The sequence below is a fragment of the Balaenoptera musculus genome, chromosome 3 (assembly GCF_009873245.2).
Source record: "Balaenoptera musculus isolate JJ_BM4_2016_0621 chromosome 3, mBalMus1.pri.v3, whole genome shotgun sequence".
NCBI lineage: Eukaryota > Metazoa > Chordata > Mammalia > Artiodactyla > Balaenopteridae > Balaenoptera > Balaenoptera musculus.
In genome coordinates, this window is record NC_045787.1 from 76,141,766 (window position 1) to 76,281,552 (window position 139,787).

General features: G+C 41.9%; 2 protein-coding genes and 1 non-coding gene across 6 annotated transcripts; 1 reads left to right on the top strand and 2 right to left on the bottom strand.

Moving 5' to 3' along the window:
- The first annotated feature begins 3,642 nt into the window (after positions 1-3,642).
- RHOBTB3 (Rho related BTB domain containing 3) lies at positions 3,643-58,145 on the top strand. Its single transcript, XM_036846128.1, has 12 exons — positions 3,643-4,359; positions 4,540-4,765; positions 12,461-12,647; positions 21,721-21,875; positions 24,933-25,044; positions 27,536-27,901; positions 34,719-34,831; positions 37,882-38,002; positions 43,064-43,237; positions 46,140-46,306; positions 50,640-50,736; positions 55,609-58,145. Coding segments are annotated over exons 1-12 (1,836 nt in total). The 5' UTR covers positions 3,643-4,357; the 3' UTR covers positions 55,725-58,145.
- Positions 58,146-84,466: 26,321 nt separating this feature from the next.
- Positions 84,467-95,333, bottom strand: GLRX (glutaredoxin). 4 transcript variants are annotated; one of them, XR_005019227.1, is made up of 4 exons: positions 95,319-95,333; positions 93,333-93,810; positions 87,198-87,317; positions 84,467-85,592 (listed from the first exon to the last, which is right to left on the bottom strand). XR_005019227.1 is itself a non-coding variant. In XM_036846139.1 (3 exons), the coding sequence occupies exons 1-2, from the start codon at positions 93,537-93,539 to the stop codon at positions 87,204-87,206; spliced, it is 321 nt and encodes a 106-aa protein (XP_036702034.1). In that variant the 5' UTR covers positions 93,540-93,637; the 3' UTR covers positions 84,467-85,595; positions 87,198-87,203. The 4 variants fall into 4 exon arrangements, 3 of the variants coding, with proteins under 3 accessions (XP_036702034.1, XP_036702035.1, XP_036702033.1); XM_036846139.1 differs by lacking the exon at positions 95,319-95,333 and having other exon boundaries at positions 84,467-85,595; positions 93,333-93,637; XM_036846140.1 differs by lacking the exon at positions 95,319-95,333 and having other exon boundaries at positions 84,467-85,040; positions 93,333-93,634.
- Positions 95,334-123,883: 28,550 nt separating this feature from the next.
- LOC118893660 lies at positions 123,884-123,990 on the bottom strand. Its single transcript, XR_005019519.1, has one exon. It is a non-coding gene; the product is annotated as a U6 spliceosomal RNA (small nuclear RNA).
- Between the last annotated feature and the right edge of the window lie 15,797 nt (positions 123,991-139,787).

Here is a 139,787-nt window from a genome sequence, read left to right on the forward strand (position 1 = left end):
CATATCATTTATAATTGGTGAATTTTCTTTAAAGTATTGGCTTGAATCGTACACTCCTTAAATATTTTAGAAATATTGTTGAGCTTTATGAGTTTGGATGTCTACTTTTTAAGTGGTTAGCTAATTGTGATCGGTTCAGAACATCATTATCTGTAATACATAATTTGGGTGAAGATGTTAGTAAAAGTAAATATAAATTCATACTTACAACAGTTTTAAAAATAATTTTAACAATCATTGCCAACCTATTGTCAGATCTAATTAGTCATTAGTTTTTCATCTTGCAGTGTGGCTCCAAAAGGTCAGTTCAGCCCATTGTGTTTGCCTGTTCTTGCATTATTAACACTGTTTCCACTGATCCATGCTATAATAGTTTACTTAAATATGATCTATAAATCCATTTAGTTAGATACAGAAACTGCAACATGTGGCAATATGTTAAAAGTGAACAAAGAAGAGAGTCCTCCCCTCCCCACACAGTGAGCTGCTGTGCTACCACCCTCTCCCCAGAACACCCTCAGTGCCTGCCCACTTAATGGATCAAGTTTGGGGTGCCACTACCAATCCTCACATTAAATATTAGTAGGGCTTAATTTCTTTCCCTTTTTTTTGGGGGGGAAAAATATATGTGTTTGAAGATAAAAGTTCAAATATCTTTTCTGGAATTTCAGGGGTCAACTTCTGTATCTTACACTCCTATGTGGCAACATTTTATCTGGGGATAAGAACATCTATCAGAATGAATATGAAACAGTGGCATTCCAGCCAGGAAAATAGAAAAACATACCGTTTGGGCTGGAGGACCTTCCTTGTGTATTCTGCAGTGACCTTGAAGTTGGAGGACATATGATAATCCAATTTGTTACACCCTGGTAAAAGTGCAAACAAACAGACAAACAAACACTTAATGCTACTAATGAGGGAAACTACAAATATATAAACCAAATAAAAATTGTACATAAAAGGGAATTAATTACTTAAAAAGTAGTCTTAAGATAATTATGAAAAGAACCTTTAAGATATCAGGAAATGGACCATCTGTGACATTGTATTAGCCAAGATAAGTAATACTAGCTGCTGTAATAATTGACCCCAAAATGTCTGGCTTAACTCAATAAAGATCTATTTTCTCACTCATATCACAGTACAAGGCATGCTGTGAGGAGGCTCTGCTATAACTAGTCATTCAGAGACTCAGGCTTCTTCTAAGCTGCAGATCAACACATGGCTTCAAGGTTGACCCGGCTTCATCCAGTTGGTAGATGGATGGATGAAAAAAAATGGAGAAGGTCCACCTTCTCTTACCTGCTCAGCAAGGATCATATTTCACTAGTGAGAACTAATCACATGGCCCTATCTACATGCAAAAACATTTGGGAAATGTACTTTATCTATGGGTTCCGGAAGAGGAAATGGGTTTGGTGAGCATCTAGACAGGCTTTTGTCATATAAACAGAGGTTGCTCTAGGGATTCCAAAGCTATAACTTGAGTATCACCAGGTCTGACTTTGGAAATCCTTTGGGAAGCCTCTACCATTCTCTTTTCTGCCTGCTGTAATAAAGGAATCAGAACACCAGCACTAATTTTAGCTCTTGCTGTTCCCTGAATCAGCCACAATCTTCCACATCTCTACCTCTGCATGTGATTTGTATATGACGTCTGTCCATTCTTTCCACCAATACTTCTAACCACCGAATCCTCCAAATCTAGCAAGCTTCTCTTCGTCTTCTAAGACCTAACACAATGGTTACTTCCTCCATGAACGTCTCTCTGATGACACACAAGGCACATATCTCTTCTTGATGTTCACTGAACTTTATCCATGTACTTTGTGCCTACCTCTATTACTGAATGCATAAGCCTGTATTATAATTTTTAAGGAACAAGTATGTTTTCAAAAGGATTGGATGCATTAATATTCACAACACAGTGACCATTAATAATATTGAATAGATTTAGCTTCTCAAGGGTGAGGACAGAGTCTTATATATCTTAGTATCTCCCATGCCTACCAGCACAGACCTGGCTCATATACTCAATAACTGAGGAAAAAATGAACACTGTCTCCCTTCCTTCCACTTCCCAGCAACTCTAACTCTAACTCTCTCTCTCTCTCTATATATATATATATATAAATATAGTGGTAAAACACATAAAACACAAAATTTACCATCTTCACTGTTTAAAAGTATACATTACTATATGCACCTTGTTTGCAACAGATCTTTTAACTTTTTCATCTTACAAAACAGAAACTTTATACTCACAGAACTCCCCATTTTCCTCTACCCTCAGCCCCTTAAAACCAGCATTCTGCTTTCTGTTTCTAAGAGTTTGACTGCCTTAGATACCTCATGTAAGTGGAATAAGCAGTCTTTGCCTTTCTATGACTAGTTTATTGCCCTGGAGATTCATTCATGTTGTAACATATGACAAGATTTCCCCCTCTTTTAAGGCCAAATAATATTTCATCGTACGTATATACCACATTTTTCTTTATTCATTCACCCATTCTAGTGTCTTTGTCTTTGACTTGTGGTTACTGGAGGGGATTGATGACCCCAGAGAAAAGGTGATCCTGTACTCTCAAAGATTTCAGGATGTTTTAGGTTCTAGAGACTAAAAGAGAAACTATACTGAGTGCAAAGGAAATTAGATTTAAAAAAAATCAGTGACAACATAAAGAATGCCCCCCATTATACCCTATTTGAGCAGGAGAAACTATGAAACTACTTTCAGTTGAGCAACCAAGGGCCCATAATAAAAAGTTGTTCACATTCCAAAGGGCTCTTACCCTAGGCTTTTCACTGTCCTACTCAGCACCTCCTGTTTCATACCCTCAAAATAGCTCGGTTGAGAAAAGAAACAGCAACATTTTCAAGTAGGGCAAAATAAATAAATAAATAAAGGGATAAACAAGAACTCTTTCAACACAGAGCACTTGTAAGAATTTTCATGTTTATGGAGAAGCAGAGCCCCAGAGTAAACTCTGGCCCTTCTTGGAATTAGTGGATTCCAGTGTTCATTTGCATTGAGGCAGTTTGAGGCCCTTTGGGGACATTCATAGCCTTTACTTCAGGGCGTTATCATGAAAGAATCTAAAGTATCCTTGCATTAGCATGATCGTTATTTTTTCAGCTGGTCTGAGGAGGTATTATTAAACACGTAGCCATAATGTGCACAGAAAAATCTCCACGTAAACTAGCATTGAGCATGTAAACACAAACACCTCCCGCGTAACTGGTGTCTAAAACTATCGTAATAAGAACCTCAACACTTAAAAAAAAAAGCAAAAAACCCTGCAGTTTTTGGTAAAAGATGCCGAATATAGCTTGAAGTAGTAAATAATCCTTCTGAAGCGATATTAGCGAATTAATTGCTGCGTGAACAAAGAACCCTTTCTGCACCAGGATGAACGTTGCCTTTTTTTCCTCACAAGTATGATTCTAGAAAACAGCTGTACTACATGTTGACAAATGACAAAGCGGCAGACTTGCTAAAACACTTTCTGGTCAAGGCCAAGAGGGAAAAAAAAAAAAAAAAAAAAAAAATTGGGGCTGCTGGAGCGGCCAGCGAGCTGGACTCCCAGGGAAGCTGGCTTCCCTCACCTCTTTTTTTTCCAGTCTTTAGGGAGCAGGGGCCTCACCGACCCACCCTCCCCTTTCCCCGGCTCTGGTTACAGCCTGTCGAGTTGAACAAACTTGCTGCAGGCGGATTGGCGATCGGGAGCTCTCGGGCTGCGGCGTCGTATTTATTAATTTATATTCCGCGGCGCCCCGCGCGCGGGCCGCTCCTTTGTACCCGGCCGCCGCCGCCGGGGCTCCGGGGCCTCAGCGGGGAGCGCGGCCCCCTCGTCCTCCCGACCCCCAAGGCCGGCACGTGCTGCTCCCGCCCGCCCGCACGCCCGGCCCGCCGAGGGGGCGGAGGCCCGGCTTTTCTCCTACCCTCTCTGGGCCAGAAGGAGGAGGAGCAGCGGCGGCAGCAGCAGCAGCAGCCGGAGGAGGCGACTGCTGCCCGGCCGAGGGAGCGCGGCGGAGCGGGGCTACGGCGCCCGGCAACGCTCGGCGGCCGCCGGGGAGGCGGGAGTGGCGCGGCCGGCCGGGATGTTCCCTGGCACTTCCTGACTGGCTGGCCGCGCGCACACGGCCAGACTCGCACGCCCCCGGCCCCCGTGGCTCGCTCGCTCGCTGGCTCGCGCGGGCCCGCTCTGCGTCGGCCGCGCCGCGGGGGAGGCGCGCTAGGGGGGACGCGGCCCGGCATGAGCTGATTGCGGGTGGATACGCCGCCGTCGGGCTCCTAGAAGCCGTGAGGAGCCGCTTTTCTCCGAGTCGCCGCCCTGCCCTTGGATTTGAGATCATGTATGTACGCGTCGCGGTCCTGCCATTGTCTCTACCCCAGCGCGTGCCGTGCGCCCCTGAGCGAGGGGCTCGTGCCCATCCCCGCCGCGCGCTGCCCCCCGCACTTCCTGTTGGGATGAAAGGGAGCCTCGCGCTGACCACGCGCCTTTTCTCCCCCTCGCCCCCGTCTCTGCCGTGTAGGTCCATTCACATCGTGGCGCTGGGGAACGAGGGGGACGCGTTTCACCAGGACAATCGGCCGTCGGGGCTCATCCGCACTTACCTGGGGAGAAGCCCGCTGGTCTCAGGGGACGAAAGCAGCTTGTTGCTGAACGCGACCAGTACGGTCGCGCGTCCCGTGTTCACCGAGTATCAGGCCAGCGCGTTTGGGAATGTCAAGCTACTGGTCCACGACTGTCCCGTCTGGGTAAGGGCCCGCAGCTGCTCTGTGCAGAGGCTGATGGAGCTTTCCTTTTCTTTCTTTCTCTTTTTTTTTTTCTCCTCCCCTCTTTTCCCCTTTCAGGAATGTGGACGTCCGGGTCACCTGGGGAGAGTTTTTAAACATTTGGGGGAAAATCTTTGGTCCTTCGTTTCACTGGGCAGGGGCAGCCTAGTCAGAGAACACACTTAGAAGGGAAAAAGCCCCAGTGGGAATGTGAAGCACTTAACGGGTACACTTCACAACTCTGGGTTGTCCCTTAGTAGACAGCTGACTGAATGTCCCAACCCCAAGGGGCGAGGTCACTAAGTTTCACCAGCAGACAGCAATGTTTTTTCATGCCTACCCTGTGGGTGATATAAAATATTAGTGTTCTAAAAATAAAGATCTCTGAAAGCTCAACACAGCAAAAATACATTTCACTGGGGCAGCTCAGAAATAGGACCCCTGGAAAGGGGGCGGGAAAGACAGGGACTGAGAATTAATTTTAAACGATTCTTCTATAGCACGATCCACCTTTGAAAAAATTTAATTAGTGTTTTTAATTTTAATAATGCAGATATTTTTGATATATTTAGCCATTTCTTTTTAGTGACCGGTAAATCAGAAATATTGCTAATACTGTTTTGGGACTTGAAAAAGCTTTAAAATTTGCTATAATTAAAAGAAATCGTAATGAAGTTGATAAATGCTAGTCTAATTCTTGAGTGATAAAAGAAGAAATCTACTCTCTGACATGTATAAATGTTTTCAGTACACAATAGCATCATGTTTTGAATGTTTTCATGTAATCTTACTTGAAAGTTTCTGATTCTTTACTAGTAAAAAAGTTATATTGCAGCTAAGTATTATATTTTATAACAGAAGAAAGTTTAATGTCTAAAAAAATACAGATATCATTATGTGAGATTTACATTTAAACTGCACTTTAAGAAAACCGAATTAGGAACTACAGGGAACTAATACACCTTTCCAAAGAAAGGTATAGAATGTACATAAAAACATTTCTTATGCAAATTTCCATATTACTGAAAGAAAAGATCACTTGCCCAAATAAATTTTCAGCTAAAGTAAATTTAATAGGCTAAAATAAATGAAAAATGGGCTTTTTCAATAACAGGGATGCTATTAAATTCCTAATTATGACAGTGATGATGCTGATTATAGGAAGCATTGGTAGAGAACTTACTGGCTGGAGTCCATGCAAGCAAATGAAACCCTTCTTTTACTTTGGTCATTTCATTGTGAAAAATCTTACAGTCTAAAAACTAATTGGTTCTACACTCAGTTGAACAAATGTTGAGTGAATAGAGTAAATAAATGTAAGGAAAATAAAATAAGCTGAATTAGGATGTTAGGATAACCTTTCCTGCTTTTTCTTTGAGCAGTGAACTCTTTCCTTTTTATGTTGTTAGCTTAGCAAAAGCAATACTTGTGATCCCATGGATTGTAGTAAATGAAATCTTCCAAATCAATTGAAGTAAGCCTTCACAGTCTGGATTGTTTTGGTCTTAAGTTTATTGTTATGTTTTATTATGCTAATCACCTTTGGTTTGGTTAGACTCTGGCCTTTTTTAAGACATTGAGTTTGTAACCAGGCACAGTTTTCTGGGTTATAGTGGTCTTCAGACATAGTAGAATACGTTTGTAGAGCAACTCTTTATAAGGTGCTTTTCTTCTCTTGGTGGGAAGTAAAAGCCCATCAGAGATATGAAAGTTGATTGTATTCATCAGCTGGTATTTGACATGTACAGAATCAGAATATTAAACATAGCAGAGCAGATAGAGCACAGGTTTTGATATCAAAAGGATCTGATTTCAGATCCTCACCTTGCGAGTTAGTGGCTGTGTTCCTGGGTAAAGTCACTCATCCTCTCTTAGCGTTATTTTCTCTGTGTGTAAAATAAACATAATAATCCCTGCCTCCCAGAGCTGTGCTGAAGAATAAATGAGTTAGTATGTGTAAAGTTCTTAGCATCCAGACGGGCATGTAGTAAGTAATCAATAAGCCGTAGCTACGATAATAATAAAGTGTTTATCACAACTTTAGTATAGCCGTGTATTGCTTAAATGAAGCAAAAGTAAAGTTTTCCCACACATCATTCAAGATCTCCACACAAATAAAGTACATAGAGGCAGCCGTGTTAGTACTTAGTAGATGCTGTATTGCAGCCTCACAACCAAGTAGAATAAAGTTGTTGTTTTGCTGTAAAAATTAAGATTATTTTTCAGAAGATGAGTTCCATTCCCCAAATGTGGCTCCAAGCCTCGTGTTGCATAACTGCCTAGAGGAAATCCTGGAACTGATTTACAAGGGGTGGGAGAATTTGATTTCCTTCATATTTCTAGAAACCAGTGGAGCATTTTCTCTTTGAGACAGTTTGAGAAGAAATGTGGCATTGTTTTCTTGGAGTTAGAGTGAGATAGTTGTGCTTCTCTCCCTAGTTTTCTTCTGTATCTCCGCAGCCTCACTCTGGATCTTTGCCATATATACTTGGCACTTTTTAAATAAATGTGCTTCAACTTCATTATATGTAGCTTATTGTTTAGTATGTCTCTCTCAAACCCACCCTTTTTTGTTATATTATTATTTTATTTCTAGATCTTTTCCTGTTTACCAAAAATATTCCATAAAAAGCAATGAGATAATATATGCACTTTTCTTGGGCAGGGTTTGAAGCTCTGATTTGTATTAAAAATAAAATTATAGATTTATATCCTCAGTACCACAGAGTTAATGAAGCCAAAACCCATTTCCTCATGACATTTTCCCTTAAATGTCTCCTTTTTCTTTCTACACGTCTCCAGTAACTCTGGAATTTTGAACTATTTGGAATGCAGAAAGCAGTTACTTTTGATTTGTTCTCACAGAGTTAAATGGCTGCTTGATATTGGTCCCACTTAAGTTTAGTTTGTTCATCCCATTCATCTGACTTTGTCCTCTTTCTTTATTGTATTTATATACCCTGTTGTACTTATATACTTTGAGCTTGAATACTGTAACAGATACAGCTGGAACTGAATGGGTTTTGTGGTTTGGGATTTGGAAATTAGCATAGAGCTCTGCTGGGAAGCTTTCACATTTTCTTGATCTGTGTCCCAATTCACTTCTCCCTCCTCTTACATCCTCCACTAAGTTTGCCTTTTTTTTTTTTTTTTTTTTTGGTTTTTAAATCTTCCTCTAAAAAGGCTCTGTCCATCCCACTCTCAGTAAAGTATTCATATCTAAAAATTCTGCAATTCTTGTTACGCAGAATATACTTGTAGGAAATACGCAGGTTGTGAGGGTGTAGGGAATTGGGAGAGGCTTTGCTGGGGCATGGCAGTGTACTGGTGAGAAGAAGCTCTCTGCAAAAGGGCATTGCTGTGACACTTCTCCAGAAATTTCTAACAGGATAAAAGCTCTGTCACAACTGATTGATTCAAACCCTGGTTTGGACTCATATTTCAAAGTGCAGACTTTCATAGCCCAACAGTTTTTGGACTTGTTAGCCATATCTAGCTGTCTGTTTTCTTAATCTAGCTTTATTACATCCTAGGAATACATACCAAAGGCCACATGAAAGGACAAATAATGATTAATAGTTAACCAGAATGTGAGAAGGAAGCCACTTATGCATATTTAGCAATGGTATTAAGGTACATAACGATATTTTTCTTATACCACTATTCACACAGTAACTTTGAAAAATTAGTTTTAAAATATCAAGGCGCAAAGTTTTAAGGAGTAGGGTCCATAATAAATTACTTTTGGCCCTAATTCTAAATATAAATATTATTAACTGTAGTCCAAAAGTAAACATTTCAAAACTGAAAAGCTTTATCCTGAATTTTTAATTGATATGAACAAAATACATGAATTGCACATATGTTCCTTACCATGTTAACATCATCTTATAAGACACACTATCTTTTTTGGAGGCATACCCCTCTGCCCCCCTTGTTCCCCTCACATGCACACTATCTATATGCAGTACTGTCCAAAGAATGGATAAAGTTGAAAAATATATATGAATTTTGAGATATGGATAAAATATATGGAACTCCACAGAATTCACAGGGTATTATCAATACAATCTAAATCACTGAACAATCCTGCATTATCTAACTGGGTCACAGAAAATCCTCTGACGCTTCCTTACTCACACTGATGCTCTTGCATCTAATGAATAGTGTTAATTTTTGAAACTATTAGGTGATAAAGCTATGGCATAATTTTATTTTATTTTCTTGTGTATGGCATTTTATTTATGTTTTACTTCATGTGCATAAATCTAGCATTCTGATTTTTTTGTACTTAGTCCTAGTGGATTTTTTTTTTTTAACGTCTTTATTGGAGTATAATTGCTTTACAATGGTGTGTTAGTTTCTGCTTTATAACAAAGTGAATCAGCTATACATATACATATATCCCCATATCTCCTCCCTCTTGCGTCTCCCTCCTACCCTCCCTATCCCACCCCTCTAGGTGGTCACAAAGCACCAAGCTGATCTCCCTGTGCTATGCGGCTGCTTCCCATTAGCTATCTATATTACATTTGGTAGTATATATAAGTCCATGCCACTCTCTCACTTCGTCCCAGTTTACCCTTCCCCCTCCCCGTGTCAAGTCCGTTCTCTACGTCTGTGTCTTTATTCCTGTCCTGCCCCTAGGTTCTTCTTTTTTTTTTTTTAGATTCCATATATATGTGTTAGCATACAGTATTTGTTTTTCTCTGTCTGACTTACTTCACTCTGTATGACAGACTCTAGGTCCATCCACCTCACTACAGATATTTCAATTTCGTTTCCTTTTATGGCTGAGTAATATTCCATTGTATATCTGTGCCACATCTTCTTTATCCATTCATCTGTCGATGGACACTTAGGTTGCTTCCATGTCCTGGCTGTTGTAAATAGCTCTGCAATGAACATTGTGGTACATGACTCTTTTTGAATTATGGTTTTCTCAGGTATATGCCCAGTAGTGGGATTGCTGGGTCATATGGTAGTTCTATTTTTACTTTTTTAAGGAACCTCCATACAGTTCTCCATAGTGGCTGTATCAGTTTACATTCCCACCAACAGTGCAAGAGGGTTCCCTTTTCTCCACACCCTCTCCAGCATTTATTGTTTGTAGATTTTTTGATGATGGCCATTCTGACTGGTGTGAGGTGATACCTCATTGTATTTTTTGATTTGCTATTTCTCTAATGATTAGTGATGTTGAGCATCCTTTCATGTGTTTGTTGGCAATCTGTATATCTTCTTTGGAGAAATGTCTATTTTAAGTCTTATTCCCATTTTTGGATTGGGTGTTTGTTTTTTTGATATTGAGCTGCCTGAGTGCTTGTAAATTTTGAAGATTTTTTTATCCTTTGTCAGTTGCTTCCTTTGCAAATATTTTCTCCCATTCTGAGGGTGTCTTTTGGTCTTGTTATGGTTTCCTTTGCTGTGCAGAACTTGTAAGTTTCATTAGGTCCCATTTGTTTATTTTTGTTTTTATTTCCATTTCTCTAGGAGGTGGGTCAAAAAGGATCTTGCTGTGATTTATGTCATAGAGTGTTCTGCCTATGTTTTCCTCTAAGAGTTTTATAGTATCTGGCCTTACATTTTGGTCTTTAATCCATTTTAAGTTTATTTTTGTGTATGATGTTAGGGAGTGTTCTAATTTCATTCTTTTACATGTAGCTGTCCAGTTTTCCCAGCACCACTTATTGAAGAGGCTGTCTTTTCTCCATTGTATATTCTTGCCTCCTTTATCAAAAATAAGGTGACCATACGTGCGTGGGCTTATCTCTGGGCTTTCTATCCTGTTCCATTGATCTATATTTCTGTTTTTGTGCCAGTACCACACTGTCTTGATTACTGTAGCTTTGTAGTATAGTCTGAAGCTCAGAAGCCTGATTCCTCCAGCTCCATTTTTCTCTCTCAAGATTGCTTTGGCTATTTGGGGTCTTTTGTGTTTCCATACAATTGTGTAATTTTTTGTTCTAGTTCTGTGAAAAATGCCTTTGGTAGTTTGATAGGGATTGCATTGAATCTGTAGATTGCTTTGGGTAGTATAGTCATTTTCACAATGTTGATTCTTCCAATCCAAGAACATGGTATGTCTCTCCATCTGTCTGTATCATCTTTAATTTCTTTCATCAGTGTCTTATAGTTTTCTGCATACAGGTCTTTAGTCTCTTTAGGTAGGTTTATTCCTAGGTATTTATTCTTTTGTTGCAATGGTAAATGGAGTGTTGCCTTAATTCTCTTTCAGATTTTCATCATATTAGTGTATAGGAATGCAAGAGATTTCTGTGCATTAGTTTTGTATCCTGCTACTTTACAAAATTCATTGATTAGCTCTAGTAGTTTTCTGGTAGCATCTTTGGGATTCTCTACATATAGTATCATGTCATCTGCAAACAGTGACAGCTTTACTTCTTCTTTTCCGATATGGATTCCTTTTATTTCTTTTCTTCTCTGATTGCTGTGGCTAAAACTTCCAAAACTATGTTGAATAATAGTGGTGAGAGTGGACAACCTTGTCTTGTTCCTGATCTTAGAGGAAATGGTTTCAGTTTTTCACCTCTGAGAATGATGTTGGCTGTGGATTTGTCACATATGGCCTGTATTATGTTGAGGTAAGTTCCCTCTATGCCTACTTTCTGGAGGGTTTTTATCATAAATGGGTGTTGAATTTTGTTGAAAGCTTTTTCTGCATCTATTGAGATGATCATATGGTTTTTATCCTTTAATTTGTTAATATGGTTTATCACATTGATTGATTTGCATATATTGAAGAATTCTTGCATTCCTGGGATAAACCCCACTTGATCATGGTGTATGATCCTTTTAATGTGCTGTTGGATTCTGTTTGCTAGTATTTTGTTGAGGACTTTTGCACCTATGTTCATCAGTGATATTGCCCTGTAGTTTTCTTTTTTTGTGACATCTTTGTCTGGTTTTGGTATCAGGGTGATGGTGGCCTCGTAGAATGAGTTTGGTAGTGTTCTTCCCTCTGCTATATTTTGGAAGAGTTTGAGAAGGATAGGTGTTAGCTCTTCTCTAAATGTTTGATAGAATTCGGCTGTGAAGCCATCTGGTCCTGGGCTTTTGTTTGTTGGAAGATTTTTAATCACAGTTTCAATTTCAGTGCTTGTGATTGGCCTGTTTATATTTTCTATTTCTTCCTGGTTCAGTCTTGGAAGGTTGTGCTTTTCTAAGAATTTGTTCATTTCTTCCAGGTTGTCCATTTTATTGGCATATAGCTGCTTGTAGTAATCTTTCATGATCCTTTGTATTTCTGCAGTGTCAGTTGTTACTTTTTCATTTCTAATTCTATTGATTTGAGTCTTCTCCCTTTTTTTCTTGATGAGTCTGACTAATGGTTTATGGCATATATTTAAACAAGGTTTATTTTTAAGTACAGGTGTTGAAAGAGGTTGCTTATTCCATCAGAGTCTCAGGAATTCTCTAGATTCTATTTTACTATTACATTGTTGTCCAGGCTAAATGAATAAATAAAAAAATTTAAAGACTTGATAGACTTCAAATGTTTTAAATTTCACGTAGTTACTTTTTTAAAAATAAATTTAAAAAATGAATTCCAAAAATTAAAATATAGTAAAAAAGTTAAACTAATATGTTACAGTTTATTTCATGATGGATTTGAAGATAAGCAGACTAAAGATTGCTCTTTACATTTTGGTTTAGGACATTTTTGACAGTGATTGGTACACCTCTCGAAATCTAATTGGAGGTGCTGACATCATTGTGATCAAGTACAACGTAAATGACAAGTTTTCATTTCACGAAGTGAAGGATAATTATATTCCAGTGATAAAAAGAGCATTAAATTCAGTTCCAGTTATCATTGCTGCTGTTGGAACAAGACAAAATGGTAAGTATTTAATTTTTCTTTTATATGAGAGTGCAGGTACCGTATTAATTTTGAATAGCATTAAGCTTATAAATGATTAGTACAGTTTTTTTGTGTGTTTTTTTTGAAAGCAAAATGACTGGGTTTAAATGCCATCTGTTATCTCTTCATCATTGGATATGATAATGGGACATCAAAGGAAAGTATCACAAACTACTGCTGTGATTCTGATGGGTACAAGTTTGTCTTTTAAACTGCTGTTCTATAGAAGTGAAGGAAGTCAGTAATTGTGTTCTTTTTGATATAGGAGAGGTATTAGGCTGACACTGAGCCCTGGAAAACTCTTTTTGACAATCTAAGGGACTATTCAGTTGGGAAGGATAGATTGTTCACATAAGGATGTGGGATTGGGAGCAGCGTTTTTAGGTAGGTAGCAATGAGTGAGCTGAATACACTGACAACACCACCTAAGAGAGAGGATTGTTGACTCCGTAGCTGATGGATTAATTTGGTTCAGTCAATTTCAGTAGTTGCTTCTGTGCATACTATTGGCAGATATCTCAGGGTCAACTCAGAATCCACTTTGAATTGGTGGTATTTTATAGTTCTTAGTGGTTATTTCCTCAGTAAATCTGTCTTAAAATTTCATTTTTACTCATTTTCTATTTTTATTGAAGTATAGCAAAATAAAGGACATTAGACTTCAGTAATTTTAGAGCACAGTTTAATGCATTTTTGCACATATATACAGCTATGCAACCATCACACATCTCAAGATCTAGAACATTTGCCTCACTCCAGAAGCCTCTCATGCCTCTTCCCAGTTGATAACACCCCTCCCCAGAGATAATTGCTATTCTGACTTCTAACAACATAGATTAGTTTTACCTATTCTTGACCTTCATACAGATGGAATTATACAGTATGTAGTGTCTTGTGTCTGCCTAATTTCAGTTAACGTGATACTTTTGAGATTCATCCATGCTGAACTTATCTGTAATATATTCTTTTTATTGCTGTGTATTATTCCATTGTATGAATACGCCATGATTTCTTTCTTTCCTTTTTTTAAAAAAATTTATTTATTTATTTTTATTTTTGGCTGCATTGGTCTTTGTTGCTGTGTGTGGGCTTTCTCTAGTTGTGGCGAGTGGGGGCTACTCTTGGTTGCGGTGTGCGGGCTTCTCATTGCGGTGGCTTCTCTTGTTGTGGAGCACAGGCTCTAGGTGCATGGGCTTCAGTAGTTATGGCATGAGGGCTTCAGTAGTTTGTGGCTCGTGAGCGCTAGAGCGCAGGCTCAGTAGTTGTGGTGCACGGGCTTAGTTGCTCTGCGGCATGTGGGATCTTCCCGGACCAGGGCTCGAACCTGTGTCCTCTGCATTGGCAGGCGGATTCTTAACCACTGTGCCACCAGGGAAGTCCCCCATGATTTATTTCTGTATTCTCCTTTTAGTGATGCTTAGGTAGTTTCCTAGGAGTAGGATTGTTGGGTCATATGGTAGGTATGTTTTTAGTATTAGTAGATATGAATAAAGCAGGCCTGACCCTTCTTTGACCGTATGTCCCCTCTACTTCCCTAACTTTCTTTTTATTGCTGGTCATGATTCTTGAACGAGTCATCCACACTTCCTGAGTGCACTTCCTGACTTCCCATTCATTCTTCAGTCCACTACAGTCTGACTTTGACTTTCACAATTACACTGGGTTTGTTTTCACTCAGGGCTGCCAGTTATATGCCTATTGCCAAACTTAATTTACATTTTAATAACAATCCTCCCTTTGAAATTATTCAAATACACCTCTCCCTCCACTTAATAAAGCTACTCTTTCTTTCCTGTTTGTTCTAATTCTCTTTCTTCTTTCCTGGCGCCCTCATCCTCCCTTACACACATATACCAAATCAGTACATCCGGTAGTTGTTGCCCAGGGTCCCATCCTTTAGCTTCACCTCTTCTTGCTGTTTACTCTGACCATGGACCTGCTAATCTGTTGCCCTAGCTTCCCCTGTATGGACACTGGTGATTACCCGGACTGTTTTTCTGGCTCCAGTCTCTCTTCTGACCCATGTCTCCACAGACATCTTCCTCTTTCTACTGAGTTCCCTGTCTTGGTGAATGATGCCAAACCTATCCATTCACCCAAACTAGAATCATCCAACCCAACTTTCGTTCCTATTCCCCATATCCAGTTGACTAAGAAGCTCTTTTGACTTTATATTTTAAATTAACCTCAAATTCATTGCTTTCTTGGACCCAAACCAAGGATCATAACCCTAGACATATAAACACTAATATATATAAAATAGATAACTAATAAGAGCCTGCTGTATAAAAAATAAATAAAATTCAAAAATTCAAAAAAAAATTCATTGCTTTCTCATCATCTTCACTGGATTTCAGTTCCTAGTCATTTAATTATCTCTCATAATGACCTTCATTTTGGTCTAAAGAGGCAGTTCCAGATTTGCAGGATCTAAAACTTACACAATTTTAGAGGTCCTTTGTAAGAAAAAAAACTACAAAATTACAGATACATATATGTATACAAATGAATATTTATTTAGAATGTGAAAAGAAAGCACAAGAAATTACAACTCTGAAAAAGCTGTCAAATACGACAGACATTAAAAAAAGTTTCTATTATTTAAAAACCTGGGCCTCCCTGGTGGCACAGTGGTTAAGCATCCACCTGCCAATGCAGGGGACACGGATTCGAGCCCTGGTCTGGGAAGATCCCACATGCCGCGGAGCAACTAAGCCCGTGCGCCACAACTACTGAGCCTGCACTCTAGAGCCCGTGAGCCACAGCTACTGAGCCCACAAGCCACAACTACTGAAGCCTGCGCACCTAGAGCCCGTGCTGTGCAACAAGAGAAGCCTGTGCACCGCAGTGAAGAGTAGCCCCCGCTTGCCACAACTAGAGAAAGCCCGCGGGCAGCAACAAAGACCCAATGCAGCCAAAAATAAATAAGTAAATAAAATAATTTAAAAAACAAAAAAACCCTGACACTTCTTTAACCTTTCGTATATTTTTTGTGCTCACAGTCTTTGCAGTTCTTCACATGATAACCACTTTTTGAGATTTTCTATAGGGAGAAGAGAATGATAGTTTTTCTTCCAGCGTATTTCTTCATTCTCCACATCTTTGTGATGCTGGGCACTTCGGTTTTTGTTGTGTTTGTCTTTCAGCTCTGCCTCTTTGTGTCATGACGCCAAATTAGTCTGCACAGTGGGTGGAAGAAGCCTTCCTGAAGGCCATTCATGTACCAAGACAGCTCGCAAACACTTACAAGGAAGTGACTACAAACCACAAATAATATCTCGCTAAACCTAAATTTAAATTCCCCTTAGCAGGATCCTAAAAATGTCCGTGGCTACTCCAGAGCTGCCTGATGCAAGGTGAAGTGAACTGGACTGGAGAGAGACTTATGTCTTAACCAGACATAGTCAGAATATCTTATTTTGCAGATTTTACAAAAGCATACATCATGTGAAAGAATCTAATGCCTAGGTTTCTCCCAAGGCTTTGGAAACAACCCACAAGGAAGGGCCTTGAAACTTAGGCTTCCTGGTAAATCAGCCTCTGGTCTCCTTTTCCTGCATGGCTTCTTTCTGAAATGAATCCTCTCAGAATAATCATTCTAGAATATGTCAGATCATGGTACTCAATTCTTTAAAATCTTTAGAAACTTTCTTCTTTTTTTTTTCTAACTTTATTTGCAAAATTTCAAATCTAAGAAACTTGATAAAAATAGGACAGTGACCTCCAGAAATTACAAATACAAACACACACACATACACAGCACACACACACTTTTTTTTGTTTGAACCATTTAAGAGTAAATTGTAAACATTATGGGATTTCTTCAATCCTGATTAATTAAACATGTCTCATCTAAGAACAGAGTCATTTTCCTATTAACCATAATGCAATCATCACTCAAGAAATATACTATGACCTATTATACTATTATTTAAAATATAACCCATATTCAAATTTTTCGATGTATTCCAAAGCTGGTTTTATTGTTTTTTGTTTTTTTAATCCAGGATGGAATTAAGAACTATGCATTGCATTTAGTTGTCAAGTCTCCCTGGTCTCTTTTAATTCAGAACAGTTCCCAATCACCCAGCCTTTTTCTGGGGGGTGGGGTATCTTTCATGACATTTTTAAAGAATCCAAGCCCATTATTTTGCATGATTCCTTCAGTTGAGATAACTGTGGTTACAAAATAGTGATTTCCTATCATTCCTTCTACACTTATTACTTGGCATTCTTCTGTAAATAAGGCTTTCCCTTTTCTCTGCTCCCACGTCTTTCTTTAAGAGTCACTATGATTCATGGGTTTGTTTCTTAAATTCAATATTTTATAATCTGTTCTTCTCATTATTCTTTCTGATACTCCAGTTACCCCAGATTTGCCTAGGGGAGCCTCTTCATGCTCTCTCCAATTAATTTGAGTCCTTCCTTGCTTTCTGGCACAGATGTTCCAGGCTCATCTTAGGCTTGGCCTGCTCTAGGACCCACGGGCCTCTCTACTTCCGCTGGCATCCTCAGCTAACCTCCACTCAGTTGCCCTTGGTCTCCTCCTCGACCCCCTTTGCGAGGCAATGAGCACTTACATGTTGCTGCAGTGCATGAGGTCCCACCTGTCCTCCAAGCCTCAGCATCCCTCTTTGGTCGTCCTGTGTGTACTGCCTGCAGCCCCTCAGGTTTTCCTAGTTTCTGGGCTGATGAGAGTCTCTCCTAATGTTTGAGGGCTGCTGCATGTGCACACCTCCCTTCCTCCTCTCTCTTTCTCCCTCCCCCATCCCTTGCTTCCTTCCTTCCTTTCTCCTTCCCACCTCTTCCCCCTCCCCCTCATTATTTCATGATTTCTGTGATTTGGCAGGGAGAGGAGATTGCAGTGTGGGCTTAGCTTGCTCTCTTGAAAGTGGAAGCGATGTCTTCCCTTTTTTCTCACCTTCAGGCCTCAGCATGTGCTATACTGTGTCATGCTCTGAGTGGACTGGCCCTCTGTACAACCCCTGTCATATCTGCATAGCGAATTCATCCTTACCCTTTAAATCGTTCCCTCTTCTGTGAAGCCTTCCACAATCCCCCAGGTAGAGTTAATTTCTTCTCCTCTGTTCCTATGGTGATTTTGTACACCTTTATTTTAGTACTTTTTTTTTTTTTTTTTTTTTTGGGCTGCGTTGGGTCTTCGTTGCTGCACGCGGGCTCTAATTTTGGCGAGCGGGGGCTACACTTCGTTGTGGTGCTTGGACTTCACATTGCGGTGGCTTCTCTTGTTGCAGAGCTCGGGCTCTAGGTGCGCGGGCTTCAGTAGTTGTGGCACGTGGGCTCAGTAGTTGTGGCTCGTGGGGTCTAGAGCACAGGCTCAGTAGTTGTGGCACATGGGCTTAGTTGCTCCGTGGCTTGTAGGATCTTCCCGGACCAGGGCTCGAACCCATGTCCCCTGCATTGGCAGGCGGATTCTTAACCACTGCACCACCAAGCAAGCCCCAGTACTTATAATTGTCTGCAGTCGTATCTGTCTTGGCTCAGTTGACTGTGAGTTTCATTTATCTGTGTATCTTTATATCTCTGCTATTTGAGGTGTGGTAGGTGCTCAAAAAACATTTGTTCAGTGAGTGAATGAATGGCTTTATGAATGATATACAGAAGTGAAAAGATTATTTTCACTAACAGGTTGAAATTAATTTACCTTGTAAGATGTGATTACAAAGTAATTACAAAGCTAAATCTGTCTCTTCAACTCAAGGACACGTATTGCTTCTCCCTCCTCCAATCCCTTGCAGTCTGTGGAACTGTGCTAGGTGTTCTGGTAACTCCTCTCTCCAGCTCCTTTAAGAACAAGTTCGGCAAACACAATCAGTCTCATCTCTTTCCTTTGTTATACGTGTTTTGACAAGCTTGACTGTGTGTGTGTCTTCATAATACTTGGCTCTGAATAAATTTTTGGCTTTTACTAAATATTGAATCTATCTTTTTTTTTTTAAAGCTTTTTTCCTCTTGTTGTATCTTTTTTTTTTTTTTTTTTTTTATTTATTTTTGGCTGTGTTGGGTCTTCGTTTCTGTGCGAGGGCTTTCTCTAGTCGCGGCGAGCGGGGGCCACTCTTCATCGCGGTGCGTGGACCTCTCACTATCACGGCCTCTGTTCTTGCGGAGCACAGGCTCCAGATGCGCAGGCTCAGTAGTTGTGGCTCACGGGCCCAGTTGCTCCGCGGCATGTGGGATCTTCCCAGACCAGGGCTCGAACCCGTGTCCCCTGCATTGGCAGGCGGATTCTCAACCACTGCGCCACCAGGGAAGCCCTGAATCTGTCTTTAAAGTAGAAATTTTTCTCCAGACTTGACAAAGGTGTATTCATAGCCTTAAGTTCCTGAAAGCGGGCATCCTATCTTTTCTTGTTGGAGCTCTGACAGAGCCTAGTACATTGCAAGGCTGGAATTCCTCAAAGGATTTCTAAGAATCTCAAGCACTGGCAAGATTGTAAGAATCACCCTATCAGTTCTCAAATCCATTGCTTTGAAAGAGATGCCATTCATTTTAATTCCAGAGTTACATTGTGTTTGCTTTAAAAAAAAATAGACATTTTGTGATAACACCTTGAAAGATAATATATAAGAAAAAAAAAGTAAAAGACTACAGTGTTAACTAGAAGAATAACACTGATTCTGAAGTTCCAGGACTCTGAGGTAGGCTCATAGGAGTGAGTCCAGAAGAAGGCACCATAATTTAAGATTATATTGGGTCTTCTCATTGTTCCTGATGAAATGCTAAATGTAGGTTTATTTAATCCATAATGTTTTATTGATTCTCCTACCTAATATGTAATGACTAGGCATTTTTCCTTTTGGGTGCAAGTGAACAAAAAAAAATGTCTTCTGTGACATAGAGGAGATATAATGATTGGATATAAGGAGGCACTTTCTAGGTTGGTAAGATGCTTGTGGCTACACACAATGGAAAACCCCGCTCAGCTGGGTTAAACCTGACACTAGCTGGATTTTCCCTGAAACCAAGTTTATTTCCTAGCCATTATTTTACATTATGCTCTCTTAATTTTTCACTCAAAACACTACTGACTTTATTTTTGTCCAGAAATAAAGTTTAATAAGATGATCTGCCTACCCACCCCATTCCATCAGCATAAGGAGAGCTTTGTAGTCATAAGAAGACCTCTGTCTTCAGAAAATCAAAGGCACTGTTTATGAAGGCTTTGTAAAGAATGTGAAATACCAATGTGTTATTTTTCAAGATAGGCTAAATTGTGTTGGTAACTTTATTTGTTCTGAACCAAAAATGATCTTAGAAAAAGTAAATGCAAGAACTCAGATTAGGATTTGTTGTATAATTTGGAGAAACCAAGCTTCATTTTTAAATCACCACATCTTTGGAATTAATAATTTTTTACTCAAACTAAATTTTTATCTTATCTTTTGATGGCTCTTTATCAGAGCAAGTAACAGTTTTATTGTTTCTCCATCTCTAACACACAAGGAGACTTGGACAAGTCAGTTAACCTCTCTGAGCTTCAGCTTCCTCCTCTGCAAAATGAGAACGTGAATACATGGTTTCTGAGCTCAAAATGCTTTCAGTGAAGCTAAATTATCTAAGTCGTATGTGTATGTGCACACATGCATGTTACATGTATAGTATGCACGTGCACTGAATATCCTTAGCGTGCATGCCATGTGTACATACATGTGCTCCATCTCTGTGCAGTTCATTGGTAGGACATTTGTTGTGTATGCTGTGGCGGGGAGTAGCCTAAATGCCCTTTCAGGACCACTGTACTTAACTCCCTCAGTTACCGGGTCTTCAGGCCGCTGATGGTGAACAGCTGAGTCCCTTTCCAGGCATTATCCCTGTGCTGATAGAAGCCGCTTGCCCAAGGTTTTGCTCCCTCCACAGGGCAGCCCTCCTTTAATTACTGGCTGATGTAGGGATACAAAGGCCCAGCTTTGTATGGGGAACCACTCTAAAGGGCCATCTAAGCTCCAGAGGCCCCTGTTGAATGGCTCAGGTCTCTGTTGCAACAGCATTGCAGTTCGAATTCTTCCTCTGCCCAGTCCTGCTTCCTGCACCCTTGAGAAGAGACGTTCCCAAGATCGCCCCCCAGTAAACCTCCAGCACACCAGTCTCCATCTCAGAGTCTGCTTCTCAGGGAAGCCAGCCTACAACAACAACATGCTCTTTTAGAAATGGATTTACCCCCTTTTGACTTGACTGCCTTTTGAACAATGACATGTCTGATGATGTAGCATGAAACAAAACAAAGCTGGCTGACGAATATGGAGTTGAACATACATTTTTAGCATTATGAAGGTGTGTCCTTAGAGATGGGTTGATGTACAACCTTCCCAGCCATAGGTCTGTACATGGTACAGCCATGAGTCTTGGGACAGTTCACATTTTGAGTAATTACTTTTTATTCCTTCAGTTTTTAATTTTTAAATTTTGAAGCAGAAGATAAAAAGTGACTGAATTTGATCTCTGCAGTTGAATGCTTTAGAGTTCAATAATTGAAATGTTTGGATGAATAAGAACGTACTTCATATGAAATTTACAAAGACTGGCAATTTTGCAGCCTTAGAGATTGAGGTCAAGTTGAGGATTCTATTAAAATAAAAGTATAAGATCTATTCAAACTTAGTGAATATATTTAAAGTTTATTACAAAAAAAAAAAAGTGCCAATCCGTGGTTTCTATGGGCAGTCAGGTTGTTGATTTTGTATTGATATTCAGGATGTCAAGGTTGTATAAAAGGAAGCAGGCCTGGCATTATGGGCTGATTGGTCTAATTACTATAATAGCCTTGGTAATATTCATTCACCTATTTAAAAATTCTTCTGTTTTCTAAGATCCTATTCATTCTTCTTGCATTTAAATCTTGTTTATTTTAGGGACCTTGCTGTTATCACTGACACTTCTTATTCAGAGTCTAGTGAATAGTGGATATACTAAGTGGCCCTGAACTGTGATTCTGGCATGAGCTCTTAATTTGCTGTTTAATGTCCAGGTTGTCTAGGTACATTTTTTCATGTTTAATTTCAAAAGTCTTTGTTCCTCATATTCATTTTCTCAGAAGAGTTACCTTGCACATGCCCACTGTGTACCTCAGACAGAGGGAGCTGTGTCAGTACGACGGAAGGGATCCAACTTGCTAAAGAACTAGGAGCCACCTATCTGGAACTACACAGCCTTGATGACTTCTACATAGGAAAATATTTTGGAGGAGTGGTAAGTGGAAATTCCAGTCACATAAATTAGAGTCATTTTTCAGGTTGGCTCTTTAGCTGTTTTCCAGAGCCTCAATTAGAACTTTAGTTTTAAAAGCAGGGTTAGTTTTAACCTTGTGAAGTAAAACAGGAGCAAATACAAAAAAGGTTTTGTCAGAGTAAAACTCTAATTTTACTTCTCTCTCCAAATGAAACATTTTCTGTTGTCTAATACGATACTTTGAATTTTCCATTTGATGACACTTTACACAAACCCGTGATGTCTGTTCAGCAACTGACATTTTGTCACTTTTAGTGAAAAGATTTAGTAATCTTTACACAGCTTGATGAGCCTGGCAACCTGAACCAGCAGGGCCTGAAAGTTCTCCTTCATTTCTGTCTATTACTTGAGAAGAATGATTTTTCTTCACTATGTGTGCTTCGGCAAGATTTCATATACTCCTGATTTTGCTGTAGCTCACAAAATATCCAGAGGAACTACTCGTACAAGTGGCTTCTTGTTGGACAGGTGGTGGGGAGCCAGGGTCTGCTGCTCTGTTGCAGAGGCATCCATTGGGCCCTGCAGGTATTTTGAGGCCCACCTTAGCCCACAGCACCTACGCTACAACACTAGGACTGCGTGGCCCTTGGAGAATACCTGTGGAGTTGTATCATTTAAGTACTACTGACTTTGGAACTATCTTTTCAACCCTCTAAGGAGTGACTCCTTTCAACAGACAAATCTAGAAAACATTGACAAGAGGCTTAAACCAAAGTAAACCCTACATTAAGCAGGAGCACTTTGGACTTCTCCATCAGTTCCTAGCTCTTCATCAAGTACTTTATCCAGTATGCCAGACTCTTCATTGTATATATTCATGTCGAAATGTTGAGGTGTCTACAGATGACCTGAGAAATTTCATTTGTTCTGGAGATACTCAACTCCAAATAAGAACCAAAGATAAAATAAGAACCCAATATAATAGTTCTGATTTCTGTCAAATATAAATGGCTATTATTCATTCAGTAATGTAAAGAAACAATAATGTAGCATTAAGGAAGATACACTCACAATTGATGTTATCAATGACTGTGAGAATCTTCTGTCTTATTTGTTTAGTGATGAGCAGTGGGTAGAAAGGTAAAGAGGGGTGAAATGTAATTTTTCTGTCAAGCTGATTATATTGTAGTGGCTTAAAAAAATCTTAGTTTGTTCTAAGAATTTTACATTTCCCCGAAATTCCTAGGGAGTTGTGTGTGTGTCGGGGAAGATAGTTTGGTTTCATTTGTTGGAGAAGATGGAGCTCTTGGGGGCCTTTGGTCTCCTGGTTCCCCTTTCCAGGTTCCTGACCCTGAAATTCTCAGGATCACTCTTCCCATTTCCCAACTCCCACTTTCTCTTCTTTTCTCTCATTGTTTCTCTTTGTTCCTAACACCTAGTGTTGGAGGCATGATGAGAATTGAAGGTGTGGTCAAAGTCAGGAGAAAAACTTGGCGGTTTCTTTTTTCGCTAACTCAAGACTTAATGAGAATATGAAAATAAGATGAGAAAGATCTCATTTTAGACTCTTGAATAGTAAAGTACAACTGGGATCTTGAGTGTAAGAAACAATGGTATTTGCAGGAATATGGATGGAGTGATAATGTCAGAGTGAAAGGAGCATTTTACTATCTTGTGTTTAAGAGTCGGGGAGGAAGAGCTGTGCAGTGTTACCCTCAGACCTGGGCAAGGGTGGCATGTGCCCTGGAGCTCTAGAAAGCCTTATCTGGTCCTCCTCCAGTTACACCCCTTCCCATAGGGCACGAGTTGATGGAGCCATGGGGCTGTGCCCACTACAGCTAGTAGCTCCCTTCCTGAGCTGCATCATCCATGTGGTAGCCACTAGCCACACGTGGCTGTTTATATTTAAATTAATTAAAAAATAATTCGGTTCCTCAGGTGCACTATCTACATTTCAGGTACTCTATAGCTACATGTAGCTAGTGGCTACTGTTCCGATGATTAGCACAGATGTTATAGGACATTTCCATCAAAACAGAGCAGAGAGCTCTGTGGAACAGTGCTGCGACCATGCCCCCAAACCCAGGACCCCAGAATTCTCTGACCAGCTGGCTCTGAATCTGTTTCCCAGGTCTGTACAGGCCTCTTTCCTGCGTCTGTCCTCCTGAAGGTGGACTGCATAGCCGGTGTTTGCACCCCTAGTCCTGAGTGGTGGCTGAGGGGGGACTGCATATGGGGAGCGGGGGAGGGCACAGTGGATGGAGCTTGGTTGTATAGGTGTGGATGTCCGCCTGTATGCACCAGCCTCCTCAGGTGAGGAGGTGTGGGGTGGAGGAGCGGGAGAGAAGAGGAGGGGTGGTCTTGGGTCCCAGGAGTTAGGGGCCAGCTCTCCCTGCGCTGCACGAAACTCCTGAGGACTCTAAGAATTTAAATCTGAACCTGGCCTTCCAGGCTTTAATGATGACATACTGGTCAAAGCAGGAGGACAGAATATATTTTACATAACAGTTTATTTTCTTGATTTACAACGCTTAAATATTTAAGTATGTGGTATGTGGACCTCCATTTGTACTTTTGCCCCAGGCCTCATACGCCTGGAGCTATGTAAGTGCATGTGGTTAAGATTTTTAATTTATATAATAAATGATGTATTTCAAAGTAACTTTTTCAGGAAAAGAAGTAGAGCGCGTGTGAACTTTCCTAGTTGATATGGGTATATGTGACATAGAGCCAGATCTGTTCTTGCCTTGAGTTTCTCTAGTATTAGTTGCTGTGGTTGTCCACGAGATGGTTATTGGCAGTCACACAGTTGTACTGCTTGGCTTTCTTGATTATTCAAGAGAAAATACAGTTCCTGATTGATTGATAGTTTATTTATGTTTAGACAAGGCACAATCTGTTCTGCTTGAAAGATTTTTTTTTTTTAATAAAACAAATTGTTTAAAAGTGTTTGCTAAAGCATACATGTAGTTGGTACTGGCATTAAAAACACTTGGCAGATGTGGTTTGGGGTACAAATAATCATGTCAGATACATCATTTCATTGGAGCTTTAATTAAAATTTGACTCATGTTTTAGTTGGAGTATTTTATGATTCAAGCCTTGAATCAGAAGACGAGTGAAAAAATGAAGAAAAGGAAAATGAGCAACTCGTTTCACGGAATTAGACCACCTCAGCTTGAACAACCAGGTGCATTATTAACCAATGTCTAGACATTCAGTTGATATTTATTGTAGATCATTTCACAAGTCATAGCAGTTGTTCTCAATTTTGAGTGTGTTCAGGACTCATTTGGCATTTTGATTCAGTAAATCTGGGATGGAGCCTGAATCTGATTTTTAAATAAGCTTCCCAGATGATTCAGAAGCAGGTGGTACCTGGACCACATTTTGAGGACTGTTGTCTTAAAAACTTGAGCCTATGGATTCTTAAAAATAGTGTGTGTGGTAGAGAGCTGTTCTAGATTATAGTCTAATGAGAAATAACCAAATGTAATGCATGAAACTTGAGTGGATCCTGGTTCAATAAAAACATCTAAAAGATGTTCTTGGGACAGTTGGGTAAAATTTCAATATGGACAGGAAATTAGATGATATTATGGAATTACTGTTAATTTTTTTATGTACGATAATAGTATTGTGGTTAATAGAAGAATGTCCTTATTTTTAGGAGATAAATGTGAAAGTATTTAGAACTGAACTATCCTGATGATTACAACTTACTTTTAAATGGTTCATGAGTGAGAGGGGAGAGAGAAAATCTAGAGATAAAGCCAAAAATGACAAAATATTAATAATTATAGAATTTAAGGGCAAGATATATGTGTGCTCATTGTATCATTCTTTCAACTTTTTTGAATGTTTGAAAATGTTCATAATACAAGGTTAGAAGACAATAGTTAAAAATAAATAAAATTACATCAACTGTTATCAGAATTTATTGCATAATTTTGTGATAGCAATGGTAGACTAGTACTCTATTCAGATCAATTAATTATGGATATTATTTTAAAAAGGTACTTGATAAATATTTGTTGAATGAATGAATGTAAGTTAACAAACCAGGAAAGTGTAGATTTGTACAGGAAGTCAATTCCAAGTTTTAAAAAATGTGGATACATAGACCATTAAATTGACTTTGCACTTAGTGGTGTGCACAGTGAAAGGGGCGACATGGTCTGTTATGTAGCAAACACTGGAGCCTTAAGTACTTTCTGGATGAGAAGAAGAGTGGGGAATAGCCAAATAAATAATATTGACAGATAATTTCTTAGTTCTTGTTAATCAAGAAGAGAAAACATACCAGTTCCTCAGAGAAAGCAAAGTATTTCATGTCATTTAGCACTAAAAGGAGTTTCTCCTGTGGGTCTTCATCTGGGGACGCTAGGTGGGATAGTGAGCAGGGCCTTCAGGAGTGTCCTGTCAGCAGTACAGCCTCAGCTTCCACAAGGCTGTCTCTTGTACCCCTTCCAATGGGAGAGCTGTGGAATTGCACTGATTGTAACCCAGGGTCCAGTCTGGGTTCACACTGAACATAACCCAGTCTGGGTACACGTTTGTTCTGGTGCTGACTTGTTCTAAGGACAGATCCTGGGCTCTGGGGCATGTGGCTTTCAAACTGTTCTCAGACTTTCAGGGTCTGTAAGGTGCCTCTGGCAGTGGAGAGGAGGCTGGGTAGGGTACAGTGCAGAAAGAGCCTGGCCCCCAACCTACCTTGTTGTTGTCCATTTTGTAGACAGGAGTTTTGCTTTAGAATAAAATTTTGCTTTAGAATAAAATTTTTATTCCTGAAGAAGTTTGAATTGCACTTGTTTAGATGGTTGCATAACCTTCAAGCAACCCTTCACAGATCACACTGTCCTCAGCGCAGCCGTTGCAGAGAGTTCACAATTAGGACCTATGATGAGGGCCTAGGGTGTGGTCCTCTGTGTGGAGGTCCTGCATTGATGGAGACTAATCTAATTTTGTTAGCAATCACACTAGGAAATGGAAGGTAACATCCCCTCTTGGAACTCAGGGAGCCTAGACAGCAGTCTCCCTGAGGTGTGCTGAGGGGAAGGAGCTGGTTCTCGGGAAGCATAGTGTTTTACTAGGAGGACAAAAAAAATTTTAGCATCAGAATAAAATGTTCACGATGGTTTCAAACAATAGAGTCTAAGACTCTGAGCCCTAGCTTTGAAAGGCTGCAGTTTTAATAATTTATTCCTCCACCTCCATTTCCAGTCCCAGAAAGAAAACAACTTCAGATGTGAGGTTGGGTTCTTCAGAACTTATTCAGTAATTTCTTTGAGTTTTTTTATCAGGTGAAAGTAAAGGATGATGACAACCAACATACTAAAATTCAATATTTGGAGAAAAATTTTACTTTGGGACACACGTAGTGAGAAATGCTCTTCATGGCATTAGTACATTTTTCATTTGCACTACACAAAGTAAATACAGTATTTCTGTGTGTCTGTTTTAATCCCTGGATAATTAGTTTATATGTGTTTATAATTAGATTAAGCTATACAGAAAGTGCTGTTTTATAGGTCAAAAATGGCCAAATATTGGCAACTTCATATAGTTCAACCTAATAATACTAAAAAATATTGTCTTGTGTTTAAAACAAACCGGAAATGATGGGGGCCCATAGACCTAAAGAATAATTTATTATTTATTATTTTTCTTCTTTGAAACAGAAAAAATGCCTGTCTTGAAGGCTGAAGCATCACATTATAACGCTGACCTAAATAACTTGCTGTTCTGCTGCCAGTGTGTGGATGTGGTGTTTTACAACCCAGATTTAAAGGAAGTGGCTGAGGCCCACAAGATCGTTCTCTGTGCCGTCAGCCATGTTTTCATGCTGCTTTTCAATGTGAAGAGTCCTGCTGACATTCAGGATTCCAGTATCATCCGAACTACCCAGGATCTCTTTGCTATAAACAGAGATCCTGCGTTTCCAGGTGCTAGCCAGGAGTCTCCAGGCAACCCACCCTTACGAGTCATTGTTAAAGATGCCCTCTTCTGTTCTTGTTTATCGGACATTCTGCGCTTCATTTATTCAGGTATCTTGTCAAATGGTTCTGGCACATTCTCATAAGCTTTTGAAATGAAGTATGGCCTGTGGTCTCAGGTATACTGGTTGGTTTTACATTTCTCTTTCTACCATCTGAGGTGACGATTATACATGAAGTAGTATTTGCTTTATCGATAGGAATTGGTCCAAGCTTTCTGTCTCTTTACAAGTTTCCTTGCCTTGGTTTTAAATCTACTTGTAAAAACAATAATCTCTTTTCCTATTGAGCAGCTATGTTAGTATTTTATTTTTAAAAAACTCCAAAATGTGAAAATACAAGAATTTATTGTCCATTTTAACTTTAAAGAAATAAAATACTTCATGTATATATGAAAATAAGTGTCTTTAGCTACTTATTCATTTTTTTTTGTTTGTTTGACCCAGATTTTGGAGGGAATTGAGGAGAGAAGTTAGCATGGTCATTGCATTCAGTTTAGCAACTAGAAACAGTTGCTAAAGTTAGTCTAAAGTTAGTTCAAGCTGAGATCTGATCAACTTTGGCTATGATTATTTTAGACTTTACTTCTTTTATTTACTGTGCTCTTTGTAAGATTCAGCTTATCAATTGTTTTTCTTCTTGTCCTTTTAAAAACTGAGTAGCATGTATATTCTAAAGATTAGACTCTTTATGAGTTATTTTAGCAGATGAACTGAAGGTCTCACATCTAAGTGTCCTATATAAGAATGGAAAAGAATGGATGTAAAACGATTTTTAAAGTAAGCGTCTAAATATACATTTTCTGAAGATTTCTCTTTTTTTAAAAAATTATTTATTTATTTATTTATGGCTGCATTGGGTCTTTGTTGCTGCGCGCGGGCTTTCCCTAGTTGTGGTGAGCGGGGGCTACTCTTCGTTGCGGTGCGCGGGCTTCTCATTGCGGGGGCTTCACTTGTTGCGGAGCACGGGCGCTAGGCGCACGGGCTTCAGTAGTTATGGCTCGCGGGCTCTAGAGCTCAGGCTTAGTAGTTGTGGCGCACGGGCTTAGTTGCTCCACGGCATGTGGGATCTTCCCGGACCAGGGCTTGAACCCGTGTCCCCTGCATTGGCAGGTGGATTCTTAACCACGGCGCCACCAGGGAAGTCCCAGATTTCTCTCTTCTTTAGTTTTCTTTTTCTACTTGGAATCATATGCTGATGAATTATTAGGTTGAGGTCGATCCTTCTCTGGAATGTGTCTGGAGAAACATTTATGATCTGTTTTTAGACTTCAGAATTGCAGATTGATGACAAGTTTATAAAAGTTTGCAAATAAAGAAAAAAGTATTATTTAGCATCAAAGATTTGGGTAGCCTTCAGTTGAAATGATTGATGTTAAGATTTCCCTTTTTTTCATTTGGGTTGTTTTTAGTTTTATAAGTTAAAATAAAAATTAATGGTTGTGAGAAATACAGTTGCAGCATGCAGATTTAAGTGGATTAAAAATATACGTATTGGAGTAGAATGTGGTGGTAGGTATTAAATCCATTGTTCAGTGACTATTGGCTTGGAAAAGGCATAAATAACCACTCGTAGAGAGCATGCCAGCACAGTGCCTTCAGCGTGGAGGCTTCTCTGTAAGTGTTGGTTGAACTAGTGAGTAGACGCTAGTAGCTGTGAATCATCATATGAATAAACCAGATAAGTTAGAGACTTCATTTAGTACTACGGATTTTTATGTTTAAACTTAGAATCTCACAGTTCAGAATTTAAGACTAATTTTGAAAAACCAAAATGTTTACATGTTAAAAGAAAAAAATGTCTTTAATGATATGTCAGAGAACCATGAAGGAAGTGTTTGGCTTTTCTTTTCAATGAGTTTGCTGTTGAAATTATAAATTATTTAGCAAGTTTCCCACAGTATCCATTAAATACTTTCAAAGGCACACAAACACTTTGAGGTCAGTTTTATCCTGTTTAGTATGGTAGCAATAAAATAGCTAGATGTCCCTCCAGTGACAGAACCTGCTTGTCTTTCTCCTAGGGAGTAATTTTTTTTTAATTGTAAAATTAATACTTGTAGATGGAAAAAAGGGGAAAAAAAAAAGAAAAAGTTCTCCTCATCCCCCAGTCCCCTTCCCCGGAGTCCATTATAACTTTTTCATGTGTTCACTCTAATGCTTTTTGAAAGAAATTAATATATTGAGAAACTTACATTAATGAAAATGTAATTTTTGGTGATTGCTGTTTTCTGGGAACCACAGGTAGTTTCCATGGCTGGAGCATAGAGTGGGAGGTGATGGCTGGAAGGAGCTGAGGCTGGCAAGGCCAGTGGGAGCTGTTCCTAATGTCCTTAGAAGCTGATCTAGAATTTTATGCATGATCAGACCGGGCTTTAGAAAGATCATCTCTGGTGATGGTGGGAAGATGGAATAGAGCAGGCAAGACAGAAGTCCAGTCAGAAGGCCCTGTTATTCTGGAGCTCAGCCTTAGGAAGGCCAACATTCTGAAAATAGGTAGTTGGTTGGTCTTGCGGCTTGTCCATCATCTGGACCGGTGGTTTTCAAACCTTAAAGTGCATACAAGTCACCAGGTGATCTTGTTAATGTACAGATTCTGATTCAGTGGGACCTGGGTGGGGCATGAGGTTCTGCATTTCCAACAGTCTCCAGGCAATGCTGATGCCATGGCCCACAAGTAGCTGCAGCACCTGCTCTTGGAAGAACTGGGACCAGCCACAGCGGATAAGGGCCTGGAATTCAACCCAGAGGCCCAGGAGAGGAACCCAGTTATTAGTCTCAGGGCACAGGGTCAGAATGGAGTCAGCTGCAAGGCTGACTGATGCGGAGCTGTCTGGAACTGGGGCTGTCTGTGCCTTCTTGTAGCCCCTGCCTGAAGTTGGGGAAAGTGAATGCTTAGCGGTTGGGTGGAAACTAAGTGAGCCTGGGAATAGTGGTTAGAGGGCAGAGGGGCATGATGGCAGGGAGGAGTTGCTGAGCTACAAGCCCTTGACCAGTTCAGAGCACAGGCTTCGTAGTCTGATACTGAGCTGTTACGTTTCTGCTCTGAACTCTGCTTGTATGTGACCCGGTCAAGAGGTGGTGTCAGGTATGAGCAGGGCCACAGGCCATTGACCTGGGGCTACAGGGAGACCCGGATGTGGGTTGAGGAAATGGGAAAATAAATGCTTCAGCAGGTACCTGTTAATTATTCTTCAGTTATTTACAAAGTATAACTTTAGACTCAAGCAAAAATGATATTGTTTGCTGTGTTTAAAAGACATTAAAGCTATATATTTGCACAGTAAAGACAGTTTTGAAAAATGCAGAAAATTTGTTAAGAAAAATCAACCAGATTCCCATTCTCAAATGTCTAAACGTTTATTGATGTTTTGTTTTACCCTTCTAGTCTTTCTGAATAGGTTACTTTTAAAAAAAAAATTTTTTTTTTTAAATCAAAGCAAACTAGAATATTAAACCTAATTTTTTTTTCTTAGAGGCTTCAATAAAGAGGCCAGGCTTGTGTGTTTTGTTTGTTTGTTTGTCTTATTGTTGTTGAACATTTAAAAACTTTTGAACAGAGCGCAAGTCTTAAGACCCAATTACACACTGGTTTCCTCACAGCAGCCCAGGCCTGTCCGCGGGTTTTGTAGGGAACCGCGGAGGACAGGAGCCAGTTGTACTCACGTCAGTTGGGCGGGGATGCAGAGGCAGAACTCCATGACAGGGCGTGCTTGGGAATATTTGCCCTGAGCAAAAACATGGGCTGAAAAACCCTATTAAACCTATCTCCTGCTTAAAAAAAAAAAAAAAATGAACCAAATTACAAAGACTGTCTTAATTCTTTTTAAATAACGTGCTTCTTTTTTTTTTAACCTTTAGGAATTTGAAATTTTGTAGGTATTGTGTCACCATGGACATTTGGGTCCTGTATTTAGGAAGGGCCTGTTTAATCCTCTGGTTAAGACTTTACCCATGTAATAAAGGCTTCTGTTTATTTTCCTATTCAAATTTCTGAGCAAACAGATAACAGTGAAAGTGTGTATGTTTTGCATATGTTAATTTCCTCTTGGAAACTGTTAACTCTGCGTAATGTCTGAGTACTTAATGGCTAACACTGAAGGAGGAATAATCTGAAAAGTGAGGCCGGCAGTTTCCTGGTCTTGAGGAGTAATCCTTAAATGGTGTACAATTGTAACATTCTTACAATACACTACACAGTCTTTATGCTGGCAAATTCCTGAGTCAAGGGATCTCAGATGGTGAGGAATTGAAGTCTTTGTAAGAGGCTCAAGAATTTAGTTTTGAGCTCTTCCTGCCACAGATGGCCCTTAGAATTTCACATCACTTAATGAAATGCTGCCAAAGTAAATGAATCTGTGGAAATGAGCATAGTATTTTCCAGCTCCTGAAATTATTCTGCACTGCATGAAAACACAGCTGAATGCACAGTGGTAGACCATGCTCTCTAAGGGTCTAAGTAAATAGGTGCTCTGAGAAGTTAACTAAAGAAAATCGCAGTCAGTTATGCAAGACAAGTTCTAGAGCTCTGCTGTATGTACAACATTATGCCTATTGTTAACATAATGTATTGTGTACTTAAAATGATGTTAGGAGGATAGATCGCATGTTAAATGTTATTACCACACACACACAAAAAAAAAGAAAGAAAAGAAAATCTTAGTCTGACTGTTGCTTTATTAGGACCTAAGTGTCAAAGATGGTTTGATTAGCATTTCTAATTATGAAAACAGCCCAATCATTAGAGTGCCCATATGAACTAGTCTTACTTTCCTTTTCAGTTATTGGATCTTTCTGTGTCTGTTCTCAAACAGATTGGTGGACTGTAGAGATTTACCTGCTACTAATCCCATATATTTAGATTTGATGCTTGCTTTCTTTCAAGTGCTCTTCTGAACGGAGATGTATTGTGTAGATGTTCTTTAGTTAATATAACTTTACTTTTAAGAAACAATATCTGTGCTGTCCTTTAACATGCATGAGTGTAGACAGTCAAAACTACATACATACACTGTTTGTTGCATGCCACTGACCCTGGGTTTTGATAGTGGATGAAATGTCTAAAGGAAGAGCAGTAGCTGTCAGCTCTCAATACACATTAGAATCACCTGGGAGGCTTTTAAAATTGATGTCCGGGCCCCAGCCCCAGAAATTCTAATCTAACTGGTCTGGGGATAAAACCTCCAATGGTATTTTATAAACGATCTCCAGGTAAATGTAATGCACAGCTAGAGGTGAGAATCACTGGCTTAGAGTGAATTTTCTTGATTTGGGGTCCCTTGGCTTCTAAGGGGTTCTTCTACTCCTAACATTTTTTAAAAATATTTTTAATTACCTTTTTTATTATTAAAAAATTTTTTTAACATCTTTATTGGAGTATAATTGCTTTACAATGGTGTGTTAGTTTCTGCTTTATAACAAAGTGAATCAGCTATACTCCTAACATTTCTATACAGACTGCAATGTCTATATGTGCATTGGAAATTTTCGGGAGTGGTGAGCCAAAAATTTATCAGATTGTGAAAAGAGTACGTGACTTTAAGTTGAAAATCATTAGTTGAGGAAGAGGAAAACTACTACACTTCGCTTCTGTCAGCATTCTTGTCAAGGGCAGGTAAGGAGAAGTTTAAAGATAGGCAAACATGCTAAGTACTGCGGGGCTCAGCTGTAATGAGGCCTGAGAGCAACTGGACTGTCAATGTGACTCTTCAGATGAGCTTTGGATCTCCTTGGTACAGCCTGGCTGCAATTGCCTGATCTCATTGGTTCAATAAATATTTATTCTGTGCCCTCTCCACTCCCCGGTATTCATGAAGGCATCTGGCAAAGTTCTGGGTACATGAAGGGAAACATCAGAAGAGCTAGATTGAGAGTAGATAGAAAAGGATCTCAAGTTACCCAGAGAGGTGAAGCGACTTGCCTAAATTAACACCAGTCATTACTGGCAGAGATAAAACTAGAAACTGGGTCTCCCAGTTGTGTCTACACCTTTTTGAGTTATATTTTTAGGAGTTAGGACTTTCTGTAAGCCATGGGATGGATAGGGGTAATCTCAAAATACACTTTTGGAAACTTATCAGCATTGATAACAAGATACATTTGATGGGGAAAAGGCCACCCGGGAGCAGGGAGGCTGGGTAGGAGGCTGCTGTAGGCCAAGTGAGAGGAGTGTTTGGGGAAAAGGGGAGCTTTTGCTGACCCTGTGTTTTGTAAGACACGGAGGAAAAGGAGCTGACAGAAGTGAAGTGAGCCTAGAAAGAGATGGCTTGAAAGTGGGTTGGGGTGAAAACAAGGGAGGAAGGGACCAGTTGGGGTGATTTTTTTCTAATGTCATGGTTGTGTAGCTCATCAGAAAATTATCGAGCTCCCTTCTTCAGGTTGGTTCTGTAGACTTGGCTATGGAACATCCTACTGTGACCCTGACAATGCATGAGACCTTCTGAATACATTCTGCTCCTCTGCCTGATGGTAGTTACTACTCTCCATGATGAGTATGATTTAATCCAACCTTAGAAAGGACCACAACTACCTCTTACTCAGGGCAAGTAAATAATTTGGGTTTGGACCACTTGTGATGGGAACTCATATACTAGCCATTGCTGTTATCACTAGCTGATCACCTACTATAAAGAGATAGTAGCTGTTCAGGAAGAAGGACTCCAGGTTTTGAGAAATAATTTAGGTGAAGGCAAACTTTTTTTTTTTTAATGTGAGAGCTGTTTAAATGTTTTAGTGTAATTACACGGATATATATTTGATAAATAAAAATTAAAAGAAAATACTAAAAAAAGGAACATTGATACCTAATAAAAGATTTATTTTTATTCCTGCTCTAACAGAAAATCCAATGTATATTAATTTGTTCACAGGCGCCTTCCAGTGGGAAGAATTGGAAGAAGATATCAGGAAGAAGTTGAAAGATTCTGGGGATGTTTCAAATGTAATTGAGAAAGTTAAATGCATTTTAAAAACACCAGGAAAGGTAAATTAGTTTATTGTAAGTTAGTTTACTTTGACTTTCTCTGAATTATAACTGATATACTATGGATGAATATACTGAGTCGTGAGGAGTGTCAATAATATATAGTTTTCCTTAAGTATATTTTTTCCATTTAAATATTTTAAATATAAACACATGATTTCTTGCTATCTCTGATTTTAATTCATGTGAGAATTCAAATATGTGTGAGTCATGTCTTTAAAATGTTGGTTTGTGAATTCCATTCTCTGAGACATTCCCCTAGGGCTCTGGGAATATGCAATCTATGTCAAGAATGAAGGGCTGTTGAATTTGTCCAGTTACAGTTAAGCTTGCTGTGGGGGGATGCCTTCTCACTGCTCACGATTTCACTCCAAACAGCTTTCAGGCGCAAGGCAGTTTCTGTGTGTGTCTTTTTCAAGAGTTCCGAGAAATCTGTTTGACTAGGTAGACAGTTAAGGATTTGTTTCTCACCTAGTATAGATTTAAAATTATACATTAGGTTCAAAGATTATAAAAATGTAGACTTTGTATATGGTCATAAACTTGTACACATGAAAGCTCTAGTAACAGATTGTGCAGAGTCTATAAGGGCCTTAAAAGTAAGTTTGTTAAATTTTAAGATGACTACGTTATACAGTATAGCCAGTGTATTCTTATTTCAGATTCTGTGATAAACAAATTGGCTACAGTAGATAAAAAAGGTAAGTTGTGTGCAATGCTTAGCAGGATATAGGTTTATATTAACTGTAAAAAAAAAGATTATTTCTTTGATTTTTATACAGACGACTGTCAATTCTACAACCTAAGTTTATTAACAATTTAATATTTTAAAACTGCATCGACTTTTATAAAGACTCCCAACTATTCTTTAATTGAGAAAATGATCTCTCTCTCTTTTTTTTTTTTTAAACAAAGTAACATGGAATTAAGGGGCAAGACCTTTCTTTTCTTGTTTTAATAACACATTGAAGTAAGCACACAGAAGCTGTCCAGTTGTACAGGTGTATGGCAGGGTGGCAGCTCTCTTACAATCTAATTCAACTAAATAATGCTTTTGTAGAAACGTGCACATAAACTTGCATTCTGCTTTTCATAAGTTCCCTAGATTAACTTGTTCATGGACCAGTGAAAATGTACATCTGTATTCTCTGCAAACTTCTGCCCTCCCATTTTTTTCAAATTCAAGACGTAGGTGGGAGTTCCCTGGTGGCCCAGTGGTTAGGATTTGGGCTTTCACTGCCATGGCCTGGGTTCAATCCCTGGTCGGGGAACTGAGATCCAACAAGCCTCATGGTGCAGCCAAAAAAAAAAAAAAAAAAAATTCGAGACATAGGTGACAAGGAAATCTGTTACAACAGATTCATAATCTGTATATATCCATACCTGAAATACATCTACATATATTCATGATGTACAAATTCATAAGCTTTATGTAAATGGTTAGGATGGAAGTGTTGCCTTTTGTTCTAAACCTGAGCCTTTCCTTGGGTTGGATTCTGAACACAGTCATTCCTTTGAGTACCAAGAATAAAACAAATTCTTCTGGGGGAAGGGAAAGCTGGGGACTATATTATTCCATGAAATTGAACTAAATTCCCTCCTTTGCACAGGAGGACAGAAGATTTCTTCTATGCTTTCTTCCTGTGCTTTCCCGGGGTAAGGGTCTCTCTCCTTCATTGAGTATTGGGTATCAGGAAATAAACATTTAAATTGTGAGTCTGCCACAAATTACCTGTGGCTTTGAGTAAGTCTTCTCAGGGCTTTTTATAAAATGAGGGATAAACTGGCTGATTTCTAAAACCCCTGCTAGCTCTCAGGTTCTGGTGATGCTTTTTCACCGTTCCTCTCCTTTATGTGTGGCAGTCACCCAAACCCTCTCCAAGAGTTCCTTCAATGTGTATTAAAGTATATTGTGTGTAGGACCTGAGACTATAGGAGCAGGATTTGTATTATCCTGTTTTGGTTGTCTGTTTTGCTCATGGATGTCATTCTGGAGTGTATGTTCTTTGGGAGGAAGGATAACATTTTTTCCTTCTCGCCAAACATTTTAACTTCCCACCATAGTAGATTAACCCAGAGTGGGGAGTAGGTGCCGTTTATTCTTATTGCTAAAGTTGTATGCTTGATTATTTCTTAGGGATAAAGCTTTCTGAATTCCCTACCTAGCCAAGCAGAGGGTCAGAGTCTACCCCAGGCTGAGGTTCTGAGCGTCAGTCAGGGAAATGGGTGATGGGTGAGGGAAGAGGAGCTGGCCCTCAGTTTCTGGGGTTGTCAGAAAGGATTGTCTGAAGGATCACAGAAAGGATAAACAAAGCACCAAATCCTGAGTGGAGAGCAGAGGAAGGCTGGAAACCCCCAGGTCAGAGATGGTGTTACTGGAGCCCGCCAGTTAGCAGTTGTGAGAGGACAGATAGGTGTGGTCATGGGACAGGTTCTCTAGAGCTCCAGATCATAGATGCAGTCAACCTTTGATGATCAAGATTCCAGCAATGACAGCTATGGGCAGGAAAGATATTCAGGATTATAAGTTTGCAGATTAAGACGGAGATGAATTAATCCATCACTCTCAGGTGTTTTAATGTTGGATCTAGTGAGCAGTAGGACATGGTGTGATAGGTGAAAAATATGTTTTCTTAATTACAAATTAAGTTTTGTGTATATATTTTCTTAATTAGTGAATAAACAAGCAGGTTGTATATGCAAACATATTGTACTAGGTGTTCATATGAGATTGCACTACTGTTGTCTGTTTACCAGCTAACAAAAGTCCGTGGGGATTCAGGACCCCACAGCTTCTCAGCTGTAGAGTCGAGTTTTCACTTAGCCAATTCCTTCACCGCTGTGAGTGCTGCATAGGGCAGTGTTGCTCATTGACAGGTAGCAGATGTAGTTCTTGAGGGTAAGTTTCCGTGAAAGCTGTGATCAGAGATGCCATAGAGGAGGTAATCATTACTTCTTTAGACATTTAGCACAGTTTTCCAAATTCTCTAGGCAAATTACCAAAGCATATTGTATAACATTTCCCCTTGTATTTTTATTTTTCCTTATAGTTTAATTGCCTGAGGAACTGCAAAACCTATCAAGCCAGAAAACCTCTGTGGTTTTATAACACTTCCCTCAAGTTTTTCCTTAATAAACCAATGCTTGCTGATGTTGTCTTCGAAATACAAGGTATAGTTCAATTTTTACAAAGTTCATTATTCATTTTTATTTCTTGTTTTCTTACCTAACTTTCTATTTCAGCTTCGAATATTTTGGGTGAAGGAATGACTGTTCTCTATTGTAGGATGTAGATTAACACGGCTTGAATTTCTACAAAAATTTTCTAGGGAAATGAGATATTTTATTAAAATAAGAAAAGAAATGTATATATTTTTTTCCTTATTTTTATTTCCTTACCCAATGCTTCATTAACTTTTAGGCACCAGCAAGGGATGGGGTGATCTGTAATATCGCCCCCTTGTATATTTTTGTTTGTGTTTCTTTAAGATCCTAGTTTTTGAATCATCTGAAACCAGCCCCCTTAACATAATATTACCTCTAGTTTGTTTTTTCAGCTCTCTTAATTGAGCAAAAGGAACTAGTCTGGTTGAGGGTCGTGCCTGGCTTACATCAGGCATCCGTAGATATTGCTACATTTTCTCCTTATGGCACTGAGAATTACCACCGGAGCAGCGGAGAGCTGCTTTTTATCTCTGTAGCAAAGTAATGCTACCTAATTTTAATAAACATGAGCTGTTTTAATGCCCATTATTGATTATTCGCTTGGATACTTTGGTCACTTTAGTAGATTGAAAGCATAGTATTAAAAATGAATTGTGAAATACCCTCAATTATGCAAGAAGACTAGAAGGAGTTGTTTCAGATGACTTAAGTAGCACTTCAGATGGGCTATTACCAAAAGGAAGATATAATTTAATTTTATGGTAGAAATGTATGGCAGCTAACAGTAATTTACTTTTTAAAAATTTTCCCCAGAAAGATCGTTTTACTTGTAACTCTGCTCACTTGCCAAGACAAACAGTGAATTGGAAACTTTCCAAGGTGCGTTTGGTTAAGCTACTGTTAGTAGCTGCAATGTGAGCGTGGGCCACTGAGAATGGGACAGTGAGTGACCTTGAAATTATATAAAAAATGATTTGGTAAAAAGAAAGCTAACAAGGTACTAAATTTGCTTATAATTTGCATAGGAAGCACTGACACCAAACATTGTTAGTGTAACCTACTGAAAAGATTTTCATGGGGAATATTTAATGCATGAAAATATATGTTGTGTTAAGAGAAAAGAAACAGCAGTGATGTGGAGAATCCTTTCTCATAGTCTTTTGCTTTTCTTCCATGATTCCACCTACTGACCCTTTGCAGGCACCTGCTCACACCCCACCTTTGCAGACGCTGGATCTGCAAGGGTTCCTTGTAATGCCTGTGCTGATGCTGAATGGCAGCTGCTCTAGTGCCCTTTGTAGCCTCCTCAGCTCAACAGCCAAGGCCTCCGAGGGAGTCAGGAGCAGAGAGAAGCAGGAATGGGTGGAAGCAGGGTCCAGCAACAGCTTCTCTGCCATCAGCTGGAGGAGAGGCAGACTGAGCTCTGAGGAGTGTGGGGAGGGCAGCTTCCAGAGTGTAGAAGCAGCAGTGTTGTCTGCTCTGGAGGAGGGTCTGGAGCGCTAGCTCTAGCCTTGGCTTTGCCTTCCAACCAGTGTGTGTCCTTGGGCAAGTCCTTAATGTGTTTGGCCTTGAGTCTTCTCATTTGTAAAGTGGAGAAAGTGAACCATGTAGATTCTAAAAGGTCCTTTTTAGTGTTAAGCTTGATGAGATGATAGTAACAGACCAGGTCAGGGTCTTGCTTGGATGCATATTTACTGTATAATAGGTTTTGTTGTGTTACTTTACATTTCTGATCCTCTGTTTCCTCACCTATAAAATGGGGATACTAGTTTCTACCTGGGAGAGTGGTGAGTGGTCTTGGAGATGGAGATGGTGCATATAAAGGTGTGTTTAGAGGCCTGCTGGGCAGACTCCACTACTCTCCCCCTACAATGGCATCCAACACTGGTGGATCACTGCTTTTTTTGTGTGCTGAACCGAGGGCTGCAGCAAATCCTTTCTAAAAAATGTTCCAGGGCTTCCCTGGTGGCACAGTGGTTGAGAATCTGCCTGCTAATGCAGGGGACACGGGTTCGAGCCCTGGTCTGGGAAGATCCCACATGCCGCGGAGCAACTAGGCCCGTGAGCCACAACTACTGAGCCTGCGCGTCTGGAGCCTGTGCTACGCAACAAGAGAGGCCACGACAGTGAGAGGCCTGCGCACCGCGATGAAGAGTGGCCCCCGCTTGCCACAACTAGAGAAAGCCCTTGCACAGAAACGAAGACCCAACACAGCCAAAAATAAAATTTAAAAAAAAAAAAAAAAAAAAAAAATTGTTCCAGGCATCACTGACAACTGGCTGGAGTTGACATGGGATATAAAACCTATTTACTATCCCTGAAGTAAATAGTCATCAAATATATACATATACAAATATATATATATACACACACAAATATGTGTGTGTGTGTGTGTGTGTATGTATATATATATATAAAACTACCACCCACAATTTGTTGTTTGAGTTTGTATCTTTTTCCATTAAATACTTTTAAAAAAAGCAGCTCTAAAACTAGTTATGGTTAACTTTTGGATCTGATGTAGAAAGGTATGTTTCCTTTTGACATTTGAATCTGTGCCTTGTGAAAAATACTTTTACAGAGTTATATTCTGTCTTGTTTACTTAGTACATATTCTAAATCTCTCTTGAGCTAGGCAGGTTTCCTGTTTTCAGAATAAAACAAAAAATGATTCTAAAAATTTCATTTTTGAAACTTGGCAAGTAGTGTGAAGAAGGTATGACAAATGTAGTATTTCATTTTAGTATATAAAAAAACAAAGATCTTTGATAATCTGTGCAAAGTTACTAGAAACTTGGGCTTTTAAATTTTGTTTCACTCTTAAAACTCTTTTCCTTAAAAAGAATTCTTCAAAAACAATAACAATTAAATACTCCAAAGGAAAGTTACTTTAGGCCTTGACATTTTGAAAGGACATGTTTATCTCTTAGCTTGAAAATTGATGTCTTTTTCCCCCTAGTAATTCTTCAGCTCTATCCTATTGCTGTTGCATAAATAATCGTTGCATTATTTTCATTCAGCATGTTTTATACAGTGCTTATACATTTATACAGTTTATGTACAATGTTTAAAAATGTGACTATACTGAGGTATTGTATTACAGTTTCACAATAGAACAATTTATAACACCAAAACAGTAGTTTGAAAAGGTGAGAAACAGAAATGGATGTTTTCTTGGAGGTATAATGGTTTTTCAAACTACATTCGAAGCTTGAAATGGGCTTGAAAATGCTTTAAGGTACTGACTGTTTTGTTGCTGGTTTTGTAACTCTGTTGTAACTACATTATCAATGGAAAATTTCTGTTAAAATTTCAAGGTTACCCATCAAGCTTTGTTCCCATCTACTACTATCTGCTAGGTATTTTCTTGCCAATCTTAAATCCCTCTGCTTAATCCAAATGATGGGTTATCTACTTTGTTTAAGCCATACTTCTAATTTTCTTTTTCTTTTTTTCATGGTTCCCTATTTAAGATTTTAAGACTAAAGTTACAAGTCAAATAACATCGCCTGTTTGAATTCCTTTTCAATTGCCGTGTACAAATATATCCAGCATGCTTTAGTTATGGAAACTGGTTATCCCCCGGAGATGGACACTGTAACCTTGAGGGCAGGTGACCTAAAGGCAAAGAGGCAGAGAGGAAGGGGAAGGGGCTGAGAGGGGAGGCTGCCTGCTTGTAGGTGAGGACCTGGGAAGAGAGCTCCTTTGGCTTCTCCCTGCACCCTCCTGGGGGAGGTGCGCCTGTGTGGGTGACAGTACCAAGCAGGGAGCTCAGAACTGGCACTGTCCGGCGTTGCGTATGGATCCTGAGGGGTTATTGGCTTTGGAGAAAGTCACTGGGTTTACGTGGAACTTTTTTCTCCTTTTTCTGAGCCAGAAGATGTTTTGCGTGGATTTCAAGAGGATGAAGAACAGTAATTGTAAATATTTTGGAGAAGAATATATGTCCCTGAGAAGTATGAGATTTAGGGGCTGCCAGGTGAAGACTCTTGGGCAGAGCAGAGTGGTCTGGCTCATAGTGTTACTTTCTGGAAAGGCACAGCTTTGTCACTTACACTGGCGGTGGTGTCTTCCACCAAACTAAAAGCTTGGCTACTCCAAAGCAGGGTAGCTCCGTGTTTCTCATCTTTGTACCAAACACGGTGATTGGCACATGGTGGATGCTTGGTGATTATCTGTTGATCTGATCTAGACTGAACTGAGGGCTCACTATGGGTTCGTGGTTTCCTAAGGTGGTGGGAGTGGTAGGAACTGCTTCTCCACCTATGAGCCCTGGGCCACATGCGTCCCATCTGGCACTGCCTTGGTGCAGTGGCGCAGTAGCTGGAGAGCTTAGCAAGCTTTCACTGGAGAGAGAGTCAGTTTAGTTTAATGAGCTTCAGTGAGGGGTGTAGACTGAGGGGCCTTTAAAATTGAAAGCCGCTCTGGCGCTCCCACAAGCAGGCAGGCGTTGTTCATTTAGGAAAGAGTTTCCCGTGGAGGTCGTACGACAGGGAGGAAGCAGGGGACTAGGTCGTCCCCATCCACGTCACCCATAAAGTCTGAAATGCTCCCCTTGGCCCCAGAAGAGATTCCCTTGCCATTCCTTCTGTGATCTATGGACTACTTAGGCTAAGGATGGTTTACTGTTTCTGATTCAGGGAAGCCCAGCCAGGACTGTACTGTGAGTAATGGTTGTGTTTTCTTCTGAGACACATGGGCAGGGGAGGGTGGTGGTGTCTCAAGCCAATTGCAAAGAATAGATGTTTCATGATAAAAAGACATTAAGCAAAATATTGCATTTCAGTGTTTCTGTCTTCAGGAAATAAAAACTAAGTAACAAATAATTGCCTGACTTGCAAATTGTTGGTTTCAAAGTCAACTTTTGAACTCTTAATTTTTCAATTTATTTTAAAACTACAAAAAGTCTCCAAAGTTTAATACAGGTTATCACACCCACGTCTGGTTTCTGAATATCAGCTTAGCCGTGCCTACTGCAATACCATTCTAATTAGAAGGAAAATTGCTAGAACAATAACTCTGCAGGTTTATCTCCCTTAGCTTTGTTTCCCTGTCTAACCTTTACAGGTACGACGGTGCCAGCCCACAGGGCCGTCCTGGTGGCCCGGTGTGAAGTGATGGCAGCCATGTTTAATGGGAATTACATGGAAGCAAAGAGTGTTCTGATTCCAGTCTATGGTGTTTCCAAAGAGACTTTCTTGTCATTCTTAGAATACCTATACACAGACTCCTGTTGCCCAGGTGAGCCATTATGAATGTTAGATAGAATCTCATAACTCTTTCTTTCCTGATAACCCATTGTGAGAAATTGCTTTCTGTGAAATCTCTTTTCGTTTAAGGTGTATGAGAGTTGACGTCATGGAATGTGCTAATAAGCAGGTGGAGGTGATCTGGGGACAACAGTGAACTTTCAGTCAGTTCACGTGGAAGAGCAGAGACTGGGTACCTCTTCTGGGCGCTCAGACCCTGGGATAAGTTCACATGTCCCAGCCAGCACCAACAGCGTGCTGATCGCTGTAGGCACCCTGGAAATGGAGGTGTCTTGCGGTACCCAGTGGCTACTTCACTTCTACACACCGGAGCAGAGAGCGCCTTAGAACACTGTCCCTTTCATGAGGAGAAAAGGGCTGGGCAGCTGCTGTTATGGCTCTGACTTCTGTTTGAGGCACTTTAAGGAATTTCAGTATTCTGAGACTCCTCTGGTCATCTCTCTGGCCCAGAGGATGGGCTTTTTCTGACTTTTATTTAAAAACTTAAAAAGTCTGACTTTTCCTGACTTCTCCTAGAGTCAGACTCCTAAAGCTGACTTATCCAAAAACTTTTCCTAAATGGTTTAGAATGCCCAGTGGACTGTAGGATTTATTTTCCTACTCACCATTAACTAGGAACTGTCTATGGCAGCTTCAGGTTGGAACAGATCTTGCAGGTTTCCTGTAGCTGGAGGCACTTTGGAGAAATTGTAGAATCCTTTCAACAGGCCTGGAGCCTTGGGATGCAGGCGTGGAAGCCCATTTTAATTAGTCTTTGTCCTTTCGCCACCAGATGGCTCCCACCACAAACACAACTAGAATAAGCCCGTGGTGGCTTAGTCCAGGAGCCTGAGACCTTGGTTACAGAACCTGGCCAAGAAACTACACGTTTCAGACCATACCTCTCTTCAGGTTTACTGCTTTAATTTTAGATTTGGAAGACTTCCAATGTTCGTTATTGAAATCTCCTAAGTTTTAAACAAGTCATGAGCCCTCTAGTGAAAAGTTTTAGAAGTTCCAGAACAGAACATTCTTTTAATTGAATTAATTATGGTCTTGCAGCTTTCTATAGAGTATTTTGGAGCCAGTTACAAAACCAGTGTTAAAGACTGGCTTATCATTTCAGTTTAATAAAAATGAAATCATTGGACTTCCCTGGTGGCGTGGTGGTTAAGAATCCGCCTGCCAATGCAGGGGACACGGGTTCGAGCCCTGGTCCAGGAAGATCCCACGTGCCGCAGAGCAGCTAAGCCCGTGCGCCACAACTACTGAACCTGCTCTCTAGAGCCCGCGAGCCACAACTACTGAAGTCTGCGTGCTCTAGGACCCACGTGCCACAACTACTGAGCCCGCGTGCTGCAACTGCTGAAGCCCACGTGCCTAGAGCCTGTGCTCTGCAACAAGAGAAGCCGCCGCAATGAGAAGACCGCGCACCACAATGAAGGGTAGCCCCCGCTCGCCGCAACTAGAGAAAACCCGCACACAGCGACGAAGAGCCAACGCAGCAAAAAAAAAAAAAAGACATCATTGATTCTTATCAGAACGTGTGTTATTGTGTATTTTATTATTTCAGTATTGGCAAATTTATATATTAAATTTAAAAATTTGACCAGTTTTGAAATAATAAGAAAATTTGGTTTCTTAATCATCCTCTCACTAGAGTAATTGAAGCTGTGGATTTTAAGTTTTATCTTACTAATTAGAAAAAATGCTCAGAAAAGCAATAATAACTATAAGACAAAACACTTTAAAAATTGGTAAAAGGTGAAGGTGTGTGTGTGGGAGGGAAATGAGTCAAAATGAATAATCAAAAAATTAAGCTGGATACTGGAAAATTTGCATTGGGAAAATTGCAGAAAGAAAAATAATCTATTCATTATGATAAATAGTTATCATACACGCTCTTCTTGGTTCCTAGCTACAAAGAATGTAAGGAGTTTAAAGAGGGACGAGAAAGAATTACAGAGAAGTGTTAAAAAAACAAACAAAAAAACCTTGGTGACTGCCAGAGGTTGAGGGAAAGGGGAAGTGGGGAGTTAGTGCTTAATGAGTGCAGAGTTTCAGTTGGGGAAGAAGAAAAAGGTTTTGGAGAAGGTAGTCGTGATGGTTACACAACAACGTGAATGTACTTAATGCCACTAAACTTTACACTTAAAACTGATTAATGCTAGGGACTTCCCTGGTGGTGCACTGGTAAAGAATCCACCTTCCAATGCAGGGAACGCAGCTTGGATCCCTGGTCGGGGAACTAAGATCCCACGTGCTGCGGGGCAACTAAACCCCGCGCCTCAACTAGAGAGCTTGCGTGCTGCAAACTACAGGGCCCACGTGCCTGGAGCCTGTGCGCCACAACTAGAGAGAGAGAACCCACACACTACCACTAGAGAGAAGCCTGCGCACCACAACAAAAGATCCCGCATGCCGCAACAAAGACCCGATGCAGCCAAAAAATAAATTTAAAAAAAAAAAAAAAGATTAATGGTAAATTTTATGTTATGTTTATTTTACCACAATAAAAACAAAACAAACAAACCTGGGGACTAAAGCCAGAAGAAGAAAAATTGCAAGGATTTACTATAGCTAGCAGACAGAATTACCCAGTAGCCCTGGAGTTGATTATTAAGGGCAATTGTAGAATCTCTTTCTCTGGAGAATTAAAAACAACAACAACAGATTCACTTCTGTGTGTGAAGGCTTGAATAAATTCCTTTTAAAATGGAGTAATAGTTTAGATTGCTGACTTACCCCTTCAAGGCTTTTTTAGGCATTCTATTCTACGTTGGATGATATTGTCAGCATTTTTTGGTTTTTGTTTTTTTGTTGTTGTTTTGTTTTTAGGTCATAAAAGAAATGGTTTTATGGTCCATTTTCTCTTATTTCCCTTCTTGCATCAGCTGGCATTTTCCAGGCGATGTGTCTCCTGATCTGTGCAGAGATGTACCAAGTGTCCAGGCTGCAGCACATCTGTGAGCTGTTCATCATTACACAGCTGCAAAGCATGCCAAGCCGGGAACTGGCATCTATGAACCTCGATATAGTCGACCTGCTCAAAAAAGCCAAGGTAATTGGCCCTATGTATCTGGTTGTTTGATTTTTTAAAAAATATTACAAAAATTCTATTACTTCACTCATTTTTTCTGTTCATTAAGAGATATATTAGTGCTTGTCTTCCTTTGGAAATTTGGCTAAATGAAGTAAATGTGCCCTCACAACAATTTCTGCAGCTAGATAATTTTGAAGCATAGTGTTTTTGAGCAGTCCCTTTCTAAGGAGGTAGGATTTGCCAGTACAGAATTTTTTCAACTGAATGGTGGCCCTTATTAGCGTCAGTTGAGTGTGGTGCTGTATTATTTTGTATAGGCATTATAGAAAACAGAATTTACATTGAATTTCCCTCAAATGATCACATCTTTGGGTTCCTGAATGGAAAATGACAGGATTGGTCCATACATACTGATAGAGATGGTTACGCAGAACTCATTTATTTGTTTGTTCGTTCATTCCTTTGTTCATTCATTCACTTCACGAGCATGTTTTAAAGTTCTGGTTGTTTGTAGGAGGCATTGGTGTACTTCATCAATTCTTTCAAACACCTTTTGTTGAAATGTCTCATTGTACGAGGAGTTATCCTACCATTCCATCGCCTGCCCTAAGACAGTTGTAGGGTTGCAGCAGTCATGGCACAGTGATGGGTACTGAACTTGCATTAAGCTGAACCTTCTAAGTCTTTTTCATAGGAATATATTTGATCCATTGTTACAGACGATGAGGACTTTGTAAAATATTATCTGGCGTACAACATATTGACTGTCCCTATGAACTTTGACATCCAGAATTAGGAAAATATGACAAATTTGTCTTCACCCAAGTTGCTAAAATAGAGCCATGTAATGGGGCAAAGGACTGACTCTGTAACAGCTAAAAGCTTGCCTCCACGCTGAGATGAATTTATTAATCAATATATCTATTGCTCAGAATGGAAGGGAATTCATTTAAAGCACCTAGGTCTTCTCTTATTATCTCCATAACTATTTTGGAGTTCATTTCTCTCATAATCAAGTCTTCATATCATATGTATTTAATGTTAGGGAAAAAAAATTTTTTTAAATGAGTAACCTTAATCTCTCTTTGTAATATAATTACATTGAGCTTGGGATTAATAGCTATTCTCTAGATTTAAAAACTCTTTTTATTTTTTCTCGCATTTTTACAACCTCATTCTTTTTTTTTTTTTTTTTTTTGGCCGCGTTGGGTCTTTGTTTCAGTACATAGGCTTCTCTTGTGGAGCACGGGCTCTAGGCGCGTGGGCTTCAGTAGTTGCAGCACACAGGCTCAGTAGTTGCAGCATGCGGGCTTCAGTAGTTGTGGCGTGTGGGCTCAGTAGTTGTGCCGCGTGGGCTCTAGAGCGCAGGCTCAGTAGTTGTGGTGCACGGGCTTAGTTGCTCCATGGCATGAGGGATCTTCCTGGACCAGGGATTGAACCAGTGTCCCCTGCATTGGCAGGAGGATTCTTAACCATGGCGCCACCAGGGAAGTCCCTCCTGCATTTTTGATGTATCATTTTTGTACATTCTAACAAGTCTGTCATACTTTTAAAAAATGGGCACAAGCTTTTCTTTCCTTATCTTGTAGTATCCTTTTACATAGTTCCCGCGTAAGAGAACTTCCTACTTGGTTGCACTGATTTCTTTAAGTGCCCCCCCCAAACACACACGCGCACACACAATTCCTCATTAGCGTCATTTATGATTGTATTGTCAGAAATTCTTCCTGACCTGTATTCCCTGAATGCGTGGTTTCTATGTGATTATCCTTCTTTCTCCCTTTGAATTTTAAAAGTCTGAGATACCAGCTTTTCTTGAATTTTACTATTTGTTTCTGAAGACTTTTCTGTTTGCTAAGATTAAGCCTACCTTTACCGGTTTTCCTTTAGTCTATTCCTGGTGGTCCCTAATTTGCCAATTATGAATCACAGAAACAGGATGATTTTCTTCCTGTTTGAAGTTCTTAGCTTGAGGTTCAACTTCGCCAGCCAGTTCATCTGTTGGTCAAACTTTAGTTAACCTTTCCCTCAATGCTTCTCTGACTTCTAGGAGGTGAAATTGTCTTTCGGCAGAATTAGATTTCCAGTAGCTCTCTGAATAATTGAAATTTCCAATCCCTCTATCATCTCTGCCAGTTTTGTATTGTGTATCAGGAAAGCATCATTCATACTTTTGATACAAATAAGCAGTTTTGATACAGATGAGCTGGAACTCTCCTTTAACCTCTCTCAGTTCTTTACCATGATTCTACCTTCAGGTTCATATGTTTCCATCACGTTGAAATCTTAACACGCAACAGAGGCTTTTTTCCCTTAATCAGATCAGTTCCTTTGGATTGAGGTAGAGATTTCCTTATTCCTCCTCCCCTTTAAACCTTATCTTGGCAAACTTTGGTGATTCCTATGAAGTCCTGTTTACTCTCATATTAAAGTTTTAAACTCAAATTCTTGCTTATAATCTGTGCATTTAATATTTGGCTTCTTCAGGCCACCGGTTTTGTTTCTGACCTTTTCCTTGTGAGTTTTGGGGTACTTTTTCCACCATTATTATTCTTCACAGGGCTGTTAAATGCTGTAGCATTTGGTTTATGGTATTTTTTAAAATTTCTTTTTAAAATTCTGTTGTTTATTTCAGTTTAAACTGTCTTCTCAAGTCAGCACATATTCTTCCAAAAATGTAGTTTTTCCAGTGGGATGCATTCCATCTCTTGCCAAGAGCCCACAATTATGAAATCTTAAATCTTATTCAAAAATAAAATTCTGCATTTGAACCATGTTTTTGTAGCCAGCTATTCATTTCTGTGGTCTCCCTCTCTTTCGAAGTCACAGCCCTTAGGCAGTGTTCTGAACGTCTGTTGGTAGGTTTTCTCCTCTGGGTTAACCATCTAGTAGTGCTGGTGGCTTCTGTTAAAATAGCTCCACATTCTTGCTCTGTTCCCTTGAGATCACTCATGTTCATCTGCTAAAACATAAAGTGAAGAAAGATTGTTAATATGTGATGTGGTATTAGATGAACCATGACGTCTCTTACAATTCAAAAATTCTGAGTTTGTATAATTAAGATCAAAGGGACCTGTGAATTTACATGTAAAATATTCACACATTATAACTTTTAAAAAGAATGATACTTGAGTTTCATTCTTAAGATTTGAGATTACAAATCTATCTTCAATTTAGCATTACTTATTGCTTCTATACTATTTTTGAATGTCCTTAAAAGAGCTATATTTAGCCTAAAGGTGGAAACAACCTAAATGTCCATCAACAGATGAATGAATAAACAAAATGTGGTATATACATACAATGGAATATTACTCAGCCTTAAAAAGGAATGGAATTTTAATGCATGCTGCAGCATGAATGAACCTTATGCTAAGTAAAATAAACCAGTCAGAAAAAGGACAAACATTGTATAATTTTGTATAACTTGTATAACTTATATGAGGTACCTGGAATAGCCAAATTCATAGAAAATAGAATAGTGGTTACCAGAGCCTGGGAGTAGGAGGAAAGGGGAGTTATTGTTTAACTGTACACGTAAAGATGGTTAAAATGGTAAGTTTTATATTATGTATATTTTACCACAGTAATAATAAAAGAACTATACTCATGTTCCTAAGTGGCCTGCCAGCATGCTACTGTAATCTGAATTGCGTGGTTAGATGGATTATTGAGTGTCACTGGGTTGGCACCGAGGTAATGATGTCATGGCCAAGTTTCTAAGTTTCCCTTCCATTAGCTGTTGGAATTCAGGATGATAAATGTGCTGGAAATCCTGCTCAGTGTAACAGTACATCCCAGTTAAAAGCAGTTACTCAGACATAACCTTCTCATAGAAATAATTACATGTGGAAACCCATACCCTTAGATTGATGACATTTCCTCCTCAAAATATTCTTTGGTTTTCTCTGCAGGTGAATTTGTTGAGATATTGCCAGATGTATACCTTTGCTAACCATAATCTTCTCTCTGCTGCACAGATATAAGTGCAGTTAGTGAAGGCCATGACCTTAGATGAAAAGCTTAAATGGAAGTCCTCAAGAACCTCTAGTAGTCTTTGTTACCCACAGATGCAACCATGAATCTGCTTAAAGACATTCAGCCACTGTGGCAGCCGTAGCTTGTTCTTCATTTGATTTGGTTTCTTCATTGATGTGATTTTATTATTATTCGTTAATAATGCTCCCTTTTCCTTTCTGCTGTCAGAGTAGACTGAAGGCTGAATCATATACAGACACATTAAACGTGGAATTGGGCCCTCCGTGAGTTCTCCTGGACCATTCTCTCGATCTAATCATCATGTTGATGGTCATTATGTACAATATTGTTTCACTTTCCATTTTTCTTGCAGTTTCACCACTCTGATTGCCTCTCAACCTGGCTGCTTCATTTCATTGCCACTAACTACCTCATCTTCAGTCAGAAGCCTGAATTTCAGGATCTTTCAGGTAGATTGTTAATTAATGTTTTTGGAATGAAAAACCTTTACGTTCTTTGTTCTTGGATTTGAGACATAATTTGTAGGAATAGTAGTTTTTAAAAATAAAAAGTCAGTGTAAGACATTCCTTTTAAGTATGCAGTGTGGTAATTGAGGACACTTATAGTAACTGGTGTTTCATAAGAAGCTTGACCTGTGTTACACAAGAAGTTTTCTAATGATTGTTTCATAGCTCCCATCCATTTTTAAGTGCATTTTTTTCTGAAGTAGAGAGAGAAGGGGGCCTCACATGACATTTGGTTGTGATAAATGAGATTTTGTTTTAACCACCTAAGTGAGAAGCAAAATGTAAATAGTACAGCTTTTTAAATTTTCTTCTTAAAAAGAAAAAATTACCTCTAGTATATAGTTCTGTTGTACTGGTATCTCCTGTCTCTACAGGAGTCCATTATATCATTCGGCAATAACAATTTTTTATTGATCAAAGAGTGGTGCAAAAGTTACTGAGCAGAGAGTATACTTAATGTGATTTTTTAAGGTAAATTATAAAGATTAAAACCAATCAAAGGGTGAGCTTCTGAGTGCTGCATAAGATGAAAGAGAATGAAAATAGAAGAGTCATCAAAGTAGACAGTTTAGATACAATGGTTTGCTTATGTTATTGCCTAGAACAGACCCAAGGAATAATCAAGATAAAGGGAGAAGGAAACTAAAGATCTCATAGTCAAGTAGTTTCAAACTCTAAGTGGAGAAACCTCCTTGGCGATGATGCCCGCAGTTCTTGTGAGGTGGGGGCAGAGAGCGGGGTGGGTGGCGCCGAAGAGGGAGAGCGGAGGAGAGGCTAGCGCTTGCTGTTCTTGGACTCCTCCCTCCCACCTTCATCCAGAGGGGTTCCACTTTGCTCTGCTGAGATCTTAGAATTCCATGTAAAATTTTGCTTGTAAAAGAGAATCTGCTGCTAGAAGAGGTGAGCATCTCTGGTTTCATTCAGCTGTTCATTGCATATTTAAGGAAACCAAGAAACAGACAGTCAGTTTTTGGCAGATGTTTTCAGCCAGTCAACAAACATTGTATGCCTATTGGGAGGCTGTTTACATAGAATTTAACTGTTAGTGCAGAAGAGTAACATAATAAATCATAGCAGGACAATAGATATTTATTAACCATTTACTTTGTGCAAGAAACAAAGTTCATTCATAAACATAAGGCATACTTCCCCTTGCTGTTAGTTAGCAGGGGCATTCTTACACAGTTATTCTTTAAGGAGGCAATTAAAAATGAAATAAATGAACATTTTGATTTTAGGACCGCCTTTATTATGCCACCTGAGGTCACCTTCATTTGTAAAAGACGAGTCAGATGATTTTCTGCTTACTATTTTGTGTAGATATGTGATACACATAGAGTACTATTACAACCTTGGGGGAAGGATGCTCTCTAAATCCTTTGAGTTACTAATCTTTATTTTATACTGATACTTATACAATTGCCTATGAAGTATGTTATGACCACCTGGCACAGTGAGAAGCAGGACTCCAGGGTGTAAGTTGAGAAGGCAGGGTAAGAAAATGAGGCTGTGTCAGTGATTGTCTTATGTTCCTTTGATGGGAATTAAAACAGTATCCTGAGTGCTCTGATTTAGCGGTGCTTGTTCATGTCCAGGACCTGCTGTGATGTGTCCTTTTGGGCAGAGAAAAAGAAATCCCCTGTGGATAAGGGAGAATTTGATAATCTGTATCAGCAGTCATAAACTGGCAGTCTGTGGGTTGAATGTAACTTGCTAAGGGATTTTATTTGGACCACATGGTATTATAATTTTTTTAGTGTCAATATTAAAAATGGTAACATGTCACATTTGAAAATCCAAATTTCTGGCTTCTTTTGACAAAGTTGGAAGATCTGGCTTCTCTGGGCCCATCTTCCCACATGGCAACAACCTGGAACTGAGCAGTGGCTACTCATTTAAAGGCGCGTGTCCTCTCCATGGTGCCATAGTCTCCTCTCCTCCCTGTTGCCTGACTCTTGGCCTACCTCACATGGTCACTTGAAATTGAAAAGGGTTCTTGTCACAGTCTCTTTACAGCTTCCTTAAAGAATTGCTCATTTTCAACTTCAAAAATCATCAAATTATTATTGGAATTCTATGAAATGTTTTCCCTTAACTGGGAATTTTTCTTCTTTAGAGGTGTTTAGAAATTTAAAAGTGGGACTGGAAAAGATCTCAGGTTAATGCTGGCACCGATACATCAGAACTCAGTGAAATAGTTCATTAAATACTAGGCATATTTTATACACTGGACTCTTATACGAAAACAAACAACAATGCACAGGAATATGTTACCCTTGGCATTTATGGATTCGTTATTCTCACAGTTTAATTTATCTCAATATTATGTTATATATTATATATTATGGAGTTTTTTGTCTCGTTTTGATTTTTGCTGGCTACCAGAGCTCATCTCTGACAAGTTTTCTCTGTTTTTTTGCTTTTGTTTTTTAAATCTTAACTGAGGGAGCAGCCTTGTGTCACCTTTGCTCCCTAATGAAACCTACAACTAATTTCCCTGGGCAGCTAGGTTGTTTCTTCCTATCCAGGTCCTGCAGCCTGGATCAAGACCTTGTTAATACAAATTATAATAGATGGGGTCAAACAGTAGATGGAGAAGTGGAAACTGACTTAGCAGAAGCAAACCTAAGTGCCCACAGAAGGGAATACTGATGAGAAACAAACTGATTCACCCAGCAGAATACTGTAAAGCCTTAGAAATTTGAGGTACCTGGCATTTCAGAAAGCAGGATGAGGCTTGGGGCTGAAAGCCATAGGATTAGTTGAATGCTTTTGCTACACTCCATCCCACCCAGGCAGGCAAGTGCTTCTCCCTCATCATCACAGGAGTTTGGAGGTTTATTCCTGGATAAGTTAAGCCAAAAAAGTTATAGAATCATGAACTCAGAGTATAGCTGAGATTGAGGCAAGGAGCTGGACTGAAAACATAGAGATCATGTGAAAGTGTCACATTATATAGTAACCCTCCAGCCTTCTTCCCATATCCAGGTTCTGGAATTCTGGCAGCCGGGTATTTGACTCCCACCTTGACTACCACTTTGACACTCATACTCTGGGCATGAAATTGAAGCATCCTTCCCTGACCTCACATAAAAAGCTGTAGGTGCAGTCATTTGAGAATTCTCTCAGTTAACCCAATGGATATCTGTTCAGTTGTGCTACAGTGTATTCCACCAGTCAGCAAGTCCTGCCCATGCCCAAAAGATTTCCAAACAGTTTTCTAGCATCTCACTCTTAAATATAAAGAGGCCAACTGAGGGTCAACAGATATTTGAGGCAGTGTCCAATGTGAAAGATGAATACCAAAAACAAAACAAAATGAATAAAAACAGAAGAGAAGGAACTTACAAGAACAAAGAGTAGAAGAAAACCTTAAAAAAAACCCTATAATTAATATCCTCAAAGAATAAGAGATATACATTCATAAAACAGGGATAGAATGTTATAAAAAAGAAACAATATTCATAGAGACAGAGTATATAGAATGGTGGTTGCTGGGACTTGGGGGAAGGGGAAACGGAGTTGTTTGATGGGTATAGAGTTTTAGTTTTGCAGGATGAAAAGAGTTCTGGAGATTGGTTGACAACAATGTGAATGTACTTAACACTAATGAACTATACACTTAAAAACAGTTAAGATGGAAAAACAAAAAAAAAATAGTTAAGATGGTAAATTTTATATTATGTGTATTTTACCATAATTTTAAAAAAACAATAAAATAACAAGAAGTTGCTCTTGAAAATTAGGATAGCAAAAATGAAACCATAACAAAAAAACCAAACAACTAAATAAATAAAAGAGTAGAAAGATAAAGGTAAGGAAATCTAGAAAGTAGGACAAAAAGGATGAAGAGACAGAGAAAGGTTTTTTAAAAAAGTTGGAGGCTCAATGCAGGAGGTGAAGTATCTCAGTAATAAAAGTTAATACAAGAAGAAAAAAGAAAAACAATGCTGAGGAGGAAACTGTCAAAGAAATAATACAAGAAGTTATCCCAGTACTGAGGAACTGAGTCAACAGATTAAAAGGCTCTGCTAAGTGCTCAGCTTAATGAATAACAAGGTCTATCACTGGGCCATGCAGGAACACCGACTATAAATAGAAAAATCTAGACGTTTACAGAATAAAAAACCCCACAGATCACTTATCAGCGACCATGAATCTGAATGGTAGTAGAGTTCTTAACAGCCTTGGAAACTAGAAAGCAGTGGAGTACTGTCTTCAACATACTGAGGGAAAATTTTCAACCTAGAATTCCATACCAAACCAAATGATCTATTGGGTGTAAGGACAGATTAAAGACGTTTCATCACAAGCAAGGTCTCAAAAATACTTCTTATGTATACTCCGCTTCAGGAAGCTAATAAAAGTTGTGCTTCACCAAAACTAGAGAAAACAGAGTGAAGAATCTGGAGTCCAGGAGTGGAGGGATCCAGTGCAAAAGCATGAAGCAGGCATAGAAGGCAAGAGGGTACAGGGCTCTGAAGAGAGGGGTCTCCAGGGCAACACCACCACCACCCCCATAGGAATGGCTAGATCCTCTGATAACTGTGGCCCCGTGGAAAACAGAATTGAGAGGACTTCAAAGAGTTTGGAAGGTTGAGTTAGCTACAAAGAAAACTAATTGAAGGAAGAAAACTAAAACAGTATATAATTGTGAATCACAGAATAACATAAATACTGATGACTGAGGGGAGGGGAGGAAGTATACAGCAGAGCTTGGATCTCACCTATTACATAGGAAACCAATAGTTAATATCGAAACTTGATCCCAAATAAAATATATTCAATTAATATTCTTTTTCTGAAACTTTTAGTGGAAGAACGCAGTTTTGTTGAAAAGCACAGATGGCCATCAAATATGTACTTGAAGCAGCTTGCGGAATACAGGAAGTATATTCACTCCCGGAAATGTCGTTGCTTAGTAATGTAACCCTGGAGTTTTTATATACACACACTTTTTCTTGTTATTATGAAGAATGAGGTACTTCTGGGTTCTAGGAAAATTCCTGTGACTGCAACCAATATGGGAGTTAAAAAAAAAAATCACCATACAGCTTAATGTGCTTATTAGTTCTTATTGAAAAAAACTACTATTATGATCTTAAAAGGGAACAAAATATACCATAGGCTAAAATTAAGACTTCACCCGACTATATAAGGCTGTGTACAGCTATTTTTCCCTTTAAGATGCCCTATTGGTTTAGTGATATTAATACCCCTTCCATTTAAGAAATGTTTAAATTTTAAAAAAATCATGTAGGATTAATACAGAAATTTCATCATGTCTGAATAATTGCTCTATTAAAATAAGGGCCTTTTAAAGACCCAGTATGACTGTTTCTATAGTGAGAAATCTAGAAGACTGATCAGGCTGAGATCTTAGGAATAGAAATTTGCCTAGGATTTTGAAAGCGAAATGCCATTTCATTCCAAATCAATGGTAGTGTTTGAACCATAATGGAAAAAAAAATCTGTTTTTTATCTGAACAATCCAGCTGAGCCACCTTGTCTCTCCCCTGGGATTCTGATTAGGCAAGAAATCTATAGAGGACTGGCTTTGTGGCCATGTAACCTGTGTGCTTACACAAGGCCCCCTGCTTAGAAGGGCCCCATGCTTGGTTCAGTGCTCTGCGATTGCCATCTTAAAATTTGTAATAATGTTTGAAGAAGGGCCCTGCATTTTCACTCTGTACTGGGCCCCCCAGATTATGCATATCTCCTAGCAGGGTATGTTTTCTTGCTCAAACGTTATTATCTCTGAAAGCAGAAAAGAGGCACTGACATCAAGGAAAGAGAAGGAAGCTTGCTGAGGGAAGAGATCACATGGGGTTTCCCCCATGGGAAAGTCTGTACCACCCATGACCTCCCTCCTCTGCCACCTCTGCTGGCAAGTGAGAAATGCATCATGTTTGTTTCACTTTGTAACACTCACAATTCTGGCACTACACAGATGAATACTTTCTTGATCATTCTCTAAGACTCTAAGACCAGGATGTTGGTAAAAGTGACTGATCAGTGTGACTTTAATATGCACTTATAAAAATGCTCATAGGAAAAGACGCTTTCTAGAGAATTTGCAATCAAAGGCTCAAGAGTTTTTCTTCTTTCAGTGTATTTACTAAGATTAGGATATCAGTGGCTTGAAGTGTGTGAATTCTTTCTGAGGACTGAAAGGGTATTTGATGAGGAATAGCATGAACCTTGTCCTTCAAGATTATCTAGTAAGTTCAGAGAAAGGATATAAATCAAGACTTGTTACATGTAGAGAAAATGGTACTAAGATAGAGGACAAAATTCTAGTTTCTCTTGTATCACATGTCAACAGAAACAATTATATCAGAAGCTCACAAGCTGAGAGATGGAAAACCACATTACTTTGTTGTTAGCATCATTTTCATTTGTAATTCGGTATTGGAATATATTTTTCTTTTAATTTCCAGTGACTTTAGAATACACATAGTATTTCCGACTGTTCAAAGGTTTGATTAAACAGTTTTATACCATAGTATAGACACAGTACTATACAGTTAGTCCTTGGATGTATACCAACACTGTCAGAGTAAAACAGTAAAAATCCCCTACAAATATCTTACAAGAAACCTGATTTTAATTGGATTGTATTGATAAATATTACTGGAATGCATTTTTTATTTTTTGTATTTAACTTACTTGAGCTAATCAACTGTTGACAAATTCCACTTGACAAAGATTAGCATTGGAAAGAATAGATACTGTAGTAGATTTTTAGAAATTCATTCACATTTAAGGCCTTTTAAAATGCAGTGATAGCCTTTTGCTTTTCATAAGCATTTTCTTACCCCTGCATTAATTACAGCACTTAAAATTCTAAGTCAGTCTTAACTTTTAATCTAGGAAATTAAAAAATATAAGTTCTAAAGCAAAATATTTTCTTGAAAATACTATTTAGCATTTCAGTAGACCATAGATAGTTTCTAGGTTGTTGGACAAAAGTGGAAGTTGGGTTTGGGAGCTGGTGCTCTGTTGGTGCTGTGCATGTAGTTTTTATTATGAAAGTTCTTTGCCACCTGTGAGTGACTCAATCACCCCGATGTCACAGCTCTCCTGGGCTAGTCAGAACAGTAATCAAATTAGACTAGACTCTTCAATACCTTTGAATTAACTCAATTTAAAATAACAAGAATTTTTTTTAGAAAAAACCTTACAGACTATCTTGGAGAAATGAGTGCTCTTTTTGAGTTTTTCTAATTGAAAGATTATTTCTAGATGAATGTATGCTTTGTGCTGATCTCTTGCTTCAATATATTTACCAATCATTTTAATTAGAGAAGATACTGTATGGTAGAACTAAGGCTTTTTCTTTCTGGGCCAGGTTTTCACCTTACATAACCCTTGTATACTCCTGACTACTCTGTGTTCATATTGTAGAGAGTAGGCTTATAATATAGAAGGTTCAGTAACATAGCTGAAATTCACCCTTTCTAAGCCAGCACGGTGGCTTCATATGGGCAGAAGCAGAAAACTGAAGAATTGGATAAATTTGACTGCCAAGACAGCTGAACTTTTCAACTGTAGTTTTAAAAACTACAGTACACTGATATAGCTAATTAGACAAAACGTCCTCAAGAGTATTTTATTTAATTTAAGGCATCCGTTTAATTCAATCTTTAATAATTTTGCAAAGAAGGGTATGTGTGTATTTTAATATAGCCTGACCTGAATTTATATGTTTTTAGTTTTAGTATTTAACATTTTTGTAACAAATAAACCTTTTTTTAAAACAAGTTCAACACAGTGTCATGTAGTTATTTTCACCTTGTTGAATTGCTGAAGTTAACTTTGGGAATTCTGCCTTGTATTTCTCAAGCGTAATTATGCTTCATGAAAACCACTATGCGTAAAATATTTAGAATGCTGTTGATATGGTAGATGTGTGTGATGAGATAAAGAAATTTATATTACCTTTAACAGCTGGTAGCAGAATTTCTCTTAACAAAAATAACTGCAATTATTTAGAAAAATGCTTTGATAATTATGTAGCCTAGAAATGAGCCCTTATAGGCTTTAGTGTTGGCTGGGGGCAAGACTTTTGAGAAATGGAGAAGCAACTTCACATAATAGAGGGTTGAGAATTTGGATCTTTCCAAAAAAATGAAAACGCAACCTACTGAATGGGAGAAAGTATTTCCAAGTCATATGTCTGGTAAAGTGTTAGTATCCAAAATATGTAAAGAACTCATACAACTCAACAGCAAAAAACCCAAATAATCCAAATAAAAATATGCAGAGGTTCTGAATAGACATTTTTCCAAAGAAGACATACAGATGGCCAAGAGGTACATGAAGAGATTCTCAAGACCATTAATTTTCAGAGAAATGCAAATCAAAATCACAATGGGGTATCACCTCCCACCTGTCAGAATGGCTATCATCAAAAAGACAAGAAATAACAGGTGTTAGCGAGGATGTGGAGAAAAGGGAACCATTGTGCACTGTAGGTGGAGAGGTAAATTGGTGCAACCACTATGGAAAACAGTCTGGAGGTTTCTCAAAAACTTAAAAATAGAACTACCATATGATCCAGCATTTCCACTTCTGGGTGTTTATCTGAAGAAGATGAAAATACTAACTCAAAAAGATATCTGTACTCCTGTGTTCATTGCAGCATTATTTACAATAGCCAAGATATGGGAACAACCTAAGTATCCATCAATGGATGAATGGATAAAGAAAATGTGCTATATATATACACACAATGGCATATTATTCGGCCATAAAGTATAAAATCTTGCTATTTGTGACAACATGGATGGACCTTGAAGACATTATGCTGAGTGAAAAAGACAGAGAAAGATACATACCATATAATCTCACATATATATGGAATCTTAAACAAACTAAAACCCCCCAAAAAACTAAGCTCATAGATTTAGAGAACATATTGGTTCTCTAAGGCAAGGGATGGGGGGAGTGTGAAATGGGTGAAGGGGATCAAAAGATGCAAATTTCCACTTACAAAATTGGTCAGGAGGATATAATGTACAGCATGGTGACTATAGTTAATATTACTATACTGTATATTTGGAAGCTAAGAGAATAGATTTTAAAAGTTCTCATCACAAGGAAAAAAATTTGTAACTATGTATGGCAATGGATTTTTTTTTAACATCTTTATTGGAGTATAATTGCTTTACAATGGTGTGTTAGTTTCTGCTTTATAACAAAGTGAATCAGCTATAGATATACATATATCCCCATATCTCTTCCTTCTTGTGTCTCCCTCCCACACTCCCTATCCCACCCCTCCAGGTGGTCACAAAGCACCAAGCTGATCTCCCTGTGCTATGAGGCTGCTTCCCACTAGCTATCTATTTTACATGTGGTAGTGTATATATGTCCATGCTGCTCTCTCACTTCGTCCCAGCTTACTCTTCCCCCTCCCCGTGTCCTCAAGTCCGGCAGTGGATGTTAACTAGACTTTCTGTGGTGATTATTTTGCAGTATATGCAAATATCATTATGTTGTATACCTGAAACTAATATAATGTTATATGTCAATTACATCTCAATTTTTAAAAATTAGACCTTTCCAGGATGGAGGAGCCCAGGTAGGAGGAGGAGAGAGACCAGGCAGCCATAACATGAGGATGGAATGTGTGCTATATAATACAACAACTCCTCCCGAGAAGTTTCCTAAATTGTCAGTTAAGTTTCCTAAACCCATAAAGGCCTCCACAGTTCCACTGGAATTCCATTCCTAACACAAATCTGACCTGGGAATGTACCCTTCTAGAAAACTCCCATTGCTTATTAAGGAACCTCCACAGTCCTCACTGCCAGCAAGGCCTTTCCTAACCTAGCCCCATCTTTTCTGCCTTGACAAGTGGAACTGTCCATCCAGATGTCTGTGTACGTGCACACTTCATGCTCTTCCCATGGCTTGGGTTGTGTTGCCGTTTCCTGTCTACTTTGCAAACTCCAGCATATGCTGTAGAGTCCCACTTATATTATCGTACCTCTTTTGCTTTCCATGACTCTCCCAGGAAGAATTAGTTGCTTCTGCATGTGTCTTTCCTTAGCTCTTTATTTGTACCTTTCTTATGGCAGTTATTGCATTTTAGGTATTTACGTATTGGTGGGCTCTCCATGGTAATAACTTGAGGGCAGGTATCATGTCTTGATTTATCTTTGTGACCCAGATGGTTGGCTGAATGGGGAGTTGATGAACAGATAGACTGGAAGAGTGGTAGATCATTGAGGGGATGCAGAACATGTACAAAATGATCTTGGGGACACTTCTGCCTGGGAGTCTCCATTGGAGGTTAGTGTGGTGCTCCAAGGACAATGATGCTTCAAGGACAAAGGACAACCCTGCCTGAAAAACTGTCAGTGTTACACCCAATACCGGACTCTTAATCACCCTCCCCACCATGTTGCGATGGTTACAAAATTCCTGAGCCCACCTGGGCAACGGGACCTGTCCCAAATAAGGAAAGGCATCTGGCCTGTCCCACTCCCACCCTATAGAAGGAAGGTATATGTGCCTCGACCAATCAGTAAACGAAATTTTCACCTCAGACCATTCTTTTGTTTTCTGGCTATAAAAACTGATCAATAGCACATGTTTGGGCTCGACTCTCCCAGACTACTAGCAAGTTGGCCTGCTGTTCTGGCAGTGACCTTTCCCGCTAATAAATTCTATCTTCTTTACATTCTGCCTTGTGTCTGGAAATTCTTTTCCAACCCACGTTCAGACCACGACAGTTAGCAGTGAGATGGGCTGTGGGGGACAGAAAAGTTCCTGTTGTGCGTAACGAAGGGGAAACAACTCCAAAGTTACACATAATGTTTAACTGCATACAAATAATTTCCCTGGCATGCGCTGGCTGTGTTCTCGAAATCTTAATTGTCCTGCTCTACTGTCACAGCCTAATGTTCAGTAATGATCAGATTATTATGAGAGTATCTGAGATTCTCTTACATGTTCAGAGCAAAGAGCTCTCTTATTTACTCCTATTTAAGAAAATACAATTTAGTAGACACAATATATTACTTACTTTAAAAAATTAAGTGAAAAGGAGATGGGATCTCAGCCCCTCTTGGTCTGTTGGCAACTTGGACTGGAAAGTCCGCAGAACTCTTTAACTCAAAACAAACTAACCAAAACTGAACCAGTAACTTTTCCTTAAAGGCTGAGCTTAGTCCTTCATCCAGGACTTAGTGCTTATCTTGTTTTGTTCACATCCAAGCCAAATGGTGCATCCTTTTATCTTGTTTCTTCTTCCCCTAGTAACTGCATCACCACTAAAACACTTTTCTCTTAATACTTATAACTCCTGTTACTCCAGAGTTCCCAGTGGTTTAGTCTCTGATGTGTCATGTTCAAGCAGAACAGCCAAACATTATTTAAAAGGTTTCTCATTTTTTTTATATTTTAGTGTTGTCATTTTGTGATAGGTAATATATTTACCTGGCTCAAAATACTATAAAAAGTATACTTTGGGAAGAGAGTTCTTGCTCCCATCTCTGTCCCCCATCACCCCATTTCCCACATTCCCATAGGTGATCACCTTCATTTGTTTTTTATGCATCATTACAGTGTTTATTTATGGGAGTACAGGCAAAGGAAAATGCATAGTCTCATCTTTCTCCCTATGGTCAACAGAATAATGCCCTCCCTCCAACATCCACATCCTAATCCCCCAAACCTGTGAATGTTACCTTTCATGGCAAAAGGGATTTTGCAGGCATGATTTCGTTAAGACTCTGGATAAGGGAAGATTATCCTGAGTGGTCCATTTTGATCCCAAGGGCCCTTAAAAGAGGGAGGCAGTAGAGCAAGAGGAGAGGAGGCAACTGGGGATGAGAGATTTAAAGACGGTACCATTTGAAGATAGAGGAAGGGGTCATGAGTCAAGGGAGAAGGACTGCCTCTAAAGCTGGAAAAGGCAACGAACTGATGCCAAACCCTGGCCTCTGTGCACCGGCACCAAATTGAATCTCGGAGAGAGAGTTCTGGGTGAAGTAGAAGAGAATAGCTTTATTGCTTTGCCAGGCAAAGGGGGCCACAGCGGGCTAATACCCTCAAAACAGTGTGTCCCGTCCCAGGGCGGGGTGGGGGGGGGGCGGGTGGGGAGGGTGAGGGTTGTGAGGAGTCTTATAGTCAAGGGGCGGGATTTCTGACAAGGATCAGGGTGCGTGCAGGGCCTGCATCCCTTCAATCTAGAGATCATCTGGCATCCGGTGGTCCCGTGATCTGTGGTTCTCAGGATATTGAACTGTGACCTTCTTTCTGGAATGAAGAATGCTTCATCGAGTAGTTAACATCTTCCATTTGTTGGGTGGGGGTTTTAGTTCTGCAGAAGAGCTCAAAGGTACTGTTCTGTGTATCCCTTGAGGGGAACCAGGACCCTGCCCCAAGGCTACACTGTTGTTTCTTGACTGCTCCTCCCTTGTCTCTGCATTCTCTCACTTCCCTGATTAACAACTGTTTGAAGCTGCCCTTTAGAACTCAGGAAAGGTCATAGAGGCTGAATGAAGCCTATTTCCTACAAACAGGAAATAGGGGACTAGAAAGACTTTCATGCCCTGGAGCCCCATTCGGTCCTGCCTGGTTTCAGAATTCTCCCTTCAGAGCCTACAGAAGGAAGGAACCCTGCTGACATCCTGACTTTAGCCCAGTCAGACTGATTTTGAACTTCTGACCCCCAAAACTATAAGACAATCAATCTGTATTGTTTTAAAGCCATTAAGTTTATGATCATTTGTTAAAGCAGCAAAAGGAAACAAATATACCCCTTTTCTTATATAAAGATGACATGAATTATATCCTTTGTTCTCTTTAAGGAGGATTGGGTGGGTCTCAATACCTTGAACATTAGTAATTCATGAAACCGGTTGTTCTCAAAGTGTAGCCGTCATCAAATCACCTGAAGGGCTTTTAAAAACAGAACCTGGGACTTCCCTGGCGGTCCAGTGGTCAAGACTTCGCCTTCCAGTGGAGGGGGTGTGGGTTCAATCCCTGGTCGGGGAGCCAAGATCCCACATGCCTCATGGCCAAGAACCCAAGACATAATACAGAAGCAATATTGTAACAAATTCAATAAAGATGGTCCACATTTTTTTAAAAGTTTAAATAAATAAAATAAAAACAGAACCCTGGACCCCAGCCCCAGAGTTCTGATTTTGTCAGTCTTGGTTGGGCCTTGAGAACCCACTAAACAATTCCATGTCTCTTGGGTCTGAAGCACCCAACTACTCCAGGGCTCCCTCCTCCATCAGTTTAACTTGACTTCTAGACCCATGTCCCTCCCTGTCTTCTTGATAGTTCTTCTGGCTCTTTCACCTTCCCTTCATTTTGCTAATTCTCCTTCATAAGAGTTTGACCAAAAGACCAGAGTTTCACCCTGAGGCCTGGGCCTGTGGAGCAGTCAGGCAGAGCAGAGCTTCCCAGGATGATTTCTGCTGGTTGGGGAAGCGATGAGGGAGGTTTCAGGAGGTGGGGTCTCGACTCAGACTCTCTCAGAATCACACAGTAGGCCTGCAGGCCTCACCTCGCACTGCCGTTGACCTTCCAGTCATCTGTCGAGCTTGGGATTTCTTTAGGCTTATGCTGAGTACTGGGCCTTTTACCCTGTTGTCCAACAGATGATACAGGGCTGGGAATTCTCAGTGAATTAATGTAAAATTAAATTCTGAAAGGACTTAGAAACAGCCCTATATGCACTTTTAAACAGGAAATCTGAGTCCATCAATCTTTTCTGTTTATAATGACAGATTTTACTACTATCTCAGAATCTACTTTTTTTCCTGAAAATTGTCTACCTTTTTATTATCTTCCAATTTAAAAAATATATATTCACCTTCCCTGTAAGAATTAGAAACAATATTGGAGCACAATCATAAATAAATAATGTTTTTTACTCTGGAGGGCCTCATAGGACAAAGTTTGGTTAAACCAGTTTTGTGAGCCCTGGGAATTCTTCTTATAGGCAGCAGGTGACCACTGTCCCCTCACACAGGCTTGCTTCCAACTTCTAAGTGCTTTTCTCTTCCTCCTCTTGAATGGAAGTATCTTGCTTTTGCCTGTACTTTAGTAAGTTTAAGGCTATTGAAAAATAACTACAAACTCCTCAGTTGCAGTTTTCATAAAATTAAAATTTATGTAGACTATATATTTTCCTAGAAATCTCTTGTCTAATTCTCTCCCCAGGGTCACCTGGGTAACTGGACACATCACTGTTCTTGGGTCTTATGGCCCCTTTGTTGGAAGAGGAGTAGGGTGGTTTTTCTAAATTTATAGTGACTTTCTCTGAGGAATGAATTGCCTCCAAGTAAATTAGGACATTTTGGTCTAGAGTAACTACATACCAAAGTCCTTGAGAGGCTATGGGTAAAACCCCTGGTAATAGGGTAGAAAGGCAGATTACAGTGCTGCAATGTCCAGGTACGGTTCACATGCTTTCCTTGACTTAGAAAGAAGAAGTTAGGATAATTTCCTTTGCAAGAATTCAAACGTAAAGATGATCACTTAAAGTAGGTACCCACCACCACCACAACAACAAAAACAGCACTTTCTCTTTTATATTCCTCACTATTTTTCATGGATATGGTAAGAAAGGCTGATCTTGTATGGGACCTTAGTATTAGTAGGCATCTGATTGTATTTTACTTCATTTTTATGTGTCTTTTATCACCATTTCCAAAACATAATAGTTGCTTCAGAAATGTCTGTTGAATGTAATGGGGCACAGTTGATGGAGAACCCAGCAGAGTTACTGGCCTCCAAGTTGACAGTGTTGACTGCTGTGGCCCAGGGGCCCCATTTCTGCTTAGGGACCAAGGAACTTGACCAGAGGTTTGGCCCCAGGGAGGGGCAGAGAAGTCACTCAAAACAGAAGCAGAGTGAGGCCCCACTCTCAAGGGACTTCAAGGGCAGGGCCTTCGGGGGGGTGAGTGTGGGAGGACAGGAGACACCCGAGGGATAACTTCAGGAGACTTTGGGTCTCGTGTCCTACAGGCAGAGATGTAATTGAGTGAAATTTCTGTTACTACTGTTTATAGCTGTTATTATTAATTTCTGTTACTACTGTTTATACTGTTTATAAGCCGGGGAGGCTTGGGGAAATTGAAGTACTATTTATTATTTCAGCATTACTATTTATTGCCCTTTTACTAAGTGCCAGGCATTTTGCATATGTTATTTCCTCTTCAAAAAGATAACATATAGCACAGAAAAGTCGTCTGGTGAGGTGATTAAACACCAGTGGCGAAACCAGATTGCCCGGATTGACTCAGATCCCGGCTCCACCTCTTACTGTGTGACCTCAGATAGGTGAGGTAGGCTCTCTCTGGGCTTTGCTCATTTATAAAATGGAGCTAATGGACGTAGCAAACTCGTAGGTTCACTGGGAGGAGTAAATGAGGTCATACGTGTAAAGGGCTGAAACCAGTGTCTCGCGCAGAGTTAGAGCTCTGTAAGGATTAGTATGATCACGTTGTCCCAGCAATCATGTGAGCAAGGTGCTCTGAGTATCTCCATTCTAGCATGAGCACAGTGAGTGACGGCCTAAGGCCACGTAGTCAATAAGTGGCAGAGCTGGCAGAACTCATACCTGACTGCAAAGCCCACGTGCTCTACCAACTAGCAAACAGCCTCCATAGGCATCCCAAGAAAAATGTAAAATCATCCAGCTTAGGCGGGAATTGATGCTCCCTTTGAAGGTGTTGTAACACCGCTGGCTTTGTGCCATGTGGGAAAACAAATGGAGTCTGGACATGTCCTGGCTCCGAGGTCAAGGAGTCATGCAGGTCATCACTCCTCTCCCACCTTCATCCCCACCCGCCTCCCAGGACACTATTCCAAGGTCTAATCGGATCATGATTCTTCAAATGTTATGACGGGTTAACACACCACCCTGTGGTTAATATTTGAAGTTAAGTAACCTGAGACTGATGACTGGAAAACAAACAGCATATCCTGGTATGAAGCGTCAGAGAGGAAGGTAGCTGGTTTCAGGGCATGAACAGCCAGGGAATGAGGTTTCTCTGTTAGTCCTCTTTCCTTTTAATCAATTTTAATTTCATTAGTTAACTTAGTTACTTTTAATTCTCATAGGAAGAACCCAAGCTGGAGAGATTTGCTTAGCCACAGGCACACAGCTAGGAAATGGCCTAACCAGGATTTGAATTCTGTCCACGTGGCTTCTACACCAGGAAGATCTATACCTGGAGCAGCAACCTTGGGTTCTGGGGCCAGTTCCTCTAGGAAATGTGCAGCTTAACATGAACAGTCTCTTGTTAAATAGTACAACTGAAATGGATGAATTACATAAGCTATAAAATATGCCTGAATAAAATTATTGTAAAAAGAAAGGAGGAAAGAGAAAGGGAAAAAGGAATAAAAGAAGGGAGGGAGGGAAGGAGGAAGGAAAAATATGAGTAGCTAGACAAATGTTTTCTTACTGGTTTCATAACTACTGTAAACCAGTGATCTGGGTTCAGTGAAGCCCCACAGAACTGGATAAAAACTGGAAAACTTTGTTTCTGGGTAAATGCTTTGCATATGCCCTTGTGAACTTCTTGCGAATTTATCTCCCCCGCCTTTCCCCTTCCCCCTTCCCCACTGCATATCACACCCACAGTACAGCCTTGGGACAAGAGAATTCTACACTGAATTCTCCATGAAGAGCAAGTATAAACACCTTTTTCGTATGTTTGCTTTTGGTAAAGGCATGCTTGCTGCAATCCACAGAGTCCTAGGATCTCTGACTGACTGAAGGAGTTTTGTGTTAAGGATGCCATTTATATAGTTGCTGATGCTTAGGACTGTGTTGTTTACTAACACATCCCAGATGCTGATTTAGTACATCTGGAAGGGCTAAAGAGTTCGACTGGATTTAGGGCCTGGTTAGGCTCACCTGCTTATGACCTTTTGTGACCCATTCCCACATCATCCCTTCAAGCTGGAGGTGCCCCTCCCGGGGGCTGTTTCCCTGCCATCTATCCTTTGTTGTCCTCTTCCTATGTCTCAGCAAAGGGAGGGAGATGAAAGTGTGTATATGTGTGGGGTTTGGTGAGAATAAGAGCATAGTTGTTGTTTTAATAGACTTTTTAAAAATAAATTTATTTATTTTAGGCTGCGTTGGGTCTTCGTTGCTGCACGTGGGCTTTCTCTAGTTGCGGTGAGTGGGGGCTACTCTTCGTTGTTGTGTGCGGGCTTCTCATTGCGGTGGCTTCTCTTGTTGCGGAGCACGGGCTCTAGGCGTGCGGGCTCAGTAGTTGTGGCTCGTGGGCTCTAGAGCGCAGGCTCAGTAGTTGTGGCGCGCGGGCTTAGTTGCTTCGTGGCATGTGGGATCTTCCCGGACCAGGGCTCGAACCCGTGTCCCCTGCACTGGCAGACGGATTCTTAACCACTGCGCCACCAGGGAAGTCCCTGATAGACTCCTTTTAAAATTAATTAATTAATTAATTAATTTTTGGCTGCGTTGGGTCTTCGTTGCTGCGTGCGGGCTTTCTCTAGTTGCAGTGAGCAGGGGCTACTCTCTGTTGCGGTGTGCGGGCTTCTCATTGTGGTGGCTTCTCTTGTTGAGAAGCACGGGCTCTAAGCACGCAGGCTTCAGTAGTTGTGGCTTGTGGGCTCAGTAGTTGTGGTTTGTGGGCTCTAGAGTGCAGGCTCAGTAGTTGTGGCACACGGGCTTAGTTGCTCTGCTGCATGTGGGATCTTCCCGGACCAGGGCTCGAACCCATGTCTCCTGCATTGGCAGGCGGATTCTTAACCACTGCACCACCAGGGAAGTCCTTAATAGACTTTTTTTTTAGAGCAGTTTTAGCTTCACAGCAAAATTGAGAGGAAGGTACAGAGGTTTCCCATATTCCTCCTGCCTCCACACGTACATAGCCTCCCCCATTAGCAAAATCCTCTCCCCCAGAGTGATACATTGGTTACGATTGATGAACCTCATGGATGCATCATAGTCACCCACAGTCAGTAGTTTACATTAGGGTTCACTCCTGGTGCCGTACGTTCTGTGGGTTTGGGTAAAGGTGTAACAACATGTATCATACAGAATAGTTTCACTGCCCTACAGATCCTCTGTGCTCTGCCTGTTCATCGCTCCTACCCCCAACCTCTGGCAACCACTGATACCTTTACTGTCTCCATAGTGTTTTGCTTTTTCTGGAATGTCATATAGTTGGAATCATACAGTATGTAGCCTTTTCAGATGGGCTTCTTTCACTTAGTAATATGCTTTGAAGGTTCCTCCATGTCTTTTCAGGGCTTAATACCTCATTTCTTCTTAGTACTGAATAATATTCCATTGTCTAGATGTACCACAGTTTATTTTCAGTACCTTCTACTGAAGGACATCTTGGTTGCTTCTAAGTTCTGGTAATTATGAATGAAGCTGCAATAAACATCCATGTGCAGGTTTTTGTGTGGACATCAGTTTTCACCTCCTTTGCATGATTACCAGGAGTGCATTGCTGGGTCACATGGTAAGAGTATGTTTAGTTTTGTAAGAACCCACCAAACTGTCTTCCAAAGTGGGTATGCCATTTTGCATTCCCACCAGCAATGAATGCGTTCCCGTTGTTCCATATCCTCGTCAGCATTTGCTGCTGTCAGTGTTCTGGATTTTGGCCATTCTAATAGGTGTGTAGAGATATCTCACTGTTGTTTTAATTTGCATTTCAGTCTTTTATCAGATATGTCTTTTGCAAATATTTTCTCTCAGTCTCTGGCTTGTTTTTTCATTCCCTTCACAGTGTTTTGGGTGTGGCTGAACTGCACTGACTCCACTTTGTCAGCTCCACCTTAAGCCCACAGTTGTATTGCCCTCCTCTCTGCAGGACTGAGAGTCTACTCACAAGGAATGCACCCAAGCCAGCTAGGTTCCCTATCAACTTTTACCCTTTCCTTCATCTGATATGAAAACTGGAAGAATGCCTTTTGCTGAACCAGATGGTAATGAGACCCCTGGTTCCTGTCAGTGAGGATGTGATTTTCCCTATTAGTCAGATTCTATTTTTAGCTTCGGCTCCTTTAAATTCCCCTGTACCCCTTTAGGCAGTGTGGCATACAGCTGCTAATGCCTCTGGATCATCAAACACCTGATCCTGTCTGTGTCAGTTACCCCCAGTAAACTTCATAGTTACACTTTATGGAATTGCCTGCTTTGTTTTTTGGTCTCAAAGTCCCTTCTCAGTTTGGAGGGTATTATTCAATATCTCCACCTTCCAACACTTTCACAGAGCAGAATTTTTAAAAGTTTAGTGAAGTCTAGCTTATCAATTCTTCCTTTCATGGGTCATGCCTTTGGTGTTATATCTCAAGACATCACTATACCCAAGGTCATTTAGATTTTCTACTATGTCATTTTCTAGGAGTTTTATAGTTTTGCATTTTACATCTATGTCTTTGATCCATTTTGAGTTAAGTTTTGTGAGGGATGTAAGATCTGTGTCTAGATTCATTGTTTTGCATGTGGATGCCCAGTTGTTCCAGTGCCATATGTTGAAAAGATTCTCTTTGCTCCGTTGCATGGCATTTGCTTCTTTGTCAAAGATTAGTTGACTGTATGTATGTGGGTCTATTTCTGGGCTCTCTATTCTGTTTCATTGATCTATTTGTCTATTCTTTTGTCAATACCACATCATCTTAATTACTGTAGCTTTATAGTAAGTCTTGATGTCTCATAATGTCAGTCCTCCAACTTTGTTCTGCTGTTGACTATGCTGGGTCTTTTGACTTTCTGTGTAAACTTTAGAATCGGTTTGTAAAATCCAAAAGTAACTTGGTGGGATTTTGATTAGGATTGCATTGAATCTATAGATCAGGTTGGGAAGAACTGACATCTTGATAATATTGAGTCTTCCTATCCATGAACGTCAAACATCTCTCCAGTTATTTAGTTCTTTGACTCTTTTTTTTGGCCATGCTGCACTGCTTGTGGGATCTTAGTTCCCTGACCAGGGATTGAACCCAGGCCCTGGAAGTGAAAATGCTGAGTCCTAACCACTGGACCATCAGGGAATTCCCTTTGAGTTTTTTTAAAATCCTCAGATTCATTTGTGTTAAATAGGAAAGTGATTGACTTTCATATATTATTACCCTTGTATCCTGAAACCTTGCTGTAACTGCCTGTTAGTTCTAGGAGTTCTTTTGTCGATTCTTTTGGATTTTCTACATAGACAATCATGTCATCTATGAATAATGACTGTTTATTTCTTTATTCACAATCTGTATACCTTTTGTTTCCTTTTCTTGTCTTATTGAATCAGCAAGAACTTCCAGTATGATGTTGAAAAGGAGGAGGACAGTCTTGCCTTGTACCTGATCTTAGTGTGAAGCTTTAAATTTCTTGCCATTACATGTGATGTTAACTGTGGGTTTCTTGTAGATCTTCTTTATCAGATTGATGATGTTCCCCCCATTCTTAGTTTACTGAGAGTCTTTATCATGAATGGGTGCTGGATTTTTGTCAAATGCTTTTTCTAGATCTTTTGGTATGATCATGTAATTTCTGTTGTTTAGCCTGTTAATGTGATTGGTTACATTAATTGATTTTCAAACATTGAGCCAGTCTTGCATACCTGGGATAAATCTGCTGAATTGAGGTGTATAATTTTTTTTATACTTTGTTGGATTTGATTTGCTAATATTTTGTTGAAGAATTTTGCATCTATGTTCATGAGACATATAGGTCTGTAGTTTTCTTGTAGTGTTTTTGTCTGGTTTTGGTATTAGGGTAATGCTGACCTCATATAATGAGTTAGGAAGAATTCTTTTGCTTCTATTCTCTGAAAAATATTGTAGAGAATTGGTATAATTTCATCCTTAAATGCTTGATTAGAATTCACCAGCAAACCCATATGGACCTGGTGCTTTCTGTTTTGGAAGATTTTTTTTTTTTTTTATAATTCAGTGATTGGAAGATTATTAATTATTGATTCAATTTCCTTAATAGATAGAGTCCTATTCAGATTGTCTATTTCTTCTTGTGTGAGTTTTGGCAAGTTGTGTCTTTCAAGGAATTGGTCTATTTCATCTAGGTTTGTGGGCATAGAGTTGTTTATAGTATTCCTTTAGTATCCTTTTTAAAATATATATATATATATTAATTTATTTGGTTGCACTGGGTCTTAGTTGCGGCACGCGGGCTCCTTAGTTGTGGCATGCGAACTCTTAGTTGCGGCATGCGTGTGGGATCTAGTTCCCTGACCATGGATTGAACCTGGGCCCCGTGCATTGGGAGCATGGAGTCTTTTCCACTGTGCCACCAGGGAAGTCCCTATTATCCTTTTAATGTCTATAGGATCTTTAGTGATGTACCTTCTTTCATTTCTGATATTTGTAATTTGTCTCGTCTCTCTCTCTTTCCCTCTCTCCCTCTCTCCCTTTCTCCCTCCCTCTCTTTTTTTCCTCTCTCCCTCTCTTTTTTAAGTAACCTAACTAAAGCTTATTGATTTTACTGATCTTTTCAAAGAATCATTTTTTGGTTCTGTTGATTTTCTCTATTGACTTCCTGTTTTCAAAAATTATGTTGATTTTTGCTCTCATTCTCATTATTTTTTTCTCCTACTTAATTGGGGTTTGATTTGCTTTTGTTTTTTTAGTTTCCTAAGGTAGAAGCTTAGATGACTGATTTTAGATCTTTCTTTTTTTAAAAATATGAATTTAATGCTGTAACTTTCCCTCTAAGGACTGCTTTTGCTGCACCCCACAAATTTTGATAAGTTGTCTTTGCATTTTCATTGAGATCAAAAATATTTTAAATTTCTCTTGAGGTTTACTCTTGGATCCATGTCTTATTTAGAAGTGTGTTGCTTAACCCCCGTGTATTTTAGGATTTTCCAGGTATCTTTCTGTGTTGATTTCTAGTTTAATTCCATTGTGGTCAAGAGCACACATTGTATGATTTCTGTTCTTTTAAATTTGTTAGGTGTGTTTTATGGCCCAGAATGTAGTCTATCTTAGTGAATGTTCCATGTGAGCTTGAGAATGTGTATTCTGCTGTTGTTGGATGTAGTCTACAGATGTTGATTATATCCAGTTGATTGATCATGTTGTTGAGTTCGACTATGTCCTTACTAATTTTCTGCCAGCTGGATCTGTCCATTTGTGACAGAGAAGTGTTGAAGTCTTCAACTTTAATGGTGGATTCATCTGTTGTTCGTTGCAGTTCTGTCAATTTTTGCCCCATGTATTGTGATGCTCTTTTGTTAAGCACATACATGTTAAGCATTGTTATGTCTTCTGGAGAGTTTATCCATTTATCTTTATGTAATGCCTTTCTTTATCCTTGGTAACTTTCCTTGCTTTGAAGTCTGCTCTGCTTTCTTTTGATTAGTGTTAATATGGTATGTCTTTCTCCATTCATTTACTTTTAACCTCTATGTGTCTTTATATTTAAAGTGGGGTTCTTGTAGACAACATCTTATTGGGTCTTGTTTTTTGATCCACTCTGACAACCTCTGTCTTTTAATTGGTGCTTTTAAACCATTGACATTCAAAGTGATAACTGATATACTTGGATTATCTATCATATTTGTTAAAGCCTTCTATTTGTTGCCCATGTTCTTTGTTCCAATTTTGTCTTCCATTTTTTTCCCTGCCATTTGTGGCTTTAATTGAGCATTTTATATGATTGTGTTTTTTCTCTTTCATCGTGTATCAGTTATACTTTTTTTTCTTCCCTATTTTAGCAGTTGCCCAAGAGTTTGCAATATACATTTACAACTAATTCAAGTCCACTTTCAAACAGCAATATACTGCTCCACAGGTAGTGCAAGTACCTTATAATAACAAAATAGTCGTAATTCCTCCCTCCTGTCCCTTGTATCATTTCTGTCACTCATTTCATGCATACATAAGCATACATAAACTCATATATATGCATAAGCATCCATAATCAAATACATTGTTGTTATTATTATTTTGAACAAACTGTTATCTGTTAGATCAATTATGAATAAGAAAAATAAAAGTATTTTTCACTTGTTCCTTCTTCAGTGTTCTTCCTTTCTTTATGTAGTTCAAAATTTCTGATCTATGTCATTTTTCTTCTCTCTGAAGAACTGTTAACATTTCTTGCAAGGTAGGTATGCTGACAACACATTCCTTCAATTTTTGTTTGCCCAAGAAAGTCCTTATTTCTGCTTCACTTGTGAAGAGTAATTCCCCAGTGTACAGAATTCTAGCTTGGTGGGGTTTTTCTCTCAACACTTTAAATATTTCAGTCCACTCTCTTCTTGCCTTCATGACTTCTGAGAAGTCAGATGTAAGTTTTATCTTTGCTCTTCTATAAGTAAGGTGTTTTTTCCTCTGGCTTCTGTCAGGATATTTTCTTTATCTTTTATTTTCTGCAGTTTGAAAATGATATGTTTAGATGTAGTGGGTTTTTTCGTCATTTTTTTTCTGCTTGGTGTTCTCTGAGCTCTCTAGATCTGTGGTTTGGTGTCTGGGGAAATTCTCAGTCATTATTGCTTTAAATATTTCTTCTGTTCCTTTCTGTCTTTCTTCTCCTTCTGGTATTCCTATTATGTATATCTTACACCTTTTGTAGTTGTCCCATAGTTATTCGATATCCTGTTCTGGGTTTTTCAGTATGAGACAGGAAGGGGGCAGGGCACAACATTTACAAGAATGACATAGCCAGAGGACACAACATAAACTGATTAGAATCAACTAGGTCCAAGATGGCGGACAAGTTGACTTCCACTAGACCTTGAGCCTCAGTATATGCTCTTTGTAACACATCAGCAAGCTAAACGACACACACACAGGCGCCATGACAGTTACAAAGCCGACCATAAAGGTCAAAAAGTGGGTGGTGGCCCAATTCCTGGAAATCCCCACGCCTTCCCCAAAATAGCCGGAATACTACTCCCACTCATTAGCCTATGAAATTACCCACCCCTATAAAAACTGACAACCCCATACCCTGGTGCCTCTCTCACCTTCTGAGATGGCCCACACTCTGTCTATGGAGTGTGTTTCTCCCTGAATAAACTTTCTTTCACTTTGCTGTGGCTGGCTCTTAAATTCTTTCCTGCACGAAGCCAAAAACCCACACTTGGCAGCTGTCCCAGGGACTCAGACATGACCTGGGATGTGACCATCCTTTCGCGCCCCACTCTCTTTCCTGCGTCAAGTATTTTTTTCTCTTTGTTTTTAAGTTTTGGAGGTTTCTTTTGAGACATTCTGAAGCTTAGAGGTTCTTTCTTCAGTCTTAGTTTGGGCTGCTATAACAAAATACCACAGACTGGGTAGCTTATAAATAACAGAAATTTATTTCTCACAGTTCTGGAGTCTGGAAAATCCAAGATCAAGGTGTTGGCCCTCTTCCCGGTTCATAGCCTGCAGCTTCTCACTGTGTCCTCACATGGTGGAAGGGAGTGTTGTGGGATCTCTTTTATAAGAGCACTAATTTACTAATTCACCCTCATGACCTAATTGCCTCCCAAAGGCCCCACCTTCTAACACCATTGCATTGGATATAAGGATTCTAACATGAGTCTGGGGAGGACACAAACATTCAGATCATAGCACATGTCAAGTGAACTAATGAGTCCATCAAAGGCATTCTTCATTTCTGTCACAGTGTTTTTGGTCTCTAGCAGTTCTTTTTGGCTCTTTCTTAGAATTTCCATCTCTTTGCTTACATTGCCCATTTGTTCTTTCATGCGGTTTACTTTTCCATTATAGCCTTTAGCATGTTCATTGTAGCTGTTTTAAATTCCCAGTCTGATCATTCCAACAGCCCTGCCTGATGCTTCTCTATCTCTGCCAACTGTGGTTTTTGCCTTTTAATATACTAGTAATGTTTTCTTGATAGCATGAGACAATGAACTGGGTAACTGCTGTTAAGTAGGTATTTAGTAATGTGGTGGTAAGATGTGTGGAAGGAGGGGAGCCTGTTACATCCCTTTGATTAGGTCTCAGTCTTTTTAGGGAGCCTGTGAGCTTCACATGTGCTTCTTGGTGCCCACACCCTGGGGTGGGTTGCCCTGTCTAAGTAGAGTAGGGTGGCTAGAATGGAGTTGGGTATTTCCCTCTTCCCTTAAGGAAGGCCAGAAGGAGCTGGAGTTGGGGTTTTCCCTTCCCCCAGGTCAGTTAGGCTCTGATAAAACCCCAGCACATTAGGCTGTAGTTAGAGAGTTAACTCTTGAGAACAGACCTTGTTAAGAAAAACAGAATGCTCTGGCTTATTTCCAAATGGTTCCTTTTCTGCTCTCCCTGCTTAAAGCATGAGGGGTTTTCCCTCCAGCATTCACTGTGAGAACCTCATTAGAACTCCAGATGGTAAAACTCACAAAAGCATGGGCCCTCTGATGACTGGGTCCCCTTGGAGTTTTTAGCTCTGAGCGTGGTCCTCATGGAGCCTCCAGCCATTCCTTGATCACAGCTCAGGTTCCCCTCCCCCAGCACTAATTCTCATGTAAGTTGAGATTCTCGGTATTTGCCTGTCAGTCTCCCCAATTTGGGGGGCACTGGCTTGCTCTATGACCTCACTTCTCTTATGGATCTAAGAAGAGTTATTGATTTTTCAGTTATTCAGCTTTTCACTTTTTGTTAGGACGGAGTGGAAACTTCCAAGCTTCTTACATGCCGAATTGGAAACTGGAAGTCCTCAGTAGCATACATTTAAAAAGTTTATCAGATAAAAGGCTCGGACTCTCAAAATGAGTGCAAGTCCTGCAGGCCAGCACATCACGTAGCCCGGCATTTCCCAAACGCATTTGACCACGAAGCCCCTTTCCTCGTGTACCATTTATCAACATGCCATGGAACCAGTTTTCTGAAGAACCTACTCGGAGGAACACTGAGCTGGAGCACAGTGCATGCTGGAGAAATATCAAGTTGTTCCTTGAAGTTGTGGCTCAGAGCCCAGAGGGCCAGGGAGGCCCTCCTTTGGTCATTCCATTAAACCAGGAAACACAGTCCCCTTTACAATGAAAGCCCTGGTTAAAGGCAGAGCGGTGCTGTGTGCTCCTGGAACCCTGCTGGGCTCGAATCCTGGCTCTGCTGAGAGCTCCTGGGCAACTTAACCTCGCTGCGCCTTAGTTTTGCCATCTGTAGAATGGAAATGATAATGACTAATGTTAGTTGGCTTATAGGGCTGCTGTGAGGATCACATGAGTGAAAACATGGTCAAAACTTAGAAAGTGCTTGGCACCCAGTGTGTGCAGCTGGGTCTTTCCAAGCTTCTTCCATCAGTGTACCCTGCAGACTCTCACATTCACCTGTTTCAACCAAGGGGGACACTATATAGCCTCTTTAAAATGCCTAGGAAACATGGGGTAAAACCCATACCTTGATTTTGGTGTGAGTTAACCATTATTTGATACTACGTTTACACTGCAGCTGTTTTCTAGATTTTGATCTGTATAAGTAGGAAGACGGAGGAGGACCAGTGTTAGCCCTCTCTTTGGTACAGGGAACTAGTCTCCAATATTTCCAAACTTGTAGACACCCCTCCTTTTTTTCAATATTAAAAAATGGGACAGGCCACAGCCTCTCCACATGTAGTCATTGCGCTTTAACCATTGGCTGAGACAACAGTAATAATCAAAAGCTATTATCAATGTTAGGATGCTTTTTTAAAAAGTAAATGTTTTAAATAGATAATTATATGTACACGCAGTGATCCTTGAAATGAATTTATGTTTTATTCCCTGCTGCTGCTGCCATGTAAGGAAATAGACCAAGAAAACCTTTTATTTTTATTATTTTATTTTATTTTATTTTATTTTTTTGGCCGTGCCATGTGGTATGTGGGATCCTAGTCCCCCGACCAGGGATCGAACCCGGGCCCCCTGCCTTGGAAGCGTGGAGTTTTAACCACTGGACTGCCAGGGAAGTCCCCAAGAAATCCTTTTAACTGGGTAAATCCATTATTCACCTTTATTAAACTATTAGAAAATATAGATGCAGTGAAAGATACATGCGATGGCACCTCTTTATATATACCCGTGTAAAATCAGAGTATCTGTATATTCTCTGACCCTCTCAGTAACCCTGAGACCCCTCCCCAGGTTCTGCAGGTCACAGGGTCCACTCTCCTGTAGTCAGAGAATAATCAGTGGAGAAAGGGTCCTCATACTAAAGACCATCCTTTTAGTAAGAAACACTTATCCCTCACTTCTCAAAATCTTACGAAGGGGGGATGTCCCTTCTTGTGCCAGCTCAGGGGTGCTTAAGGGAACACTTTGCATCCATTGATCCATCCCTCATTTGGACAAGGGAAATTTCTCGTTAGGTTAAGGACAGTCTATCAGCCACTGGACCTCACCTGAATGCAAAGAGTTTGGGGTAAATTGGCCTCAAAAGTGGCCTAAGAGGAGGGGCGAGGGAGGGAAGGATTGGGAGCTTGGCATTAGCAGATGCAAACTGTATATATAGGGTGGATAAATGACAAGATCCTACTGTATAGCAAAGGGAACTATATTCAATATCCTGTGATAAACCAGAAAAGAATATGAAAAAGAATATTAATATATGTCAAAAAAATAAATGGAATCAGACTATAAAAAAAGGGAAAGTGGCTTAAAGCCACATTGTACCCTCACTAGTGCTACCTGCCTCGGGCTTCCTGGATGGAGAGAAGAACCAGGGCTCCTCTCTGGTTAACCTGTGGTTTATCTATCTGGGACCACCCACATTCTTCCCTTTCTGGAGGCAGCCTGAGACCCATCCTTTCCTTCCCTTGCACTCTCTTGCCCTCTCTGGCACTCTCCAAACATTCAGCGACTGTGTTTGTGACTGGGATCTTCCAAGTAGTGGGCTAAGGGCACTCAGAGTCAGTTTTGCACGTCCACTCTTGCCACACATGGGGGTTGCATTCTAGATGTTGGGGGGCAGCCTGGGTGGCCACAGGTTCCAGCTGAGCTAATTTGGTCTTCCGGGGAGCTGTCAGTCCTCCATTCCTAGAGTGAGTCCTCTGGTCCCCGTAGTCTAACCAGAGTTAGAACCCAGGGCAGATTAGGTTAAAGGTCATCCATCCTCAGCCCTCAGGATGACTTGGAAGAATCATAAGGAAAGGCAGTGCAAAATCCCCACCTTCCCACCTTAAAGACAACTTGTAATTTTATGTACAGACTATTCCAAGTTTCACAAGGCACACGACAGAAAACTAAGAAGGCAGCTGCTCTGCTCTCTCCTGAGAAAGCTCAGCTGCAGGCGTCCGGAGGCTCCAGCCCTGCTGGGTGGGACGGAGGACCCCAAATGAGCAGGAAGAGCCACTAGGAGTAAAATCCCAGGCGCACTAGGCGAGGCCCCAGAGAGGTTACGCAGAGTTCTGCGCTTTCACTGGCTCTGCGATACCCCTCCATCCCCCCTCCCCTCTTCAGCTCTTCGTAGCTCACCAGAAAAGTCACCTGGGGACAGGAAACATAAATCATGTGTAAATATAGACCTGTGTTTAAATATCACTTATGCTTAAAGGGACCAGGCCAGAATTCTCTTCCACTAATTAGTAAGATTAAATTCTTCCCCTTCAAATGTCCAATGTACTTAATAAGAAAAGATCACTATTAATATAGCAAAGGGATTTTAGTTAAAATATCTCAGCCCAATTCTTTAAAATATTTCCCAGGACCCACTAAAAATTGTTATGGTGCAGTGAATGAGGGAGCATGGCTTTCTCTTACAACCAAATGTCAAGGTAATGGCCTAATGATACCCACTGGGGATATAAATAGTGTGATCTGGGCCACCCTGATCACCCCTGGCTGTTGTTTCCCCTTAAGGGCCATCTTTGGACAACCTTGAATTGGGAAGAATGGCTGTCAGGTGTCCCACTCCAGGGGCCAGTCTGGAAGGGGCAGACTGAAGGCAGTTATTAAAATGAGATACATGCAGGAGATTGAATCACTTGCTTTTTAAAGTAAACCAAAGGAATAGAGCTTTGGCTATGAAGTTTTTGCCTGGTTATTCTTGTTGCTTCCCTCTGCCAACCCCGTGTGCCAACTTCTTGGTGCTCTTTGGATGACAGTCCTTTTTATCCCTGCATATCACACCGAATTACTCAGCAAGGAACAGACAGAAAACAGAAGATTACATGAGAGTCTGCACACTGACGAGGGGGCTGCCAAATCCCTTTCCCCTACTTGGCAGCCAGAACCTGGTGGCACGCCCCAACCCGCTGGGAAACTGGAGAAACTGAACAGCTGAAAAGAAAAACGTCCAGGAGCTAACAGCTGGGTAGTCGGCAGCTAATCATTCATTCATTCACTCACTCATTCATTCAAACACCTAACAGATATTTATAAAGTACCTACTATGTGCAAGCAGTCTTCTTGAGGCTGCAGATACAGCAGTAAATAAACAGACACAAATTCCTGGTCTCAAGGGGTTAGTGGTGAAGACAGATAGTAAATAAAGTAAATAAGCAAATTATACAACATATTAGGTGATAAATGCTATAGAGAAAAAACAAGGAAGAGGGATAGAGAATGCCAAGTGAAATTTTAAATAGGGTGATGTGGGAGGACTTGCTGAGAAGGTGACATTTGAACAAAGGTTCTGTGGTGAAGCCCACCAGTTGACAAGCCCAATTCATGCACACACAAATCTTCCAACCAGGTTTTGGTGCCTCATTCTTAAATATTTACGCACAGCCAGATTGCAAATGTTCAATGCAGAACATTGGAAGATCTTCAAATTTAAGCAGAAGCAGAACATAGGAACTCAGAGAGAATGCTGGAATCAGAAGACAGCTTTTTTAAAAAGCCTCAACTAGGGCTTCCCTGGTGGTGCAGTGGTTGAGAATCCGCCTGCCAATGCAGGGGACACGGGTTCGAGCCCTGGTCTGGGAAGATCCCACATGGCGTGGAGCAGCTGGGCCCGTGAGCCACAACTACTGAGCCTGCGCGTCTGGAGCCTGTGCTCCGCAACAAGAGAGGCCGCGATAGTGAGAGGCCCGCGCAACGCGATGAAGAGTGGCCCCCGCTTGCCGCAACTAGAGAAAGCCCTCGCACAGAAACGAAGACCCAACACAACCAAAAATAAATAAATTAATTAATTAATTAATGAAAAAAAAAAAGCCCCAACTATAATTAATATCCTATGAGAGAGAAAAGAAAAGGTTGCATCCATAAAACAAGAAAAAAAAAATATTAAAAAGGAAACAACTGAGAACAAGGAAAAATTCTTGGAAATAAGAAAAAAATCACAGTTGGAAAAAAACATCAGTAAAAATGTTTTTTAAAATCTCAATAACCTCAACAAGGTAAGGTACTGCATTTATGAAGCAAAAACAATTCTAGAAAAAAAAGAAACACTCAAATAATATTGAAGAGCTATTGAAAGTTAAAAACATTATCAGAAATTAAAAACTTGATAGAAAAACAAGGAGGGGAAAATGAGTAAATCCCTCAGAATAAAACAAAGAAAATAGGAGAGAAAATATAGCAAAAACTAGAGGACAAGTCCAGGAAAGCCAGTGTCAGATTGCTAGGAGCTCCAGAAAGAGGACGCAAAGAAAATGGAGGGGAGGAAAGTATCCATAAAATACTCCAATAAAATCTCCAATGGGCCTTTCAAACCTCCAAGTAGCCCCTAAAATAGACCCTCCCCAAGGCACATCACTGTGATATTTCAAAGGGAAGGTTTTCTAAGTTTCCAGAATATAAAACAAACAAGAATACCAAACAGGTCAGCAAGAATCAGAACGGCTTCAGAGTTCTTAACAGCAACACTGAAAGCCAAAGACCATAAGCAGTGTCTTCAGACTTCCAGAGGAAGATGACTTCCAACTAGAAGCTCTATCCAGGTGAACTATCAATCAAATATCAATCAAATAAAAATATTTTCAGACAAGCAAGGTTTCAAAAAGTTTACTTCCCATTCTCTTTTCCTTAAAACTTATGGAGGATATATGGTCCTCCAAAATGAACAAGACTAAAAAAGAGAAAGATACAATGTGCTAATTTTCCTTTGACAGCCATTCTCCCCTTCTTTCTTTCTTTTTTTTAAGCATTTATTTATTTATTCAAAACAAACAACTGTTTTTTTGTTTTTTGTTTTTTTCCTGCCTTAGACTGCACCTTTGCTCGGGGAAGGTTTTTTCTTTTTAATTAATTAATTTATTTATTTTTGGCTGTGTTGGGTCTTAGTTTCTGTGCAAGGGCTTTCTCTAGTTGTGGCAAGCGGGGGCCACTCTTCATCGCGGTGCGCGGGCCTCTCACTGTCACAGCCTCTCTTGTTGCGGAGCACAGGCTCCAGACGCACAGGCTCAGTAGTTGTGGCTCATGGGCCTAGTTGCTCCGCGGCACATGGCATCTTCCCGGACCAGGGCTCGAACCCGTGTCCCCTGCATTGGCAGGCGGATTCTTAAGCACTGTGCCACCAGGGAAGCCCCAAACAACTTTTTATTGAAGTTTAGTTGATTTATAATGTTGTGTTAGTTTCAGGTATACAGCAAAATCATTCATTTATATACATATATATATGTTCTTTTTCAGATTCTTTTGCATTACAGGTTATTATAAGATATTGAGTATAGTTCCCTCTGCTATACAGTAGGTCCTTGTTTATGTATTTTATGTATAGTAGGGTGTATCTGTTACTCCCAAACTCCTCTAATTTTCTTTCAATGTACACCTCCCTGAGTTTTAGCTGGGCAAGGGGCTTCCCAGCAGGGACACCACGGCCTAGTGTCACCCACAGCTAACTTCTGGGCAATGGGATATGAGCAGAAGTGGTGCACACAACCCCTGGGTTGATTGTGATTTCAGAGAGCAAAGCCACCTGCTTGCTTCTGAACTCTTACAAGAGAAATAAGCTTCTGTCATTATGTTTTTGTTACAGCACTTTAGCTATAACAAATACTTATGGGGTGTGGGAAACAGGAGATCCAACTCAGGATGGAGAGCAATGGAATCCCCAGGATGACAGTGAAGGGAGATCCCAGGAAGAGAGCTGTGCTCTGACGTGGACAGCAAACAGTCCAGATTGGAGCAGTGAAATGCCCCATGTTGAGAGCTCAACTGTTGTCTTTTTTTTTTTTTTTTTAACTTGAGGTGAGAATGCTTAAATGAGCCTGAAGCAGATCGTTATCTGAACTTAGTTTGCCTTGTGCTGATGACATTTCTGTTCTCCATGCCACAGCCTTGGCTAGTTGAGGGGGTATAGGCTTGCCACACTGCTATGGACGTGGTGTGCTTGGACCTGTTCCTGAAAGCTGGAGGCTGGCCATGGAAGCCGAAAATGCAGAGCAGCCCATTTCCATGACATATTTCTGGGGGATGCCCAGTACCTGTTCATACAATAACCTCCCCAGCCATGGGTTGCCCAGTGTTTCCAAAGACTCATTTGGGAATACCCCTTTGGTAAACTCCCAGGGAAACAGAAGCTAATCTATGACTCAGAGCCTCTGTTCAGCTTACCTTCTCCTGAGGCCCTTCATCTGATGGTGAGAATATTGCCCTTTCCTTACACAGCTAGGTTGGTGTTTGCTATTGCTTTTCAAAACTAAAATGTATTGCTGAGGGATATTGTAGGAAGTAAACCTATAAAGGATCAGAATGATTACAACAAAATGAACTAGAGATCATCTCTGTGAAGGGAGGAAAGGGATACATTGGGAGGGGGCACATGGGCCTCTACAGTACGGTTGTTTTTTTTTATCTTTTGGCATGTGGGATCTTGGACCACCAGGGAAGTCCTGGGCCTCTAAGGTACTTTATCAGTACTGTGGAAGCACGCTGTTATATGGGTGCTTTACTTCTTAACTATGGAAGCAGATACATGGGTGTTCATTTAAATAGAACTATGCATTCTATATATTCTTATATATGTCTAATACATTTTACAGTATTTCTAAATAGCTTAAATACCTATGAAACTGATAAATGTGTGGCCAGGACTGGGGTTTGGGAGGGGTGGAGTAGTGTTGTAGTGTTGTTTGACATTTTAAACCACATGCATGTATTGCTTTGATAAAATAGAACCTCTGTGCTAGAAACTGGGCATATGAAGGTTTTTACGTCGAGGCTACTGCTTTTGAGTATTTCTGAATATGGCAAGAGACCAGTACAGATGATTAACTGCAATACAGCCTGATGTTTTAAGATTACAGAAGAAGGAGCAATGACTTTTTTTAGTCAAGAGGCAGTGAGAGGAGAGGGTAGGTCCAGAGGGGAGAGTCTGTACATCAGGCCTTGAAGGCAGGGTTTGAAAGAAGAACAAAGGATAAGAAAGGGTATCTCAGGAGGAAGGAACACAATGAGTGAGGACATAGAAATGTGAAAGAAAGAGCAGGCAAGTGGTCTGGAGGTGATCAGGGACTGTACAGTTTGCACACTGCACAGCCTCCGGAGGTGGCATTCATAGTGCTGTGCAGTGTGTAACCTACTCGATCATCCACAGCCATCTGGTTGAAGGGAGTGGTTAGGGTGTATAAGGGAAGGGAGAGGAAGCCAAAAGTACGAGAGTATTAGGAGAGAAATAGGAAAATGGAATGTGGTATGAAAAAGACTATTATTGAATCCTAAACATTATTCAATAGGCTAGTGTTGACATATTCAAATTATGAAATTTACAAAATTACACCCCGTTTATACTCAATGAAGGACAATGGCATGTGCCTGCAGGGGATGAACATGAAAAAACTTTAAGTTGGTATATTCTGCAATAATCACATTCCTTAAGGTCTTGAGAACGTAGAAAAGAATTGGACAAAAATCACTGTGTGATCCATGGGTACTTCTTTATTAGAGAAGAAATTAACCATTCATACTAGAGACTCTAGAGGGAAATTAACTTAATCTTGCAATTCTAGAACAACCTTCACAATAAGTAATTCTTAAGTTTTCATAGAGTGAGGGGGAAAGAAAGGAGAGAGAGAAAATCATTTAGAACAGAGTTCCCCAAATTTGGCTACTTTCACAGACATATTCTTGGAGGTGGGGATACAAGTTTTCTATGTAACATTTAAAATTTTATGTTTTACTTTTGTTTATAAACAAATTAATACACACTTGTTCAGGATTCCCTGGACAACCATCTTACGTAACAGAGTGTTGCCACGTGATCATAGCATCTGCATTTATACCTCTGATCCGTGTGGCCCAAAATGAAGACCAACCGTGCTTAACTTTTCAGTGGCGTCTCTCAGACTGTGTGCTCAGACCCTTCACGGCATTGTTGAATATTTCCTATGAGATCTATGAGTTGTCACGGTTCAGAACACTGGTTCACAGCAGTGATTCTCGCAGTAGGAGGGGGTAGGAGGTGGGGTGGGGATGGCGGCTAGGGAGACACCCTTTGAAAAAGCAGATTCAAAATATCTATTGATTTCATAATACAAATTCTATAAAGTCAAACTCAACAAAATAATCTTTGGACAGTAGCAGAAAACCAACTCTAGATTCGACCCAGGAGGTCTGGGATATACTTGGTTGAGAAACACTGGTGTTGAGGTAGAGGAGCCCCAGCACGTAGAGAACACGTAGTAAGGAACACGTGCCAAAGACAAGGAACATCTTTTGGGTCAGTGAGTGAATCCTAAGCATATCTTGTCTTTTTGGAAACCAAAGGGCCAATCCACAAGAAACCCAAGACATCCATCAAACTTCTCAGACCTGTTGTTTTGGGCAAGTTGGTCCCCTTTTAATACTGAGTCAAAAGAAGAAAAAGCTGTTTTTGCCCCCAGAATGCCCCCCACCCACTTTATTTGCGTTAACATATTTCAAACTTTTAAGTAAACAGTTGCTGTAGCTGGGTAAACGTAGCCCCAGGTCCATCCACCAGGAAGTGCTGTCATTATCTGCAATGCCATCCAGCTCTCAAGGGGGATATCAGCCTGGGGTCTGTTCTGCTAGGAAAAAATACAAAGAATTGGATTTTCTTGGAAAAGATCAATTCCTCTCATTTCCCTTTCATTACCAGAACACTTACTCTTGCTGTTTAAGCATAATCGGTTACAGATGGCCTTGAGATGCAAGTTGCCAGTAGACTACTGAGAGCATAATATGCTGAAGGGCAATGCAGATAAAGAGACCTGGGGAATATGGCGGACTCTAGTGCCCACGCCAGCATAGAGGCAGCTGGGGAAATGGTGTTTCCCACCTTCCCAGGAAAGTCGTAAGTTTTCTTTCATTCTCATCTAAGCCTAAATTGCTAAAGAGTGTTCCAGAAAAGCAAACATTTGGCACAGCAGTTAATTGGGTTTTGAGTGCTCTCGTGCATGGGGTGAGGCCAGAAAGCTAACCCAAACAGACACAGTGTTTATTTGAGGGGATGATGTTGTATAATTGTGATTAAAAGTTTATAACATTGACTAATTTATTTCAAGGGATTCAGTTGCATTTTTCAGACCTTGTTTTTTCACTTCATGTTGCTATTCTGAGTAACCACCACAAATTATATGTACTCATTGCTCAAGGGTTAGTTATTAATTAGTGGGCAATAAATACTCCTCAAAGAACATTTTAATTTGAACCCCTTTCTCCTTTGGCTAAAACAAACGAGTCTTTCCACCTGTGAGTCAGTGCAATTGGCCTGCTTAGAAGCTAGCTTGCACTAACAAGAGCTGGGGGGAGGGGAGTCCATCAGACCCCAAAGGTATCTTGATTCCTTTCTGAAGAATTCATCACCCTATGGTTTTCCATTCAGTCACAGATCTCCTTTAGGTTACAATTTTAGAAAACTTTGTTTTGTCATTTGGGAAGCCAATTAGATTGAATTGATTTGCAGGGTGAAGACAGGTAAGGCAAAAATTACCTTGATTTCACATTGCACTTAGAATAATCTACGTTGCTTACCATGGCCTGTGTGCTCTGGTCCCTGCCCACATTTGTTACTACTTTTCCTTCTTTCTGCGCTTCACTCAGTCTGCTCTTGCTTGCTTTCAGTTCCTTGAATATTCCATACTTGTCACCTCAGGGCCTTTGTACTCGCTATTATTCCTTCTGCCTGAAAAGCCCTTCTGCTTCATCTGTACATGGCCGTCTCCTTGTTGTCAATCAGGTCTCAGCTCAACCAGCCCCTCTGAAAAAGGCCTTCCCTTACCACATTAGCTTAATTTGCTCCCCATCCCCCTGCCATGTTCTATCAAATTATTCATTTGTTTCAGGAATTATTTACTTACTTGTTTTTGATCGGTCTACCTCTCTAGAATATAAGTTCCATGTTATCTTTTTGTTCATCTCTGTATTCCCAGTGTCTCGTACAGTGTCTGGCACATAGTAAGTGCTAAATAAATATTTGTTAAATGAAGGTTGAGTGAAAAGCTTTCCTCCCATTGATGAAATGAATCCATTTGTAAAATGGGAAACTCATACATGACGTCACAGTTCCTCAAATCACCCCAGATCATTCTTTCCCTAGCCAGAGTGCCTTCCTAGATTGTAATAAAACGTGGCAGTAGAATTCCACCATCTCCCAGTGTTCCTGGCCCAGCGTCCCACCTGTCACTCACCTCTAATTATTGTAGAGCTCCAATTTGCTTTAGCCGTGTCAACAGCTCCCCTTTCGCATGCATATTTACTAGTTCATTGCATCCACCTATGCACTCTTGACCGATGAAGACCCGAGGTACCTAAAAAAGCAAACAAGCCAGGACATTTAGAGAACATCATTATTAGATTAGACATTTTATCCTTCCTCTAAATATTTCCCATGATCCAAAGCTTTTTCAGATCACTTCACAACCTCCTCATGTATACTCTTTCAGGGCAGAACTTTATTATAAGCATAAAATTATTCATTCAAGAACCTTCTTAAGCCAAGATGCTTTTCAAATAGAATGTTCTGTGTGTGTGTGAGATTGTCTAACTTGTCAAAGGGATTTAAAAATTTTACTCTATGTTTCAGGGAAAGAGTTTTGGTTGGCCGCAGCTGGACCACCCTGATTGAATTCTGGTTTCTCTACAGCTGGGACCACACCTGAGCCCTTAAACTGAGTCATGGCAACCAGGAAGGAGTCTGTCTCTAAGTACAGCTGGAAAAGTATTTGCATCAGTTCTCTGTCCCTGATTTTAGACTCACGGTTTATTAGAGTCGTCTCTCTCGTCTGTGAGCTCTGTCCTCAGCTGGGGAAGGGGTGGTGGTGTCTGAATCTCCTTCTCTAATACCTGGCCCATCATAAGATGTTTAAGTGCTGCAGCCCTGGGAGCAAGGACATGCATCTGCTTTGGTTTCACACCTGGCATGGGTGGGTGGCCCAGGGCCAGCCAGGCTGACACAGTCATTCTACCCGCTGAACGTGTTCATCTTGAGTCAAACTCAGGCTCCCTCCCTGCTGCTAGGTAAGGTGTGTTCCAGGATTCTAGAGGGCTCTTGGAAGGAGGAGAGAGGAGGAAGTCTTTTCACTGTGGCTCAGGCAAATTCCAGGCCAGGGGTGTTACAGAAAGGCTGACTGGCAGTGAAGAAACAAGCACAATGCGGGTACCCTGAGTGGTCAGGAGCAAGCAGGTCCTCTCCCAGAACACTAGGAACATACCAGAAGGGGCAGGAGAGGTGAAAGACAGAAGACGGCAAGAATATTTTCAAAGCTTTTGACTTTCCTCAGAAGGCATAGTAATTCAGATGCAGTTTTAAATTGAGGTATAGTTGATGTACAAGTTTCAGGTGTACAACACAGTGATTCACAACTTTTATAAATTATATTCCACTTATTATAAAATATTGGCTATATTCTCTGTGTTGTACAACATATTCTTGTAGCTTATTTTATACATAATAGTTTGTACCTCTTAATCTCCTACCCCTGTATTGCCCCTCTTCCCTTCCCTCTCCCCACTGGTAACCACTAATTCGTTCTCTATATCTGTGAGTCTGCTTCTTTTTTGTTATATTCACTACTTTGTTGTATTTTTTTAGATTCCACATATAAGTGATATTATACAGTATTTGTCCTTCTCTGTCTGACTTATTTCACTTAGCATAATACCCTCTAGGTCCATCCATGTTGTTGCAAATGGCATTATTTCATTCTTTTTATGGCTGAGTAATATTCCATTATATATATATATACCCCATCTTCTTTATCCATTCATCTGTTCATGGACACTTAGGTGACTTCCATATCTTGGAAACTGTCAGTAATGCTGCTATGAACATTGGGGTGCATGTTCAGATGAAATTTTTTTTTTTAAGTGTGAGAGTTGAGAAAAAGGGCCGGATTATTTCAGGTAAGTCCTTACCTTATTTTTATTAAGAAGGGGGTCTGGGTGGAAGTACGCTTTAAAAATTAAGGCCCCAAATTGAAAGGATCCTGCACTCCATTGCCATGGCTATTTCCTATGTCCCGAGAGTGGGGAAGAGCACACAGGACTGTGTTCCAGCAAGAAAGCCTGGTAATGTCCTCCTCAGTCACGGAAGGTGACGCCTGTCCCACCTGCACTGCACGCCTGTGTGGGGGCTTCGCAAATGGAAGCGCCATCAAGGCAACATTGCTGTTTTACTAGCTGAAAGAATATGCAGGAATATGAGGTCAGAAACCTAACTTTCCCCCTGGATCTGGCCATTATTTTAGGGAAAATAAAGCACCTCTCAAATCGTTGGGGGCCTTTTGGCTTCTATCTCCCCAGGAACAGTTGGCTGTGGTCAGTTGCAACGGTAAATAAAACAGAATCCTAATGTAATTCTAATACAGGGCTCCTTCTGTTGAAGCCATTACCTAAAGGAGTAAAACTCATCTGAGCTTTAAATAAGGACGAGATGTATTCATTCTTGAACTTCTGTTATTTTCAGAAAGAACTGAGCAATGGTCACTCCTCTTGCCACTTGCCACATCTCCACCTTTGGCCAGGGTGCTGGCCCAGGGGGTTTGAGTTCAGTTATTTGGAGAGAAGGCCCTGAGGAGTAAGGAGTCTTCTCCTTAGATAGCTGTTCTCAAACTTGAACCCTGCATCAGAACTGCAGAGGGCTTGTTAAAACATAGGTTTCTACTCCTTCCCCGCACATTTCTGATACAGGAGATCCAGGTTGGGGCTCAAGAATGTGCATTTTGACAAGTTCCCAGGTGATGCTGACTCTCAGGGGTCACATCTGCAAACCACCGGTTGGCACTGATAGTGGTTCATTCCTCCTGCGGTAACTGAGGCTTTGGGAACCCACAGCTCTACAGCAGCCCCCAGCCACCTGAGGCAGGCCCTGAAACATGATCAGGGCGGAGTTCTGTGCAGACCATCTGGCTACAAGCTGGCTTGCCTGAGGGCTTGCCCCGTTGCCCTTACACCCACCCTCTAGGCTAGGCAACAGTTGGCTGTGGTCAGTGTGATCAGTTGGCAGCAGGACAGTGTGGGAGGCTGTGGTGACAAAACAGGAAGCTGCTGATGCAGCTGAGGAAGGGAGACTCATCCTCTGTGCCCTCCCCTCCTGGCCCATCCGCCTCTTCGGAGGAACTTGAGTCTGTTACTGCCAAGAAGCAGAGAACTGCCACCATAAAAGCAAGCGTGGGAATTCTGGGGCCCTTCCCCTCCCGGAGCTTTCCGCAGCCCCGGCTGCAGCCAGGTGGCATCTCCTGCACTCCGGTGTTACTCAGAGGCTCCCGACGCTCTGCAGCACCTCCTTGGCTACTCCCTGGTGCAAGACACCATCTTTCCTCATCTGAATTACTGCTCTAGCCTCCAGAGGTCTCCCAGCTTCAACCCTCACCCTGGCCTTCCTGTCTTCTCTTCCCCCACAGCCACTGGAGCGACCCTTTCAAAATCAAGTCAGATAGGTTTATTCCTCTGCTCAAAACCCTTCAGTGGCATCTCATCTCCTGTCACAAGCACACTCCGTGTGATAGCTTGAAAGCCTTCGCCAACCTGTACCGCGTGATCTCTCGGACCTCATCTCCTCCTAACTCATAATGTTCCACCCATACAGGCCTCCTTGCCAGGCATACTTCTACCCCAGGACCTTAGCACTTGCTGTTCCCACTGCATGAAATGCCCTACCCCTACATTTCTGCATGCCTTGATCCCTCACTCCCTTTAGAGATCTACTAAAATCAGTGAGGCTGATGACTCCATTTAAAACTGTACCTTGCTGCCTACAGCCTACCTGCCTTTCCTGCCTGTTTTTTTCTCCATAGCACACATCACTTACCACCTTCCAACATACTGTTTTATTAATTGCATTTCCTAGAATGTAAGTTCCACAAAGGCAGGAATTTTTGTTTGTTCTGTTCATGGCAGTATTTCCAATGTCCAGAAAAGTGCCTAGTATAGTAGGTGCTTAAAAATATTTGTAGTATCTAGCAAAATTATCCTTCAAAAGCAAAGGAGAAAAAGATTTTCTCACACAAACAAAAATTGAGGGAATTTGTTGCCCAAAGATCTGCCTCGTAAGGAACGTTCAAAGACGTTCTTCAGAGAGAAGGAAAATGATAGAGGTCAGAAACTTGGATTTACATAAAGAAAGAACACTAGGGAAAGGAATAAGTGAAGGCACTGATCTAGGAGCTGTGGCTATAGCGAAACCAAAACCAGTTTCTCCAAGTACATGGCCTGATAGAAGGCCTATGTTTCTGTAATCAATCAAGTCTCGCTGGGCTCCTACTACTTGCACAGCACACAGGCATCACAGGATAAGCAAGATAGCGACAGCTCTCAAGGTTTCCAGTCTCTTCTAATAGAAACCCTTCACTGTTCGGGATCATGAAGTTTACAACTTCAAAGGGTTTGTTCTTCTCCTTGGAGGAATGGCATTCAGGACTCAAGAACCTGTGAAAAGTATTTTGAAAAATTCAAAAACAAACTTAAAAGACCACTAGAAGAAAAAGTGTTGCTTTATAATGAATTGAAAAAAAAGTTGTTGAATGAATGCGTGAAGAGGTTTGTTTTTCCTGCTAGAGAATAGGTGCTGCCGGGCTGAAAGATGTAGCTCCCAAACCTGGTTGCAAATTAGAATTACCTTTTTATTTTTTTGACAGGAGATAAACTCTGTTTTCACTTCCAGATTTTTTGAGGTATAACTGACAAATAAATATGTGTGTATTTAAGGTGTACAATGTCATGGTTTGATACACATATACTACATTAAGAAATGATTACCGCAATCAAGTTAATTAACATACCCATAACCTCACAGCTACCATTTGCATGTGTGTGTGGTGAGAACACTTAAGATCTAATCTCGTAGCAAATTGCAAGCACACTATACAGTATTACTAACTATACAGTATTACTAACTATAGTCACCATGCTGGACGTTACATCTCCAGAACTTATTCATCTTATAACCCAATGTTTGTATCCATGTCCTAGGGGTCTTTAAAACTACTGATGCCGGGCTGCCACCTCCCATATTGTGATTTAATTGGCATGCGGTGTGACTAGGGCATTGGGAAGGTTTTTTTTAAAAGCTCTTCAGGTGATTCTGATGAGCAGTAACATTTGGGAACCGCTGGCCCAGAGGAATGCCTCACAGCGGGGGCCACAGGCGTACTTACACTGCCCTTTCCCTCCTTCCAGAGACGAGGGTCCTCAGCTCACAGCAGGGGCCCTGGAAGCAATGGGGTATAGCGTGTTTTGCCTCTTTCTGCACCAGAAGGCTGATTTCTGACTGGAGAGGTGGGGAGAACAGCCTCCCAGGCTTTACACCGAGAAGCCGGAAAAAACACGGTAAGTCAAACTAAACCTGAGCTAGGATATGTGCTTCTGCAAACGCCGTGTCCTAGAATGTGCGTCCTGAAAGGGAGTTTGGGTGAGCTGGTGGGACGGGACTCACCACCATGCCCCCGCCCCAGCACCTGAACTGATGCTGGTGATCTGGTTGGCTGGCTATCTCGTCGGGAAGCCGTGGGTGCTGAGGAAGAGGAAGGCTTTTCACATAGGGGACAGCGGTTCTTAGGGTCCCACTGTCTACTCATAGCAAAAAGGGATGTAGAGGTCACCTCCTCCAGTCTGGTGCTGCAGCCAGGAGGTCCCTGAGAGTCACGGAGCTGGTGACTTACCAGGATCACACAGCAAACCATTGCGAGAGCCATCCGGAACTCTGGCCTCTGGACTCCCTAACAGGCCTGGAAACATCCCATAATTTAGACTAAGGAGCAATAAGGAGCCGTTAGATTTTTCCAGTGGGAGGAGTTGGATGAAATATGGAAGAATGAGCGATTTAGGTGAAGGTTAAAGAGAGCCTAGAGAAAAGATGGAAGGACAGCAAATCCCACTTAGCCCTGTGAACGCAGAGCAAAGAGTGCACGCGATTCTTGCACAACAACAGAAATGTACCGATCACACTTGGCCCCTGCATCCCTCCTTCCACCCGAGCCCTGCAAGCGCAGACTGTCAGTGCTTAAAACAAAGACTCCAGATAGCTCCCCAGTGACTCCTGGGCAGCTGCTGGGCCCGCTGCCCCTGACGCCCAACACAACCCGCTGTGCTCCCTCCTCTGATGTGAGAGCGCCGTTGGCCGAAGTCCAGCCGCCCATTCAAGGAAGCAGTGTCCGCTCTCAGGCGCCCTCCCCCACCTGCACAGCCCTCCAGCCGCCTGCAGTGACAGACAGAGCCCTAGCGGTGTCCTAGAGAAAGGCACAGGCGTACCACGTTCACAGCCCCGACAAGAAAAAGGAATCTGGGAGCCTTCTCCCCAGCCTTTTAGAAGGAAACCCCAGGCTCACCGTTCTGGCTCCTGTGAGCTGTTGCAAATAGTCTTGAATCTCGTTGGTGTCACCGTGGGCTGTGATATCGACAAATTCCAAAAGCCCTTGTTTGAAGGGCAAGTGGCTGAGGAGCTCCTGGGCCCTTCTGCTGTAGGGGCAGGTGGGCTTGATGAACACAACTACCTTCCCAGGCTGGATTTTGCTGTTCACGAACGCTTGAGCCATGCTCACAGGCTGCTATCTCCTGGGGAGGAAACCTCGATTGCAGGTATTGCTTGGGAGTAAAGCGGGGGCCCAGCCAGCTGGCTCTCATTTAAAGGAACCTCCCTGGAGGAGGAGTTTGCCCGGTAGCGCGCTCGATTTTTAAAGGGCCAGTCCTGAAGTCATTTCCGTCTGGAGTGATTCAGCAGCTAGAGCTTCGGAGGAACGCCCGCTGGTATGTCATCATCAGTAGCTATGTCCAGGCTGTCATTGTCCTCAGCCCCTTCAGGAGCGCCTGCTCTTGGGAAGAGAACAGAGTCAAGTCACTCTCTGGGGAAGCAGAAAGCGTGCAGACCAGCCCCAGGGAGGGGGCAGAGCAGACAGTCAAACCTTTGTTGTCTCTGAGACACAGTTTCTAAAAACATAGGCAGACAGAATCATTCAAGAAACAGAATGCGCTGAAATCTCTTTAGAAGAAGTGAAATTCAGATGGTGACTTTGTGTCCCGTCTTGCTTGGCCTGCACTGTTTGCCGTTGTCACTGTTTAGTGGAATTAGCTCCCCACTTTTAAACATCTGGAGATTTCACAAAAGAACCTGGACCCGCGACCTCTCTCTGAAAGGTCAGGTCGTCTTCATTTGTGGCAGCAGCTGGGGCTGAGTTGTTGTTCTTTGGGTAGGGCAGACGGCGGCTCAGGTAGGCCACTGCCCTCGCCGGGCTGGCTCACGCCGTCCAGACCCCTGCTGTTCGTCCCTAAGCATTTGAGTTTGTGACCCATGAACTGCACTTTAGCATGGAAGTGAATTCCAGCACAAACCCAAATTTCAAACTGCAGGTCCAGTGAAGGTCTTTTTCTCTGTTTGACCCTTTGTTTGTGACTCATGGTTTTCACTGTTGTGAGTCTAAGGGGTGAAATAGCTCACTTCTCACAGTCAATTGAGTGTCGTAAGACGCTGTAGGGCCTGATGCTCTTCCCTGTGGTGCCCACCCTCCCGAGTGGGGCGAGCGAAGTCTTTTGTTCTAGGACCAGTTCTGACCCCTCCATGTGCAGTCAGTTAAATAAACAAAGCAAGGAAAAAAGGAAAACCACCTCCTTGAAAAGGGAACTATCCTTTTCCCCAGGAGGTTTCACACTGAGACTAGGGCCCAAGCTGGAGCTGCACACCTTCACTGATTGTCACGTCAGAATCCCAAGCATAGCATGATTGAGGGAAGGGAAGAAAATTGACTCCTGGAAGCAGCTCTAATTTTTACTAAAATTAAATGGCAAAGCAAGAAACCCAGATTCTGAGTCACAGAGAGGGACTAAGTAAGATATGAGATCTCTGGCCTCAGAAAGAATGTGCTAGGGCGGGAGGCCTGAGGTGACTGGTCCACGTCAGGCTTGGGACTTCCCAACCCACAGCTTCATTCTCTCCTGAATAAGCTCCTGGCAGAGTCCTTGTCGTCTCTCTTCGTTTCGTCCTTTCGCTCGGACTCCTGTGGCGGGGCCGCTCGCTGAAGCCCGGGGCCTCCTCAGGGCCGCCTTCTTCCCTCCCGCGCGAGGGTCCGCAGCACGCCTCGCGCCTGGCACGTCCCTCAGAACCGCTCTCTTCTCAGTGTCTGGGCGTGGCCTCTCCCGCTCCGCTGGCTCTTTTTCCTCAGCATGTGACTCTGGTCAAGTCTCTGCCTTGTTACACACCACCACCACCACCTTCCATCTCCTTGACCCTGCTTTCCTGCCCTTCCCTAAAAGCCAAGTCTCATAGGACTTGCTGTTATGTTTGCCATCTGAACTTGACCCACCTCCCATCCTGTCCTCACCTCAGTGCAGTCTGACCTCCTTCTCAACCCTTCTGCTGAAACTCCTTTGGCCAACGTCAATCATGACCGCCACGTTGCTAAATCACCTTGCAGCCAGGTGCCCTGCCTGAGACTAACCCAGAAGTGTGGGTGTGGAGTTTCTGGTAAACCGGTGGAGTGAAACTCCCAAAGGATCTGTTTGCATAGGGTCCCTGGAGGGTTGGGTACCTGGGGCAGAGATCAGGGTGCAGGAGGAGAGGGCTTCTGTTGTCTGCCCTACAGCTGAGGCCCAGGGAGTGGTGTCTGAAGCCTTAGGACAGATGGCCACAGGACACAGCTGAAGAAGGCCTTTTCATGAGACTTGGAACAAAAACAGATGGCAAAGAGGGGGAGTCTTCTCCACTTTTCAGAAAATGCCGTGGCTTGACTTCAGTGAAGAATTCAAAGCATAGAATACTCTGTTGCGTTACCATCATGAAAGTTTATAGCTTTGGCACATCAGGAGATGGAACCCATGGGTCTCGGGGGTATTTCAGGGCGGGCAGCCATCATGGGGGCTGCCGTCCTGGAGTGTTGTGCACATCAAGAGGGGGTGTGTGTGGAAGAGACATGAGGACTCTTCTTGGGCTTGTGCACCCCCAGGCACTCCCAGAAATACTGGGGAGCAAGGACTTTTTCCAAGGCAGTGGAGGTCCTGCTCTGCAGATAGTTGGCAACAAGCTAGTGATCCATGTGAAATATGAAATACGGGCTATTACTATTAATGCCATCTCATTTGTACCGCAGACTGATGAGGGCTGGGACAATCTGGCCACAAATGAGCATTTTTCAGGCTCTTTTGCTTACTTGCCCACTTCGCAGGATTTGACCCTGTAGACCACTGTCCCTCCATCTCCCCTCCTCCCCCCAGCTCTCTTCTTCCCCATGTCATTTGCAGCTTGATCTCTTTCTCCTTCCTGTATCTCTGGGTATTCTGTCTCAGCCTCTTCCTCAGGAGTTTTGCCTGCACATGGGGGTATATCCTGGGGCTTGGTCCTCTTCTCACTCTGTGTACACCCTCCTTGAAAGATTTTGTCTGCACACGTGGCTCCAGCTATCACCTTTTTGTTGATGAGCTCCACATTTATTTTTCTCATCCAGAACTCTTTCCTAAGCCTCAGGAATTGATAGTTCATTGCCTACTGAGAAGACCCACTTGGGATTCCTCAGGCATCTCAGCCTCTGCGTGACCAAAACGGAAGCCAACCTCCTGTCTCTTCCATACCTGCTTATCCTCCCGGGAGTCCTGTCATCTATCCATCGGCCAGGGCAGAAACCTGGGAGGCATCTTGACTGCTGCTTCTTCCCCAGCTCCCTGCTTTTTATTTATGCAGAGTGACCAAACTCTAACAATTTTGCCTCCTAAGTAGCTCCCCAGTCTGACTGCCCCTGCCTTGGTCCAGCCCTCATCAGTTCTTTGCTAGATCTTGTTAGAGTCTCCACCTTGACCTCCTTGCCTGGCCTGACACGGCTGCTGGGATGATCTTTATGTATGTACATCCTGTCATGTTCTCTCTTTTTCTTAGGAAACTTCCATTTTTCTATAGGAGAAACTCCAGATTGCCTAGTGGGAATGTGGCCCTGTGTGATTGGTCCTCCCTGCCTTAGCCACGTCGCTGCCTTTGCCCCACATTTCTCCTTTACCCCAGCTGTATCGAGTCTGAGCCATTGCACCTGCTCTGCTCTCTGTACATGGTGCCCCTGGCCCCCATTTCTGTGTGGTGGACTCCTGCTGGTCCAACACGACCCAGATCATGTCTTGACTCCTCTAGGAAGTACCCCTGAACACAGATCTCTTTTCCCCACTGGGTTGGGTGCCCCTCAGCTGAGCTCACACAACGTGCTGTACTCTGACTCATGCCATTTCATTGTTCTTTTTTACTCCTTTTCTGTCATCTACAGTGAGCTCCCTGAAGTCAGGGAAAGGGCTTTCATCCCTGTATTACCAGAGGCCAGATGCACACTGGTCCTTATCCATCCACCCATGCATCCACCCTACAAACATTAATCAGCTCCTCTGGGCCAGACACAAAGATCACATGCAGCCCCAGCCCTTAGGACGTTATAGTCTAGGGGAGACGATACAGACATGGAAAATGAACCCAGTGTTATAAAGTATTCTAGGTGGTATAATAGAAGTATGTATGTGCATGAGGGTGACCAAAAGAGAGTGGTCATTCCCGCCTGGAGGGTGCTTAGGGAAAGGTAGACAAAGATGAGCTAGGCTGAACCTCGAGAGAGGAGATGTTTTTGAGTCTACAAGGTAGGGAAGTGCACTTCAGGCAGAGGGAACAGGAAATGCAAGAACGACATAGAGGGCACTTGGTGTTAAGTGTAGTCACGTGTGAATAGAGCATTAAGGGTTCGAGGTGGGGAGAGAGGAGAGAGACAGCTGGAGAGCAGGCGGATCATGGGTGTCTTTTACCAAGCTGAAGACTAAGGACTTTACATATAGGCAGTGAGGAGCAGTAATAGATATATTTCAAGCATGAGTAGATTTGCAGTTCAATGTTTGATGAATTCAGCATGTTGTGACATCTTCTGTTTAGCACAATGAGTGGCTAAATGCAATTTGACCACAGAAGGAGTGGTAGGGATGCTTTGAAGCAGGCAAACATTTAGGGTCCTTCGAGGCTCACCCTGGGACTGGTCCTGGCTTCCACAAGGCTTGGAGTGTGCAGAAGGGCAGCTCAGTGGGTGATGGGCTGCCGGTGTTCTGAGCTGCCCTCAAGACCTCTAGACTCATCCTGGCTGCCCTTGGCCCTGTCTGTATGCAGCTGCAGGAGTTCCGGTGAATGAACCACGTGGCCAGCAACCCTTTCCAGCCTCAGACACATGCAGATTCTGGTGTGTGGCTGTGCCCGTTTTCAGAGTCTATCTTGTTTGATGCTCTCTCTCTAGATTTGACCACAGAGCACCAATCTGACTCTCACTGTAGACTCTAACTCCAGTTTGACCTCAGAAGACACTGACGCTGACTCTAACTGTGGTCCCTCACCTTCTACCTCTGAAGGGGGCTGCTCGGTGCTGAACTCAGAAACACTACAGCTCCCATTTACTACGGGCCTACTGTGTGCCAGGCTCAGTGCTAGGAGCTTTACATACATCATCTCTAATCCTCACAGCGACTTTGAAAGGTAGATACTTTGGATTCCAAACTGACTAGAGGAATAAGGAGAGGGTCCCTGACTTGAAGTTCAACCAAGGTCAGGAGTAGAGGCTGCTTTCCAATAGGCTCCACCATATACTTGGGAAGTCTCTCCAAAAGTTGCCACCTTTTCTAAGATCCAGGCTCAGTTCGAGATAGCATGTCACCCACTGATACTGGTGCCTTGAGAGTCCCTGGGTCCCACTGAGGTTTCTTGCTATCATTTGAGCTCAAGACTGTATCCTTTACCTTTCCAAGTGTTTCACCACATGCAGCTCTTACTCTTTCTATTGGCTTCATGGGAGGGCTTTCTCTCCTCTCCTTAACCGAATCATGTCAGGCAAACCAAACTGAGCCGTTTATTAGGAATCTCTTTATTAGGGACAGCAGGAAGGAAGTGGCATTATGTTTCTCTCTTTTCCCAACTCTTGGTGCCAAGGTAGGATATTTCACAGGGCATCTGGCCTGTCTCCTTTGGGATGGTTGTGACTGGGGAAAGATGAAAGGTGAAGGATTCCCCTTGGGCTGTGACTTGGATTCCCTCTAAGGGGTTCTAGGGTACTTTGAGAGAAAGCACATAGATTTAGACTTCAGAGCATTGTATAAACAAGCAAAATATGATAACTCCCGCTTTTATAGCCCCAGCCTCTAACCGGGTTTATCAGCTTGGATATTTTAGGTAGAAAGAAACAAAATACCCAGTTTAAACCAGTTTTCATTAGAGGGTTGATTTTCTTGGCTATCAGGAAGTTGGAGGTAGGAGGCAGGCTCAGAGGCTCAGGGATCCAGGGCTCTGGGTGGGTGTATCTGAGATTCTCGTGGTCCTCCCCTCATGGCTGCAGGTTGGGTGCAGGTGGTCCAAGCATCCGTCCTCACATAACTGTGTTCAAAGGTAAGAGGAAGAGGGTGGCCCCGGCAGGGGGTGACACAGGTAGGGCATTCCTCCTCCATGCTTTCCCCTCAGCACACTTCCCTTATACCTCCTGGGCTGGAACTGATTCACATACCCTCCCCAAGGTTAGGGGCTCTCTCCCCTAAGCCCACTGATGTGTGCTTGATACCTGAGTTCTCTGGACCAGCACAAAGAGACAGCACAGCTGTTGGATAATCGACGCGCCTTACTCTCTGTCATACGTGGCACTCTGATTTTATCGACTAACACCCACCTTTCACCATCAAGAGCAGGGGTCTGCTTTTCACTGGTGCCTCCTTCCCAAGGTAGCTACATCGGAGGTGAAGGGATTTTCTGGACTAGTCCATCACTCCTGTACGTGCTAGGATGCCTCTGGCTGTAAGGAACAGAAACCCCAACTGAAACTGGCTTAAATAATAATATTCAAAAAAACAAAAGTCTGAAGTAGCGCAGCTTCGGGGCTGGCACAGTTGAGAGGCCTCAGCTCCATTCCCCTGCCCTTGTCCACGAGATGGCTTCACCCTCAGCCTGGCGGTGGAATCCCTCATCTCTATGAGCAACAGTGTCCAGAGGAAGTGAGAGAGGGTCACTTCTGACGATTTCCCAAACCTCACCTGGTGGTTTTGGTCCACTTTGCCTCACAAGCTCATTCCTGACACAGATTAGCACAAGGCATGGAATGACCACACTTTTGGAGCGAGTAGGCCCATGCCTGGAGCGGAGACGGTTTAGCCTCTCCTGAGGGAGGGGGCCGTGTTGGGGAGGAGTGGACTCCTGGGCAAAGCTGGGAGGAGGAAGGGGAACATGGACGTGGGGGAGGCAACCACCAGCTCCCAGGACAAACTTCTCGGAAGCAGAGAGCCGCCAGCAGGGACTTTATCTTGTTTAGTCAAACGAAGCTGAAAACACTGAAATAAAGGATGACAGCTTCTGCTTTCGAATAGATGGTTGTATCCACTTTTTTGATGCAATGCCTTCCAAGCCTAAATGTTTTCAGCAGTTTCAGATCTGTCACTTCCTCCTTTCCGAAGGCAGGTTATCAAAATGATATTTATCTGATAAGTATCCCCTCTGTATACCTGCCGTTTGCAGGTAGGAAAGCAGCCCCTGGCAGGTTTGGAGGCTGTCCAAGGCCCTCCAGCGATAGACTTGGGATTCAAGCCCAGGTGTGTCTGAGCCCAAAGCAGGCGCTCTCTGCTTTGCTCTGCCCAGCAAAGCCCCCGGTCTTAGAGGGAGGCCAGCGTCAGTCTGGAAGGGGCCTCAAAGGCCACCTACACTAGCCCTGTCGCGTGCTGGCGTCCCCGCCAGGGCATTTTTCTGCCGTGCTAGTTCAGCCTGCCCTTGAGCCCCTTCGCGGAACAGGCAGGGATTGGAATCAATGAAAGGAACGCCGGGCGTCTCCCACGGAGGGTGGGGCCTGCTGCTGGCTGTGAACCAAATGCCCACGCCCAACCCGAACACAACTTTCAAGTAGGAGGAACATTGTGTACTTTCATGCGGATTATAGGGCCAGGACGAGGAAGAAGGCAGAACAATGTGTGCAAAGCCATCATGTGAGAGACAATCACAGCTTTGCTTGTGAGAAAGGACATAGTGGTTCCAAATGGGAGTGAAGATGAAATCACATTGCCGGGCTTTTCTGAAAGCACACCTGAGCACATTTCTTCTTTCATACTGAAGCCTCTTAGCCATGTGTCTCCCGCAGCTGGTGGCCTGAGTGCCAACTCGCTCCTTGAAGCTCAGCTTGATTCCACAAAGCTGATAAAGCTCAGAAAGCTTAACTGGACCTATGGTGAACTCACCCTACAACGCAAATTAGACATTCCTGTTATCATCTAAGTTCTAGTCTAACTTTTATCTGGATACCTTTCGTTGATACACATCCACTCCCCTGAACAGTCTACCAGCTGGTTTTATTTCTTGCTAATTCCCTTGATGTCAGTACAAAAGAAAACACTGATGAGTGCTCAACTTGAATACCCATCAGTGGGCACTAATTTAGTAATAATATAGGAATATGATGGAAGACTGTGAAATTTTTTTTTTTAAGATTTCTTTTTTTTGTTTTGATGTGGACCATTTTTAAAGTCTTTATAGAATTTGTTACAACATTGCTTCTGTTTTATGTTTTGGTTTTTCGGCTGTGAGGCATGTGGGATCTTAGCTCCCCGACTAGGGATCGAACCCGCACCCCCTGCATTGGAAGGCGAAGTCTCAATCACTGGACAGCCAGGGAGTGTCCCATGAAGAGGCAGACACATGTGAACTGGTTTGGGACAGTCTCTTATTAAGATGCAGCAGGATGGCAGCAGTACGCTATCATCACTTGTGTGCAAAGAAATGGTATGTTGAGTGGGACTTTCTTTTTGCACTAGAATTGGGAGGCCAGAGCTGGGGATGAAGAAGGGTAAATACTGCATCTTCTATAGAAAGCCACCAACAGCTGGTGAGACTTCCTTTTCAGGGCTTGCCGAAGGCTGACGGAACTGACCCTGTGATCAGCATGCTCTCCCCACCACCTCCCCCGACCCTGGGGGCCTAGAAAAGGATGTTGGTATTTTTCCTTTTCCTCCTTCAAGCCAAGTGAGAAGGGCTCCAAGAGAAGCATTCTTGAAGATTGGCATGTACCTGCAACAAGGGAGACTGGTACCTCACTTGCCAGTTGGTCAGCTGCTCAGGTTGTCAGTACCTTGGTGCCTACCGAGGAGGGCGAAGAGCCTTGGGAGAGATGGCAGGGTCTGGCTCGAAGAAGATGCGTGAGTTTCCCCTGGGGTGAGTGGACACCAGGAAGGGGGACAGCATTGAGCTGTCTTGTTGTAGCAGCAGGAGCCTGAGGAGGTTGGAAGAAGTTAACCTGCAGCTGGATCTGCCACACTGGGGAAACTGTGTGGGAGGAGCTCTCTCTGAAGAACTTACCTGTGAGCCCCAAAGAGCCTGCATTAGGATGCTAGCCACTCAGAAAACGTCACCAAGGGCTAGTGTTGGCCAGGGAGCTGTGACCATTCACAGGGAGAGGACCACAATGTAAGCCACTTAGAGATATTTGCCTTCCTTCCCTCTTGTCCCTCTCAGTCCCCAGCCTTGAAAAAAGATGGGGAGAGATCTCATAGAGCCGATCATGTCCCTCCCGTGTCCACTCCAAGAGCTGGACTGGGTCAGGAGTGAAGGAGTAGATACGCCTGCTGCAGGTCCCCCAGCCAGCAACGGGGGTGGGGTTTGAGCTGATATGAGATTGGAATTTTAAACTAGATTAGATGAGACTCCTAATAACTAAAGGCAAGCAGAAAGCTATGGGATCTGTTCATCTTCTGCCCACCCGGCAGAGAAGGGAGATTGGACAGAGCACAGTAATAAGTCACAATCAGTGAAAAATAAAAACACTCCAGGTTAGTTTTTTGCAGCTTCATGTATCTGAATATGTATAGACTATCTCTAGAGGGACACACAAGAAATGGGGAGCAGAGACTGACTCTTGGGGGTGACTTGGGGACCGAATGCATTCCAAGGATGAGAGGAAAACCTACTTCCTGCATACCTTTTGTGCTGCTTTTTGTTTGCTTGCTGCTATGTACGTGTACGACACAAAATTGGCAGAAGGCATGCCAAAAGCAGTGAGATAGAACAGGAGTGGTGGAGGAAGTGGAGACAGGACCCTTAGATCTCAGAAAAACTTGGCCAAGTTCACCTCTTTAAGGGAACGGGCTCACACTGAGGTGTAAAACCCAAATTCCTTTCTGCCCCAGCAGGAGCGGGGTGTGGGGATGGTAGGGGCTACTCTGCACCCAGGTTGTTCCCGAGAAGCAGAAGATGAGCATGAATCTGGACGCTCACATACAAGCCACGGGCTGGAAGCCGCCTGTCCCAATGGCAGGGCACGGAAGAGAGACTGCAGTGCACACAGCCCTCCACCTGCCCGTCCTACAAATGCTTGTGTAGAAAAACTCACAACATCAAAAAGGAGCCATCAGGACATCTATGTACAGACTGTGCAAGAGGAACAGTCTGGAAGCAGGAAGAGAGGAAATGTCAACAAAGCATTACAAGTTGTATGTATGAGGATTTTCCTTGTGGCATTGTTGGTAATAACAACAACGACCCTAAAACCTGAGAACCACCCAAACACTCATGAATAGGAATTAATTATACAAATCATGGTAACCTATATAACTGACTACTATGAAGTCATTAAAAAATGTGTTATATATGTATGTCCTAATATGGAAAGGTCTTCAAGATATATAATTTTAAGTGATCTAAATAGGCAATATGAGGACATATTGCAAAATTCTAATAATACAAGATGGTATTAGTAGACAGTGAAAGCGAAGTTGCTCCTTCACCCCCATCTCCCAGCTGCTTAGATCCTCTCACCAGGAGCAGCCACTGTTCCCAAATACTTGTGCCAGGATATATTACTGAACTTTTTAAAAAAGTAAGGTCAGAACAGCATGCAATTCCATTTGCATAAAATTTTAAAGTATATATATGTGCAGATGTGAGTATATAAAATATATAATATATATAATGTATAATATGTATATATATACACACAGTACAGTATATAAAAGCAATATATATTGTTTTTCTGAAAAGCAACTCAGGACCCTATTAATCAATCAATTGATTAATTAATTTCTTCAGTCATCTTTAGGAAAATGACTAGCAATCAGAGGAGGGTAGGGTAACTTGATCAAGTCAGTAGTATTTTATTTTGAAAATATTTTAAAATATAAAACACATTTTCCCTGTAAGAGTTTCAAACAATATAAAAGTATTTGAAGTCACAGTGATCGCTATGCAGGTGGCAGTTTGAGGCCGACCCTGCCAGAAGAAGTAGGATGCCAGCCAAGAACCAGCAAGGACTGGTGGGACACTAGGCCCCGGGCAGAAGTGCGGTGGTAAAGCTGTGGAAGGGCGGTATCCAAGCTGGCCCCCGGTGACCCTGGCCTCCTGGAATGCATGTCCTGTGTAGTTCCATCTCACACTGCATAGGGCTGACCTGTATGTACCAACAGGATAGAGTGAAATGATGTGCATGACTTTTGAGTTAGTTAGGACATAAAAGACACTGTGGCTTCTTCCTTGCTCTTTCTTGGATCCGTTGCTCTGTCTTACAACTGCCGCAGGGTGAGGACACTCAAGCAGCCCCATGTAGAGGTCCATGCGGCAAAGAACTGAGGCCTCCAGTCAACAGCCATTGAGTGAGCCATCTTGGAAGCGGGTCCTCCAGCCCTGCTTCAGATGATGGCAGCCTCAGCCAATAGCTTGACTGCAACCTTGTGACAGACCCTGAGCCACCTAATTGGCCCTGGACTGTTGACCCTCAAACACTGTGTGAAATAATAAATGCCCGTTGTTTTAGGCAGATAAGTTTTGAGGTAATTTGTTGTGCTGCGATGGAGAACTGATATGAAGGCCTAGGCACCCTGGGCCTCACCCCACATGCAACAGGGGACTTGATAGTCAACTACTCCAGCACCATTTGCAGGTGGGAGTAGGACTTCTGCTAACACAGGGTATGTTCAGCCTGCAGCCTAAAGGTCTTCAGAGCTGACATATGGGAAGGGGTGAGGCAGTTTGAGGCGTGTGTGTGTGTGTGTACAATATGTGGGTATGTGAATAAGTGTTGTTCCCTGGAGCCTTCCATAAAGGAAAAAAGGAACCTGTTTTATGTGCCCTTTGCCCCCAGGGTGACTATGAATCCTACTTTAGTTATGGGACCTTTTTATTTTATTTTTTTTTAATAGACTTTGTTTTTTTAGAGCAGTTTTAAGTTTACCAAAAAATTTGCGAGGAAGGTACAGAGGTTTCCCATATTCCTCTTGCCTCTACACGTACATAGCCTCCCCCATTATCAACACCCACCCCCATGTGTTACAACTGATGAACCCACATTGACACATCATAATCACTCAAAGCCCATAGTTTACATTAGGGTTCTCTCTTGATGTTGTACATTTTACAAGTTTGGACAAATGTATAATGACATGTATCTACCCTACAGAGTAGTTTCATTGCCCTAGGAATCCTCTGTGCTCTGCTTATTCATTTTTTCCTCCCAAGAAGGAGCTTTTTATTCCATGTTATACCTTCTTCATTGACTCTTTACCATATGCATGTATCACTTTTATGTTTAATTTTTTATTTATTTAAAGTAGTGATTGGGCAGTAAGGGAGTGGAGAAAAGCAGTATAGTGTAGCCTTTAAAGAGCTTTGGCAGGAGAAAGGGAAGTGAGAAAGTGATAGGGCAATAGCTTAAGGAAATAACAGGGCACAGAAAAAAGTATCTTTAATATGAGGGAGCGTTGTGTACTTTTTTTTTTTTTTTTTTACAGGAAGCCGCCAGTTGAGGGAGGAAAATATAGTGAGAGAGTGAATGCTTGCTAGAGCAAGGTCATAGACAGAGCTGAGGGTAGGGGACAGAGGGCCAGGCAGTGGGGTTAACCTTGGCCAGAAGGAGGGACACATCTTCAGGGGAACGCTGGCATTGGGGGCCTCAGGGGGAGTGGTTCTGGGGCTGAGGATGGGCAAGCCAAGTGGCGGCAGTGAGAAGCCCAAGGGACTCCAGACTGACACATGGCTGAAACAGCAAACGGTGGGCTCCAGGCTGGAGAGGAGGCAAGTGAAGCCAGGAAAAGATGGTGAAAGAACAGAGTGAGGAGGGGTTGACGTCAAAATGAAGATGAAAAACTGGTTCAGTGGCAGAAATTAAAAAAATAATTTTTTAAAAAGTTATGCTCAGTGACAGGAAATTCAGGCTCATAAGCAAGCACTCGGTGGATGCTTGGCTGCATGACTGAATATGAGTAGCAATGTCAGAAATGTTGAAACAAAACTATGAAAGATTTTCAAACAGCAGTTTCAAGCCTTTCTTGGGAAACACAACTTTCCTTTGGCTAAAATGGCCCCACAACTAAACGCGGTCTGTTTGACCAGGGAGGCAACACTAGAGGGAAGCAAACCACTGAGGCCAATTAGCTACCAATTCATCAACACATTAAATTAATCTCTTCGGATTACCAGCTGTACAGCACCTGCCTCTTACAGAAGTAGAAGCTACATTCATGCACAACTGGTTCTGAGAAAAATTCCTTATACATGAGCTGAGATGCTAAAGGAAATGAATCACTTAGGAACAGAGCATCTTTAATGGAAAAAGACAGCTTGTCCCACCCAGAGACAATTACTGGGCACACGTATATGGAGCTGTCATTTGAAATGATTTGTCCAAAGTGCTTGAGGTAAAACTTAAATGAAGCTGAAACTGGAAAATAAAGTTCTGAGCTGCCAGTAACTATTGAACAACATTACCAGAGTGTTAGGAGATGAATCAAGAGGAAACACTAGTGTCTTAGCTGTTCCACACCCAGGAATCCTCCCTTTCGTTTCTTTCTACCCAGCATCCTTTCCCCATGTAACAACTCTCAGGTTTCATGATTCCTCCATAGGCCTGGAGTTCAATTAAAGATAGACAAGTGTTCTTCAATGGGCTTCTGATTAATAAATTTGGTCACATCCAAATGATGGAAGAGGATGCAATTGTTAATAATAACAAGGTATCTCTCTATCTCTATCTATATGTGCTGAGGTTTCTAGGGTCTAAAAATCAAAGTGCAGAACCATGTGTATAGGACAGTCTCCTTTGTATGAATATAAAAATGTGGGGTATGAGATTATTTATATGTATGTGTATTTATATTTATATATATTTGTATATGAATGAGATAGATCTATATATCCTAACATGAAAGATTTCCAAGTGAAAAATATATCAAATTTTAAAAGTTGCAAAATAATACCTATATCTTAAAAAATGATATATGTGCATGGATCCATGTACTGTTTATGATGTATATGTCCAGAAAGGGGGCTGGAAGGCTGTACAGCAAACTGTGGGCATGTGGCCTCTGAGGGGAGAGTGGCTGTGGGAGGGATGGTGCCAGTTTTCAGCTTTGCTCCGTAGACTTCTAAATTGTTTGAAACTTGTACAATAAAGATGTATTCATGGGCTTCCCTGGTGGCGCAGTGGTTGAGAATCTGCCTGCCAATGCAGGGGACATGGGTTCGAGCCCTGGTCTGGGAAGATCCCACATGCCACGGAGCAACTAGACCCGTGAGCCACAACTACTGAGCCTGCGCGTCTGGAGCCTGTGCTCCGCAACAAGAGAGGCCGCGACAGTGAGAGGCCCACGCACCGCGATGAAGAGTGGCCCCCCCTTGCCGCAACTAGAGAAAGCCCTCGCACAGAAACGAAGACCCAACACAGCCAAAAAAAAAAAAAAAAAAAAAAAAAAAAGTATTCATGTATTACTCAGATAAGAAAAAAAAAAAAGCAAAAAGACCAAAAGTTAAAACTATGTGATCAACTCTTGATACTTTACTGGGAAATTAGAGAATCAGAGTGTGGTGGTACAGACACGAGGTGACACATCCCAGGTTTACTAAGCATTGCCTTGCAGGGAGCTGCCCAACAGAGGGTCATAAAAGAGAGAGGGAACAGAGTTTGGTAGCATGCTAGGCCCAAGCCCCTCATTTCTATGGATTTGGGGACCACCAGAGAGCTGTGAGGAGACTGAGCTTGAAAGTTCATCTCAAAACATTGTGACCCCTCAGCAGCTATGGGGTAGCGGGGAGGGGAGAGGCCTTATCCAGGTTGCTGAGGAGTAATTTCTCTATACTTTCCAGGAGAAGATGTAATTGTAGGGCTTCCCCTTTGGACTCTGAATTACTAAAAACACAACTGTTTTTGGAGAAGACAGATTGTCATCATGTGGCTGGTGATGCCTGAGTGCTGGGGCATGAGACGGCCCCACTGGCCCTGTGATGTGGGCCAACACGTAGGGACAGGTGACAGTGAAGGCCAGTCTGCATATGATAGAAATAGCAGATGATCAGAAACTGAGGGTATTTTCTGATAATGAAACTGTCGAGGGAGCCTCATCCACCAAAGGGCAGACAGCAGAAGCAAGAAGAACTACAATCCTGCAGCCTGCGGAACAAAAATCACAATCACAGAAAGATAGACAAAATGAAAAAGCAGAGGACTATGTCCCAGATGAATGAACAAGATAAAACCCCAGAAAAATAACTAAATGAAGTGGAGATAAGCAACCTTCCAGAAAAATAATTCAGAATAATGATAGTGAACATGATCCAGGACCTCGGAAAAAGAATGGAGGCAAGGATCAAGGAGATGCAAGAAATATTTAACAAAGACCAAGAAGAATTAAAGAACAAACAAACAGAGATGAACAATACAATAACTGAAATAAAAAATACACTAGAAGGAATCAATAGCAGAAAAACTGAGTCAGAAGAATGGATAAGTGACCTGCAAGGCAGAATGGTGAAAATCACTGCTGTGGAACAGTATAAAGAAAAAAGAATGAAAAGAAATGAAGAGAGCCTAAGAGACCTCTGGGACAGCATTAAACACAACAACATTCGCATTATAGGGGTCCCAGAAGGAGAAGAGAGAGAGAAAGGACCCGAGACAATATTTGAAGAGATTATAGTCAAAAACTTCCCTAACATGGGAAAGGAAATAGCCACCCAAGTCCAGCAATCACAGAGAGTCCCAGGAAGGATAAACCCAAGGAGAAACATGCCAAGACATTGTAATGAAATTGACAAGAATTAAAGACAAAGAAAAATTATTAAAAGCAACAAGGGAAAAACGACAAATAACATACAAGGGAACTCCCATAAGGTTAACAGCTGATTTCTCAGCAGAAACTCTGCAAGCCAGAAGGGAGTGGCACGATATATTTAAAGTGATGAAAGGGAAGAACCTGCAACCAAGATTACTCAACCCAGCAAGGATCTCATTCAGATTTGATGGAGAAATCAAAAGCTTTACAGACAAGCAAAAGTTATGAGAATGCAGCACCGCCAAACCAGCTCTACAACAAATGCTAAAGGAACTTCTCTAAGTGGGAAATACAAGAGAAGAAAAGGACCTACAAAAACAATCCCAAAACAATTAAGAAAATGGTCATAGGAACATACATATTGATAATTACCTTAAATGTGAATGGAGTAAATGCTCCAACCAAAAGACACAGACTTGCTGAATGGATACAAAAACAAGACCCATATATATGCTGTCTACAAGAGACCCACTTCAGACCTAGGGACACATACAGACTGCAAGTGAGGGGGTGCAAAAAGATATTGCATGCAAATGGAAATCAAAAGAAAGCTGGAGTAGCAATACTCATATCAGATAAAATAGACTTTAAAATAAAGACTGTTACAAGAGACAAGGAAGGACACTCCATAATGATCAAGAGGTCAATTAAAGAAGAAGATATAACAATTATAAATATATATACATCCAACATAGGAGCACATCAATACATAAGGCAACTGCTAACAGCTATAAAAGAGGAAATCCACAATAACACAATAATAGTGGGGGACTTTAACACCTCACACCAATGGACAGATCATCCAAAATGAAAATAAATAAGGAAACACAAGCTTTAAATGACACAATAGACCAGATAGATTTAATTGATATTTATAGGACATTCCATCTGAAAACAGTAGATTACACTTTCTTCTCAAGTGCACATGGAATATTCTCCAGGATAGATCACATCTTGGGTCACAAATCAAGCCTTGGTAAGTTTAAGAAAATTGAAATCATATCAAGCATCTTTTCCAACCACAACGTTATGAGATTAGAAATCAATTACAGGGAAAAAAAACCCATAAAAACACAAACACATGGAGGCTAAACAATAAGTTACTAAATAACCAAGAGATCACTGAAGGAATCAAAGAGGAAATAAAAAAATACCTAGAGACAAATGACAACGAAAACACGTTGATCAAAAACCTTTGGGATGCAGCAAAAGAAGTTCTAAGAGGGAAGTTTATAGCAATACAAGCCTACCTCAAGAAACAAGAAAAATCTCAAATAAACAATCTAACCTTACACCTACAGGAACTAGAGAAAGAAGAACAAACAAAACCCATAGTTAGTAGAAGGAAAGAAATCATAAAGATCAGAGCAGAAATAAATGAAATAGGAACAATGAAAACAGTAGCAAAGATCAATAAAACTAAAAGCTGGTTCTTTGAGAAGATAAACAAAATTTATAAACCTTTAGCCAGACTCATCAAGAAAAAGAGGGAGAGGACTCAAATCATTAAAATTAGAAATGAAAAAGGAGAAGTTACAACAGACACTGCAGAAATACAAAGCATCCTAAGAGACTATTACAAGCAACTATATGCCAATAAAATGGACAACCTGGAAGAAATGGACAAATTCTTAGAAAGGTATAACCTTCCAAGACTGAACCAGGAAGAAATAGAAAATATGAATAGACCAATCACAAGTAATGAAATTGAAACTGTGATTAAAAATCTCTCAACAAACAAAAGTCCAGGACCAGATGGCTTCACAGGTGAATTCTATCAAACATTTAGAGAAGAGCTAACACCTATCCTTCTCAAACTCTTCCAAAATATTGCAGAGGAAGGAACACTCCCAAACTCATTCTACGAGGCCACCATCATCCTGATACCAAAACCAGACAAAGATACTACAAAAAAAGAAAATTACAGACCAATATCACTGATGAATATAGATGCAAAAATCCTCAACAAAATACTAGCAAACAGAATCCAACAGCACATTAAAAGGATCATACACCATGATCAAGTGGGAATGATGCAAGGATTCTTCAATACATGCAAATCAAAGAATGTGATATACCATATTAACAAATTGAAGAAGAAAAACCATAGGATCGTCTCAATAGATGCAGAAAAAGCTTTCAACAAAGTTCAACACCCATGTATGATAAAAACTCTACAGAAAATGGGCATAGAGGGAACCTACCTCAACATAATAAAGGCCACATACGAGAAACCCACAGCCAACATCGTTCTCAGTGGTGAAAAACTGAAAGCATTTCCTCTAAGATCAGGAACAAGACAAGGATGTCCACTCTTGCCACTATTATTCAACATAGTTTTGTAAGTCCTAGCCACAGCAATCAGAGAAGAAAAAGAAATAAAAGGAATAGAAAAAAAAGTTGGAAAAGAAGAAGTAAAACTGTTACTGTTTGCAGATGACATGACACTATACATAGAAAATCCTAAAGATGCCACCAGAAAACTACTAGAGGTAATCAATGAATTTGGTAAAGTTGCAGTTTACAAAATTAAATCATAGAAATCTCTTGCATTCCTATACACTAAGGATGAAAAATCTGAAAGAGAAATTAAGGAAACAATCCCATTCACCACTGCAACAAAAAGAATAAAATACCTAGGAATAAACCTACCTAAGGAGGTAAAAGACCTGTACTCAGAAAACTATAAGACACTGATGAAAGAAATCAAAGATGACACAAACAGATGGAGAGATATACCATGTTCTTGGACTGGAAGAATCAATATTGTGAAAATGACTATGCTACCCAAAGCAATCTACTGATTCAATGCAATCCCTATCAATTACCAATGGCATTTTGCACAGAACTAGAACAAAAAATCTTAAAATTTGTATGGAGACACAAAAGACCCTGACTAGCCAAAGCAATGTTGAGAAAAAGAAACAACAAACAGAGCTGGAGGAATCAGACTCCCTGACTTCAGACTATACTACAAAGCTACAGTAATCAAGACAATATGGTACTGGCACAAAAACAGAAATATAGATCAATGGAACAGGATAGAAAACCCAGAGATAAACCCATGCACCTATGGTCAACTAATCTATGACAAAGGAGGCAAGGATATACAATGGAGAAAAGACAGCCTCTTCAGTAAGTGGTGTTGGGAAAACTGTACAGCTACATGTAAAAGAATGAAATTAGAACACTCCCTAACACCATACACAAAAATAAACTCAAAATGGATTAGAGACCTAAATGTAAGACTGGACACTATAAAGCTCTCAGGGGAGAATATACACAGAACACTCTTTGACATAAATCACAGCAAGATCTTTTTTGACCCACCTCCTAGAGTAATGGAAATAAAAACAAAAATAAACAAATGGGACCTGGTGAAACTTAAAAGTTTTTGCACAGCAAAGGAAACTATAAACAAGATGAAAGAACAACCCTCAGAATGGGAGAAAAATATTTGCAAATGAATACAAGGAAACAAAACGAAAGGAAATATGCGTTCCATATTTTTTAGCTTATTTTGTAACCCACTTTTCCTTCATATTTTGCTTCAGAGAAACCAAACCAAATAAAATATAATTATAATATCAAGGTACTTAAAAAAAAAAAACCAAAGATTTATTGAGAGGAGAATATAATAGAGTAGCGGGTTGATAATTCCTATGTGGAGTTTTCTCTGGTGCAGGTAGATTCCCCTGCCCCTAAACAGGAAAAATGCTCAGGGCTTTGTGTTCTGAGTTCCCAGATTCCCTTGTCTTGGATGGGGAAGGGGCCAGTGTCAGCTCTTCTGTGTTTTAGAATGCAAAAATTAGTTTTGAAATGTAAGGAGGAGCTGGAGGGAGTGAGGGTATGGGACTGAGCTTTGAGGGGAGGAAGGGGACGGCCTGGCTCCAATGGTAGAAAGAGGGTGGTGGGTCTTGAGTAGCGGGCACCTGTGTGCCTCTCGCCGTCCAGCACCCCAAGCTGTGATACACCCGGGCTGAATCAAGCGAATGAGGCTGTGGACACCTGGCAGTGAGCACTGAGTCTCAGGACTTGGGGGCCTGGCCTGGAGGGGGTGGAGGCCACCAGAGGAGCCTGCAGGTGGAGCCGGGGGCTGGACATTGGGCAGCTTGCTGGTGGCCATAATGCACCCAAGGCCCCTGTCCAGTGTTCCTGGATCCTGGAAACTTTAGAACCCTAGAGTTCTTTGCCGATCCGAAAGGAGGGGCAGGGGCAGCGTGGCTAGGGCTGAGCTAGATTTCGTTTTCTTTAGAGAAATTAAGAAATATGGCAATTTTTATGCTCTAGGGTAGTGGAGTGATTCCCACCACACACAGATTTGTTGGTAGATCATTGAGGAAGGGAGTTTCATCCAATGCTTTAAAGAAGCGGATAGAATTGAAGTTTGGTGTGTGGAGAAAGAAGAACAATGCATGAGCAGGTCCAGCAGAGCCAAAGGTGTGATGGGGGAGGCCTGCAGAGGAGCTCCTGGCAGCAGGTGTTAAAAAGGGACGTGGGGACCAGAAACCCCTACAGTTTTCTGTGGGTGTGGCTACAAAGCCCTCCCCTGACTCCTCCAGGACACCTACAGTGAAGTTGAAACTTGTTCCCGATGCTTTTGGGTGGCTGGCTTCTCCTCCCCCTCCTTCCTCTTAGAAATGTTTTAAAGTAACTCTGGGTCATTGTTACAAAAAATCATATAAAGAGACACTTCCTCTTATTCCTGGCCTCAAATTCCTCCCTCCAAACGCAACCACAGTTCCCTGTTTCTTGTTTCTGGAGATGGTTGTTTATGTATTTTTTCTTAAGCAGTAACATACTGGCTCACTGTTCTGCCTTTGTTTTGGTCACATGACAGTTTATCTAGCGTATTTGGAGCTCCAAAGCATCTTTATAATGCTACTTAGTATCCCATTTTATGAATGGACTCTAATACATTTAACCAGTTTCCTGTGGTTGGAGTTTGGGGTTGGTTCAGTCTAGTAGGACGGCTACAATGACTCTTCTTGTCCTGTGAGTGTATTCTTTCAGAGAACTCAGGGCACTCAGAGGGGAATCCAGAGTCCACGGTGTTGCAGAGACAGCCAAAGGGGACTCAGAAACCTGAAGTCAGAGGACCAAGAGAGATTAAATGCCAGGGAATGGGGCTTCCTTGGTGGCGCAGTGGTTAAGAATCCACCTGCCAATGCAGGGGACACGGGTTCGAGCCCTGGTTCGGGAAGATCCCACATGCCGCGGAGCAGCTAAGCCCGTGCGCCACAACTACCGAGCCTACGCTCTAGAGCCTGCGAGCCACAACTACTGAAGCCCGTGCGCCTAGGCCCCGTGCTCCGCAACAAGAGAAGTCACTGCAATGAGAAGCCCGCGCACCGCAACGAAAAGTAGCCCCCGCTCGCCGCAACTAGAGAAAGCCCACGTGCAGCAACGAAGACCCAACGTGGCCAAAAATAATAAGTAAATAAAATAAATTTAAAAAAGAATGCCAGGGAATGTTAATATTGGGAAACTTTGGGGCTTTTCTAGCCTGAGAATTAGAGATTTGAGGGATCTTAAAGAGATCTCAAGGACTGTTCATTCATTTTCCCCCTCCTCTGAATCCCAGGAGTCCCTTGACTAACCTACCCTAATGTGCCTGCAGTAGGGTCTTGAGAAGGAAGACTCACCTTTACAGTCCCTGCACCACTTACAGGCCCCCCAGAAAATCTGATTGAATTGAATCTTATTTTCTTGTGAACAGAAGTATAGCATCTGCTTCACTGTTGTTTTCTTCCTCTGAATCTTCTAATGGAGAACTGCAGTCCTTGCAAAGACCTTCCATTTATTTCTGGGGAGCAGCAGAGGGTGTTTCACATGCACTTAGTAATAAGCCCTTTCAGTGGCTGCTTGACGTCCCTGATACTTTTTACCTTCCTCCTGACTCTGGCTCCATCTCTTTTGGGCCCTGCTGCTGTTTTGCTGGGCTGAGCAGAAAGTTCCATACTTTCGACATCACCCTGACAGCTCTGCGCTGTGAGCCTTGCTTGCACAGATCCTGTAAATCCCTGACATGCCACCATGCTCCTAACATAGGCAAACGTAGGAATGTTCAAGTTTGGGTGTGGTTCCATCTTCCAGGACTGGCTGAATGTTCAAGGATTATGAAACCCAGTACCTCACTCTCTCATGACCTAAAAAGCAAATGGAAATTCCCTTGGGAGGAATAAGTGGGTGGTTGTGTAGACAGATGCTGAGTCTCCTAGTAGTTGAACATTGAGACAAGCAGTAGGGCGATGCCACCTTAATGGACTTAATGGATGATGCAACTTAATGGACCTTAGGCCCTCATTGTGACACAGTAACACACCTGGCTATTGTTACTCATCTTTGATAATTCCACCCCTTGTGCAAGAAGAAATTGGTTAGGAAGAAAGATTTACATAAAGGAAAGGTGAAAGAGAATTATGCAATCTCCATTTTTGTTTTCTTCTCACCTAGTGGAGTTCTGTGGCAAACTAGCAGAGACAGCAGGACCTGCTTCAATTATGTTCTGCCAGAATTTGCCAGTGTGCTCTAAGGACCAGCAGTGGTTCTGATTGGTTGGAGCCCATGCCATCTGAGATGTTAAATATTTTAAATATGCCTGGGCATATTCTGAAAATCATATTCAATATTACACAATAATTTTATATATGGAAAATTTTAAAAGGGGATTTCTTTTGCAATTCAAACTATAGGAAGTGATGTTTGGCAAATTCTTTGGTTGGTGACATGGGAAAATGCAAAAGATAGAATGGGAGGGAAGAGACCACTAGGGACCAAACCAGAATTTGGGGTAGCGGTAGTAAGAATTTTTCACCTCTCTGACGGGCACATGGATGAAATAAATTTGAGAAACACTCAACTACTAAAAATACAGGTGATAGAGGTGATTCTGGCTAGGTACCAGTTGGGGTAATGCATGAAGAAAACCCCTATTATAGCCTCCCCTCTGTATGTTGGCTGGAGAGCATGCGTTGTCAGACATCAAGATTGAAATCACTCAGCCCTGTGGTCATCGGAGGTGCCATTGGCCTTCCTGTGTCTCTGTGGGGTCCAGCGTATTCTTCCAGGACACCCTTGTTTGTTCTTGTCATTCTGTGCCTTTGGGCTTTGTGCTGGGAAAGGACTTCCTGAAGCAGAGGTCCATGGGGGGACAGTGTGTAGAAGTTGAGAGCAGGGCTTCAGGGTCAGGAAGACCTACTTTCCCTTGGCTGCCACTGACTGGCCATGTGAATTCAGGCAAGTGACTTTATCTCTCCAGCCCCAAGTTTCCTCTTTGGTGGACGGTGTTAGATTGGATGGTGTTGGAACCTCTCTCAGAGGAGAGACGAGGATTACATGAGGTGCTATCCTGAAGTATTCCCCACGGTGCCTGGCCCAGAGTACGTGCTCTGCTGGTAAGTGGTAGCTGGTACTGCTGATACACAGGGGCGGGAGAGGGATACTGGGAGTTTGATTTCATGCTAGAAAGAGAAGGCAGAAATGTCAGGAAGGCTCAGGAAATCCCTAAGTTTAGGAACCTGAAAAGGGTGATGACCAGGAATAAAGACCATAAGAAAACTGTAAGACTTCTGAATCTTTGAAGTTTTCCCCTTCCTCAGTATACCTCTAGTTCTAATCAAGAAGAAAATCTTTTTCCTGGATTTCAAGAATGTCAAAGGTAGCTGGAAAGACAAGTCTGTCCTCTGTCCTAGGCCAAAGTTAGGAGTAGAGAAACTCTCAGGAAAAAGAGTAGACAAAAAAACAAAAAAGGCTGGTATCCTGGGGCCCGCAGGAAGGCAGAAAAAGTAGCTGACAAGCAGACAAGACTCAAAATATGGCCCTGGGGGCTCGGCCAGCTGGAAGCCTGCGGTGCTTCCTGACACAGTGGCTCCTGGAAGCCAGTTTACCCAGGAACACTCCCTGCCTGTGCTGGGTCTAAGTTTGTGGCTTACTACAAATAAACATTTACTTAATGAACATATAAGTGAATGGGCAAGCTAGCTTAGCCAATAGTTTCTGTTATTTAACTGCTCTCCAGCCCACCAAAGGCATCAGGTGTGCATTATCTGATCAACACAGGGAGCAGCAGGGCTGGGCCGTTGAAGAGACTACACAGCTGTGGTTTCTGCCAGGGCAACATCCCTTCTTCCGGCAAAGAGTCTATCTTTTCCTTTTGGGGAATCACCCCTCCCCTATTCTTGATTTGGGTTCCATCCTTTAAGACTCAGTTCTAGCAGGATGTGACTTCTGGTAAGTTCTTAAATCCCAATGCCCAATGTGGTCACGTGACACGAGCTAACCAATCAAAACCAAGCCAGTGTGTTCAAGGAGGGGCACATGATACAATCCAAGACAATGAGATGCAACTCCTGATACCTGGCGCATTGGGACACAGGTGCTCTCTTCCTAGAGGGCTTTAAGTTTGTCTGCTTGCAACTCTTGGAGTTTTGCCTTCCCTCCAGGAGAGCCTAAGTGAGGATGGAGTCCATCAGAATAAAGTGGAGATAAGAGAGGGAGAGATAAATGCCTGATGACACCATTTGAGCACCTGCCTCTGATTGTGCGGATCTGCCCCTGCACTTTTCCATTGCCTGGGCTGGTAATTTCCCTTTTTTGCTTAAGTTGGTTTGAGGTGGGTTTCTTTCACTGAAATACAGCAGGAAACTGAGAGGGCACCTTCTGTTTTCACCAGTGGAGTACAGAAGCAACATCGTCCTTTTCCTTTAGACCTGGATTATAGACTTCTCTTAACTTTTTAAGAGTTAATCTCTTCATGCTGACCCTTGGTTTTCCCAACTCATGTCTTGACTCAAGCTCTTGAAGCTAGTCTAAAATTAATTCCACACGTTCTAAAATAAGGGGAAACAGAAGTTGGTGAGAGAGTATTTTACAAGATAGTTTTTTGGGTTTTTTTTGTTTTTTTGTCAAACGTCTACCAGTGTGTCCTCTGCCAAGGCTGGTTCAGAGCCAGAGATTTAAGCCCTGGAGGAAGTGCTGCCTTCTTCATGGCATCTTTTTTTTCTTTAATTAATTAATTTTTGGCTGCATCGGGTCTTTGTTGCTGTGCGCAGGCTTTCTCTAGTTGCAGTGAGCAGGGGCTACTCTTCGTTGCGGTGCGCGGGCTTCTCATTGCCGTGGCTTCTCCCATTGCGGAGCATGGGCTCTAGGCACGTGGGCTTCAGTAGTTGTGGCTTGTGGGCTCAGTAGTTGTGGCTCACGGACTCTAGAGCGCAGGCTCAGTAGTTGTGGCGCACAGGCTTAGCTGCTCCGCGGCATGTGGGATCTTCCCGACCCGTGATCCCTGCATTGGCAGGCGGACTCCCAACCACTGCATCACCAGGGAAGTCCCTTACTGCATCCTGACAAAGAGTAACTAATAGCTTTAAGACAGTAAGTGAAAAGATGGGAAAGAAAAAAAAAAACATCTGAACAATGGAAATGATGATTCAATTACTTTTCAGGTTCTAAGGGTGTGGTTCGGGGTTTAGTAGGTATTAAATGTGTTTTGCATCTGAGGCTCCATGTCTGTCTCTGGTAAGAGAAAATGTCTCTTAATTGAACCTGACAGGCAAATCAAACTGCCTTTAGTTTTACATGGTTTGACAAACGTGCTTTTCTAAGCTGTGGGTCAGATGAGATGTGGTTCTTTCTTGTCTACGTGGACACCCTGTTCTCCCCTCTTTGGCATGTCCAAAATGTTCCCCACTGTGTGTGACTCTGGGATGGCCCCCAGTGTGCTTTAGTGCTCTCAGCTGTAAAACAAGCACTTTGGACTGGATCAGTGATTCCAACTTAAAGAAAAGAAAAAAGCAGTGGGAGGCTTGGTTTGACATAGCTTGTACAGAAGCCCACCAAACTGGAGCTGCTTGGGCTGAGGTGGGAGTGCTGGGCTGGGACCCCGCCTTGTTTGCCCTCCAGGGTGGCTCCTGAGGTGCCTCCCCAAGCCTCTAGGACTCTGAGGGGCTTTGTGAAATGCCCACATGTTCACCAAGGTCCTGTCCCCCTCCAAACATTGCAGCTCTCTCATTCGAAGTGCCACCTCTGTCATGAAACCTTTCTAGCACCCTGGCCCACGCAGATTTCTTCTTTTTCTGCGGCACTGTCGCGTTTGTGAGTACATCACACACTCTGGCCTATGTTTTTAAACTGACCTAGGTGTGGAGATTTGTCTTCCTTTGAAGCTGGCATGTCCATGTCTTTCTTTTGGGAAGTGACTCAAAACTCACTTGGGAAGCCGAATGTAATGGAAAGAACTCCAGGAAATGGGGACAGAAGCTTTGTTCACAGACTGTGGAAGTCTGGCCTTATCACACCAGGGCAGAGCACGGCCAGTGCAGACCTAAGGCCCCCATATCGGTCCTCCTCCTCCCAGACCTTCTCACCCTAGTGCACACATTGGCCAGGCTGTGGTAGTTGGAAGGTCCTGGAAGATACCTGTGTGATCTGGGTCGTGGCCTCGCCTTTCAGCATCACTGGGCCAACCAGTGATGACGGCATCCCCAGGAGGAAAAAAAGGCTGGGCCTATCACTAGTACCCCACCTGCCTTAGTCATTTCCTTACCACTGCTTTCCTGAATAGAGGGCTTTACAATTGTCATCCTCACTCTGGGGTTCTGTGTAAACTTTATTGGGCTTATAAACATTCTTCTCGCAATGTGATTTCATTCAACACAGCATTGTCTAACGTGGGGCCTGACCTAGGACTGTGTAGGAAGGTTTTCTGAGGCTCATAGAGACATTGTGGTTGGAACGTCACCTAGTGGCGGCACAGAGTACTGCTGGTCAGGAATGAATATGAGGAATATTTCCAAAGGGTGGAGAGTAAGATAAAGAGCATTCAGGGGTCTTTGGTCTCCACAATTTCATTGAAAATATGCTTTAAAGCAAAATTATCCTGAACATAATTTTTAGTCTTTTAAAAATGATTCCAAAGACAAGTCTGTGTCACCATAATGAATACGAGCTATTATTATAGAGTTCTCTAAATGTAGGAGATTGGGAAAAATCTGTAAGTTTTCCATCCCATTTAAGTTTCTATTTTTAAAAAATTGGTACATCCACATCCTCTGGGTTTCCCATGAATGTTTTCGCTGTAGGAAGATTCCCCTGAACCTGGAGATTTAAGACCCATGGAATGGGTACCACGCAGTATTACTTTAAAGGGTCTGCATTTGCTCACCCAACCTCACCAATCCTCTCAGCCCCAAGAGTGTCCAGCCTTATGTCTCATCCAGCTGTGGGTCTAGATGTGGTCAATCCAGGTTGCATCTCAGCCCCTGAACGAATTTTGTAAGAATTTCTCTCTCTTTCACTGTCTTTGTTTTTTTTTTTTTTTTTTGTAATTTATTTTTATAATGGGGTTTAGCTGATTTCCAATGCTGTGTTTATGCTGCTTTACACCCACTTGATTCACTTACAGAGAGATATCAATAAATACTTTTTAAGATTAAAAAAAAAATTGGTACATCCAGAAATAATATACCATGTAACCATTAAAGAGAAATAGGTTTATATATAGAACTGGCTAAGAGATATGAAAAGAAGGATGTAGGATGTAGAAAGTATCAAGAGAATGCTACAATTTATGTGAGAAACACATTAGAAAAAAATATATAAATTTGGTCTGAACAAAACTTTTGTTAGTAAAGTGAGAGACTGAATTATTCAGCTCCAAAGAACAAGGGACATTTGCTGCTTCCAGCCACGAGGTGTTCTCAGGTGACTTAGAACCTAACTAGTGTCTGAGGATCAATCCTTGTGATGTGTAGTGGTCCTAGAGGGGCACCCCACTAAAACCATTAAGTAAATACTGCTCTTCCAGGGACACACAATATAAGGACTGATCATTTAGTGCTGTAAGCGCCCATGGCGTTTTTAAACTGTCACAGGGAGAAACTGAGACATTAGAAGAGTCTAACTGGCCCAAGGGTAACTTCCTGGGGAGCTAGACTCAGAAGCAGCTCACATCCGCTCCACCACACTGTCCTCAGAAAGCTGTTCAGATCAAATCTCATATCTGAATTAGACTACTGAATTGATAATGGGAAATTGTGCCTCAAAGGCCAAACAGCTCCTGAACAGACAGCCAACTCTGGGGATACCAGCTGGTTTTATGTATGCTTTCAAGTACTTAATTGAGAATTGAAAGAAATCCTGCCCTGAAATGGCCAAGATGGGGTTCTTTTGGCTCTCCAAAACTGAATTTTGTGCACACAGAGAAAGCCAGCAGAAAGCAATTTCTTATCATGTCAGTCAGTCTCCTGGATTCCCTGCCTGCAGAGTCTGCTGGAAGCAAGAGTGGTAAGAATTTTTCTCTTTTCTAAAATTAGATTAGCCAGAGAAAATATTTGCAGGGCTAGCTCCAATTTGAATTGGAGTCTTCTAAATTGTTAAAATTTTAGAGAGCGCTCATCTTAAAATACTTTACCTATTTTAATTGGTATGCAGAAGCCCCCAAAGGCTTCAAAATTCCAAAATAGCCTCATTGAAAGATTTGTTGTAGAAGGCTAATGAAAGATTAATGATATAAAAGGTACCTAAAACAAACAAAATTTAAGGATGACATAACTACTGCTTCCCTCTATCCTCCTTTATTTGAGTACTCATCCTAGTAATCCTCTGTCTGGATTGCCTTTCCACTCCGAAGAGACTATTAAATGGTTACTTTAGAAATGGGACCACCTGAGGCTGTAGGCGAGAGGCTGTAGGTGAAACTATTCAGATCAAAGGCCCAACTGAGGGCCATAATTAAAGAATTTCTTAAACCCAGGGAGGATCCTCAAAAGTTTTTGTAAATGGATTACCAAGATAAGGGGCCACCAGTCTGACTAAACTCCTAAATTTAGCTGATATTCAGAGCCTGGTGATAGAAAAAAAAAAAATTTTTTTTTTTGACCTTCTCCTCTGAGCTAAAATGAGGGAAAGAAAAACATTCCAGCATAGGTGAATTGGTATGTCATTCCTTTGATAACATTAAGGGGGTCACCCAATTCTTTGAGGAATTAAAAACAGCTGTCCTTGTTTTACAACTCTAGTCTTTACAGGACTAGAAATGTGAATCCAAAAACAATCCACAGCCTACCAATCCTTTTACCACTCCCCAAACCTCCCCTATTTATTTTAAAAGGCCTTTAAGTATTGAGAAAGATCAATAGAGTCATCATCATTTAAGTGTAATACTTGTAACCTAGGTTTACTAGAAATCAAATAAGATCTTATTATTCCTGTTATTAAAATTTGTCAGCAAGAAGTATAACTTGATAAGATGAAACTCTTAAGTAAATTAAATGTAAATGAGATAAGAGTTTTTAGGTGAACTCTTTAGGAATAATTATGTTTTAGGACTGTCTACTTAAAATACTTTCTCTAGATTTTTGGTAACTTGAAACTGCTAAATGAAGTTAAATGATGGGAATTCATTGAATGTTCAGATCATTTCCAAATAAGATACTGGAAAATTAATTGCTAAACAAGTCTAAGTTTACCTACTTTTGTCTTATTAGAGAAAAACTAAGATGTTTGGGTTCATTGGACATGTCTTATACCCCACTGAGGAAAGATATTAGGTTATAGAAATGTTATAAGTTTGCCAACCAGAATGTGCTGGTTAAGACAAACAGTTCATAATTGCTTACTTAGTTTTCACTAGAAACTAAGGTTTTTTTAAGGTTAAGAATTCTAATTAAAATATGCAATTAAAACTACTAAAAATTAGTAAGTAAAATATCTTTGTATCCAAGGAAAAAGAAGGTGTAAGGAAAGGAAATGTTTTTTTTGTTAAGGGAAAAGAAAGTAATTTTGTCCTAAAGCTGGTTATTTCTAAATGGGGAAGAAAATAAGGGACAAATTAATATGGATATAGAAAGTTGTAGAAGGTTTGTGAGAAATAAAAGAATCTTTAGAAAGGAATACTATGTGTAGTCAGGGCTAAGGTTAGAATAAATTTAATTAAGTAAATTTTAATGTTAAAGTGGTACAAAACCTGACTTTGGTTTTCTCTCTGTTAAGAGGACAAAGTTTTCTTAAAATATCGATCGACTTTTTTTTGGGGGGGAGGATTTTATTTATTAAAATTTTTATTGGAGTATAGTTGATTTACAATGTTGTGTTAGTTTCTGCTATACAGCAAAGTGAATCTGTTGTACGTATACATATATCCACTCTTTTTTAGATTCTTTTCCCATATAGGGCATTACAGAGTATTGAGAAGAGTTCCCTGGGCTATACAGTAGGTCCTTATTAGTTATCTGTTTTATATATAGTAGTGTGTATATGTTAAACCCAATCTCCCAATTTATCCCTCCCCCCTTCCCCCCTGGTAACCATAAGTTCTTTAACTGGTAATCTGTTATAATTTTCTTTTGAAATCTTTTATTGTCACTTTGATTAAGTGAATAAGTACTATTCTACAGTGACCCATGATACTATTTGACCAGGTATTTTGAAACCTTTTGGATATTTTGACAAAATTTCCAAATATCAAATTCTAATTGAAGTTCTTTTGACCTCTAGCTAACTTTGGGATGCTTCAGAGAGGACCCCTGAAGCATCTCAGAGAGAGGAATAATAAACTAATTAGGCTTATTTGCTATGTTAAGTTACATAGAAAGCATTGTCCAGTGAGTGGTGATAAACCTTCTTAGGTTATATTGTATGGGTAAATATTGTTAAAAAGATATTCTAGAAATTATATGGAATTTCTAAAAATCTGATATGTCTTGGTAAAATGTTATAAGTTATGATTCTAGTTATTATCTTTTTTTTTTAACATCTTTACTGGAGTATAATTGCTTTACAATGTTGTGTTAGTTTCTGCTGTATAACAAAGTAAATCAGCTATACATATACATATATCAAAAATATGGAATGCTTCATGAATTTGCGTGTCATCCTTGCACAAGGACCATGCTAGTCTTCTCTGTATCATTCCAATTTTAGTATATGTGCTGCTGAAGCGAGCACTCTAGTTATTATCTTAAATGTTGTATTCACAGCATTAATCAAGTTTCTTTGTTAATTGCATTGTAATCAGATCTTTAACTGTGCCTTTTAAAGTGTTTTGTCATTTATGGACCATTATTGTTTTATTCTGATGCTTTTGCAAAAAATGCTTCATCTTCAAGAAGAGTCAGAGAAATGACTTTTTGACAAGTACAGGTTTCTGATAACTTTCAGATCATACTGCTGAACTGGGTAAGAAATTAAAGAATTCTAATGGAAAACCTGATAGCTTCATAAAACTGTTAACAGAAGATTAAGATCAAGGATTAGTCACATAGGACTGAGTGAACTGATGAATATGGTATAATTTTTGGGTTTTGTCTGAAATATTACTGGTTTTAATCTGTGTTTTCCAGATATAAAGAAACCTTTCTCCTCAAGCTAATTATGACTTACAGCAATTTGGTAAATTATACCTTTGTAAGTAGAATTGAAACATTTATCTTTTCTCTCTACCTGATTCCTCCAGAAATTGGAAACTCTTATGTTCCCAGCAGGCTTGTTATCAGGTGAATAAGAAAGGCTGCCTCCTGGCAGGTGCAGGAATCTCGATATTTTGGGGAACTCAAGAGAGGAATCCACCCAAATCTACAGATATCGCAAGCGGAATCTGATGGCAAGCCAGATTGGTGTGGTTTTCCTGGACTTGAGGGGCCTTTTAAAAGTTCAGTTTGAGATTTCTTATAAAAAGTTCCAGCAGAGCCAACTTAAAAGAGCCTGTATGGTCAATTACATTTATGTAAATGACCAGGCCAAGTTTATTGAAACCAGACTTATTTTGCAAATAAATCAGTCTTAATTTGGCTATATTTGGTAGAAATTAGGGTAATTTTAGAGGGGGAAAATTATATTTCAGTGGACATTAAGTAGTAGTGTTATTGTTTTTGAGGGTTTTTTGCTGTGTGTGTTTATTGCCTAAGACTCACTGCTCAGATGGCTCCTTGTTGCTCTGTTACATTATTATAAAGTTTGTTCCTGAAGCTTAGCACAGTAATTTATCTTTGGATGAAGATCAGATGCCCCATGACCTGCAACCAGGAGATTATGCATTGTCACAGCTTTTTCAGTATGCCACTCTTCCTCCCTAACTGCAGGATACAGTTCACTTTTGAAGGGGTTAAGGTGACAGCCTTCTAAGGGTCTGAAGATGCAAGGAAAGGGCTAGATGGCAAACAGGTACACTTAATTTCCAATTATAAAATATTCCTGGTGTGAAATTTTAAAGTGATGGAGTTGGTAAGGTGAGGCTATGGTGAGGAATGTGAAGGAACGTTTTCTGGTACAGCAGCACTTGCCTAGGAGAGATAACAACGGAAGATGTGTTTCTCACAGCTCACTCTGACCAGCTGAAGCTGATAAAGGACCATGAACTTGGAGAGACCCTGGCACACCAGGCTCTCAATGGTCCTAACTGAAGACTCTTCCTAAACAGTGAGCAGTGAGGTTTGTTTTAGCCAACTGTTTATTTTTATTTTTTGTATTGAAGTATAGTTGATTTACAGTATTGTGTTAATTACTGCTGTATGGCAAAGTGATTCAGTTATACATATATGTATATACACATTCTTTTTTTATATATATTCTTTTATATTATGGTTTATCATAGGATATTGAATATGGTTCTCTGTGCTATACAGTAGGACCTTGTTGTTTATCCATTCTATGTATAATAGTTTGCATCTGCTAACCCCAAACTCCCAATCCATTCCTCCCCAAGCCACCCCTCCTGCCTTGGCAACCACAGGTTTGTTCTCTATGTCCATGATTCTGTTTCTGTTTCATACATAGGTTCATTTGTGTCATATTTTATATAGATTCCACATATAAGTGCTATCATATGGTATTTGTCTTTCTCTGTCTGACTTACTTCATTTAGTATGATAATCTCTAGTTGCATCCATGTTGCTGCAAATGGCATTATTTCATTCTTTTTTATGGCTGAGTAGTATTCCATTGTATATATGTGCCACATCTTTATCCATTCATCTGTCAATGGACATTTAGGTTGTTTCCATGTCTTTAGCCAACTGTGTTTAGACCTGTGGATTCATTCTGTCCTCTCCAGAGAGATCCAGAGTACTGGATCTCAATCCTTAGTTAGCAATAACCACATGAAACCTGCTTCTGGCTAGCACTTTAAAAACTCTTTTTCCCTCTCAGTGAACTTCTGCTTCTTCACTAGCTTGTGTTCCTTCGTCTGGCAAGTCAGTAGACTTAGCTTTTTCTTTTTATCTATTTATCTATCCGTTCCTTCATCCATTGTCCATCCATCTCTTCACTTATTATTTATTAGCTCTGGTGGTCTTTGTTTTATTTTGTGACAGGCATAAATAAATTAGAATATGTAAAGCACTGATAAGTGATAGCTATTATCTTATTCACTCACTGGTATCTTGTGTATATATTATAAGAACAACATGTCACTGAAATATTTTAATTCTGTCTCTACTGGAAGCATACATGAATGAGTCATTGACTTCAGCTGATAGAACGTTTCTAACCCAAGTTTGTAAGTGACCGTGTGGTGTTCAGGAATGCCTCATTTGGCATCTAGAAAGATGGCTGGGAAGATTTTAAGCCTCTTCAGTGGGAAAGAGGCTGACATATTCAGGTCTCAGGGTCAGACACTGACGTTCGAAAGACTCTTCATTGTGATTCTAACATATGGACTTTTGAAAATTATAACTGAACTCTTTAAGAAACCAGGGTTAAAAGGTAGTTTGTTGGTATATGAGCATCTGTAAGACCTGTTTCCAAAGCTCAGCATGTGCCCACATGTGCCCACACGCACACAGCCTTGGCCTTGCCCTGTAAACTCCTAGCACAGCACACAAGGGTGGGCCCTTGTTACAAAGGAAATGGCTCTGTTTCTCCGAGCAAAGAGATATTGAGGACACTTCCCAGTAAGTGGTACAGAATAAGGCCCTATTGTTTCCTAGGCCTGCTGTTCTGTGTAACCGGAAGCTCCGGGTCCTGTCCCTGCCCACCTGGCCAGTTACTGCTGCAGTGGCAGCAGTGAGTCCAGGCTCTCCTGGTGAAGGCCAGCCCAGAGCCGACACCACCCGCCTTTCCTACTTGCCTGGGCTGTTGTGGCGCATGTTTGAACTGGCCAATGAGGAAAAAGGTCATGGGCAATTTTGAATCAGCTGCCAAGTGCTGCAGAAACTTTAAGCACAGAAATGGACAGGGACCCTGAGGTCAAGACTCTAGATGCCACTGCCCTGCCGTCAGAGCACCTGCTTCTGCAGGTCAGGTGAAAGACCACTGGGGATTGCATGACAAAGATGGTAGTAGGGTCACTCAGATAGAGCCAGCAGTCCAGGCCATCACAAGCTGGGAACCGGCTCTGCTTCACGTGTGAGTTACTCCCCTTCTCGCTGTCCTTTTAGTTGAAGTGAATTATTCACTTGGAATCTCTACTTTTGCCAATTGTCCACCTGGCATGGCTGCAGCTCCTTTCCCCAAACCAACACTGAAGAACCTATAGAAGCAGGAAGGACACATGGATTCTAAACATTAACAACAAACCACCCTCCCGCATTGTGCTTCTCCCTCAGGTTAATGGCTTGAGCTCTCATATGACTGTCAAGAGAAGGTCCTTTCCTCCCCTCGAAGTTCTCCATCTTGCGATGAGTCCAAGGAACCCCAAAGGCCACTTGGTCCAGTTGATTTCCACTGAGCCCCATCAGTGCTGATCTGGGGCCTTGTGGGCCGTGCCAGGGGTTGAACCCAGGCCCTGCTCTGTGCTGCGGTGATTGAGGTTCAGGGGTGCAAACTGTCCTGCATGCGGCCCGTGACCGGTCCAGCAGTGGTTGTTAGTGATGTGCGGGTGGGGGAGAAGGTCCTCCTCCCCAGCCTTTTACTGGTGTCACAGCTTTTTGTCAACATCTCTTTGGCATACACACACACATTCACACACACAGCCATTGCCCTCAAGGCATCCCCGTAGTTCAGGAAGACTAGTTCTAACCCCGACACACAGGCCCTCCCCGAGAAGGCCCTGTCCTGGGGCCTGGTCCAGTCCAGACTCCATTGTCCCTCGTGAGCATTTCCCTGATGTTGCTGCTTGCCTGCTGGCCTCCTAGGCAGCTGCTCTGACCCACTGATGTGTTCAAATAACAATGAACCTCAAAAGGGAAGGGGTCAGGGGCTCGATCTGTACACCTTCCACATAACCAGACCTAGATGAATGCTGATGGCAGCCTCTGTGACCCCCTCCACCATGTCCTGTTTCACACTTCTTTACCAGGAGGAAGGCCTAGAGACACCTGCTCTGGAACAAAGGTCTGTTTCAAGGGCTCACTGGGACATTCAAATGACCATTCCTTTTGTTAATTTTTCTTCACCAAACAATCCATTGCATGCATTGTCATTTTATATGTGTCTGTGGTCATTTTCAGACTTACTTTGTAGGAACAGAACAATTTTTCCAAAGAAAATTTAAAGAGGATCACAGTATTAAAAACACCAAAGTAGTTCTGTTCTGGCTGAAGCAGGGGGTGGGGGGGACGCTGAGGGCTCTGAGCTCTGCTCTCTTGCCCTCCTGCTTTCCCCCTGCAAACCCCCTGCGCTCTGAGGACACCATCTGAACAGTATTCACATCAAGCTTAGGATCTAGAATGAGAAACCTGAGTGTGTGGCCATCAGTCAGGGCTCCTGGCTGTAAGCAGAAAAGGAGTTTATTACAAATACAGTGAGTGGGTCACCACACCCCTGGGAGGGACAGAGGACAGGTTTGCAGGGAGCAGCCCCACATAACAACACCGTGAAGACAGTACTGTGACTGGGCACAGGGACCACGGTTCACCCCACTGCCACCACTGAGCCTGCACACAGGGCCCTGCTGCTGGAGCTGCGGCCACAGGGCCTCTGGAGGGTCCATTTGCTGAGGTTCCTGCTGCCGCTGCCCCATCTACCTAGGATGGAGCCTGCAAAGTCCTTGCTTCTTCACTCTTCCAGCTCCTGAGTCACAGTCTGGGGCAAGAGTGTCCCGTTGGAGGACGTTGTACCACGTGCCTGCACTTTAGCTTTGAGGAAGACTGAGAAAGTGGGTATTTGGCATTTTCAGCCTCTATAATGTGAGATGGATCTATTTTAGGAGGTTGGAAATTCTCCAAAAGGAGAAGGAGGTTCAGATGCTGGGGGAGGAGAGGGATGACAAATGTCCACTGCAGTAGCTCTGCAAGTTGCTTTATTTCTGAGCATCATTCCTCTAGGAAAGACAATGGCCCTTCTAGGTCATCCATCCATCGATCCGTCAGCAAATGTTTCTTGAGAGCTGTTTAGTTATCTATTGTTTCATAACAAACTACCCCAAAGCTCACTGGCTGAAACAACCATTTTAATATATCTTATGATTTTGTGAGTTGGGAATTTAGGAAGGGCTTAGATTATCTGAGAGATTCTTTGCTCCATGTGGAGTCAATTGGGGTCCTTTGGGACATTCACAGGGTGGCCGATCAGACCTGGAGCATTCTAAATAGCTTCATCCATTTGTCTGCCTCTTTGGGATGGATGGCTGGAAGGCTGGGCTCAGCTGGGCTCATCTCCCTCCCCATGTGGACTCTCTGCGTGGACTCTCCAGCAAGATAGCTGGACTTCTTATGTGAAAGCTCAGGGCTCCAAGAGACCAAGTTCTCCTTAAGAACTTGGAGCTGCCATAATGTCACTTAACACTGTGTTCAATTGGTCAAAGCAGTCTCAGGCTAGCCCAGATTCAAAAGGAGGAGAAATAGACTCTGTCTCTTGATAGGAAGCATCAAAGAATTTGCACCCATCTTTAATCCACAATAAGAACCAACTATGGGGCAGGCATATATAGGAGCAGGGCATACAAAAATAAATAAGACGTGGTCCTGTCTTCAAGATGCTCAGTCATATAAGGTTACCTGAAAAGCAAACAAATGAAAGCAGTAAATGAGATCAATGCGAAAATGCATTGTAGATTGCAAAACAATGCTAATATGAAGGATTGGCTCTAAAACCAGGATATAACAAACTCTTCTAATGCTCTCAAATATCCGAAATCATTTATTGACCGGTTTGCCAAGAATCAGGAACTCAGCTAAGAGTTTTCCTGGCATAACTGTCCCCAATTCTCAGGCCAACTCTACTGCTGCAACTTCTACACGGTAGAATCAATGCTTCTTGTTTAATTACACAACATCTTTGGATCTTGCTTTATATCAGCACCCATCAGTCTCTGCTCATCGAAGCTATTTAATAGATGCTTCTCAAGATAGCCACACAGGCTACTTAAGAAGAGATTTTCAGTTTACAGTCACCCACACAGTTATTCCTTGAAGGCTTGGATTCCTCCCTCTCGTAATTATTGCTTTAATCTCCTGAGCCACGAGACAGCAAATTTTCAGGCTACAAGGTTGAAAGAGTTGAAGACATATCTAAAGGTGCAAAATTTAAGTTCCTACTGTGTAAAGAGAACTAGACAACAGACCACTTCGTGCAAATACAGTTTCTGCCTCAGAGAACAGTCACTCAGACAAGATTTTAAAACTGTACATTTACCTGATTGATAAAGTGACATGTAAAGATAGACAAAATGAGAACGTAGGAAATTTGAAAAGTAAAAACACAAAAGTTAGTCATAATCTCATCATCCAAAAATAGTACTATTGGGCTTCCCTGGTGGCGCAGTGGTTAAGAATCCGCCTGCCAACGCAGGGGACACGGGTTCGAGCCCTGGTCTGGGAAGATCCCACATGTGCAGAGCAACTAAGCCCGTGCGCCACAACTACTGAGCCTGCGCTCTAGAGCCCGCCAGCCACAACTACTGAAGCCTGCGTGCCTAGAGCCCGTGCTCTGCAACAAGAGAAGCCACCACAATGAGAAGCCCGTGCACCTCAAGGAAGAGTAGCCCCCGCTCGCCGCAGCTAGAGAAAAGCCCACGAAGCAACGAAGACCCAACGCAACCAAAAATAAATAAATAAAATAAAATTTATTAAGAAAAAAAAGTTCTAAAAAAAATAGTACTGTTAACATTTTGATTGATTTCCTTCTGGGTATTTATTTACTTATTCATTTTCACTTACTGAAAGTAACATTTCATTTTTTAAAGGGCAGTTTTAGGTTTATAGAAAAATTGAGCAGATAGTAAAAATATTTCCCATCTATCCTTTCCTGTCCTATTACTAACATTCTGCATTAGTCGGCACAGTTGTTACCACTGATGTAGCAATTTTGAAACACATTAACTAAAGTCCATCATTTACACTAGGGTTCACTCTCTGTGCCGTGCGGTTCCATGGGTTTTGACCCATGCATAAGATCATGCATCCACCGTGACTGAGTCACACCGATTAGGTTCCCCATTTCTCTTTTGTATTGTCACATCCAACCAGAATACAGTTCAGCACGCAGCTGTTCTCTATTTTTCACCTCAGAGCCTAACAAGCCTTCCTTTACCGTATTGCCCTCTGCCTCTGCACGTCGATAAACTCAAAACACCATAGGAGGCAACAGCCTACAGGTAATCATTCCCCTGCATTAATACTGCGCACGGGTTTTCCCCTCATCATATGGGATCTTTAAAAATCAGTTCGTGGAAATAGCTTTCCACGATCTACATAACATTCAAGGAAGAACAAACAACAAACAACAACAAAGTTTAGGAAGAAACAGCGCTGTGTGGCGTCCCCCAGCGCCTCCCAGACAACAGGCTTTCGTCTGAGGGCCTGAGGCTCGTGCTGAGCGCCAGGTTCCGCGTGGCTGCCCGGAACCCGCAGCGGGGGTGGGCCTTCCCCGGAGGCCAGGGAGGAGGGGCTTGGCCGGCTCTCCGCTTCCTTGCTTCTGCGGGAAGGACTGCGCCTCGGCACCACTCCCCGCTCACTGCCATCCATCTGCGCCCCTCGGAGCCTTTAGATGTAAACCCGGCACTAGTTTCTTTCGCCTTTAGGACTGGTTGGCTTCGTGGGGAGATGAGCAGTGGCGTTGGGGGAAGTGAACTCGGGCCGTGTGGGACGGCTGTAAGGGACATGCCCGTCGGATTACCCGACCGGGTCAAGCTGCTTCCCGGGAAACTTCAAACTGTGGAACGCTGTCCGGAAAGTTTTCACCGGAGGGCGAAAAGACTGGCAAGGTCCCTCTGCCCCCTGGCATGTAAAAGTGCGCGCCAGGATTAATGAGCATAATAGTGCTTTGTTGTGGTGGTGGTGGAAGTGATATAACCCTGACGCTCTGCATCTGCAGACCCCGGAGCCCGTCCGCACGGCCTCCTTCACCGCTCACGTTAGCCCACAGCTCAGCGCCGCGTTCCTACAACGCGGTGGCAAGCGCGGAATCCCTTAAGTCCTCAGGGATGGCGCCGCCGTCCGTGGTTCCTTGCGTCTGTCTGTCACGTGTTCCACAGCCAGTATGTGCCAGAAATGGACGCTGTCTCCGGGACAGCGCTTTCCTCATCCCTCACCCCCGCCCCACACTTAAGAATGGGCCAGGCCCGCCCCTCAGACCCGGGTGGGTGCATCCCATCCAGAGATGCCTGTGCAGGTTCCACGCGTGGGGCCCCTCGTGGCGCCAAGAGCCCCCGGGAGAGGCCTTGTTTGTTTTCGCCACCAGAGTCCAGTCTGTCCCCTGACCTCTGACCCAGAACTATTTGTTCCAACCATTCCCAGTCTGTTGCCCTGGCTCAAAACAAAGTGGATGAAAGGTCTTTCCTCAAGCCCTGCTTTCATGCTCAGGGGGTCAGTGAAAATGAGTGGGGTGGTCATGTGGCTGATGAATCATTTTGGCCCTGAAACGAACAGTAAAATATACTCTAGTTCAGGGCCTAGTAGGGCGTTGACAGCTGAGAGGCAGTAAACGATAGGAGCACAGTCTTTGGGCCAGAGAGAACTGGGCTTGAGTCTGGCTTTGACTCCTCTGTGTTGTGTAAGCTTAGGCTGACCTCTTAACCTCTCTGGGCCTCAGTTTCCTCATCTGTAAAACAGGGCTGATCATAGCGCATCTCTTATACAGCATTTGTGAGGATCACATGAAAACAAACAACAACAAACCCCACAAAGGTAAAGCACTTAGCCTACTGCCTGGCCTCAGTAAGCTCTCAAGAGACTGTAGTTCTTTTTATTCAGTCACCAGGAAAATCCCGAAGAATCAATGTGTTGTGTCACTGGTGTCCCTAGCACTGTCAGCAAACACTTCCACGTTGCCGAAGTAGCAGCACCCTTCATCCAACACACCTTTGCTTTGTCTTTCAGGCCTCCGGCTTCCACAGATGCTCTTGGGTTTAGGTCAGTAAACTCTCAGGCCGGGAAAGTTTCCTCATGATGGTGACATAAGTGAGCACATCTCTTAAGAGCCAAAGAGGTGCTGGCAAAGACCTGCACAGGCCATGAGTTTCCTGTGAGTTTCCCACTACCAGCCGCTTGGAAGCCGCTGAGGTTTGATTGCAGACTTCTCCTTCCCACAGCTGGCTGCAGTTTACTTCATCTCGGAGTCAGCCCTTGATCTCCTCCACGCTGACAGCCAGTTCTGTCTGGCTGGGGGATTGTGACAGCCTTTGTTTCCATGTGGGCAAAGTCTTTTGAAAAGGGGAAAGCTCATTAGTTAGCTGTCATCCTCAAACGTGGTTAAGTTATGAGTAATTCTACTAGGAGAGCCAGGGAGCTCATTAGGTTGAGACTTTTATCTCCTTGTACAGAGTAGTGGGAGATTAACTGGGATATTGTATGTAAGTTTCTGTCAGCTGTGGAGTTGCTTACAAATCCAGCAAGGAGGATGACCATGATATCACTTTCCCTACCTCTGGGAGGTCAGTAGAGACACCCCTGAATATGCAATCTCGCTATACCTCCACACATGTGCACACACACCACCCGCATTCTATGGTAAGGAAGGGATGGCGTGTGGCCTTAAGGGTTGGTTTGGATAAAGGGTGCATATTTCTGCTAGTGTTTTTGTTCTCCTTCCAGTCAGGCCTGGCCGTGGCTGTTGCCTCAAAGCCAATGGCACCGACAGGACTTTTTGGTCTCCTCCATCAACTCCAGTCCGCTGCTCCGTCACTCGGCTTCCAGCAGGTGGCGCTGCTTCCCGCGTGGGCCTGGCCCGCCTGCCTTCGCTCCGAGGAAGCCAAAGAGATGCCGGGAAGTTGGGAAGTGGGTCCTCGCGCAGGTCGAGCTGCCGCCGTGGCAAACGCAAATGATGACACACCGGCTTGACGAGGGCCTTTGTCAGAAACCATGGGGATCTGGCGTTTCCGCACAACGGAAAACAAAGTGCTTCTGCCTGCCTGGCCAGAGTTGACATTTGCTCACCATTGATTCCGGCGCATTTACAGGCAGAATGAGTTCATGTGAGATTGCAGGACCTTGCCATGAGTCAGATTCACTTTCTGTAAATCAGAATCAACATTACACTTCCCCTCACTTTGGGCCATTATTTGAACTTTTAGGTCACCATCTGTATTTGTATTAACTGAAGAAATTCGAGTATTTCATAAGAACTTTTTTTTTTTTTTAAGGGCAAAACCAGCTTAGGGCAGATTGTAGTTTTGAGATTTTTGTCGCTCTTAGCTCCAAAAATAGGTTGGCCTTATATATTACCTACATGTTCAGAAGTATGCCATGTACAAATTCAAGTGAAACTTGCAAAATATTTTCTGGCAGGAAGCCCAGGAGGGGTTGTTCAGGGGGACAATGGTGACTGGCCCAGGCATGGGAGCAAGACACGTAGGTGAGGAGACAGGCGCAGAGCTTTTTTCCAACACCTAGGAGAAAATGTAGACAGCTGGAGTTGATCTGTTCTTAGGGTTATGGCCGAATTTTGATACTGGGAGAAAGAGACAAGATGGAGTTAAAAGTGAAGAGAAACAACAGACCTGGGAGGGTTCGAAAGGGTTTGAGCAGGTGAACAAGAAGGAGCCTGAATAATACCCTGGATTTACATCAGGTGAAGCACCTGAAGAGGTTTAACTTGGGAGGAGCTGGGGGCACGGGAAAGCTTTTCATCGGCAGGAGAGGGTTGAGAACAGCTGCTGGCCTGGACTTGAAGGTACATACATCAGGGAGCGTCCCTGGGCCTTGCAAAGGTGGTTCCCTTACACGCCTCTCCAACAGGCTGCTCCTGACTCTTCTCTGCCATATTTAGAGGGAAATACATCCCCAAGAAGTTCCCTGTATCCTCGTTCCTAGTTTTAGCTAATCGTTCCCCCCAGGATTTTTTTCTATTGATATCCAATCCCCTTATTCACCTCGTGAAACCTCAAATCTCATTGTCTCCTAAAAGTTCTCCTACAGATATGTCTATGCCTGGTTGAATTTTTTGTGCTTTTCTTGGTATGTACTATTATTATTATTTTTGGGGCCTTTTATGTTTTTACTGAGAAAAAGGATCTTTGGAGACCAGAGAAGGTAGGAAAGAGTCTGTGGCCTTTCTTGAGCTCCCTTTTCCTTCCAGGCCTCTTGGGTGGGTGGGCGGGTGGGCGGGTGGGAGGCAGTGGTGTCTCCAGCTGCCCTGCTGACCTCTTGCTTTAGTAGGATTGGGTGGGAGCCGATGGGAGGGACATGAGTACACACACAGAGCACCTTTCAGACACAAGGATATGGACGTCTCAGGTGAGTGAGCAAACAAAGAAATAACCCCAAATACTTTGAAAACCAAGTCCAGCAGAGTTTAGCTTTACCCAACTAAACTCACTCCCAAACCCAACCCTCAGGGCACACAGGAAGAGTGATGCTTATATGGGTAATATATTCTCATGAATGTATGCAACCTTATGAGCAATTCTTGGCTTGAAATAGGAATTCTACCCTTTTCTTCTTCACTCAGAGAAACATATTGAGATTGAAGAAAATGAAAGAATTCTCATTCTTTATGAGTGTGTGTGTGTGTTTGTACATATGTATTTTATTTGAGAGGGGAAAAATGCAAACTGACACTTGGCTAAGTAATAGATTATGATTGATCCCAATGCATCAGGGTAGTAGAGAACAGTAAGGACACACACACACACACACACACACGTTGTCTATCCTACATCATTTTGGAAATGGAGAAACTGAAACTCCTAGGGGGCTTAAGTGAATCTCCCGAGACCATGGTATGTCAGAGGTGCAACTATGTCTTCCAATTCATGCCTTTAAACTTTTGTCTCTTATCCTTTGCAAGGTGGCTGGGACGACCAGGTGCTGGTCTAAGTGCCTCATTCCATTTTCAGAGGAGCTGAGGTCAGGTGCCCCCCTACAATTCGAGAAGGCTTGCCAAGACCACGCCGCATTCCCCAGCGCTCAGGTGAGTATTCTCTGGGCAATGGCGCCTGATGAATCTGGCATTTGTGAAACGCATAGGCCGAGAGGCTGGTTGGACTATTGCTCAATATTCTCAGGTTGACAGCATTGATTTTCTGTAATTTGAGAGGAGTGTGGCATGTCAGCCTGGCTTTTATCATGCACCTCTCTTCTCTTCCTGAGGATTGTTTGCATTGTGGAGATTTCCTGGTGATATTTTTAGTGTCTGATTCTCCATGGTTTCTCATTTCCAAGTAACTGTGGCCATGTTTTAGTGACTCGTACAGATGCCCCTGATAGAACTGATGACTGTTGACTGGAAAGCCCGGGGATTGTCCCACAGCTCGCGTTATTGGTTTCAGCTGATTTTCACAAGTTTTCAGATAGCTTGCCTTCCAGAATTACAGATTTTCATTAGCTACCGTTCTTCATGCTGAATCAGAAAAAGGATATATTCTGGGGTAAAGCAAAGGGGATGGATGCAGCAAATATTCACACGCCATTTTTTCAGTGGTCTCCTCTCCCTGCTGCTTCTTTCATGCCAGCTGTAGTTCCCCAAGCCCTGCGTGTGTGGTCAAGGCCGCGTGGGGAAATGAATGAGCCATACTTTTCTGCTTCTCTCTAATTACAAATTTTATCACCTCATCTGACATAGAAAGGGTGTTGGTTGGAAATGAAATACACATTAGGAATAAGCTCTTTAGAAACAGCAAAAAAAAAAAAAAAAAAAAAAAGACAAAACCAGAAAAACAGCTTTCATGGCATTCATAATGTGAAGGGTTTTTTTTGAGAGTCTGGAGCTAAGGTTATGAAGAGACAGAGGAGTCATCAACCCTTCTTACCCCCTACAATCATGGGAACAAAAACATCCAGATCCACAACACTATACATTTTCCATTCTCTCAACACATCTCCTGGTGATTTTGTCTCATCTCTTCAGCACATGTGCCTGGCTCACATACCACGGTGGCCACCCTCCCCGTCTCTCCTCCCATCTTCTTTGCTGCCCTCACTGTCACTCAAGACTATTCAAAATCACCTTCACTATGAAATCTTCTTGTCCCCCCAGTAGATACCCCTTTATACTATATTATTTTGCTCTTGAAACTTAAAAACCAATGTTCTCAGGTCCTTCTCCGTGTCCATCACATGTCCAACAGATTGCAAGTTCTTCCAGAGTGGAGGCAGAGTGTCTGCTAACTCCTTTTTATTCTTCTTGTGCTTCTTCGTTCCACAGGGTAGTCTTCAGTATGAGGAGCATCTGATCTCAAATCTCTCTCGTTTCCAACTTAGACCAAAATCTAGTGCCCTCCCAGCCGAGCTAAGAACAGAGCCCCCTTTCCAAACGCACATGTGAACCGTCCCTCCGAATAGCCAGGGCCTGCAAACCAATTAGGTTTCCTCTTCTTCCTCTACCCAAATATGACCTTGCCGATACCATCTCCTATTAGATGACAGATGCGGATGTTTTTATTGCATGGTTACTGTTTGCCACATGCTTCCTGGACAGGTTTCCAGGTAACCTTAATGGCTGTGCTTCTGGGGAAGGAGGAGGAGAAAATAACTCACCTCTTCAGTAAGTGGTTTTAAAAATATAACAGCATTTACAAGCTTTTAAAGAGCAGCTCTCTCTCTCCTTCCAGCCGCTCAGGCCTTGTTTGCTTTGTGATAGGAGCCCCCCGTAATGCTTGGCAACCTCTGACTAGGACAGAAGGCAGATTGAAAGACCAGAAGATTGATTTTTCTGTGGAGGCTTTCCATGGGGGGCGTGAGAGAGCGATCTCTTGGGGAAGCAGTGGTCAGGGAGGCTTACTTCTTCATCTGGTCTTCATTCGTGTGTGAGGCTGAACACACTCTTTGTCTCAACAAGCGAATCCCAGACCACAGAGGGGAGCAGTCTATCCTGGAGGTCCTGAGACGACGGGGACCTGCAGGGTAAGAGGCTGGGGCCGTCACAGCCTCTCCTCCTATTCGCGTTTCCATCCAAAACTTGCAGGGTAAATGTCCCCAAATTGCTTGGTGTTCTGCTTTGATGTGGCCACAGTGTGGCCACCCAGGCTTACTTTGGTGCAGCCAGATCCCGTGGATCAAACTAGGCCTGACTGTCCAGTTTTGGAAACTGGGAGGCATTTTCCCCTCTGCCAGAGCTTGGGTTTACCTTCCTCAGGGCACTGAGCAAGAACCTCATGTTTACCAAATCCCAGCCTCATGATTTCTTCCTGTCAGGGCAGGAGGAGAAGAAGTAGGCACATAATATCAAGTAGACCTTGCAACTTCTGTCCCTTCATTTCTGCCCAACATAAAGTTACAAGGGAAAGAATAGGTAGAGGTGGGGTGTTGGGGGTCAGGGGATGGATCGGTTGTGAGCTCTGAAAATGTAATTTTAAAATTCTCACTGCAAATCAAATCATTAGATCTTCTGCATATAGTTTTATTTTTTCAAAACTATTTTTAAATTAAAATTTAAAATCTACACTATACTTTAAATGCTCTGGACAATGTACTGAGGTTTTTTTTTTTTTTTTTTTTTTTAAGAAATGCTGTTGTGAGTCCTCTGAAAGATGTACATTCTCCACCTGGTTTACTTTTTGTGCAGATTTATACATCAACATATCAAAGCTTTTTAAAAATCAAACACTCACACACTATTTTACAATATCCAATAGTTGCTAAATCAACCCCGAATCTTCTCTAGACTTTTTTCACCCTTTGGTGTTGCCTCGAGCAGAAAATCACTTAAGAACAGCAGCCACTGCCCATCCAAGTTCACTCTCATGGACATAGAGGTGGTGGGCTTTTCCACCTTGGTGTGCAGACTGGTTTTCAAGGTTAGGGAGGGCTTGGTTACATAACACCTCCTAGGTCTTAAAATAAAAAATGTCATTTCTCCAAAGAAGGTATACAGATTGCCAACAAGCACATGAAAGGATGCTCAACACCACTAATCATTAGAGAAATGCAAATCAAAACTACAGTGAGGTATCACTTCACACCGGTCAGAATGGCCATCATCAAAAAATCTATAAACAATAAATGCTGCAGAGGGTGTGGAGAAAAGGGAACCCTCTTGCCCTGTTGGTGGGAATGTAAATTAATACAGCCTCTATGGAGAACAGTATGGAGGTTCCTTAAAAAACTAAAAATAGAACTACCATAGGACCCAGCAATCCCACTACTGGGCACATACCCTGAGAAAACCATAATTCAAAAAGAGTCATGGACCGCAATGTTCATTGCAGCTCTATTTACAATAGCCAGGGCATGGAAGCAACCTAAGTGTCCATAGACAGATGAATGGATAAAGAAGATGTGGCACATATATACAATGGAATATTACTCAGCCATAGAAAGAAACGAAATTGAGTTATCTGTAGTGAGGTGGATGGACCTAGAGTCTGTCATACAGAGTGAAGTAAGTCAGATAGAGAAAAACAAACACCGTATGTGAACACATATATATGGAATCTAAAAAAAAATGGTTCTGAAGAACCTAGGGGCAGGACAGGAATAAAGACGCAGACG

What these genes read in the sequence shown, in the direction of transcription:
- GLRX (XM_036846139.1), bottom strand. Translation starts at nt 93,539, where the DNA reads ATGGCTCAAGCGTTCGTGAACAGCAAAATCCAGCCTGGGAAGGTAGTT. An exon ending in AGCTCACAGGAGCCAGAACG is followed by an intron (nt 87,318 to 93,332) that starts GTGAGCCTGGGG and finishes TTGCTTTTTTAG; the next exon opens with GTACCTCGGGTCTTCATCGG.
- RHOBTB3 (XM_036846128.1), top strand. An exon ending in GAAAATATTTTGGAGGAGTG is followed by an intron (nt 21,876 to 24,932) that starts GTAAGTGGAAAT and finishes CTCATGTTTTAG; the next exon opens with TTGGAGTATTTTATGATTCA. An exon ending in TGTTGTCTTCGAAATACAAG is followed by an intron (nt 38,003 to 43,063) that starts GTATAGTTCAAT and finishes TAACCTTTACAG; the next exon opens with GTACGACGGTGCCAGCCCAC.